We start from the raw sequence: 122,874 nt of genomic DNA, 5'->3' as shown, positions 1-122,874 counted from the left end.
GGTAATATACTAACAAACAGGCATGGTAAAATCGCATTCATATGCTGGAGATGCCAGAGATACCCCGTCACGGTGGACATAAGAAATACGTTTTTCTTCCCCTGATCTGATAGTTTAAAACACTTGGATCATCACTTCCGGTGGTGCGTGAACGTCACTTCCAGTTGCCGTACAGCCACGTCGAGGGACGTGGCTGTACGACAACCGGAAGTGACGTTCACCCACCACTGGAAGTGACGATCCGAGTGTTTTGACGATATCACACTATTTGGAGTCTTATTTCTCCTATATTACCCGCTGAATAAACCCATAGATTTTACCCTATCAAGTGTGATTTATGGACTTTAATATACTATGCATATTATCACTTTTTGGTGTGTTACTCAAATGTCTTTACTGGTAATTCTTTACCTTTAGCGCTACTGTTTACCTGTTCTCATTTATATTTGATAGCTTGTTTGTATCATCCCGGTATAACCACTGAAACGGGAGGATGTCCATATACGCCCTGCTGGCAGGAAGTGGTTAATTTGTCAGGATGTTGGAAGTAGATTTTTTTTTTTTTTTTTGTACTAGGTTACAGCATGTAGCAGTAATATGTTCATATCGTCTTTGTTACTTGTTATTACTTGGAAACTATTTGACGCATGTACAATTATACATATTATTTGTAATGATTTATTGGCTTCTAAAACCTATTATCTTATTAATAAAAATAAATTTTGCCAAGAAGTATTTCTAATCTGATATCAATTGTGAAATGTAACTTTCAGTGACATGTTATGGTACAGCATAGTGTATAATTTTTTCACAATATATTATTTCTTTAACCAGTTAAATTCCAGAAGGTTTTACCCCCTTCTTGACCAGGCCATTTTTTGCCATTTTCACACAAATAGAGCTTTCTTTTGGAATATTTTTTACTTTCTATTCTAAAATTAAAAAAGTAAAATCTCTTAAAAATCTCTTCTGCAACATGCCTTTGGTAAATAAAAATCCCAATAAGTGTATATTATTGGTTTGCATGACAGTTATAGTCTCTACAAACTATAGGATATATACTGGAATTTTTTTTTGTTTTTATACTAGTAATGCCGGCAATCAGTGACCTATAACGGGACTGCAATAGTGCGGCAGACAATCTGACACTAATGCCCTGTACACACGACCGGTTTTCCCGTCGGAATTAACCTTAAAAATTAAGGTTTTTCCAATGGAGTTCCGACGGAATTCTGCTCAAGCTGTCTTGCATACACACGGTCACACCAAATTCCCACCGTCCAGAACACGGTGACGTACAACACGTACAACGGGACTAGAAAACGGAAGTTCAATAGCCAGTAGCCAATAGCTTCCGTCTCGTACTTCAGAGCAGAGTTTGTGGTACGTCGAAACAGCATACAGACGATATGCTGATAGGAATTGGTTCTGTCTGAAAAATGTAGAAAATGTTCTCTTTTTAGGTTAGTCAGAATTTTCAACGTAAAAAGTCTGATGGGGCATACACACGAACGGAATATACAATGAAAAGTTCCCGTCGGACTCTTTCTGTCGGACATTCCGCTCGTGTGTACGCGGCATGAGGGGTTTATTTACTATAGCATCTAGTCGACTAATGGGGGAACCAATGGTCACAAACGACTAAAATCCATAGAAAAAGACTAAATCTAGTGGGAATAGGTATATAGCATATATAGCACGAGGGGAATAAATAGTCGCAAAATCAAATTCACTATAGGTCACATAAATCAGTGACCGACTAAATCAGTAGTCGTGGTAGAAGCACGGGAATTGCACATGGAACTAATGTTTAGAGCTTAAAGGCTAAGTTCACTTTTTTTTTTTTTCCTAAATCCCAGCTCCCCTATGCACCAATATAGCATTCATGTACTTTTTTTTGCAAAAATATCAAAGCTTTCCATAAAATCTACAGATACATACCTTACTGTGCTACATCCATGATTCCAAACTTATCTATTGCTTCTGTCTGACGTCCTAACAGACTTAAGACCCCTTTCACACTAGGGCACTTTGCAGGCGCTACAGCGCTAAAAATAGCGCCTGCAAAGTGCCCTGAAAGAGCTGCTCCTCACACTCCAGTGTGAAAGCCCGAGGGCTTTCACACTGGAGCGGTGCGCTGGCAGGATGCTAAAAAAAGTCCTGCTAGCAGCATCTTTGGAGCGGTGAAGGAATGGTGTGTATACCGCTCCTTCACCACTCCTGCCCATTGAAATGAATGGGGCAGCGCGGCTAAACCGCCAGCCAAGCGCTTGTGTAGCAGGGCTTTGTGGTGGTTTTAACCCTTTCTCGGCCGCTAGCAGGGGGGTAAAACCACCCCCGCTAGCGGCCGAATACCGCCACTAAAACGACGGTAAAGTGGCGCTAAAAATAGCGCAGTTTTACCGCCGGCGCCCACGCCGCCCCAATGTGAAAGGTTATGACAGAGGAAGGAGTTGACCAGCTGATCTCATTAGCACTAAGGGTGAGCCAAACACCCCCCACCCGGTTCGGTTCGCACCAGAACTTGCGAACAGGCAAAAAAGTTGGACGAACACCGTTAAACTCTATGGGACATGAACATAAAAAATCAAAAGTGCTAATTTTAAAGGCTTATATGCAAGTTATTGTCAAAAAAAGTGTTTGGGGGACCCAAGCCCCAGGGGACATGTATCAATGCAAAAAAAAAGTGTTAAAAACGTCCACTTTTTCGGGAGCAGTGACTTTAATAATGCTTTAAGTGAAACAATAAAAATTAAATATTCCTTTAAATATCGTGCCTGGGGGGTGTCTGTAGTGTAAAGTATATAATATGCTATATTGGTACATAAGGGAGCTGGAATTTAGAAAAAAAATTGAACTTAGCCTAAACATGTGGTACATTGTTTGGAGATGATCTGCCTTTTAATTTTTTTTTAAATATTGTTGTGAAAGCAGAAATATGCTTGAAAGTCTGAGAAGAGATACATTCCCCCCCGTTTTTAGAACTGAGCATGCCCAGACTGAAAACTAGTCACAATTTTACTCTCATTTCATTTTAGCCCCATGCTATAGTAAATTCCGAAATGTGGGAATGCCAAACAAGCGTTCCCGACTGGGAATTTGTAAGAGCTAGCAAACTATGTTCTATTTATATACCCATACCGGCTGTGGTTTGATGAATGTTTTGTCTGTTTGCTGTAATTGTTTTGCATTTTGGCCATCCAAAGTGGATTTTTGTGTGTCTTTGTCCAGTGTGACCATGTGTTTCTTGTTTGTGATGAGAGAGCGCCCCCCTCCTGAACTGTACCAGGCCACATGCCCTCAACATGATGAGGGTGCTTCGTAGCCCCCCAAAGCACCTTGTCCCCATGTTGATGGGGGCAAGGTCTCATCCTCACAAACCAACCGGTGGTTGTGGGGGTCTGCGGGCGGGGGGGCTTTTTGGAATCTGGAGGCCCCCTTTAACAAGGTGAACCCCAGATCCTGGCCTCCTCCCCTGTGTTAAATGGTAACTGGGTACAAGCATACTATAGACACCCCCCAGGCACAATATTTAAAGGATATTTAATTTTTATTGTTTCACTTTAAGTATTAAAAAAATCACTGCTCCCGAAAAAAAGTCTGTTTTTAAAAAATGTTTTGCATTGATACATGTCCCCTGGGGCAGGACCCAGGTCCCCAAACACTTTTTATGACAATAACTTGCATATAAGCCTTTAAAATGAGCACTTTTGATTTTCCATGTTAGTGTCCCATAGACTTTAACGGTGTTTCGGCGGCTTTCGAATTTGCCCCGAACACCGCATCCGAACAACCAAAGTTCGGCCCGAACTAATGCTCAGGCTGAACTGTTCGCCCATCCCTATCAAGGACTTAAATATGTGCCTAACAAGTGTTTTTGTATACTGTGTGCTGCTTTTACTGGGGATCTAGTTGTTTTCATTCCCTGCTTAGCAGGGAATGAAAAAGCAACAAGATCCCCTGTCCATAGTTGCCAACATTGTAAAAAAAAAATGTGGGACACTTTTGTGGCTGTAGGCGGAGCCATACAATAATTAGGGGGGGGGCATTCGTTTGTAGGCGTGGCTTAGGGTAAAAATACAAGTGCGTCGCGCGAAGCGCGCCACAGCGAAAAATGGGCGTGGTTTACGTGACATAGTGGGCGTGGCTTAAATGGGCGTGACTCAAGAGGGTGTGGTTAGAGTCTGAAATGAATGAGGGATGGAGAGGGAGAGAGGGGGAGAGGGATTAGAGGGGGAGAGGGATTAGAGGGATTAGAGGGGGGGGAGGGGGAGAGGAAAATGACGGGACAGCAGCCCCAGATCCTACACAATAGAAATATGTGTATTCTAGAAAGTTTAACAATCAGCAGATAAAGATACTCCAAACACCTGGTGTTAGCACTTCAATCATCCCGGCACCATGGTTGTTATGGTGTCAGGATGATTGAAGTGCATTATTTCTATTATTACATTGTAATATAAAATGAAATCATTCAACTCACCATAATGCAGAATCAGTGGGATCCCTGAGCGTGTCACTAGCCACTTCACCTGCCACCAGCCGTCCGTCCTTGCGTCAGATGTCCCAGCAGAGTCCGTCCTTGCATCAGGTGCCCCCAGCAGAGCCCCCCTTACATCAGATGTCCCCAGCGGAGCCCCCCTCACACCAGGAGTCCCCGGCGGAGCCCCCCTCACACCAGGAGTCCCCAGCGGAGCCCCCCTTCACATCAGGTGTCCCCGGCGGAGCTCCCCCTCACATCAGGTGTCCCCGGCGGAGCTCCCCCTCACATCAGGTGTCCCCAGCTGAGCTCCCCCTCACATCAGGTGTCCCCAGCGGAGCTCCCCCTCACATCAGGTGTCCCCGGCAGAGCCCCCCCTCACATCAGGTGTCCCCGGCAGAGCCCCCCCTCACATCAGGTGTCCCCGGCGGAGCTCCCCCTCACATCAGGTGTCCCCAGCGGAGCTCCCCCTCACATCAGGTGTCCCCAGCGGAGCTCCTCCTCACATCAGGTGTCCCCAGCGGAGCCCCCCCTCACATCAGGTGTCCCCGGCAGAGCTCCCCCTCACATCAGGTGTCCCCAGCGGAGCTCCCCCTCACATCAGGTGTCCCCGGTGGAGCTCCCCCTCACATCAGGTGTCCCCGGTAGAGCCCCCCTCACATCAGGTGTCCCCGGCGGAGCTCCCCCTCACATCAAGTGTCCCCGGTAGAGCCCCCCCCTCACATCAGGTGTCCCCGGTAGAGCCCCCCCTCACATCAGGTGTCCCCGGCAGAGCCCCCCTCACATTAGGTGTCCCCAGTGGAGCCCCCCCTCACATCAGGTGTCCCCAATGGAGCCCCCCTTTCATCAGGTGTGTGTCCCCAAAGGAGCCCCCCTCACATCAGGAGTCCCACAGCGGTGCGCCCCCCCCACCTCAGAGGTGTCCTGGTAGTCACGTGTCCGCAGCATGGCTAGCATCAGACAGGAAGACGGTTGGGGGGGCTAGACGGAGCTCCTGTGTCGCCGCCCACCCTCCGCCCTGCTCCGCCTCACCCCGCCTACCCCCCGCCCCATTGTCTCCGCCGTCCACGGACCTCTAGCGGCGGCGGCGGCGGAACCGGATTTCTCTGGACATTTCCCGGGACACCAGAAATTCGGGCATTGGGCCCAAGTCCCGGGAATGTCCCGGGACATCCAGGACAGTTGGCAAGTATGCCTGTCACTGAACACAGCTCTGTGCTGTTAACACTCACAGAGCTATGTTTGGGGAAGATTGGAACAGTCATTGGCCGGCACCCGGTGATCAGCATGTGCTGTGACGAATCACAGCACAGCCGGGCTGGTGGGCACGCGCCCCCTACCCTACCCTAAGGTGACCAGATTTTTTAAATGAAATTCCGGGGACATATTTTCTTTTTTTTGGAAAATGGTATACTATTTTATGAGCATATTTTCCTCAAATTATATATGCAGTGTATATGCAGTGTATGTGGTAAGTGTTTATGAAATGATTGTATGATATATACATTATTTCTCACATTTCGTCCATGAGATAAAAAAAAAAAAAACATACTTCTTAGAATTTATGACTACCAAATGTTAGGAAGATAAGATAGAGAAAAAAACTTGGAGGGAAAATTCTAATCCAATCCAATCCAAAGCGCCCCGCTGCTACCGCATACCTGTGGGCATGGCCAGCAAGTGGAGGTTTCTTCAATGGTGTTCAGTATGTGCTGGCCTGGCCAGAGGGGGTGACACCATCACTACTATATTGTAATACATTGGTTGATTTGCACTGAATATTCATTCATAGGTTTTACCATTACACGTATAAGTCCATTTGTAGAGTTGTATAAAGGAAGTGTAGAACTTTATGTTCTAGTACACGGGTTGATTTGCATCTCTGTTATTATTATTATATGTAGGGGATTTCACCATTATTTGCACATTGAAGCTCTACAATTTCTCAACATATTTTTGCAGAGGGGGTGACACCATCACTACTATATTGTAATACATTGGTTGATTTTCACTGGATATTCATTTATAGGTTTTACCATTGCACTTATAAGTCCATTTGTACAATTCTATAGATGAAGTGTAGGGCAACGCTACATTTTTTGCTTTTTATTGATTCGTGTTAGATGAGGGAACCAGCTAATAAGATTCTCTTATATAAAAGTTGGTGCTGCGCTGCTCTTTAAAAAATAGAAAAAACTATGCTGCTAAAGGTAGCAGTACAAAAGTAAATAAAAATGTGAAATGATATAAATATAAAAAATCTGAAACAATATATGAATATGTACAATCAATAGGTGCAGTGTGATATACCACAATAATCGGTGATAGTAGCAAAGTGAAAAGTGCAAAAAAAAAATCACTCAATAAAGACTTAAAGCCAGATGTGATAAATATCTAACTGGAGTCAATAAAATCAATATACAATCACTAAAAACCTCAATGGATCGTGCAAATAGGGAAAAAGCATTGTGAAAAAAACAGCAATCAATGAATTAAATGTGCAGAGTGCAATCAATATGTGCAAAAAATGCAAATACAGTGTATAGTAAACATATAACCAGAAAAAGTCCACTGTAGAACTCATGAAAATTCAAGCAAAAACAACGGTGTGCAAAATATATAATAGGACTGGGAATGTAGTCCAATGGGATTAAATCCTCTTTTTCTGGCTAATCAAAATAATGTGCAAAATGGTGCAATTCCAGTTAGATATTTATCACATCTGGCTTTAAGTCATTATTGAGTGATTTTTTTTTGCACTTTGCTACTATCACCGATTATTGTGGTATATCACACTGCGCCTATTGGGTATAGAAGCGCTCTATATTGATTGTACATATTCTTATATTGTTTCTGAATTTTTATATTTAACCCATTTCACGTTTTTATTTACTTTTGTACTGCTACCTTTAGCAGCATAGTTTTTTCTATTTTTTAAAGAGCAGCGCAGCACCAACTTTTACATATCTTATCTCTATTGCTGTATGGGCTGAGTTTGACCTATATTCGGTGCTTGCAGCAGTTTAATGTCCTTTGCCCTTCTTTTACATGATAGCGCGGGAATAACTACACACTTCAAGATTCTCTTATTGCTTTCGAGATAGTTGCATGGTACTTGTTTTACTTGATTTGTTATCACTTATTTTTACTGACAGTCTACTGACTGGAATGGTACCAGGTGATTGGAGAAAAGCCAATGTAGCACCAATATTTAAAAAGGGCCCAAAATACATCCCTGGGAATTACAGACCAGTTAGCCTAACACCAATGATGAGCTCTTGGAGGGGATGATAAGGGACTATATACAAGATTTTAGTAACGATAACGGTATCATTAGCAGTAATCGCCATGGATTCATGAAGAATCGTTCTTGCCAAACCAATCTATTAAGCTTCTATGAGGAGGTGAGTTGCCATCTAGATAAAAAAAGGCCCATAGACAGGCCTGTAGACGTGGTGTATCTGGATTTTGCAAAAGCATTTGACACAGTTATCCATAAACGTTTACTGTACAAAATAAGGTCCGTTGGCATGGACCATAAGGTGAGTACATGGATTGAAAACTGGCTACAAGGGCGAGTTCAGAGGGTGGTGATAAATGGGGAGTACTCAGAATGGTCAGAGGTGGGGTCCCCCAGGGTTCTGTGCTGGGACCAATCCTATTTATTTTGTTCATAAACGGCCTGGAGGATGGGATAAACAGTTCAATCTCTGTTTTGGCGGATGATACTACATGGAAAATGAGGTTTAATGTAGAAAAATTTTAGATAATGCATTTGGGTGGCAAAAATATGAATGCAATCTATACACTGGAGGGAGAACCTCTGGGGGAATCTAGGATGGAAAAAGACCTGGGGGTCCTAGTAGATGATAGGCTCAGCAATGGCATGCAATGCCAAGCTGCTGCTAACAAAGCAAACAGAATAATGGCATGCATTAAAAAGGGGATCAACTCCAGAGATAAAACAATAATTCTCCCGCTCTACAAGACTCTGGTCCGGCCGCACCTAGAGTTTGCTGTCCAGTTCTGGGCACCAGTCCTCAGGAAGGATGTGCTGGAATTGGAGCGAGTACAAAGAAGGGCAACTAAGCTAATAAAGGGTCTGGAGGATCTTAGTTATGAGGAAAGTTTGTGAGCACTGAACTTATTCTCTCTGGAGAAGAGATGCTTGAGATTTTAATTTATAAATACTGTACTGGTGACCCCACAATAGGGATAAAACTTTTTAGCGGAAGGCAGTTTAACAAGACACGTGGCCATTCATTAAAATTAGAAGAAAAGAGGTTTAACCTTAAACTACGTAGAGGGTTCTTTACTATAAGAGCGGCAAGGATGTGGAATTCCCTTCCACAGGCGGTGGTCTCAGCGGGGAACATCGATAGTTTCAAAAAACTATTAGATAAGCACCTGAAGGACCACAACATACAAGGATATACAATGTAATACTGACATATAATTACACACATAGGTTGGACTTGATGGACTTGTGACTTTTTTCAACCTCACCTACTATGTAACTATTGTCGTAGAAAGATGGCTGTATGCTATGCACACAGCCATATCTCCTGTGCTAAAAAGCACCCATCTCCGTCTTAATGATATAACGTACCTTTTGATCGTATGCCTCCCCTCTGGTTCCCCATTCCCCAGTAAACAGACATCAGAATCTTTTTTTTTTTTTTTATTTAAATTGTTTATTTAACAAGTTTTTCATACAATATAAGATAACAAATGATTATCAGAATCTTTCACAGATAATGCAAATATACACTGTCAATGAAAATTGGATTACAAACAGAAATAAAATGGAGTATTTAAAGATCTATGCAAATACAGAGGTATTGAGAAACCCAACTAAGTATTGATGAGGACATACTCCTGTATGATTTGGATTTTACCCATTTATCTTATCATAGTTAGTATGAGGTTCTAATATAATGCAAAAAACCTTTATGGCGAGAGGGTATAATCAGTAGTAGTTGAAGTCAGCATCGGTTTGTGAATAAATTGACCTCAGGAACCCTCTATTACTTAAATGGAATTGTCAGTTTTAGGACCATAGTCAGAGTCATCCCAGGGCCTCCATATTTTCAAGAATTTATGTGACGAACCCTCTAATATGGCTGTTAAATGTTCCATTCTCCGTATATCTGATATGATGGAAAGGGTTTGTGTAAGGGTGGGAGAGGCGGTAGAGAGCCATCGTTTGGGAATAGTTCTCTTAGCTGCTAATAATATGAAGGACATCAATCTACATTTAAATTTGTGAATACTAGGTACGGGAAGGCCTAGGATATAATGCATAGGGTTTAGGGGTATGGGGACCCCCATCAATTTTTCCAGGACCTTTTGTATTTGTGCCCAAAATTGGGTGACTAGAGGACATTCCCAGAAGATATGAAAGTGTGAGCCCACCGCTTTATTACATCTCCAGCACAAATTTGAGGTAGCCGGGTTGTATTTGTGTAGTCGGTCAGGGATTTTATACCAGAATAATAGAATTTTATATGCGGACTCTTTATGTGCGACACATCAGGAAATTTTAGAGGTGGATTCCCAGATATTTTTCCAATCCAACAGAGAGATATTATGTTGGAGTGTCTGAGACCACTGCTTCATATAATGATGACTATCTACCTTTAAGGGTATGGCTTCATGCAGGATTGTATATATGGTAGAGATTAAATGGGGTTCATAGGGACCATTGGCACATAAGATTTCAAAGTTTGTTGGTTTGTCTAGGGAGAGGGTGGGAGCTTTAGAGATGAAGAAATGTCTGAATTGTAAGTAAGTGTAGAGGCATGTTTTAGGAATCTGGTGTTGTTTTTGTAAGTCAGTAAATGTTAGTAGGTGTCTTGTGGCAGGGTTGACCGGATGCCTCAGCTGAAAGATCCCGGCCCCAGTCCAATGTGACATAAGATCATATGACAAGCTATCAGGAATATCTGGGTTGAAGAGGAGGTTTATAAGAGGCGAGCATGGAGAAGATAGTGAGTAACGCTTGGAGCACCTTTTTCATATTGCTAAAGTAAACAGCATTGGAGCTAGCCATAAGCCACTCAGCTGAGACATGTGTTTGTCACTAGATGGCCATAACAGGTAACATGGATGTACCGGTGAGGTGATGCTCATCTCTATTTTGGCCCATCTGTTTCGGGCTTTCCTGTGAGTCCAAGAAGTGAGGACTCTTAAATGTGAGGCGTAGTAATATTTAATGAAATCAGGGGCCCCTAATCCGCCTCTGCTTTTACGTGCCATGACAACGGATCCCGCCTCCCTATGAGACGCATTATTCCATATGAAGCGGAAACTTCGCCTTTGGAGAGCCTTCAGCTGTGTCATGGGAATGGCGACTGGAAGTGTCTCAAATAGTTACAACAGCTTGGGAAGTATCGACATTTTGAGGATGTTTACACGGCCTAGGAGGGAGAGGGGAAGGGCCATCCATCGGGTCAGGAGACGATTAATTTCCCTAAATAGTGGGGGAAAGTTGGCTTGGTATAATGAAGAATATGATGACGTAAGCTGTGCTCCCAAGTATTTCAGTGAGGAGGAGCACCAATGGTACTTATAGTTCTGTTGAAGTATAGTTAATTGAGGGGATGGAATATTAATGGGTAGGGCTTCTGCTTCCGTTCCGTATGTGGGTGTGTGAGCGTCAAGAGGACGTCATCTGCAAAAAGGGATATTTTATATTCCCTATGTCACAGATACACACCAACGACCTTGGGGTTATCACGTATAGCTGCCGCCAGGGGTTCTAAACTTAGGACGAACAGTAGGGTTGATAGGGGACACCCCTGTCTGGTACCATTACTAAGAGGGAAAATAGGGGATGTGTGAGAAGTTAATTTTACCTGGGAGGTCGGATGGGAGTAAAGGGAACGGAGTGCCTGTATAAACGGTCCAGAAAAAAACTTATTTTGTTAGGATTGCGAACATAAAGGGCCAACTAAGTCGGTCAAATGCTTTCTGGGCATCTAAACTTAGGATCAGGGCAGGGGTTTTTGTTCTAGATAATAAATCAATAAGGTCTATTGTGCGCCTAGTGTTGTCACTAGGGATGAGCCGAACACCCCCCGGTTCGGTTCGCACCAGAACCCGCGAACGGACCGAAAGTTCGCACGAACGTTAGAACCCCATTGACGTCTATGGGACTCGAACGTTCGAAATCAAAAGTGCTCATTTTAAAGGCTAATTTGCATGGTATTGTCCTAAAAAGGGTTTGGGGACCCGGGTCCTACCCCAGGGGACATGTATCAATGCAAAAAAAACTTTTAAAAACGGCCGTTTTTTCGGGAGCAGTGATTTTAATGATGCTTAAAGTAAAAAAAAAAAAGTGAAATATTCCTTTAAATATCGTACCTGGGGGGTGTCTATAGTATGCCTGTAAAGTGACGCGTGTTTCCCATGTTTAGAACAGTCCCTGCACCAAATGTCATTTTTAAAGGAAAAAATCTCATTTAAAACTGCTTGCGGGTTTAATGTCATGTCGGGTCATGGCAATATGGATGAAAATCAGTGAGACAAACGGCATGGGTACCCCCCAGTCCATTACCAGGCCCTTTGGGTCTTGTATGGATATTAAGGGGAACCCCGCACCCAAATTAAAATAAGGAAACGTGTGGGGCCACCAGGCCCTATATACTCTGAACAGCAGTATACAGGCGGTGCAAACAAGACAGGGACTGTAGGTTTGTTGTTAAGTAGAATCTGTTTGTAATTTTGAACATTTTTAACGTGTTTAGCTCCAGCCAAAAAATCTTTTCTAAGCTTTTTGGAAAACATAGGGAAGGGTTATCACCCCTGTGACATTTGTTTTGCTGTCTTTCCTCCTCTTCAGAAGATTTCACCTCACTTTTTTGTCCCAATGAAAAATGTTTTTTGAAAATTTGGGTTTTTTTGTGGAACAAGGATTGGAAAGCATCAGTGGAAAGGAGAAATTGTTTTCCCATATTAACTCTTAAAGGAAAGAATTTCCCTTCCTAGGGGTAGATTTCATCTCACTTCCTGTTGTCTCCTTCCGTTTGCAAGTAGGAGTCGTTTGTAAGTTAGATGTTTGAAAGTAGGGTCCTGCCCTATATACTCAGCAGAAATTTGGGCCTTAGGTGTTGCTGTGGCCACAACACTGTAAGCCCTCACAGGGCCCTGCTGTGAAATATTAGATCAAGAATTGTAATTACATGCCCCTGTTGAACTGGAGCTGAAAAATTAGGCCTTAGGCACTGGTGCTGGTGCCACAACACTGCAACCCCTCACAGACACTCTAGTTGGAACGCAGGAACGAGCCCTGCTGCAAAGTATTGCTTCAAAAATTGTAATTACACGCCCCTGTTAGACAGGGGCAGAAAAATTGGGCCTTAGGCACTGGTGCTGGTGCCACAACACTGCAACCCCTCACAGACACTCTCGTTGGAACGCAGGAACGAGCCCTGCTGCAAAGTATTGCATCAAAAATTGTAATTACACGCCCCTGTTAGACAGGGGCAGAAAAATTGGGCCTTAGGCACTGGTGCTGGTGCCACAACACTGCAACCCCTCACAGACACTCTAGTTGGAACGCAGGAACGAGCCCTGCTGCAAAGTATTGCATCAAAAATTGTAATTACACGCCCCTGTTAGACAGGGGCAGAAAAATTGGGCCTTAGGCACTGGTGCTGGTGCCACAACACTGCAACCCCTCACAGACACTCTAGTTGGAATGCAGGAACGAGCCCTGCTGCAAAGTATTACATCAAAAATTGTAATTACACGCCCCTGTTAAACAGGGGCTGAAAAATTGTGCCTTAGGCACTGGTGGTGGCGCCCAGAACCAAAAATGTTCTTACAAGCTATCAGCGTGATGATTGAGGAGGAAGAGGATAATTACTCAGGGATAGTCACTCAGCATCAGCATAGGCAGTCTTTGAAGGGATCTGAGATTTCAAAAAAAATTATTCGGTTACATCAGCATCAGGTGCTTGGTAGCTGGTGGTGATCCAAGACTCATTCATTTTTATGAAGGTCAGCCGATCGACCGAGTCGGTGGACAGACGCACCCTGTGATCGGTTACCACGCCTCCAGCAGCACTGAATGTGCGTTCCGAAAGAACGCTGGATGCAGGACAGGCCAGTAGCTCAATTGCATACTGTGCAAGCTCTGGCCAGTGATCCATCCTCAAGACCCAGTAACCCAGAGGATTTTCGGTGGGAAAGGTGTCCAAGTCTGATCTTGCCCCTAGGTATTCCTGCACCATGTAAAACAGACGCTGGCGATGGTTGCTGGAACCGATCATACCTTGGGGCTGCGGACCAAAAAATTGTCTGAACGCATCGGTCAGACGGCCACCTTCTCCACCGCTCCTTCTTTGACTGACCGAAGCCTCAGCAACACGTTGTCCAGAAACAGGAGTTTGTAACCTCCCAGTCTCTGGGAACGCGTTGCACAGACCTTTCTGCAAGGCCTCCCGAAGATGTTTCATCCTCTGCTCCCTCTGCGATGGCAAGATAAGGTCCGCAACCTTACCCTTGTAACGTGGATCAAGGAGGGTTGCCAGCCAGTATTGGTCCTTCTCCTTGATACCACGAATACGAGGATCCTTACGCAGGCTTTGCAGGATCAGGGAGGCCATGCAGCGTAGGTTTGCTGAGGCATTCGGTCCGGAGTCCTCTGGGTCACTAAGAACGACATGGTCCACAGCCACCTCCTCCCAGCCACGTACAAGTCCATGTGTTTCTTGGGACTGATCCCTTAAAGACTGCTGCTGATGCTGAGTGCCAGGCTCCACCTCCATACTGACACAATCTTCCTCCTCCTCCTCTTCCTCCTCGTCCTCTTCCTGTGTGATCGGCGGGCACGCAGGAACACTGTCTGGATAAAGGGGGCCTTGAGAGCTAAGGAAGTCCTCCTCTTCCTGCCTCTGTTCTGCCTCAAGTGCCCTGTCCATTATTCCACGCAGCGTGTGCTCCAACAGGTGGACAAGGGGGACAGTGTCACTGATGCATGCACTGTCACTGCTCACCATCCTCGTGGCCTCCTCGAATGGTGACAGGACAGTGCATGCATCCCTGATCATGGCCCACTGGCGTGGGGAAAAAAAACCAAGCTCCCCTGACCCTGTCCTGGTGCCATAGTCGCACAGGTACTCATTGATGGCCCTCTGCTGCGTGTGCAGCCGCTGCAGCATGGCCAACGTTGAGTTCCACCTGGTGGGCATGTCACAGATTAGGCGGTTCTTGGGCAGGTTAAACTCCTTTTGGAGGTCCGTCAGCCGAGCACTGGCATTATATGACCGGCGGAAATGCACACAGACTTTCCTGGCCTGCCTCAGGACATCCTGTAAGCCCGGGTACCTGCCCAAGAACCGCTGCACCACCAAGTTAAGGACGTGAGCCAAACAGGGCACATGGGTCATTTGTCCCTGTCGGAGGGCAGAGAGGAGGTTGGTGCCATTGTCGCAAACCACCATTCCTGCCTTAAGTTGGCGTGGCGTCAACCACCTCTGAACCTGCCCCTGCAGAGCTGACAAAACCTCTGCCCCAGTGTGGCTCCTGTCCCCCAAGCACACCAGCTCAAGCACCGCATGGCATCTTTTGGCCTGCGTACTTGCGTAGCCCCTTGAACGCCTACGGAGCACCGCTGGTTCCGAGGAAGAGGCCATGGAGGAAGAAGAAGAGGAGGGGGTGGAGGAGAGAGGTGTGTCACAATCAGCATTTTGGAGGCGTGGTGGCGGAACAACCTCCAACACTACTGTACCTTGTCCTGCATCCTTCCCAGCTGCCAGCAGAGTCACCCAATGCGCCATGAAACTTAGGTAACGTCCCTGTCCATGCCTGCTGGACCATGAGTCAGCGGTAATATGCACCTTACCGCTGACCGCCCTGTCCAGCGAGGCATGGACATTGCCTTCCACATGCCGGTAGAGAGCCGGAATCGCCTTCCGTGAGAAAAAGTGGCGTTTGGGTACCTGCCACTGAGGAACCGCACATTCCACAAACTCACGGAAGGGGGCAGAGTCTACCAACTGAAAAGGCAGCAGTTGAAGTGCTAGCAATTTTGCCAAGCTAGCATTCAACCGCTGGGCATGTGGATGGCTGGGAGCAAACTTCTTTCGGCGGTGCAGCAGCTGGGGCAGGGAAATTTGCCTGGTACAATCTGACGTCGGTGTACCAAAAGCAGATTGCCCACAAGTACTTGGCTGTGACACACCTAATTCTACACCTTCATTCCTCTCACTGCAGGTCTCAGAGAGAACTGAAGGTCTAGTGGGGTTGGAAATCTCAGCTGATGAGGAGCAAGGAGAGATCCTCTTTGTTCTTTGGTGTGGGTCTTTTAGATACGCTTGCCAACGAACTGCATGGCAGGTCAACATATGTCTGGTCAAGCATGTGGTACCCAAGCGGGAGATGTTTTGGCCACGCGAGATACGCTTGAGACATATGTTGCAAATAGCAGCGGTGCGATCTGATGCACTCGTCTCAAAAAAGGCCCACACCAAAGAACTTTTTGAATAACGCGCAGAGACTGCAGCGCCCTGCACATGTGGAGCTTTGGGGTGTGATGCAGTCAATGTGCTGCCCTTAGGCTGGCCTCTGGAGGGCATCCTGCCTCGTTGGTGATGTGCCGCCGCCTCCTCCTCCTCCTCCTCCTCCTCCTCCTCCTCTCTCCTATCAGGCACCCACGTTGAGTCAGTGACCTCATCATCCCCTCCCTCCTCATCACTGGAGCAAACCTGGCAGTATGCTGCAGCAGGGGGAGCATGACTGCCAGATTGCTGTCCTTCTTGGGCACCCCCTCTGTCCGTGCTCATGTTACTGCCTTCATCGAGCTCAGTATCGTCATCAGAGCCTTCCAAACGCTGGGCATCCTCCTGGAGCATGTACCCAACACTGTGGTCAAACAGTTCGAGGGAATCCTCATGAGGACATGGTGGAGCTAGGGAAGGAGTCACTGATGACATTGAGCTGAGGGAAGAGGCCGCTGCTTTGCCAGACAAAGCACCCTGGGCATGGGTGAGAGAGGATGAGGAGGATGAGGACGGCTTGGTCATCCACTCGACCAAGTCTTCCGCATGTTGCGGCTCAACACGGCCAGCTGACGAAAAAAAGGCCAAGCGTGTCCCATGGCCACGTGCTGATGAGGATGCACCGTCTCCACGACCAGCACTAGACACAGAGCCTGCTTGCCCTCTCTTATTGGCTTGTGACTGTCTGCCTCTCCTTCTTGGCCTTCCAGACATACTAATGGCCTGTAGCTGCACTAAGCTGGGATAGAACACCTGTAATTTTCTTCAAGTAGCTTTATATACTGTAACCAGACAAGCCTGCCTGTCAGTAGGAAGATAACAGGAACGGATCTAGCTGAACACTGTGAGCAGGACGCACTGTACTAAATGTAAATAGTCTAGCTGCCTGACCGTGGTACTAATAGGATCAAATAGAACACCTGTAATTTTCTTCAGGTAGCTTTATATACTGTAACCAGACAAGCCTGCCTGTCAGTAGGAAGATAACAGGAACGGATCTAGCTGAACACTGTGAGCAGGACGCACTGTACTAAATGTAAATAGTCTAGCTGCCTGACCGTGGTACTAATAGGATCAAATAGAACACCTGTAATTTTCTTCAGGTAGCTTTATATACTGTAACCAGACAAGCCTGCCTGTCAGTAGGAAGATAACAGGAACGGATCTAGCTGAACACTGTGAGCAGGACGCACTGTACTAAATGTAAATAGTCTAGCTGCCTGACCGTGGTACTAATAGGATCAAATAGAACACCTGTAATTTTCTTCAGGTAGCTTTATATACTGTAACCAGACAAGCCTGCCTGTCAGTAGGAAGATAACAGGAACGGATCTAGCTGTACACTGTGAGCAGGACGCACTGTACTAAATGTAAATAGTCTAGCTGCCTGACCGTGGTACTAATAGGATCAAATAGAACACCTGTAATTTTCTTCAGGTAGCTTTATATACTGTAACCAGACAAGCCTGCCTGTCAGTAGGAAGATAACAGGAACGGATCTAGCTGAACACTGTGAGCAGGACGCACTGTACTAAATGTAAATAGTCTAGCTGCCTGACCGTGGTACTAATAGGATCAAATAGAACACCTGTAATTTTCTTCAGGTAGCTTTATATACTGTAACCAGACAAGCCTGCCTGTCAGTAGGAAGATAACAGGAACGGATCTAGCTGAACACTGTGAGCAGGACGCACTGTACTAAATGTAAATAGTCTAGCTGCCTGACCGTGGTACTAATAGGATCAAATAGAACACCTGTAATTTTCTTCAAGTAGCTTTATATACTGTAACCAGACAAGCCTGCCTGTCAGTAGGAAGATAACAGGAACGGATCTAGCTGAACACTGTGAGCAGGACGCACTGTACTAAATGTAAATAGTCTAGCTGCCTGACCGTGGTACTAATAGGATCAAATAGAACACCTGTAATTTTCTTCAGGTAGCTTTATATACTGTAACCAGACAAGCCTGCCTGTCAGTAGGAAGATAACAGGAACGGATCTAGCTGTACACTGTGAGCAGGATGCACTGTACTAAATGTAAATAGTCTAGCTGCCTGACCGTGGTACTAATAGGATCAAATAGAACACCTGTAATTTTCTTCAGGTAGCTTTATATACTGTAACCAGACAAGCCTGCCTGTCAGTAGGAAGATAACAGGAACGGATCTAGCTGAACACTGTGAGCAGGACGCACTGTACTAAATGTAAATAGTCTAGCTGCCTGACCGTGGTACTAATAGGATCAAATAGAACACCTGTAATTTTCTTCAGGTAGCTTTATATACTGTAACCAGACAAGCCTGCCTGTCAGTAGGAATTTAACAGGAACGGATCTAGCTGAACACTGTGAGCAGGACGCACTGCACTAAATGTAAATAGTCTAGAAGATAACAGGAACGGATCTAGCTGAACACTGTGAGCAGGACGCACTGCACTAAATGTAAATAGTCTAGAAGATAACAGGAACGGATCTAGCTGAACACTGTGAGCAGGACGCACTGCATTAAATGTAAATAGTCTAGATAGAAGATAACAGGAACGGATCTAGCTAAACTGAATACAGTGTATATATATATATGCAACACCTGGGATGCATATATATACACAATACACTGTAAGTGCAGCTAACTGACTGACTGTTCTGCCTAATCTATCTAACTCAAATCAAATGACACTGTCTCTCTCTCTCTCTATCTCTCAGCACACCGGAACACACACTACACAGGGCCGCCGTGCAGGCGGCCTTATATAGTGTGGGGTGTGTACTAAATCCCCTGAGCCATAATTGGCCAAAGCCACCCTGGCTTTGGCCAATTACAGCTCTCTCTACTGACGGCGCTGTGATTGGCCAAGCATGCGGGTCATAGTGCATGCTTGGCCAATCATCAGCCAGCAATGCACTGCGATGCCGCAGTGAATTATGGGCCGTGACGCGCCACACGAATTTAGCGCGAACGGCCCATAACGTTCGCAATTCGGCGAACGATCGAACAGCCGATGTTCGAGTCGAACATGGGTTCGACTCGAACACGAAGCTCATCCCTAGTTGTCACCAGCATGTCTTGTAGGAATAAAAACTACCTGGTCCCTGTGCATTAATGAAGGTAATATTTTCGAGAGTCTGTTGGCCAGTATCTTTGTGAAAAATTTGTAATCTGAATTTATTAGGGCAATAGGGCAATAATTATCAGGGATGGATGGATCTTTGCCTGGTTTGGGTATTACTGAAATATGAGCATGTAAAAACTGAGTTTGGAGTAAGTTACCTTTAAGTAGGGAGGAGAATAAATTTAACATGTGTGGTGATAATATTGGAAGAAAAGTTTTGTAATATAAATAGGGGAGTCCATCTGGGCCTGGAGCTTTGTTTGAGGGGAGTAGTTTGATCACATCCACCAGTTCTTTAGCGGTGATTGGCATATTAAGTGAGGATAATTGCTCTGGGGATACTAGCGGTAGTTTCAGGGACGATACGAAGGTGTCGAATTTCTCTTGTGAGAATTGTGTTGATGGGTCTGTGCCTAGGCAGTTGTAAAGATTATGATAGAATTCTCCAAAGACTTTTGACATTTCCTGAGGAGAATAGGTAGGCGTACCATCAGGCTGCATTATATGGTCAGGGATAGATAAGAACGGTCGTGGTTTTAACTTTTGGACTAGCATCCTATGTGGTTTATCTGCAAACTCATAAAATCGCTGTTTCGACCATAACATGGCTCTGGAGATTCTACTCATATCCAAAGCCTTAATCTGGTTTCGAATATATATTACTGTACGAAGGTTTGCTATCGTGGGAGATTGGAGCAAGTGCGTCTCTGCTGAGCGAAGACGGGATAGAAGATCTAGTTTTTGCTGAGTTGATTCCCTTTTCTTGCGTGAACCAGCAGAGATGCATTCACCTCTAAAGAAAGGTAGATACGTTTGAGACAGAACCTACGTTTAGCTGAAAATATTCAATACGTTTCGATTGGGGTTGGTTATTAGTGTCAGTATTCCGCAAAAGGGACTCGTTCAGTCTCCAATGGCATGTCCTGGGTAAAGTTGAGTGTATGGCTAAGTCTAATGTAATGGGGGCATGGTCAGACCATGTAATGGGACCTATTTCGGAAGCAACTAAATAAGGTAATAGGGGTGCAGTGATCAAAAAGTGGTCTAGGCGAGTGTATAGTTTGTGCGGAGGGGAATAAAAGGTATATTGCCTTTGTGTGGGGTGTTTTACCCTCCATGTATCAAATAGGTTGTATGAGCGCGTCAGTTTCCGAAATGAGGTGGACATTTTGTGAACTTGGAGCGTTGGGGTGTTTTGGAAAAGGGCATGCCTATCCCTACTGGGGGACATACATAGATTAAAATCACCTCCAATTATTGTAAAAGGTTGTGGGGAAGAATGTAATTGCTCAAAAATTTTTGTGAGGAAGCCAATCTGCCCTGAGTTAGGGGCATAGACGTTGACCAATGTAAGGGGTGTTTTGTGGTGGACACAGTCCAGGAGGACATACCTACCGTGGGGGTCCAGTATTGAAGTAATGATTTTCAACAGACAGGAGCGTTTAATCAAAATGGCTACACCCACCCTTCCCAAGGGATCGGAGGCCATGTATGTAGTAGGATAAATTTTAGAGGCAAATTTGAAGGAGCCCTCTGGCTGAAAATGTGTTTCCTGGACCATGACCACATCAGCCCCTGAGGCCTTGAACTCCTTCAGAGCTAACCAATGCTTCGGAATGGAATTCAAGCCTTTTACGTTACATGAGAAAATTTTTAAAGCCATATGACAGTCTGAAACAGAGTAGTAAGCGTTTTCTTAGTCTGGCCTAGGAATGTAAACCACCACACTATAAGCAATCTGCAATGAAACTTATGTAAACATTTCTTAAAGAGCAAGTAACCAGTGATTGAACGTTTGTCGTTAAGATAATAGAATCTTACCAAACACAAATGTGTAGGCAGGTCAAAAAAGGACCTGATAAAAGAAAAAAATAGAAAAAATAAAACAGGAAAAAAAAAAACCACATAAAACCAAAATAACCATTTTGTAGGCCTGAAGGCGGGGAATCCTTCAGGAGACCCAGATAGACTACCTTGGGTGTAAATAGGAGCATGACGGTTAGATAGAGCTTCAGTCCGTGGCCCGCTCCATGAAAAAATATCTAAATTTGAACAATGTGAACAAGAAGCAATGATCAACAATATAAAGAGCACCACTTACTATGGCTTTAACAAGAGTCAAAGTGAGACAGAAGTCTGCAAAACATAGAACACATATGCGGGAAAAATTAGGCGAAGGATATAAGAACTTCGTTTCCTAAACATTTCAGAGGAGGAGAGAGAATTAGGGGGTAACTCCCTCCGCAGATACCCGGGGAAATCAGCCAAAATCCCGGGTATCTGGGAACAAAAAAAAATAAGAGGTGTAAAGCAGGAAGTTCCTAGAGCCTCAGGTAGGTGGTTTAGGAGGGTTGGAGCATTGCGGTGTGGAGAAGGTCTTCTGTTGTCTTCGGCGCACTGGGGTTCAAATGGCTGCTGGAGCTTGAAGTGATTTGGATGGCAGTGGAAGTGGGGGGAGCTGGAGCTCTTCTTCCGGAACCAATGGTAATCCTAAGAATGTGAAGGCCTCACATTCAAGAAGATCTCTAATGGAATATTGTGTGCCATCTTTGGATGCTGAGAGCCGGAATGGGAAACCCCATCTGTAGGGGACTTGGTGTAGTTGAAGATGAGCCGTGATTGGACGCAGATTACATCTTTTTGCTAAGGTGATGGGGGAGAGGTCACTAAAGATTTGGAGCTTGGATCCCTTGAAGTCAATGCGATTTTTGTTACGGGTGGCTATTGTTAGAGCTTCCTTGCTGTCATAATAGTGAAAGCGAACTATTATGTCTCTCGGATTGGAACCAGGGGGAGGTTTGGGAGCCAGGGATCTATGGGCCCTATCCAGTCTCCAATCAATATCAGGTATGTGTGGGGCTAATGTGACAAATAAACTGAGTAAATATGCCCGTAGCTCCTTATCAGTAACAGCCACCGGAACTCCACGGATCCGCAAATTCGAACGTCGTTCTCTATTCTACAAATCTTCCTGTTGGAGTTGTATTTGGGAAACAGTATGTTTGAGGAATGCATTTTCTTCCTCAAGTGCATGCATATATTGGACAGTCTCGTCAAATTTAGTTTCCAGGGTGGCGGTACGCTCAGCTCACCCAGTTGATCAATCTCTCCTCTAAGCTCTTGAGCAATCTTACCAACCTCTTTAGCTATATTTCGTGTTAGATCTTGTAGAAGTGTCTACAGTTTCAGGTCTAAGACTGTTACCGTGACTACTTCAGTGGGAATCGCCCGTTGATTAGCATTTCCTGTGTGAAATGCACTTGGCGTGGAGGCTAAAGGGTCAGCAGGGTCAATCTGCGATCTGTATAGAAAACGATCCATGTTTTGTGTTGACTTTGATGGTGGTACAAAACCTTGATAAACGTACTTCTGAAATCCTTTTTTGCCCATGTAGTGCCCGGTGATATCCGGGGGAAATCTAATATGATCCTGTGACAGTGGAAGCTTTTGGTAGCGGTACAGGATCCCTTAGTGAAGGAGCGAGCGTCTAAGAGGGTCTACAGCATGTCCACCATTAGTGTTAGACACCTCCTACATCCCCCTGTTGTGAGCCCTAAAGGTGTAAGTGGGCCACTTGATTTTCCTAGGAGTGGGGGGGGAGGGGGACCGCTGGAGGACCCCACTAGGATTACAATAAAGGGAACCCTGCAGGGTAAACAAGAATGTGAATGCTGCTGATATTTGAGTGAGTTTAACTGCTTTTGGGCTGAATGTGTTCACTCAAGCTGCGGGGCGTATGGATAATGAGTATCTGAGTTGCAGAAAGGATACTGAATCCAGAGGCCTCAGAGCGTCTTTGTTGGGTAATAGGAAACCTCAAATATGTCCCTGTTTAGTTCCAGATCTGCTGTCCCCAGCAGGGGTTGTTTTCACAATGAAGGAGGGGTGAGTAGGTATCAGACCAGTGGGTTGCTGAACACTAGGCTGGTGGATGCTGGAGGATCTACAGGCCCTCAGGCCGGAATATAGCTGGGAACTGTAATCACGCTGGTGTGGCTGTCAGGGATGTAGTGGTGGGTTTCCTTGGGTCTGCCAGCCGGCTGGTGTCTCTGCAATCCTTGGTCTACTGGTGTGTGTTAGTGTCCAAGAACATCGCCTGCAGCTCCGTGGTCAGCGCTACTCCAGCTCGGGGATGATGCAGGCCCCGCGGGTCCCGCCGCTGCGGCGACTCCCTGCGGGATCAATTCAGTCAGCAGTCATAGAAGAGGATGAATCGCAAGCTGTGGCTAGGGGGTAAGACGTCCGCTGCTCGGTGGGACAGCCGGGGAAGGAGGGAGGCTTCGTAGGCCCCTATATGCCTCAAGATGGCGGCCAGCTCGGGTTGCGTGGGTCGGGCCGGGGGAAGCCGCTATGAGCCAGCCAGGCCTGTAGAAAGATGTCAAAAAGAAGGCAGCAGTTGTCCAGGGGCCACTAGGGAAGATTAGGTGGCTTAGAGACTATCCAGCTAGGATGGCGGTGGATTGGAACTGGAACTGCGGAGCTCCATGAATCCACCTCTGTTCCAGTGCGCTGCCGGACATCAGAACCTTCTTACATTCTCAGCTCAGCATGACTGCCTCTCTCAGCCCTGAGTCTGCTTTTATTTATATATCAACAGAAAGTCCCAACTTGAGGGTGTGCCTCCAACAGCCAAACGCCTCCTACAAAGTTTGTGACCTCACAGGAAATGAACAATACAGAGGAAATGACCATATAAGGATGTAACAGGATGTGAGAATACAGAAGCCCTTCCAACAGAGTTAAATACAGAACCAATCAAAGACATGTATACATTCAAATAGAAATACAGTAGTGACGTGTGCAGATGGTGGTGTGCAAAACCATGCGGCAAGTACATGGCTTTGAACATGACCGTGTGCACACTTCCACTGTTACCAGTCATGCGAACCATACAAAATTATGGCTCAGTGAGCCATAAGTTTCATATAGTTATGCTATAGTTCCCATGTACGCAGACATGTATGCTCGGAGTCATTAATGCAGTCGCCATGAGGTGGCCAATCTCTTGATGAGGCATAAACTAACATCCCTAAAAGAGCAACAGATCTGCCATGTCCACAGGAAGGTTTTCGCAGCCGATGGTCTTCCACCAACGCCTGTATGTGCAAATACGCTCACATGAGCGTATTACAGCAAAACCGACACTGGGGGACATTTGACAACATACATTTATAAAATTTTCCACAACACTATGTAATAGCTTTCCGGTTCCAACACGTACTGAACTTCTCTTACAAGCTCCTTCCAGCAACAGGTACAAGAAATCAACCCACCACCATCAAAGTTGCAGTCTGCTGGACACCGAACTCCTACCCAAGTAAAATAATACTGTCCAAGATTAGTTTTGAACTTTTCTGCTGCTAGTTTGTCATGTCCCTGTGTTCTTGAACTTAGCTCTTCCTCTCTCCATTTCTGTACCAAGTTTCAATCAGAGAGAAAGGGGGCAAAGAGTGGGTATCAATATCCGCTAGTCATAATATCTCATATTATTTCTCACGTCTTTGGCCAGCATTTTGCATACTGATATTGAGCCTGCATTAGTTCATGGAGTTCTTTCTGCATTAAAGCGGTAGTAAACCCGCTGAATTTTTTTTTCTTCCCCTACACCTGTAAGGGAAAGGCATAATGAGCTAGTATGCACAGCATACTAGCTCATTATGAGATACTTACCTTAGAATGAGGCGCCGGCATCTCACCCAGTCCACGCAGAGGGAGCTGACATTTCCCCTCTGCGTGTCTTCCGGGTATCGCGGCTCCGGCGCTGTGAGTGGCCAGAGCCGCGATGTCGTCACTCCCGCGCTTGCACGCGGGAGCCTTTTTACCGGCAAGGTCCGGCGGCTGCCAGGCTTTCAGCCGAGAATCCCCTGTGCGCATGCGCCGCTGCTGTCAGCGGCTTATTGCGAGGGGAATATCTCCCAAACCGTACAGGTTTAGGAGATATTTTTTTTACCTACTTATTGTAGGCTTACCTGTAGGTAAAAGTTTAAAAAATAGGTATACAACCGCTTTAAGCAGTAGAGAGAACTCTGTGAATGGAGGAGACCTGGTCATGTGACTGGACTCTCCTCTCAGCTTTATGCACTGCAGCACAGCTCACTGGCTTCTTGACCTGTTACTTTCCCAATCTGAGCTAAGGGCTGCAAGAGGCTGATATCAAGTCAAATTTGGTTACTTTCAGAGTGCATTAAAAAGAAAATACATGTAATGATTTATTAACACACATAAAGCTGCATTAATAACAATGTTAAATAAAATGTTCAATCTCTGGGGAGCATTCTTTTATGTGTTTTTTATGTATTATTGCCTTCACCTTATTGCATATAAAACTTTTGTTCCTGGCATGGTGTTGTTACCTCTGAATTAAGTCTTAAGTAATATCTTGTTTGTGATCATTGTTTGCTATTGCACATCCAGCAAGTGGAAGATACAGACTGTACCACCCACATATTTACATTACCTCTGGGCCTGCTACACTTATGTAAACCAGAAACCTGTTTTCTATACCTCGTGTGTATTTGGGACAGTCCAGATCGGTGTTGGTTTCATGAAAGGCTACAGGAATGCATCTGTGTAGGTAACTGAAGACAGCGCAAAATGTAAGTCTGCTATAGGTAAAATAAACTGAACTGCATTCTTGAAAAGGCATGCTCGCTCACAGCTGCTATGGTGCCTGGGTACAGAAGGGGGCCCCATGAGGGGGGCTTTAAAGTGGTTGTATACCTCCATTTTCAATTTGTACCTATAGGTAAGCCTATAAAAAGGCTTACCTAAAAGGTACAGTAAATATCTCCTAAACAAGCGTCATTTAGGAGATATTTACTGCCAGAACCAGAACCAGAACCAGAAGATGAAGGAAGATAGAAGAAAGAAGAAGCATTTAAATAAAGGAATTGTCAAAAACTGTCTCTTGTCATTTTTAACATTTTTGACACTTTTTTCGTGAAATGGTAGGGGTACTTATGTACCCCCTTACCATTTCACACAGGGGGGGGGCCGGGATCTGGGGGTCACCTTGTTAAAGGGGGCTTCCAGATTCCGATAAGCCCCCCGCCCGCAGACCCCCACAACCACCGGCCAGGGTTGTGGGGATGAGGCCCTTGTCCTCATCAACATGGGGACAAGGTGTTTTGGGGGGCTACCCCAAAGCACCCTCCCAATGTTGGGGGCATGTGGCCTGGTACGGTTCAGGAGGGAGGGGGGGCCGCACTCTCGTCCCCCCCTCTTTTCCTGCGGCCTGCCAGGTTGCGTGCTCGGATAAGGGTCTGGTATGGATTTTTGGGGGGACCCCACGCCGTTTTTTTTTTTTTTTGGCGCAGGGTTCCCCTTAAAATCCATACCAGACCTGAAGGGTCTGGTATGGAATTTAGGGGGAACCCCACGTCATTTTTTTTTTTTAAATTTTGGCCGGGGTTCCCCTTAATATCCATACCAGACCTGAAGGGCCTGGTATGGAATTTAGGAGGACTCCCACGTCATTTTTTTTTTTAAATTTTGGTTTGGGGTTCCCCTTTGGGGAATTCCCATGCCGTTTTTATCAATGAACTTCTATGTGTATTGTCGGCAATGCAATAGCCGCGGGTAGTTTTAAATAAGTTTTTTCCTTCAAAATGTCATTTTGCTGTCAGACTGTTCTAAACACAGGAAACATGCGCCCCTTTACAGGCATACTATAGACACCCCCCAGGTACGAAATTTAAAGGGATATTACACTTTTATTGTTTGACTTTAAGCATTATTAAAATCACTGCTCCTGAAAAAACGGCCGTTTTTAAAACTTTTTTTGCATTGATCCATGTCCCCTGGGGCAGGACCCAGGTCCCCAAACACTTTTTATGACAATAACTTGCATATAAGCCTTTAAAATTAGCACTTTTGTTTATTCATGTTCGTGTCCCATAGACTTTAACGGTGTTCGCGTGTTCGAACTAACTTTTTTCCTGTTCGCATGTTCTGGTGCGAACCGAACAGGGGGGTGTTCGGCTCATCCCTACTTACAAGCTATCATCATGAAAATTGAGGAGGAAGAGGATTGTCACTCAGCATAACAGGAAAGTCACTCAGCATCAGCATAGGCAGTCTTCAAGGGATCTCACATAAAAAAAAATATTTGATTACATCAGCATCAGGTGCTTGGTAGCTGGTGGACGGTCAGCCAATCGACCGATTCGGTGGAAAGGCGCACCCTGTGATCAGTTACAAAGCCACCAGCAGCACTGAATGGATGCAGGACAGGCCAGTAGCTCAATTGTATACTGTGCAAGCTCTGGCCAGTGATCCATCCTCAAGACCCAGTAACCTAGAGGATTTTCGGTGGGAAAGGTGTCCAAGTCTGATCTTGCCCCTAGGTAATCCTGCACCATGTGAATCAGACTCTGGCGATGGTTCCTGGAACCGATCATACCTTGTGGCTGCGGACTAAAAAACTGTCTGAACGCATCGGTCAGATGGCCACCTTCTCCACCTCTCCTTCTGTGACTGACCAAAGCCTCAGCAACACGTTGTCCAGGAGGACCAGGAAGTTGTAACCTCCCAGGCTCTGGAAACGCGTTGCACAAACCTTTCTGCAAGGCCTTCTGAAGATGTTTCATCCTCTGCTCCCTCTGCAACAGCAAGATAAGGTCCGCAACCTTATCCTTGTAACATGGATCAAGGAGGTATGCCAGCCAGTAATGATCCCTCCCCTTGATACCACGAATACGAGGATCCTTCCGCAGGCTTTGCAGGATCAGGGAGGCCATGCAGCGTAGGTTTGCTGAGGCATTCGGTCCAGAGTCCTCTGGGTCATTAAGGACAACATGATCTGCAGCCACCTGTAAATGATCCCTTAAGGACTGCTGCTGATGCTGAGTGCCAGGCTCCACCTCCATGCTGACACAATCTTCCTCTTCCTCCTCCTCCTCCTCCTCTTTCTGTGTGATCGGCGGGCACGCAGGAACACTGTCTGGATAAAGGGGGCCTTGAGAGCTAAGGAAGTCCTCCTCTTCCTGCCTCTGTTCTGCCTCAAGTTCCCTGTCCATTATTCCACGCAGCGTGTGCTCCAACAGGTGGACAAGAGGGACAGTGTAACTGATGCATGCACTGTCATTGCTCACCATTCTCGTGGCCTCCTCAAATGGTGACAGGACAGTGCATGCATCCCTGATCATAGCCCACTGGCGTGTCGAAAAAACCAAGCTCCCCTGACCCTGTCCTGTGCCATAGTTGCATAGGTACTCATTGATGGCCCTCTGCTGCATGTGCAGCTGCTGCAGCATGGCCAACGTTGAGTTCCACATGGTGGGCATGTCACAGATTAGGCGGTTAAATTCCTTTTGGAGGTCAGCCAGCCAAGCACTGGCATTATATGACCAGCGGAAATGCACACAGACTTTCCTGGCCTGCCTCAGAACATCCTGTAAGCCTAGGTACCTGCCCAAGAACCGCTGCACCACCAAGTTAAGTACATGAGCCAAACAGGGCACATGGGTCAGTTGTCCCTGTCGGAGGGCGGAGAGGAGGTTGGTGCCATTGTCGCAAACCACCATTCCTGGCTTAAGCTGGCGTGGCATTAACCACCTCTGAACCTGCCCCTGCGGACCTGACAGAATCTCTGCCCCAGTGTGGCTCCTGTCCCCCAAGCACACCAGCTCAAGCACCGCATGGCATCTTTTTGCCTGCGTGCTTGCGTAGCCCCTTGAACGCCTATGGAGCACCGCTGGTTCCGTGGAAAAATCAGCACAGGAAGAGGCCATGGAGGAAGAAGAAGAGGAGGGTGTGGAGGAGAGAGGTGTGGCAGAATCACCACTAGTAGAATTTTGGAGGCGTGGTGGCGGAACAACCTCCAACACTACTGCACCCTGTCCTGCATCCTTCCCAGCTGCCAGAAGAGTCACCCAGTGAAAGATAGGTAACGTCCCTGTCCATGCCTGCTAGACCATGAGTCAGTGGTAATATGCACCTTACAACTGACCGCCCTGTCCAGCGAGGCCAAGACATTGCCTTACACATGCCGGTAGAGAGCTGGAATTGCCTTCCATGAGAAAAAGTGGCATTTGGGAACCTGCCACTGAGGAACCGCACATTGCACAAACTCATGGAAGAGGGCAGAGTCTACCAACTGAAAAGGCAGCAGTTGAAGTGCTAGCAATTTAGCCAAGCTAGCATTCAACCGCTGGGCATGTGGATGGCTGGGAGTGAACCTATTTTGGTGGTGCAGCAGCTGGGGCAGGGAAATTTGCCTGGTACAATCTGACGTCGGTGTACCGTTAGCAGATTGCCCGCAAGTACTTGGCTGTGACACACCTAATTCTACACCTTCATTCCTCACAGTGCAGGTTTCAGAGAGGACTGAAGGTATAGTGGGGTTGGAGATCTCAGCTGATGAGGAGCAAGGAGAGGTCCGCTTTGTTCTTTGGTGTGGGTCTTTTAGGTACGCTTGCCAACGAACTGCATGGCAGGTCGACATATTTCTGGTCAAGCATGTGGTGCCCAAGCAGGTGATGTTTTGGCCACGCGAGATGCGCTTGAGACATATGTTGAAAATAGCAGCGGTGCGATCTGATGCACTCATCTCAAAAAAGGCCCACACCAAAGAACTTTTGGAATAACGTGAATAGACAGCAGCGCCCTGCACATGCTGAGCTCTGCGGTGTGATGCAGTCGGTGTGCTGCCCTTAAGCTGGCCCCTGGAGGGCATCCTGCCTCGTTGGAGATGTGCCTGCTCCTCTCTCCTATCAGGCACCCACGTGGAGTCAGTGACTTCCTCATCATCCCCTCCCTCCTAATCACTGGAGAAAACCTGGCAGTATGCTGCAACTGGGGGAACATGACTGCCAGATTGCTGTACCTCTTGGGCACCCCCTCTCTCTGGGCTCACGTTACTGCCTTCCTCTAGCTGGGTACCATCATTGGAGCCTTCAAAACGCTGGGCATCCTCCTGGAGCATGTACCCAACACTGTGGTCAAACAGTTCGGGGGACTCCTCAGGAGGACATGGTGGGGCTAAGGAAGGAGTGACTGATGCCATTGAGCCGAGGGAAGAGGCCGCTTTGGCAGCTGCTCTGCCAGACAAAGTACCCTGAGTCTGGGTGAGAGAGGATGAGGAGGATGAGGATGGCTTGGTCATCCACTCACCAAGTCTTCGGCATGTTGTTGTCAACACGACCAGCTGCCAAAAAAAAGGACAAGCGTGTCTCACGGACAAGTGCTAATGAGGATGCACTGTGTCCACGACCAGCACTGTTGCCTCTAGACACAGAGCCTGCTTGCCCTCTTTTATTGGCTTGTGACTGTCTGCCTCTCCTTGTTGGCCATCCAGACATACTAACGGCCTGCAGTGAGATGTAGCTGCACAAAGCTGGGATGTATATATATATATATACTGATTATAATGCAGCTAGCAGAATCAACTGCCTGCCTGTAGTATTATTAGTATGAGAACACCAGCAATTGTCTTCAGGTAGCTTTAGGTCCACACTGTGCAGAGGACACAGTACACTAACTGTAAATACTGCAGCTGCCTGCCTGTGGCATTAATAGGATCAGAACAACAGCAATTGTCTTCAGGTAGCTTTAGGTGCACACTGTGCAGAGGACACAGTACACTAAATGTAAATGCTGCAGTTGCCTGCCTGTGGTACTAATAGCATCAGAAGAACACCAGCAATTGTCTTCAGGTAGCTTTAGGTGCACACTGTGCAGAGGACACAGTACACTAATGCCCTGTACACACGGTCGGATTTTCCGACGGAAAAAGTGCGATCAGATTGTGTTGTCAGACATTCCAATCGTATGTGTGCTCCACCGGACTTTTCCCCTCAGAATTTCCGACACACAAAGTTTGAGAGCAGGATATAAAATTTTCCGACAACAAAATCCGATCGTTTAAATTCCGATCATGTGTACACGAATCTGACGCACAAAGTGCCACGGATGCTCAGAATAAATTAAGAGCCGAAAGCTATTCGCTACTGCCCCGTTTATAGTCCCGACGTACGTTTTTTACGTCACCGCGTTCAGAACGATCGGATTTTCCGACAACTTTGTGTGACCGTGTGTATGCAAGACAAGTTTGAGCCAACATCCGTCGGAAAAAATCCATGGATTTTGTTGTCGGAATGTCCGATCAATGTCAGATCGTGTGTACAGGGCATAATTGTGAATACTGCAGCTGCCTGCCTGTGGTATTAATAGGATCAGAACAACAGCAATTGTCTTCAGGTAGCTTTAGGTGCACACTGTGCAGAGGACACAGTACACTAACTGTAAATACTGTAAAAACACCTGCCTGCCTGTCAGTATATCAGGAAGAGAATAACAGGAAGGGATCTAGCTAAACTGAATTCAGTGTATATATATATAGATAGATAGATATATATATATATCTATAGATATATATATATATATCTATAGATATATATATATCTATATATAACACCTAGGATGCATATATATATACAATGCACTGTAAGTGCAGCTAACTGACTCACCTGCCTACTCTATATAACTTAAATCAAATGACACTGTCTCTCTGTCTATCTCTCTACGCCGCCACAACACACTACACAAGGCCGCCACGCAGGCAGCCTTATATAGTGTGGGGCGTGTACTAAACCCCCTGAGCCATAATTGGCCAAAGCCACCCTGGCTTTGGCCAATTATGGCTCTCTGTACAGACGGCGCTGTGATTGGCCAAGCATGCGGGTCATAGTGCATGCTTTGCCAATCATCAGCCAGCAATGCCGCAGTGAATTATGGGGTGTGACGCGCCACTCGAATTTGGCGCGAACAGCCCATAACGTTCGCAACTCGACGAACAGTCGAACAGGCGATGTTCAAGTCGAACCCATGTTCGAAGTTCATCCCTAGTCATCACCAACTGTCAATGGGTTTTGCCGCTGATAACTGAAAAAAAAAAAAGGGCCGGTAAAAATAATAATGAAAAAAACGGTATTATATGCAATTGATTGGCCATAAAAGGGGTATGGGGTTCTGGGAAAAATTCCTTTAAATATTGTGCCTGGGGGGCCCCCTTAACCACTTCAGCCCCGAGCCTCGTTTTGAGATTTGGTGTTTACAAGTTAAAAACAGGTATTTTTGCTAGAAAATTACTTAAAACCCCCAAACATTAAACATTTTTCACACCCTAGAGAATAAAATGGCAGTCGTTGTAATACTTTCTGTCACACCGTATTTGCGCACCGGTCTTACAAGCACACTTTTTTGGGGAAATTGCATTCTCATTTCTCAATTCTGGCTGTGGCTTGGCAATTCAAGGTTTAAGCTCCCTCCATACATTTTCTATAGGATAAAGTTCTGGAGACTGGCTAGGCCACTCCATGACCTTAATGTGCTTCTTCTTGAGCCACTCCTTTGTTGCCTTGGTGATATGTTTTGGGTCATTGTCATGCTGGAAGACCCATCCACAACCCATCTTCAGTGTTCTGGCTGGAGGAAGAAGGTTCTCATCCAAGATTTTACAATACATGGCCCTGTCCATTGGCCCCTCAATGCGGCAGAGTCGGCCTGTACCTTTAGCATAATGTTTACACCTCCGTGCTTGACTGTAGGGATGTTCTTAGGGTCATAGTCAGCATTTTTCTTCCTCCAAACATGGCGAGTTGAGTCAATACCAAAGAGCTCAATTTTGGTCTGTGACATGCAGTCTAGTCAGCGGCCGTGCAGTGTAACAAAGCCCCGCCTTCTCCTCGTCCTCGTCCGTAATAGGCGGAACAGTGACTCACTGCTGGGAAATTGAATCAAATTCCACTCCCAGCACTGCCCATCATTGAAATATCCGCCCCCTTCATGTAAATATCCGTCCCTCACCTACATGAACGTCCCTTGGCCACGCGAGACAACAGCTGATCGTAAACTCATGGCTCTGTGCAGCGCATGCGCAGTTCCACCCGGGCACTATTCGATAACCGGGCACTTCTCGACAGAACACCGGCACGGCCGTCGACTAGACTGCATGTCACAGTGCCGGGAGATCAGATACATGAGGCTGCAGATGGACACAGTGAGGCATGAAGATGGCACAGTGAGGCATGGAGATGGCACAGTGAGGCATGCAGATGGCACAGTGAGGCATGGGGATGGCATAGTGGGGCATTCAGATGGCACAGTGGGGCATGAAGATGGCACATTGAGGCTGCAAATGGGCACAGTGAGGCTGCAGATGAGCATTGTTGACCCTCTTTTCTACTTACAGTAGCTGCTGCATTTCCAACCCTAGGCTTATACTCGAGTCAATACGTTTTCCCATTTTTTTGTGGTAAAATTAGGTGCCTCGGCTTATATTCAGGTCGGCCTATACTCGAGTATATACGGTACACAGTACTGTGCAAAAGTTTTAGGCAGGTGGGAAGAAATGCTGTAAAGTAAGACTGCTTTCAAAAATATATATTTTAATTGTTTATTTTTTATCAATTTACAAAATGCAAAGTGAACAAATAAAAAAAAATCAATAAGTGGAGTGACTACCCTTTGGCTTCAAACCAGCATTAATTCTTACACTTGTACACTTGCACAAAGTCAGGGATTTTGTAGGATTCGAGTCAGGTGTATGATTAATCAATTATACCAAGCCGATGCTAATGATTATCAATTTTATATGTAACACAGTCATTAACTGAAACAGAAAAAGCTGTATAGGTGGCTTAAAACTGAGTGAGGAACAGACAAACTCTACTAAGGTGAGGTTTTGGAAGACCAATTCATGTCACAGGTTATACACCATCACAAGATTGAGCATGCAAAGTAGTTATACTGCATCAGCAAGGTTTCTCCCAAGCATAGATTTCAAAGCAGACTGGGGTTTCAAGATATGCTGTTCGAGCTCTTTTGAGGAATCAAAAAAGAAACTGGCAACACCGAGGAGCGCAGATGCAATTGTCGACCAAAGAAACTTAATGCAGCAGACAAAAGACACATCATGCTTACTTCCTTTTTGACTTCAGAAGATATACAGCAGTGCCATCAGCACAGAACTGGTGGAAACAAGTGGGACCCAGGTAGACCCATCTACTGTCTGGAGAAGTCTGGCCAGAAGTGATTTTCATGGAAGAATTGAGTGCAAAAAGACATACCTCTGATGTGTAAACAAGGCTAAATGAGTCAACTATGCATGAAAACAAAAGAAATTGGGTTCAGAAAAATGGCAGCAAGTGCTCTTGACTGATGAATCAAAATGTGAAATATTTGGCTGTAGCAGGAGGCAGTTTGTTCGCAGAGGGCTGGAGAGCAGTACAATAATGAGTGTCTGCAGGCAACAGTGAAATATAGTGGAGGTTCCTTGCAAGTGTGGGGCTGCATTTCTGCAAATGGAGTTGGAGAATTGGTCAGGATCAATGGTGACCTCAATGCTGAGAAATACAGGCAGATTCATTCTGCGGCACGAAAATGACATACCTCCCAACTTTTGAACTTGAGAATGAGGGACACTTGAGGGTGGAGTTAACCTGCGGCGAGCTCTGCACACGGATACAAAAAGTGGGTGTGTCAAGACTTAATAGTGGGGTGGACTTAAGGGACATGGTTAAGCAAAACCTGACCTTTCTTGTACTTACAAAATATACTTTGATTTCTGTGCCACAAGCAAGAATCTCACAGACAATATTCTCCATCCCAATTCCCCCTCCCAAATCCTCTTCCATCCCTCCAAGTTCCCCTTCTAGTAATTACCCCTTCCTCTCCAAATCCCCCCAGCACAATTCCCCTCCCCCTCCAATTTTCCCTCCTAGCCCAAACCCCCCCAACCCCCCTCCAAATTCCCCCTCCCAGCACAAATCCTCTACCCCTTTCAGTACAAATATCCCTCCTCACCGACCCCCCCCCCCCCCAAATTATCCATTTCTAGTACAAATCCTTATCTCCCCCCAAATCATCCCCACAGTGCAAATACTCCCCTCAATCCCTCCTTCTAGCACACAGCCTCTTATCCCCCCACCTAAATTCCACCTCCTGACACACATATCCCCTCCCAGCAGAAATCCTCCCCCCAAATCCCTCCTTCTAGCATAAATCCCTTTACTTTACACCCCCAACCCCCCTACAAATATAAATGATCTTGCCTGCTAAGCACACTTGGAGCGAGGGAAGTTGCTTGTGTTGCCATATTGGATGTGGAAACTGGCAGACTAGGAGATGATGTTGCAGAGAACTGTTAGTGCCTAGGGGTTGAGGCATATTTGCGGTGCATTTGTCTTTTGTCATACCTAAAAGAAAAATTAAAAAAAAAAGTGTGAGACAACTGTAAAATCAGCGGGCTGTTGTGGAGGTGTGCAGACAGACCTGTGGTAGAATTTGAGGCCCACTCACTGGTCTGGGGACCCCTGACAGTGCAGCTGGAGGAGTGCAGGGGAGAGGTCATTCTCAGCAACTTGGAGGCGGTGGTCAGGAAATACAATGGCAAAGCAAGAGCTCTGGACTGGTAAGGAGCAGTGCTGCTTTTAAATTCAGCTGATAGGAGGAGTGCAAGAGAGAAAAACGTTGCTTGTATGCATGTGTGAACAGCAGCCTTGAGTGGACAGGGAGCGATTGTGAGCTGCCTTCCACTGCAGCTCAGTTCAGGAGAGAGGAGAAGAGGACCAGAGGTACTTGAGAAAGCCGTTGCCTTTCACCTTCAGGATCACCTCAAACATAATAACCTCTTTGAAAAATTACAGTCAGGTTTGCACTTTGCTCATAGTAAAGAGACTGCCTTCGTCAGAGTTACAAACGATCTCCTTATATTGTCTGATACTGGCTTTGCTTCCCTTCTTATTCTCCTGGATCTTTCGGCTGCATTTGATACTGTTGATCATGGCATTCTTTTAAACCGGCTCCATTGCACCGCTGGTCTCAATGACATAGCCCTCAGTTGGTTTAAATCATATCTCACAAACAGGATAGAATACATCTCCCTGTGCCACTTCAAATCAAATCCGCATAGTTACCTGTGGTGTCCCCCATGGGTCAGTTCTTGGCCCTATTCTTTTTATTCCTTTTATTCTTTTTATCCTCTACCTCACTCCCCTTGGTCAAATTATTAGCTGTCACAAAATTTCATTTCACTGCTATGCCGATGACACACAGCTATATGTAAATGCAACAGCTGAAACCCCACCTTCATAGTCATCCCTGTCAGTACTCACTACCTGTCTGGAGGAGATAAAGGTAAAACTAAACAGTTCCAAAACTAAAGTCATCATGATTGGCACTCCTTACCAGACCAAATCATCATTCATAACCAGCATTACCTTTTCTGGTTCTAATATCCCCCTCTCATCAACAGTTACAAATATGGGTGTAAAATCTGGCTGTTAAACAGGGGCAGAAAAATTGGGCCTTAGGCACTGGTGCTGGTGCCACAACACTGAAACCCCTCACAGATTCTCTTGTTGAGTGCAGGAACAAGCCCTGCTGCAAAGTATTGCATCAAAAATTGTAATTACACGCCCCTGTTAAACAGGGGCTGAAAAATTGGGCCTTAGGCAGTGGTGCTGGTGTCACAACACTGCAACCCCTCATAGATACTCTAGTTGAGCACAGGAATGAGCCCTGCTGCAAAATATTACAGCAAAAATTGTAATTACACGCCCCTGTTAAACAGGGGCAGAAAAATTGGGCTTTAGGCACTGGTGCTGGTGTCACAACACTGCAACCCCTCATAGATACTCTAGTTGAGCACAGGAATGAGCCCTGCTGCAAAATATTACAGCAAAAATTGTAATTACACGCCCCTGTTAAACAGGGGCAGAAAAATTGGGCTTTAGGCACTGGTGTTGGTGCTCAGAAGCAAAAATGTTCTTAGAAGCTATCAACATGAACATTGAGGAGGAATAGGATAGTCACTCACCATAACAGTACAATCACTCAGCATCAGCATCTTATAGGGATCTCACATTCATAAAAAAATAATTGGTTACATCACCATCAGGTGCTTGGTAGCTGGTGATCCAAAACTGATTCATTTTTATGAAGGTGAGCCGATCAACCGAGTCTGTGGACAGGCGCACTCTGTGATCAGTTACAAAGCCTCCAGCAGCACTGAATGTGCGTTCAGATAGAACGCTGGATGCAGGACAGGCCAGTAGCTCAATGGCATACTGTGCAAGCTCTGGCCAGTGATCCATCCTCAAGACCCAGTAACCCAGTGGATTTTCGGTTGGAAAGGTCTCCAAGTCTGATCTTGTCCCAAGGTATTCCTGCACCATGTAAATCAGACACTGGCGATGGTTGCTGGAACTGATCAGACCTTGGGGCTGCGGACTAAAAAATTGTCTGAATGCATTGGTCAGACGGCCACCTTCTCCACCGCTCCTTCTGTGACTGACCGAAGCCTCAGCAACACGTTGTCAAGAGGACCAGGAAATTGCAACCTCCCGGGCTCTGGAAACGCATTGCACAAACCTTTCTGCAAGGCCTCCCGAAGATGTTTCATCCTCTGCTCCTTCTGCGAAGGCTGGATAAGTTCTGCAACCTTACCCTTGTAACGTGGATCAAGAAGGGTTGCCAGCCAGTACTGATTCCTCTCCTTGATACCACGCAGGCTTTGTAGGATCAGGGAGGCCATGCAGCGTAGGTTTGCTGAGGCATTCAGTCCGGAGTCCTCTGGGTCACTAAGGACGACATGATCCGCAGCCACCTCCTCCCAGCCACGTACAAGTTCATGGGTTTCTGGGGACTGAAAACAATCCCTTGAAGAATGCTGCTGATGCTGAGTGCTGGGCTCCACCTCTATGCTGACACAATCTTCCTCCTCCTCCTCCTCTTCCTGTGTGATAGGCAGGCCTACAGGAATACTATCTGGATAAAGAGGGCCTTAAGAGGTAAGGAAGTCCTCCTCTTCCTCCCTCTGCTCTGCCTGAAGTGCCCTGTCCATTATTCCACACAGCGTGTGCTCCAACAGGAAGACAAGAGGGACAGTGTCACTGATGCATGCACTGTCACCATCCTCGTGGCATCCTCAAATGGTGACAGAACAGTGCATGCATACTTGATCATTTGAAGGTCAGCCAGCTGAGCACTAGCATTATATGACCGACGGAAATGCCCACAGACTTTCCTGGCCTGCGTCAGGAGATCCTGTAAGCCCAGGTACCTGCACAAGAACCGCTGCACCACCAAATTAAGGACATGAGCCAAACAGGGAACATGGGTCAAGTGTCCCTGTCGGAGGGCGGAGAGAAGGTTGATGCTGGCATGGCGTCAACCACCTCTGAACCTGCCCCTGCAGAGCTGCCAGAATCTCTGCCCCAGTGTGGCTCCTGTCCCCTAAGCAGACCAACTTAAGCACCGCATGGCATCTTTTTGCCTGAGTGCTTGCGTAGCTCCTAGAACGCCAACGGAGCACCACTGGTTCCGAGGACAAATCTGAACAGGAAGAACCCATAGAGGAAGAAGAAGAGGAGGGGGTGGAGGAGAGTGGTGTGGCAGAATCACCACTACCAGCATTTTGGAGGCGTGGTGGTGGAACAAGCTCTAACATTACTGCACCTGTCCTGCATCCTTCCCAGCTTCCAGCAGGATTACCCAGTGAGCCATGAAAGAAGGATAACGTCCCTGTCCATGCCTGCTGGACCACAAGTCAGCGGTAATATTCACCTTACCACTGACCACCCTGTCCAACGAGGCCAAGACATTGCCTTCCACATGCTGGTAGAGAGCCGGAATGGCCTTCTGAGAAAAAAATGGCGTTTAGGAACCTGCCACTGAGGTACCGCATATTCCACAAATTCTAGAAAGGGGGCAGAGTCTACCAACTGAAAAGGCAATAGTTGGAGTGCTAGCAATTTAGCCAAACTAGCATTCAGCCACTGAGCATGTGGATGGCTGGGACCGAATTTCTTTTGACGGTTTAGCAACTGGGGTAGGGAAATTTGCCTGCTACAATCGGATTTAGGTGTACCGCTAGCAGATTGCCCGCAATTACTTGGGACACCTAATTCTACACCTTCATTCCTCTCAGTGCAGGTCTCTGAGAGGACTGAAGGTATAGTGGGGTTGGAGATCCCAGTTGATAAGGACCAAGGAGAGGTCCGCCTTGTTCTTTGGTGTGGGTCTTTAAGTACTATTGCCAACGGACTGCATGGGAGCTCGACATATGTCTGGTCAAGCATGTGGTGCCCAAGTGGCTGCTGTTTTGGCCACACTTGAGACGCTTCAGACATATGTTGCAAACAGCAGTGGTGCTATCTGCTGCACACATCTCAAAAAAGGCCCGCACCAAAGAACCTTTGGAAAAACGTGCAAAGTCAGCAGTGTCCTGCACATGCGGAGCTCTGTGGTGTGATGCAGTCGGTTGGCTGTCCTTAAGCTGGCCCCTGGAGGGCATCCTGCCTCATTGGAGATGTGCCTCCTCCTCCTCCTCTCTTCTATCAGGCACCCATGTAGAGACAGTGACCTCATCATCCCCTGCCTCCTTGCCACTGGAGCAAACCTGGCAGTATATTGGCAGCTGGGGGAACATGACTGCCAGTTTCTTGTCCTTCTTGGGCACCCCCTCTCTCTGGGCTCACCTTACTGCCTTCATCCTCAACCTGGGTACCATCATCGGAGCCTTCAAAACGCTCCTCCTGTAGCATGTACCCGACACTGTGGTCGAACAGTTCGGGGGACTCCTCAGGACATGATGGTAGGGCTAGGGAAGGAGTGACTGATGCCATTGAGCCAATGGAATAGGCCGCTTTGGCAGCTGCATTGGCAGCCAAACTTGTCTTAGCCTGGGTGACAGAGAATGAGGAGGATGAGGACGGCTTTGTCATCCACTCTACCAACTCTTCTGCATGTTGTGGCTCAACACGGCCAGCTGTCGAAAAAAAGGACAAGCGTGCCCCGCGGCCATGTGCTGAGGATGCACTGTGTCCATGACCAGCACTGTTGGCTGTAGACACAGAGCCTGCTTGCCCTCTTTTAGTGGCCTGTGAGCATCTGGCTTTCCTTGGTGGCCTTCCAGACACGCTGTAAAATTGGATTAGCAAAATACTGCCTGAAGTTTACTAGAAAAATTACACCAGGAATGGCCTGCAGTCAGGTATAGGCTTGGCTAGACTAGAATGCAGCGGATATATACGTAGGAGACTGTATATATATCTTTATGCACTGCAGACCACTAAATCACCTGCCTGCCTGCCTGCCTGAAAGTGTTGTTAAAAACTTACACCAGGAATGGCCTGTAGTCAGGTATAGGCTTGACTAGACTAGAATGCAGTGGATATATATGTAGGAGACTGTATATATATCTTTATGCACTGCAGATAACTGAATCACCTGCCTGCCTGAAAGTGTCGTTGAAAACGTACACCAGGAATGGTCTGTAGTCAGGTATAGGCTTGGCTAGACTAGAATGCAGTGAATATATATGTAGGAGACTGTATATATATCTTATGCACTGCAGATCTAGCTACACAGGATACAGTGTGTATATATATATATATATATATATATATATATATACAAATCCGGGATGTATACATATACTAAATAAACTACAGCTAACTGAATCAACTGCCTGCCTGAAGTATATTAGAAACAGTACACCTGCAGTCAGATATAGGCTTGGCTAGACTAGAATGCAGTGGATATATATGTAGGAGACAGTTTATATATATTATGCACTGCAGATCACTGAATAACCTGCCTGGCCTGCCTGCCTGCCTGAAAGTGTATTTGAATACGTACACCAGGAATGGCCTGCAGTCAGATCTAGCTACACAGGATACAGTGTGTGTATATATATATATATATATATATATATATATATATATATATATATATATATAGACAAAGCCGGGATGTATATATATACTGAACAGTCGGCAGTGAGATCTAGCTAAACTGGATACAGTATATATATATATAGATAGATAGATAGATATATATATATATATATATATATATATATATATATATATCTATCTATATATCTATCTATCTATCTATATATATATACAAAGCCGGGATGTATATATATATATATATATATATATATATATACACTGAATACACTGCAGCTAACTGAATCAACTGCTTGCCTGAAGTATATTAGTACACCAGGAACGGACTGCAGTGAGATCTAGCTAAACTGGATACAGTGGATATATATACAGGCATACCCCACTTTTAAGTACACAATGGGGTTTATTTACTAAAGCTGGAAAGTGCAAAATCAGGCTCACTTCGGCATAGAAACCAATTAGCTTCTAATCCCAGCTTGTTCAATTAAGCTTTGGTAATAAAACCTGGAATCTTATTGGTTTCTATGCAGACGTGAGCCTGATTTTGCACTTTTCAGATTAAGTAAATAAACCCCATTGTGTACTTAAAAGTGGGGTATGCCTGTATATATATATATATATATATATTACACTGCAGCTAACTGAATCACCTGCCTGAAGTAGATTAGAAACAGTCTTGAAGAGCAGACGCTATTCTTTCAAATTTAGTTTATTGAGCTACAGTTCAGGCTCAGTTTATTATTACCTAAATGTATTGGTTTCTGTACAGGTTTGGCTAGACTGTGCAAATTTCCATCTGACCATGGGTAGTGCTGTTACCATTGGTAGATGTTGTAAATACAGTCTGGTTGGACATATTGAATACTCTTTGCTCAGAGACAGATCGGTGGGAGTGGTGCATCCGCCGTGCATTCTGGGTAGGGGTATTTAAGGTGCAGACACCATTTTTTTGGGGTTGGCGCTTCCAGACCTCATGGCCCTCCTGGCCTGGGGAAATTACTGCTACTTAAAATCCTGCCTTGGGGTCGGCGGACCTGAGGTTCAGCTAGGCTGGTATCTTGAGAAGAGCCTGGGAACTCAGTCGGAGATGCATCTGGGGACAATCATAGCAATCTATTCAGGATTGTCGGGTCTGTGGCAGAGACCATATCGGAAGGGTCTGTGGCAGAGACCATATCGGAAACAATAATTTGTCTATTCAAGATCATCAGTTCTGTGGCAGAGACCATATCGGAAACAATAATTTGTCTATTCAAGATCGTCAGGTCTGTGGCAGTGACCGTTCTCAAGCATTGTATCGGCTGCTAGGTTGGTGAGAGAAACCTATCCGATGGTTGCTGAATCCAGCTGGGGAAGTGCTGCTCGCTGGAATTAGAAATTACCTCTAACCGCAATATTTCAATATACCTGACTCCTCTCACATCTTACCCTGCTATTGCATATGTTGTTCTTCAATAAAACTTGGAAAAAGGACTAAGTGTTTTGAGCCAGCGTTTTTCAAACAAACATTTATTTTGGGACTCCCCTATGACGGACACTGAGAAGGTGGTAACTGTAAGCCCAAGAAAATATTAAGTAGCTACCTGAGGAAAGGAGTATAACACTCACTTTTTCACCATGAAAATTGGGTGCAAATAGCGTGTGCGTGTTATACCTCAATTTTAGCTGCCTCGGAGGGGGCAGGCAGGGGGGCGGGACGAGCGCCATCAGATTACATATAGTGAGAATTTCCTGTTTACTTGGCAGTCTCTGTAATAGGAAGTCCCTTCTCCTGGGCCGCCATTGGACCACTGTTCTGTCTATCATAGGAGATTCTCACTGTATGTAATCTGTCGGTGCTCGTCCCGCCCCCCTCCCTGTCCCCTCTAGGCTGCAGATGGGCATCGATCAGGCTGCACTGATGGCAATGGTGAGGCTGCTGCACTGAAGGAAATGGTGAGGCTGCTGCATTGATGGCAATGGTGAGGTTGCTGCATTGATGGCAATGGTGAGGCTGCATTGATGGCACTTGTGAGGTGGTAGATGGGCATTGATCAGGCTGCATTGATGGCAATGGTGAGGCTGCAGATGGGCACTGACCCTTATATTGCTTCAAAGTTCCTTATTTAAAATTGTATTTTTTTCCTGAAACTTCCCTCTTAAAATGAATGTGCGTGTTATACGCCTGTGCGTGTTATACGCCGATAAATACGATATATATATATATATATATATATATATATATATATATATATATACACCAGTCTCACTATATATATATATATATATATATATATATATATATATATACATATATTAAATACACTGCAGCTAACTGAATCACCTGCCTGCCTGAAGTATAGTAGAAACAGTACACCACTAGGAACAGACCGCAGTGAGATCTAGCTAAACTGTATGCAGTGGATATTTATATATCCTAGACTGTCTGTATATAAATGAAATACACTGCATCTATCTAAATCACCTGGCTGCCAGAAGTATAGTAGAAACAGTACACCACCAGGAACGGACTGCAGTGAGATCTAGCTAAACTGGATACAGTGGATATATATATATATATATACTAGACTGACTGTGTATATATATATATATATATATATATATATATATATATATATATATAAAATACACCACAGCTAACTTAATCATCTGCCTGCCTGACTGCTCAATCTAAATGACACTCTCTCTCCGTCCACGCCAGCAATGACACACTACACGAAGCCGACGTGCAGTCAGCCTTATATAGTGTGGGCGTGGACTTAGTCCCCCTGAACCATGATTGGCGAAAGGCACCCTGCCTTTAGCCAATTATGGCTCTCTTAGCTGAGGGTGCTGTGATTGGCTAAAGCATTCAGGTCATGGTGCATGCTCTGACCAATCATCCTACAGCAATGCGCTGCGTAATGCAGTGCATTATGGGCCGTTACGCGCCGCTCGAATTTGTCGTGAACGGCCCATAATGTTTGGTTTTCGACGAACGGGTGAACAGCCAATGTTCAAGTCGAACTCATGTTCGACCAGAAAAGAAAGCTCATCCCTAGTCACCAGCATGCATTTGATTTACATCTCGTCCTATAGGTGTCAGCAGTTGATTACTATTGGTGTAATCTATATGATCCTTGATTCGACGCCAAAAAGCTTGTTTGGTTTTGCCCAGTTAGAAACTACTGCATTCGCAAAACATAATGTACACCACGCCCTCCGTCTGACAGTTGATGTGGTGTATCGTAGAGTGTAATCTGCCGTTTGACAGATACATTGCATAATTTTCATATATTCATGGACAAAGAGCGCATAAACCACATTACCATGTTCCTCTCGAGGTGGTATCTTCCCTGGCTGTCTCAGTAAAATGTCTCTGTATCAATCTATCCCTAAGTGATCTTGCCCTCCTAAAAGTAATATTGGGTTTAGAGCTTGTATATTTGCAAAGGATGGGGTCATTGGTAAGGAGATACCAGTGTTTCTTAAGTATTTCTCGTATACATGAGTGTTGGCAGGTATAGTGTTAAACAGTGTTATCCAAAACAAATGTTCTGCTTGGTCATCACCCTGTGGACATTGTACTGCATGTTGTGTGCTTTTGTTCCAGGGGAGGAGAGGTGTAGCCTGGAGCTTTGTGGAGTTAAATATCAACAGGCTGTTAATATAAAGCTCCACACATAGATATACAAAGCAGGACAACAGAGAGGAACATCCAAGAAGAGACCAGCCTGTTTTCAGAACACCAGCAGTGAAGGTTAGAATCTCTAAAATTGTTGATTTTTTTATGTTTGTGTGTGTATGTGTGAACAATATAAGTATACACAAAACAGATACCAATAGCATACCTGTTCACTGTATCAACACAAAGATAAAGATTACAGAGTTGATCAATGTCTCCTCCCTACAATTGAGACTACCAGATAGGGAATTGTGCAGAGCATCCCGAGTAAAGCCCAAATCGCGCAGGGTAACTATCATGGTGCTGTGCCCTACAGCTGATAAAAATAAAGTAGAAAACTAGCAAGTGAAAGCACTGCAGCACCGCAGTATTGTTTTCTCTAGTTTGAGTGTGTTTTTAAAATGCTTTTATTTGTTTGGTTGAAGCCAATTCTTGGTTATTCAGATGTTGTCTAATAACCACCTAATTGTTTAATTGTGTCTATTATTGTATAGTTGCAGCTTATTATGATTAGGGATGAGCCAAACATCACCCGGTTCGGTTCGCACCAGAACATGACTGCTGAGGTGCAATGGGCCTGGTACAAATTACATGTGAACATACATGTATAGAAAAAACCTTCACTCTTCACCCTTGCCCCTTCACCCCATTAAATCAACACAATTACAACCATTAGGTTGGAAAGGGCAAGTCCACAACTTATTAAAATCCAACACATAAACACGTGAACACTTTTAAACCAGTGCCTGTCACAGTTGTACTGTGAGGACACAATTCCAAAGGGGGCCTGTCCTTACCATAAGTCCTGGAAAGGCTGCCTACTTCCGATTTCCATCAAGGGCATAATCCATTACAGCCACTTTAATACTGGCAAGGTCAGCGAACATGCGAACACCGTCAAAGTCTATGGGACACAAACATGAAAAGTGCTCATTTTAAAGGCTTATATGCAAGCTATTGCCATAAAAAGTGTGTGGGGATCCGGGTACTGCCCTAGGGGACATGTATCAATGCAAAAAAAAGTTTTTAAAACTGACGTTTTTTCAGGAGCAGTGATTTTAATAATGCTTAATGTGAAACAATAAAAATAAAATATTCCTTTAAATATCGTGCCCGGGGGTCCCTTAGTCTGCCTGTAAAGTAGTGCATCTTTCCCATGTTTATAACAGTACCGCAGCAAAATGACATTTCTAAAGGAAAAAATGTAATCAAATATTGCTTGCGGCTGTAATGTATTGCCATATCCCAGCAATATCCATAAAAAATCATTAAAAAAAACAGCGTGCCCCCCCCCCAGTCCATTACTAGGCCTTTCGGGTCTGGTATAGATATTAAGGGTAACTCCATGCCAAAATTTTAAAAAACAAATGGCGTGGGGGCCCTCCCCAACATCCATACCATGCCCTTGCTCTCAACATGGGGAGGGTGCTTTGGCTTCCCCCCCATAGCACCTTGTCCCCATGTTGATGGGGACAAGGGACTCATTCCCACAACCCTTGCCCAGTGGTTGTGAGGCTATGTGGGCGGGGGGCTTGTCGGAATCTGGAAGCCCCCTTTAACAAGTGGGCTCCCAGATCCTGACCCCCCCATGTGAATGGGTATGGGGGTAAAAAAAAAGTGTCCCGCAATGTAAATCCACCGTCAAGCACGGCACCGACGGTCCAGAGAAAAAAATGAAAACCTCCGCCTCCACGGGAGGCGCCTCGCCGACAGCAATCTTTTCGCTTTGACAGCTGTTAAATAGCCAAGGGCAGGGCCACGTGGTGATGTAAACAGGTAACCCCGCCCCCTCTGACATCACATGGTGTCAGAAGGGGGTGGGGTCACCCAGTTACCTCACCGGGTGGCCCTGCCCTTGGCTATATAACAGCTGTCACCGCAAAAAGACTGCAGTCGGTGAGACGCCTCCCATGGAGGTGGTGTTCTTCCGTAATTTTTTTTTGGGGGATCGTCGGTACAGTTCAGGAAGAGGCGCTCTCTTGCCCCCCCTTTGCTGCGGCCTGCCAGGTTGCATGCTCGGATTAGAGTCTGGTATGTTTTTTGGGGACCCCCATGCCATTTTTTTCATTTTGGCGCAGGGTTCCCCTTAACCACTTCAATACACTGTGTTATATATACTACACTGCCTGCACTGACTGAATATATAGAGTCTACACTGAATGCAGAGTATATATATATATATATATATATATATATATATATATATATATATATATGTGTATATATATATATGTGTATATATATATATATGTGTATATATATATATATATATATATATATATATATATATATATATATATATATATATATATATATTAGTAGATGGTATTCCATCACATCATACTGTCCCAAGATCTGCATATACCAACGCACAGCCACACAGTTAACAATGCGGGGAAGAGAGCTAAAACTGAAAGGATTATGTTACCGCCTCTTGCTAGTAGGGGGGCCGGACAGCATCTCCTATATTCCCATGGTAGCCCAGCTGCACCGTTGTTTCTCCGCTTGTAGTTTAGGTGCTGTCTGTGGCTTGCTCCGTCTTGCTATGTCCTATAGGGACGTGATGGATGGCAGTCCGCTCCTTAAACCTACTGATTTAATGATTGACTTTGATGTATAAATCACTATCAGGAAATTTCTAGCAAGTCTGTGGTACCTTGCGAATAGCACTTGGCGGTGACCGCACCAACCAATCATGTGGCTTCAACCACTCCATATACCCAATAGAGATTCTCCGCATGTCATTTTTTATTATACTGCAGGAATGGATTCTTCTTCAATTTATGATATGCCTTGAGCATGCGCATGCATAACTCTTTTTTCATCAACTTTTCCTTTCCTTATTTTGACTATATTAGCAGTTGGTGACATAATCAGTGGGGCCCTCTTAGAAGGGTTTTGTTAGTGGTCATTAAATCTCCACATCCCCAAATCCCCCCTGGGGGACCACGCATGCACAATGCCTCTTTGTTATTAGATATGGTTTTTTATGCATTTTTGATGTGGCGATTAGCCATAGGGACATTGTGCATCTGTGGGAGTCTAGGCGCCTGCACCGTGTTTGTTATATATTTGTATATGTTTGTTATTGTCTGCTATTTTTGTGAATCTGGCCAATGAGCATATCGTGTGCATCCAGCACCCAATAAGCAAGTTTTTCAGTGTATGGTGGATCATATCTACTTGTATAACTGTTGGTGTAATTATTGCCAATTTTAACACATGTAACTCTAATAAACTTTATTTAAGTTTTAATACCACTCTCCCATCATTGTCCATTATATCCACAGTAACTGTCTTTGGGCCCAAGAGAGTCACTTCCTTGTGCCTCTCTTTGACCCCCTCACCTTTTTTAGAATATTTGCTTTAGTTACGGATATGACCTCTAAATTAGAGGAGTGACGTTGGGTAAGAGACATATATTGAAGACAAGGCATTTACTCTCCAGGTGGTCCCCCTCTTCCCCCTTTTTTCATCATACAGCAATGCACTGCGATCTCACAGTGCATTATGGGGCGTTCAGCGGCGCTCAAATTTCCCACAAACGCCCCATAATATTCGCTGTTCGGCAAACAGGCGAATACCCGATGTTCGAGTCGAACTTACGTTTGATTCTAACATATAGCTAATCCCTAATTATGATTAAACGCCCTAACAGCGGGAAATGCGTCAGCAGGCGTTCTTGAGGACTTCTGTGAAATGGTCTGACATTATATTGCTTTTAAAAGTTTCAATAAAGAAGATGCCTTTTATATAATATTGTCATGCTTTCGTCCCAGTTTTCATCTATGCATGTACAGTCACGAGCTGGACCTGCATCCAGTGTGGATTTGGGTTGTAAAGACAGACCCACTTGGAGCAGTGCTTCCTTGTTTTCTTTGCCTGAGTTTTTTTCTTCTAACCATGTTATGTAGTACTGTAGATTTGTAACGTTAATTGGAGGAAAAGCAAGTCATACAGGCACAGCCTGTAGTGCTGAAGGCTTTTTTAAGGACACCAGTTTTACAGGGGAAATCGAAGCTGCAAATGGGAGTAGACATCCTAGAATTGAAATAACTATTTAACCGCTTCAGCCTCGTAAGATTTTACCCCCTTCCTGACCAGAGCGTTTTTTTGTGATTCAGCACTGCGTCGCTTTAACTGACAATTGCGCGGTCATGCGACGTGGCTCCCAAACAAAATTGACATCCTTTTTTTCCCACAAATAGAGCTTTCTTTTGGTGGTATTTGATCGCCTCTGCGGTTTTTATTTTTGCGCTATAAACAAAATAAGAGCGACAATTTTGAAAAAAACGCATTATTTTTTACATTTTGCTATAATAAATATCCCCCAAAAATATATAAAAAAACATTTTTTTCCTCAGTTTAGGCTGATCGTATTCTACTACATATTTTTGGTAAAAAAAAAATCGTATTCGTATTGATTGGTTTGTGCAAAAGTTATAGCGTTTACTAAATAGGGGATAGTTTTATGGCATTTTTATTAATAATTTTTTTTTACTAGTAATGGCGGCGATCAGCGATTTTTATTGTGACTGCGACGTTATGGCGGACATGTCGGACATTTTTGACACATTTTTGGGACCGTTGTCATTTATACAGCGATCAGTGCGATTAAAAATGCACTGATTACTGTGTAAATGACACTGGCAGTGAAGGTGTTAACCACTAGAGGGCGGGGAGGGGTTAAGTGTGTCCTAGGGGAGTGATTACTAACTGTAGGGGGATGGGCTAGCAGTGTCATTACTCTGATCACAGCTCCCGATGACAGAGAGCTGTGATCAGTGACACTTGTCACTAGGCAGAACAGGGAGATGCTGTTTACATCAGAATTTCCCCATTCGTCCTCTCCGTGAGGCGATCGCGGGTATCCCCGCGGCGATCGAGTCTGCGGGACCCACGACCCGACTCACGGAGCTCCCGGCCGGCGGGCACACAATGGCACGGCGGGAAATTCAAATGGACGTACAGGTACGCCCATTTGCCCAGCCGTGCCATTCTGCCGACGTACCGGTGTGCGCCGGTTGGGAACCAGTTAATAACAGCCTTTGCAAGCAGCCTCTGGATCGAGAGCACCTCCCAGTGTCTGGCCTTGAGGAAATCAAGACACAGATGGGTTGATTTACTAAAACTGGAGAGTGCAAAATCTGGTGCAGCTGTGCATGGTAGCCAATTAACTTCTAACTTCAGTTTGTTCAATTAAGCTTGGACAATAAAACCTGGAAGCTGATTGGTTTCTATGCAGAGCTGTACCAGATTTTGCACTCTCCAGTTTTAGTCAATCAACCCTAGAGTGTAAAATATGGGTCACCTCTGGGTGAAGGATTATAGTAATTCATTTGCAGATTCTTACCTCTGTTCTAATGGAATTGCTGATTGATATACCACAGCCTTTCTTAACCTTAGGCACCCAGAAAAACCCTTGAAAAAATGTTCCAGTCTCCAGAAGCCCTTGCTAAAAATTACCATATCTACAGCTCACTGTAATTTAGAGTAATGGTCAGTAGGAAGAATGCTACTTAAATTTGTTGTCAGTGGGATGATTTCCCCGTTAACCACTTCAGCCCCGGAAGATTTTACCCCCTTCCTGACCAGAGCACTTTTTACAATTTGGCACTGCGTCGCTTTAACTGACAATTGCGTGGTCATGCAACATTTTACCCAAACAAAATTTGCATCATTTTTTCCCACAAATAGAGCTTTCTTTTGGTGGTATTTGATCACCTCTGGGGTTTTTATTTTTTGCGCTATAAACAAAAAAAGAGCGACAATTTTGAAAAAAAAAACAAAATTTTTTTTTACTTTTTGCTATAATAAATATCCCCAAATTTAAAAAAAAAAAAAAAAAAATTTTTCATCAGTTTTGGCTGATATGTATTCTTCTACATATTTTTACTAAGAGTCGCAATAAGCGTATATTGATTAGTTTACGCAAAAGTTTGGGACCATTGACATTTATACAGCGATCAGTGCTATAAATATGCACTAATTACTGTATAAATGTCACTGGCAGGGAAGGGGTTAACACTAGGGGGCGATCAAGGGATTAAATGTATGTTCCCTCACTGTTAGGGATGAGCTTCGTGTTCGAGTCGAACCCATGTTCGACTCGAACATCGTCTGTTCGCCTGTTCGCCGAATTGCGAACGATATGGGCCGCTTGCCCCAAATTCGTGTGGCGCGTCACGGCCAATAATTCACGTGGCCGTGGGACACGCTTGGCCTTTTTTTCGGCAGCTGGCCGTGTTGAGCCGCAACATGCGGAAGACTTGGTCGAGTGGATGACCAAGCCGTCCTCATCCTCCTCATCCTCTCTCACCCATGCTCAGGGTACTTTATCTGGCAAAGCAGCTGCCAACGTGGCCTCTTCCCTCAGCTCAATGGCATCAGTGACTCCTTCCCTAGCCCCACCATGTCCTCCTGAGGAGTCCCTCAAACTGTTTGACCACAGTGTTGGGTACATGCTCCAGGAGGATGCCCAGCGTTTTGAAGGCTCTGATGATGATACTGAGCTAGATGAAGGCAGTAACGTGAGCACGGACAGAGGGGGTGCCCAAGAAGGACAGCAATCTGGCAGTCATGCTCCCCCTGCTGCAGCATACTGCCAGGTTTGCTCCAGTGATGAGGAGGGAGGGGATGATGAGGTCACTGACTCAACGTGGGTGCCTGATAGGAGAGAGGAGGAGGAGGCACATCACCAACGAGGCAGGATGCCCTCCAGGGGCCAGCCTAAGGGCAGCACACTGACTGCATCACACCCCAATGCTCCGCATGTGCAGGGCGCTGCTGTCTCTGCGCAATATTCCAAAAGTTCTTTGGTGTGGGCCTTTTTTGAGACGAGTGCATCAGATCGCACCGCTGCTATTTGTAACATATGTCTCAAGCGTATCTCGCGTGGCCAAAACATCTCCTGCTTGGGCACCACATGCTTGACCAGACATATGTTGACCTGCCATGCAGTTCATTGGCAGGCGTATCTAAAAGACCCACACCAAAGAACAAAGAGGACCTCTCCTTGCTCCTCATCAGCTGAGATCTCCAACCCCACTATACCTTCAGTCCTCTCTGAGACCTGCACTGAGAGGAATGAAGGTGTAGAATTAGGTGTGTCACAGCCAAGTACTTGTGGGCAATCTTCTTTCGGTACACCGACGTCAGATTGTACCAGGCAAATTTCCATGCCCCAGCTGCTGCACCGCCGAAAGAAGTTCGCTCCCAGCCATCCACATGCCCAGCGGTTGAATGCTAGCTTGGCAAAAATGCTAGCACTTCAACTGCTGCCTTTTCAGTTGGTAGACTCTGCCCCCTTCCGTGAGTTTGTGAAATGTGCGGTTCCTCAGTGGCAGGTACCCAAACGCCACTTTTTCTCATGGAAGGCGATTCCGGCCCTCTACCGGCATGTGGAAGGCAATGTCCATGCCTCGCTTGACAGGGCGGTCAGCGGTAAGGTGCATATTACCGCTGACTCATGGTCCAGCAGGCATGGACAGGGATGTTACCTAAGTTTCACCGTGCATTGGGTGACTCTGTTGGCAGCTGGGAAGGATGCAGGACAAGGTGCAGTAGTGTTGGAGGTTGTTCCGCCACCACGCCTCCAAAATGCCACTACTAATGATTGTGACACACCTCTCTCCTCCACCCCCTCCTCTTCTTCTTCCTCCATGGCCTCTTCCTGTGATTTGTCCTCTGAACCAGTGGTGCTCCGTAGGCGTTCAAGGGGCTACGCAAGTACGCAGGCCAAAAGATGCCATGTGGTGTTTGAGCTGGTGTGCTTGGGGAATAGGAGCCACACTGGGGCAGAGGTTCTGTCAGCTCTGCAGGGGCAGGTTCAGAGGTGGTTGACGCCATGCCAACTTAAGGCAGGAATGGTGGTTTGCGACAATGGCACCAACCTCCTCTCTGCCCTCCGACAGGGACAAATGACCCATGTGCCCTGTTTGGCTCACGTCCTTAACTTGGTGGTGCAGCGGTTCTTGGGCAGGTACCTTACAGGATGTCGTTAGGCAGGCCAGGAAAGTCTGTGTGCATTTCCGCCGGTCATATAATGCCAGTGCTCGGCTGGCGGACCTCCAAAAGGAGTTTAACCTGCCCAAGAACCGCCTAATCTGTGACATGCCCACAAGGTGGAACTCAACGTTAGCCATGCTGCAGCGGCTGCACACACAGCAGAGGGCCAACAATGAGTACCTGTGCAACTATGGCACCAGGACAGGGTCAGGGAGCTTGTTTTTTTTTCCCCCATGCCAGTGGGCCATGATCAGGGATGCATGCACTGTCCTGTCACCATTTGAGGAGGCTACGAGGATGGTGAGCAGTGACAGTGCATGCATCAGTGACACTGTCCCCCTTGTCCACCTGTTGGAGCACACGCTGCGTGGAATAATGGACAGGAAACTTGAGGCAGAACAGAGGCAGGAAGAGGAGGACTTCCTTAGCTCTCAAGGCCCCCTTTATCCAGACAGTGTTCCTGCGTGCCCGCCGATCACACAGGAAGAGGACGAGGAGGAGGAGGAGGATTGTGTCAGTATGGAGGTGGAGCCTGGCACTCAGCATCAGCAGCAGTCTTTAAGGGATCAGTCCCAAGAAACACATGGACTTGTACGTGGCTGGGAGGAGGGGGCTGCGGACCATGTCGTCCTTAGTGACCCAGAGGACTCCGGACCGAATGCCTCAGCAAACCTACGCTGCATGGCCTCCCTGATCCTGCAAAGCCTGCATAAGGATCCTCGTATTCATGGTATCAAGGAGAAGGACCAATACTGGCTGGCAACCCACCTTGATCCACGTTACAAGGGTAAGGTTGCGGACCTTATCTTGCCGTCGCAGAGGGAGCAGAGGATGAAACATCTTCGCGAGGCCTTGCAGAAAGGTCTGTGCAACGCATTCCCAGAGACTGGGAGGTTACAAACTCCTTTTTCTGGAGGTGTTGCTGAGGCTTCGGTCAGTCAAAGAAGGAGCGGTGGAGAAGGTGGCCGTCTGACCGATGCGTTCAGACGATTTTTTAGTCCGCAGCCCCAAGGTATGATCGGCTCCAGTAACCATCGCCAGCGTCTGTTTTACATGGTGCAGGAATACCTAGGGGCAAGATCTGACTTGGCACCTTTCCCACCGAAAATCCTCTGGGTTACTTGGTCTTGAGGATGGATCACTGGCCAGAGCTTGCACAGTATGCAATTGAGCTACTGGCCTGTCCTGCATCCAGCGTTCTTTCGGAACGCACATTCAATGCTGCTGGAGGCTTTGTAACCGATCACAGGGTGTGTCTGTCCACCGACTCTGTCGATCGACTGACCTTCATAAAAATGAATCCAATGTAACCAAATAATTTTTTTTAAAATCTCAGATCCCTTCAAAGACTGCCTATGCTGAGTGACTATGCTGAGTTATTATCCTCTTCCTCCTCAATGATCACGCTGATAGCTTGTAAGAACATTTTTGGTTCTGGGAGCCGCCACTAGTGCCTCTGGCCCAATTTTTCAGCCCCTGTTTAACAGGGGCATGTAATTACAATTGTTGATGCAATACTTTGCAGCAGGGCTCGTTCCTGCTTTCCAACTAGAGTATCTGTGAGGGGTTGCAGTGTTGTGGCACCATCACCAGTGCCTAAGGCCCAATTTTTCAGCCCCTGTTTAACAGGGGCGTGTAATTACAATTTTTTATGCAATACTTTGCAGCAGGGCTCGTTTCTGCGTTCCAACTAGAGTATCTGTGAGGGGTTGCAGTGTTGTGGCACAGGACACCAGTGCCTAAGGCCCAATTTTTCAGCCCCTGTTCAACAGGAGCATGTAATTACAATTCTTGATCTAATATTTCACAGCAGGGCCCGTTTCTGCGCCCACCAAGAGCGAGTGAGGACTTACAGTGTTGTGGCACCAGCACCACCACCACCACCACCAAAGGCCCAATTTTTCTGCCCCTGTTCAACAGGGGCATGTAATTACAATTCTTGATCTAATATTTCACAGCAGGGCCCTGTGAGGGCTTACAGTGTTGTGGCCACAACAACAACTAAGGCCCAAATTTCTGCTGAGTATATAAGGCAGGCCCCTACTTTCAAACATCCAACTTACAAACGTCTCCTACTTGCAAACGGAGGGAGACAACAGGAAGTGAGATGAAATCTACCCCTAGGAAGGGAAATTCTCTCCTGTAAGAGTTAATATGGGAAAAACATTTCTCCTTTCCACTGATGCTTTATCACCAATCCTTGTTTCACAAAAAAACCCAAATTTTCAAAAAACATTTGTCATTGGGACAAAAAGTGAGGTGAAATCTTCTGAAGAGGAGCACAGACAGCAAAACAAATGTCACAGGGGTGATAACCCTTCCCTATGTTTTCCAAAAAGCTTAAAATAGATTTTTTGGCTGGAGCTAAACATGTTAAAAATGTACCAGTTCAAAATTACAAACAGATTCTACTTAACAACAAACCTACAGTCCCTGTCTTGTTTGCACCGCCTGTATACTGCTGTTCAGAGTACAGAGCCTGTATACTGCTGTTTTCTTTTTTAATTTGGGTGCGGGGTTCCCCTTAATATCCATACAAGACCCAAAGGGCCTGGTAATGGACTGGGGGGGTACCCATGCCGTTTGTCTCACTGATTTTCATCCATATTGCCAGTTTGAAATGACGTTTTTCCTTTTAAAATGACATTTTGTGCAGGGACTGTTCTAAGCACGGGAAACACGCGCCACTTTACAGGCATACTATAGACACCCCCCAGGTACGATATTTAAAGGAATATTTCACTTTTTTTTTTTTTTTTTTACTTTAAGCATCATTAAAATCACTGCTCCCGAAAAAACGGACGTTTTTAAAAGTTTTTTTTGCATTGATACATGTCCCCTGGGGCAGGACTCGGGTCCCCAAACCCTTTTTAGGAAAATACCTTGCAAATTAGCCTTTAAAATGAGCAATTTTAATTTCGAACGTTCGAGACCCATAGACATCAATGTGGTTCTAACGTTCGTGCAAATTTTCGGTCCGTTCGCAGGTTCTGGTGCGAACCGAACCGGGGGGTGTTCGGCTCATCCCTACTCACTGTGTTCCAACTATATGGGGATAGGACTGGCTAGGTGAGGAGACATATTCCTACTTACTTAGTAGGAACAAACGACATGTCTCCTCTCCCCTGACAGAACAGGGATTTGTGTGTTTACACACACAAATCCCCACGCTGGCTCTCGTGCACGCGATCAGGTCCCCCCGCTGTGCAGCGCGCGCGCACCCTCTGGCGGCTCTTAAAGGGAACCACGTACCTGTATGGGGTTTCGTGCAGGGGTGCCATTCTGCCCCCATAAAAAGACGTGAGGCAGTCAGGAACCGGTTAACAGATAGCTAATGTAGCTAATGTAGCGCTACCTCTGCAACAGCCACTGGTAATTTGAGTCCTGCTCTTGGTCTAACCCTGTGTGAGGCCTCACCCTCACTGACACGACCAGTATACCTTTCTGTTATCCTCATCAGGCACACAAGAATAAGACTCACAACTCTATAAAACATAAACAGGCTGTATTGACATTGACAAATATAACAGGATTTATTGGCACTCAAATACTTTAGTAAAAGATGCAGACTCCAGCTTGCACTGTAACTCCCAAGGTCATAAACAGTAGCTCTCTGTATAAGTAGAAACATCCCAAGTGGCCACATAAGACAGGACACATCTAGAACAGCGCCAGCAATTTCTAAGGTAGCAGTGTGAGTTCCATGCCTGTCATTTATTTGTGAATAGATGCAGCTTAAAGGTGGGTCTATGACCCTCTCATCAGTTCCTTCCTTGGCAAAGCTTCATTGATGGTGTATGGGATGAGGCCCCCTTTCCTGTAATTGACTGAAGGTGGAAGCTGGGGGAACAGTGTCCTCCTCAACTATTCTGAGCAGTGATTACCCAGATTGTAGTGTGCACCTCTGGTAAGTATGGAAACAGCCAGTGACACAGCAGACCCGATTCAGTCCAGTCTTCTGCCTCTTGTCAACAGCAGCGTCCAGCAGTCCCAGCTCAAGAACAGTTTGGCAAGTTAAGCAAAACACAACACTTCCTACTCCGGTTGGTGCTCTCCCTAACTGTTGCACTCTTTCCCGGGCTTTTCCTTATATGTGACCTCTCCTGCGCCCCGGTATATGTGGGTATTGTAGTTGCTTCCCCGTAACAGTGTTGGCTCAGATCCTTCTTTTGACTACATCTTCCAGAGTGCACCAGCATAAAGTCTTTTTTTATTGTAGGGACGGATTTCTTTTTTTTTTTTTTTTTTTTTCATTTAAAGATTTTTATTGATTTTGAGAGTTGAACAAAAAGGTTAGAATAATAATACATAAATGATAATAAGGGAAAAAATAGGATAAAACAATAATAATAATAAGCATAAAGAAGTATAAAGAAGCATAAGAGAAGCACTTATCCAGAGCAGTCATATATTGTATCTTCAGGTTATGTATACAGTTGTTTAGGTATAATGATATTTGTCAGTCCATGTTTTCCATAATTTGTCAAATGTTTCACATCTTAGCGAATTAATTGCTATAAGTCGTTCAAAAGTATAGTTTTGTTGGACCTTCCTAGTCACATCCGTTACGTTAAGTGTTGGAGCGTTTTTCCAGTTACTGAGTATTAGGGACCTAGCAACCAATAATATGTGTGTTACTACATGTCTCACAGAGTAAGGGAATCTTTCTAGTCCAATTAGTAGTATAGCTAGTTTGGAGTCTGGGGGTGTTATAACGCCTGTAATTTCCCCTAAAAGTTTAAAGATATTGTTCCAGAAGCTGGTGACGCTAGGGCATTCCCAGAACATGTGGAGAAGATGTCCTTTATGTCCACATTCTCTCCAGCATAAAGGTGAGGTGTTGTGAAACATTTTTGAGAGTCTAGAAGGGGTGTATTGCCAGCGGTGGATTATCTTGAGGGATGTTTCCCAGTGTGTGGTGCAGTGTGATACAGTTTGTATGGTCTTAAACGCAAATTGCCATTGTTTGTCGGATATTGAAGTTTTCATGTCCATATCCCACCTAAAGTGTGTTTTGGATTTTTGGAATTTTGTTTTCCCCTGAAGCAAATTATAGTATAGGGATATTCCTTTGTTATGGAGTGATCCTCGGGTTAGGTGTTGCCATGCAGGGTTTGGCAGGTGAATATTGTTCCATGGGTGTTTGTGTGTTAGGTGAGCTACACGTAAGCAGGTAAAGAGCATATTATGTGGCATGTTGTGGTCCTTCATTAAGCAGGCTGCAGATTTTGGTATTTTGTTGTGGTATAAGTCTTGTACATTGTTAATCTGTTGAGAAGGGAAGCTTTTCAGGGATATCATGGGTATATTAGCTTCAACCACACTTAATGGGAGTTTATAGTCTATTTCTCTATGATCAGTGCTATGACGAGATAAAAGGAATCTCCAGGCTTTGATTGATATGCTGATAGTGGGGGGCATATTCTTGAGGTTCCAGGGTATCCAACTATCGCCTATTAGGATCGACGGTAGGTCTGATATAGGGGCTAAGGTTTTTTCAATCTCTACCCACAGTGGTACTTCATTGGGAGAAAACCAGTATTTGAGTTGGTCTAACCTAGTTGCCCACATGTAATCATGAACATCTATTAGTCCCGCCGTAGGGACGGGTTTCTGAGGGTTAAAGAAAGTGCACCACATTAAGTGTGCCATGGTGCCTCAGTGATTGGTAGACATGGTGAAATGTAGATGCTACTAAAGGTTTATGGCAACACACCTTTCCACATCTTCTGGTCAGATGCTAGGTTCACAGGTCTGAACAAGCAAGTATCTATATAATGCTCAACATTTGTCAATGGTTGTGGGCCCCCTCTGATCAGTCTCAATAGTCAATTTCCCTCACTAAAGAACCACCAATCCAATATATCCTATTAGTACTGTCCCTGGGGTAAAATGCCCCCTTTCCTCCATCTCAGTATTCATCAATGCCATTGGATGTACACCTAAAAAGGCTAAAACTAAGGATGAGCTTGGGTTTGCTCCAGCTGTGACCACGTGGCCATATTAAGTCAATGATGTCACAAGCATCCCTGCCCCTGTATGTACATGTAGCTACAGGGCTGGGTGTGCCATGTTAATTGGCTGTGAGTGAGCGAGAGTGACAGCATCCTTCTAAGTTTTGTCATCTTTAGTCATGAAGTATTTAGTTTATTTTTCAAGAATTTTATTGTGATTTTGAAACAAGAAAACAAAATACCAGTAAAAGTCACATATATAGTGGTTACAGTTTGTTACAAAAGCATAATAAGTAATAATAGAGTAATGAATGAGTGCCTTGTGTTCTATTATAGAAGAGTTGACAAGAGAGCCCAGGGAGAGTATACATTAAAAAAATAACAGCACAGATCTTCAGAATAGGCAGGAAATTGACATGTAGGAGGATGGGATTCCTCAGTACATTAGGCCCATGGCTATTTGGCATAAGGCACTCTCCTACTACAGGTCTTTCTAGAGGAATTAAAATATACTCTGTCTTATAGAGATAGTAGGAGAACTGTAGGGTATCATCCTATTGGACATTCAGACAATAAGATTAGCATTAAGGATAAGAGACATTAAGGGAGCTGAATAATAGGAAACAGGAAACAGTTGAGAGGCGGGTGGTATAGGAGAGATGGTAATTTGTGGTATGTAGATTTCGAAAGAAAAGAATGGTGTAATAAATATTGTGCAGGTGTGAAGTCAAGTGTGGTTATCTTTGTTATCGTTTCATGTATTTCTCTCCAGAAGGTTTGCACTTTTGGACAGGACCACCATAATTGTAATAAGGACTCAGCTGCAGATCCATATCTCCAGCAGAGGGGGAGGAGGAGGAATTTGTGTAACTGGATAGGATTTCTATACCATCCTGCTATAAGTTGTAGCATACGTTTTTTTTGCGTTGTCACATTTATTGAGTCTTTGTGTGTGTTAATTTGAATTATTTCCCACTCATCATTAATAAAGGAAAGATCGAGATGTTTTTCCCATGTCTGACAAGGTCTACTGGTCTTTGTGCCATACTTTAAAAAAAGTAAAGCGCACACAAAAGAAACTATATGACACTTGTGCAGGTAGCCTCAAAAAAGGGAAAGGTTGCGAGACCAGTCAGGGGATGTATTCGGATACTAAAAAAAATCCCTTAATTGAACGTATGTCCAGAAGGGGAAATAAGAGTTACACATTTTAGCCTGTAAAGCTTTGTATGATAGGAGGGAACACCTCTGGAAACAGTGTTCTGCCTGTTCTTGTTTATAGGGCCAAAGGTCTTGCAAAAATTGAGGGGAAGGCCAGGTGTGAAGTCTGGATTATGTCTAAGAGGAGTAATGCCCTGTACACATGACCGATTTTTCCGTCCGAATAAACTCTGAAGGTTTTTCCGACGGAGTTCCGACGGTATTCCGCTCAAGCTGTCTTGCATACACATGATCACACCAAATTCCGACCGTCCAGAACGATGTGACGTACACCATGTACGACGGGACTAGAAAAAGGAAGTTCAATAGCCAGTGCGCCACCCTTTGGGCTCCTTCTGCTAATCTCCTGTTTATCTCGTGTTAGTAGAAGTTTGGTGAGAGACGATTCATGCTTTTCAGCTTTCGTGCTATTCAGTCCGTTACTGCTCTTCAGTTTGTGCTTGTGGGGTTTTGTATCTGCTTTTCAGTGCGTGTAGTCAGTTCGCATCTGTTTTTTCAGTGTGTTCTTGTCCACTTGTTTCTGATTTTCAGCTCGCTCTTCGCAGGCCTTGCTGTTCTTCAGTGCGTTCTGTTTGTTCTGAAGCCATGTTGCGGAGATGTACTCATCGTAGAGTTCGTGCTGTGTGGGGGCTTGGTGTTGGGGTTCATACTTGGACCCAAGCCCAGTCCATGAACAGGGTGGGAGGAGTTCATGGACCAAGAATTGGTTACTCCAGCGTGACCAATTCTCACATATGCCTTTGCTTTGTGAGATCCAGGAGAATAATCTTGATGATTTCAGGAATTTTCTCTGGATGACGGACCCCATTTTTCACCGTCTGCTGGCTTTGCTGACCCCTTATATTAGCAGGCAGGATACCTGCATGCGGCAAGCCATCACTCCGGAGCAGAGGCTAGTCGCCACGTTGCTGTACTTGGCGACTGGGAGAAGTCTACAGGACCTCAAGTTCTCTACAGGCATCTTCCCCCAAGCTCTGGGGATCATTATCCCAGAGACCTGTTCTGCTATCATTCAGGTCCTGCAGAAGGACTATATTAGGGTAAGTTTTCACATTTAACATCACATTCTATGTATTTAATGGATGCTAATGTATTGTATTTCTTTCATCATTTCCTAACTACCATAATTGTAATATGCTGTGAATGTCCTCTATGTCCTCATGCATGCTGTAATCTTTTAATGCTCCTTTTTTGGCCTACATGCATATGTGTCTTCACTAACCTCCCCAGCATGCTAACCTAGGCCCATATACACCTGTAGCCTAGTCACTTAACAATGTATTTTGTCAGCTCCATTGTAGTGCTTTACCCTAAACACCCCCTAAAATGTGTACAAATGTTATTGTTGTCCTTAAATTCAGCCACGTATATGAGCTTGCCCATCCTCCTCCTCCTCCTGCCACAAGTCCACCACCAGAGCCACAGCCTCCAAGGAAGGCTGCAGGGAAGGCTGCAGGGAAGGGTGCAGGGAAGCGTGGAGGGAAGGCTGCAGTGAAGAGAAGAAAGTGATGACCTGGCTTCAGTCTGGTCTGACAGAAGATGCAGGCTGGTGTAGTACCACAGCCTGGGGACATATATGTCATCTGCTGCTGGTCCTGATCTCTGGGAGTCCTGGACCAGATTGGGCTCCAAATTATATGGACTCCTCAAGCTAACAATTTTTTTCCACAGACTTGATGTCTGCCCTGGGGGCCAAAAGGCTTCGCAAATTCCAAAAGTTTATCCAGCGTTGCCTTCCTCTTTATTTTGTTACCCAGAATAAATGGATATTTTATTTTCTGAAAAAAACTTGCCTATGTGTTTTCTTCAAATAGGACAGTTTGTTTGTGAGTAGGCAGGTACATTTCAAAAATACAATGTCAAATTAACAAGGGACACCAACACCAACCTCTTTGAGGTTAAAAAATACAAGATAATAATGTTGTTGTGGTAACTTGACACACACAAAAAAAAAAATTATGGAGATCACTAGAAAATAATTTTTCAATAATTCAAAAAAATGGAGATCTTGATGAAATAAAAAATAATAAAAAAAGATGACTATAAAAAATAATTCTAATTATTATAGAGATCTGGCTTTAAAAAAATAAAAGATTATTTATGAGATCACGGGAAATAATAAAAAAATACGTTTGTGAGAACTCTGTGTGAATATGAGCAGCAAAACAACTTCATTCTTCTAGCATTATAAAGCACAAAAGAATGCGCTGCATTAAAAGATCACAGAATTTGCAGCGAGAGCAATGTGCTATCTCCATTAAGAACGCTAGTTTTACCAGACCGAGCGCTTCCGTCTCGTACTTGCTTCAGAGCATGCGTCGTTTTTGGTACGTCGGAACAGCGTATAGACGAGCGGTTTTACCGATAGTAATTAGTTCCGTCAGAAAAATGTAGAACATGTTCTCTATCTAAATCCGTCTGAATTTTCGACGGAAAAAGTCCGGGGCATACACACGATCAGAATATATGATGAAAAGCTCCCATCAGAAATTCCGCTCGTGTGTACGCGGCATAAGTGGGCCAGTCAAAGAAGTCAATTCTATGGTTTTGTAAGTTTGGTGAACGCAGTGAAGGGATGGGCCTACAGTCGGGTGGTCTTTATGGCTTCTGAGGGTATGTTTGGTAGGTAGCCAGGCAATCAATTACAGGGGAATTTGTGATCCTGCATTTTCTATTTGGACCCATGCTTTTGTTTTCCCATGTAGATTTCAATCAGCTATTCTTGTCATATGGAATGCTAGGTAGTACTTATGTGTATTTGGCAAGCCACCTTTTAGTTTAGGCAGTGTGAGTAGATCATAACTGAGTCCGTGGCATTTGTGTCCCAATATGAAAAGCGTACAAGCTCTGCAATATGAAGCGAAAAATGCTTTGGGAAGTTGGATAGGAATTGTCTGTAGGACGTAGAGAATGCGAGGAAGGATATTCATTTTTATTATGGTGGCCAGGCCGAACCAGGAAAGCAGGCCTTTATGCCAAGGTTGGAGATCACGTTGAATATCTCTCAGTAGTTTGGACTATATAAGTCGGTTAGTCAACTGGGGAGTTGTATGCCAAGGTATGTGATGGACTGAGTCTGCCATGAAAAGGGGAATTTAGATTTGGAAGTGTTTAGTTTCTGTCCATAAAAGCATTGCCTCACGTTATAGCTGACTTCAATAATGAGTGTATTGTAAAAATCACATTTCAAGCAGGCAAGCCATAACAGAACCTAAGAACTAACCTTTTTACAGCTCTGTACAGCTGGAGACACTTTAATCGGGGATCCAAAGTTAAAGGTAGAGTGGAAAAGGACTAGAACCTCTCTACACTTCATGTCTATTGGTTAGCTGTCATAAATTAAAGTAAGTGACTGTCTGTGTACCTATTAGACAGATTTCACCTTGTTTTCTGTCCAGGTGATTGATGTCAGACAGAGTACATAAGGAGTTTAAATTGCCTCAATGTGGATACAGACAATATTTAAATACTAACTCGTCACATTTTGAAACTTGGTTTTGTATAGAATGGGGAAGAATTAGGATTCCTGTGACACCCGTGCAAGAAATGGGGGTGCATTTGTCACTGTGATAAGCTGGCACAGAGATCAATAAAAAGATTTCAGGAAGTTCTGACCCTTTCTCACTCTACTATAAAAAGGTTTTTTTTTTGCTCAGCATTCCATTACTATATGTCCTCACAGAAACCTGACAAAGGCAGCAAACCTTCCCTGCACTATCCAAAACTAAAAATGGGACTTGAGTTTACCTTCATATCCAGGCAGCAAAACGTCTACGATGGGTCACAGACTGTGATCGGAGCTGATGTCAATTACCATTTGGGAGAGGAGGCTGCAGAGAATCCCTTGCCCTAGGGTCTGTTGTGCTGATCTTTGTGTGACAGTGGATGATGCTGCCTATAGGAGATATTGGATGTGCCATACACTTATATGCTGGTTATTTCTGTCTTTCTGGTAAGGAGATTAGATGTGATTCACTGAAGTTGGTGTGAGGGTCTTGGCTCCTTCGTTCACCTCTGTTCACCGCTTGTCCTTCATCTACTTCCTACTTATTAGCGCTGCATATGGACTTTTCATATTTTTAATACTGTCTGTGACTCATCGTAGAGGTTTTGCTGCCTGGATATGAAGGTAAACTCAAGTCCCAATTTTAGTTTTGGATAGTGCAGGGAAGGTTTGCTGCCTTTGTCAGGTTTCTGACCCTCAATGAAGTTGGTGTGAGGGTCTTGACTCCTTCGTTCACCTCTGTTCACCGCTTGTCCTTCATCTACTTCCTACTTTTTAGCGCTGCATACGGACTATTTATGCTATATTTTAATCATAATATTTATGCTGGCTGCTGTTATTTCTTATGTACCTTACTATTTTGAGCGAGGATATTACCCCTTGTTATTTACCAGTATTAAAAATATGAAATATGAAACTTTTCACCGATTTATCCTAACCAGAAAATTTTTTTTGGTAAGAGTGGACTTGAACAAACAAACAAGCAAACTGATATTGTCTATTACAATGAGCAGTGCTTCTTGTTAACTCTCTATTTTGTTTTCCCATTCCCTCTAGACTTGAAGACACATTTGTCATGGATCCTGTGACAATTCTTCTGTACATCATAGTCATCTTGTTTTTGGTCAAAACCTATAATGACCAAAAAAAACAAAAGTACAAAAACTTCCCTCCAGGGCCGAAGCCTCTACCATTCATTGGAAGCTTGCATATGATTGACTTACAAAAACCTCACTATGCCTTTATGAAGGTAATAAAACATATTCTGCTGTTCTTTGTAAACAAAATTCAACTTATTAAAAGACCAGTAAACAAATTACACATTTGGTTATGTAAAATGTGATGTTAATATCACTAATGAAAAATATGAAGTGTGGTGAAAGCAAGTGACAATACTAGAAATTACACATAAACTAGATGAATTCTAATCCAGATAAGTAGTGTTAAACACAAAGTACTATGGCCATTGTACAGTAAATGGCACAATAGATCAGTGACCAAAGCTCCAGTAAAAGGACTATGGTATACAAAAATGGTTAATACCTACTATAGGTATATATTATTTGATGGCCAGGTAATCACTGAATTGACAGAACAGTAGAATCACTTAAAATGGTTTGATCACACTAGGTCTTCTAACTTAAAGGCCCTCTTATATTTCTAGTATTTTGGGCTCTATGCCCCACACAAAACCCAAATGAACTTCAATTGCCTGTGTCTCTTCCTTAACATCCATTACCTGCTGCAAAAATAAATAGGGTGATGGAGCAGAGGGTTGGGGATCAACACCAGTCGATTTTAGGCATTTTTCCTGTTCAGGTAATATTAGTAGTAGTAGTATTGTTATTATTATACAGGAATTTTACAGTGCCAACAGTTTGTGTAGCTCTTTACAAAATGGAGGCAGGAAGTACAGTTATAATACTAATTAACACAGGAGGGAGCCCTTCTCATTATGGCTTACAATCTAAAAGGGTGTGTCAAGTGTTGCAAAAGGTAATAGCTGTTATGGATGATCTATACTACCTTCTACTCTAGAAAGTAAAACAAGCTGGAAGTAGGCTAGGAGCAACATGAAACACTTTGCATAAGAATGCATTACAAAAATATAAATTTCATTTAGACAATAAAGGAATTCCTTAGTGCATGGGAGCCATGCAGTCCCCTTTCACACTGAGGCAGTTTTCAGGCGTTTTGGCGCTAGCAATAGTGCCTGTAAAGCGCCTGAAAACTGCCTCTCCAGCCACCCCAGTGTAAAACCAAGAGCACTTTCACACTGGGGCGGTGCACTTGCAGGATGGGAAAAGAAGTCCTGCAAGTAGCATCTTTTGGTGGTGTGGGAGTGGTGTATACACCACTCCCACACCGCCCCTGCCTATTGGAATGCATGGGCAGCCTGAAAAGTGCTTAGGAAGAGCTGCATCACGGTGCTTTTAACCCCTTTTTAACCCCTTCTTGGGGGTTAAAAAGGGGTTAAAGGGGCTACTTCCCGAAAAGTGCCGCAATAACAGCAGTAAATCACTGCTCAAATGAGCGACGCTTTACCGCCAACGATAGCAATGCCCCAGTGTGAAAGTAGCTGCAAAGTATGCTTATATGGTTTAATGGACAACTGTAGAAAAAGGTAATGATACAGAGCACATACAAGCAAAAATTCAAGACGCATATGCATTCCAATTTACTGTTTTAAATTTTTTGACCATCCTAACTGAGACGGTATGAAGACACTGGCACTAAAAACGATTGCTTGGATTAGACATAAAAAGTAACCAAAATCAAATACTGTAAAGTACATGGCAATTTTAAATAAGGCATCAATTCTATAAACTTCTTTAAAGTGATTATATTAGATCGCATCTAATCTAAGGGTAATCTAATCTAAGGGCTGTTGGTCATGTAGGTACGCATCTCAAAGAAGACCTAAAATCTCCCTGTAGGTACCTATCAGCTTGCATGTCATAGTTTCCATGATGTTTATCAATATATGATAATTTTTGTTGCATTGTTTTTATAGCTGTCTGAGGAGTATGGCTCAGTGTTTAGCATCCAGCTGGGTATAGAGAAGATGGTTGTCCTATGTGGTTATGACACCGTTAAAGATGCACTTATCAACCATGCCGAGGAATTTTATGAAAGACCATATACTGCAATGTCTGCTAGAACATCCAAAGGAAATGGTAAATCACAGAATGTTCTATGAAAAAGCCCTACAGTTTTAAAATAAGCAGATGGTACATGTTACATATTAGAAAGAGCTCCATTCAGTTTATATCCTAATGGAAAATTCTAAATTATGTTAAATAAATATTTAAATAAATTCAACTCCAGACAAAACTTTTGATTTCCTTTTGGATAGGATTCAGGTGGGGTTTAGCCTCTGTCAGGTTTTCATTACTGTTTGCCAATCTACTAAGAGCATTTTTCCTAACCCTAATGTCAAGTGTCTGTGATAGTGAGCCCTTGTAGATTGCCGCCAGCTCCGGGTTCCCCAGGGTGTGGAGTCTGAGTCCCAGCCTGCTTCTTCACCAGAGCCTCTGATGGTGGAGATAGACTTGCAGTAAGCTGGAACTAGGTTGCGGCCCCCAGGTACGCCCAGCTGAGGATGCGGAGACCACTTGCCTGTGCAGAGTACAAGCAGCAGACAAAAGGAAATCCAGGAGACAAGCCGAGGTCAGGGCGGCTAGCGAACAAGCACAGATGGTAAACTAAGCCGGGGTACGTACCTGGATAGTCAGACACAAGACAAGCAAAAGAGAACTGTGAAGTTGCTCATTCAATGTGGGTTACACTGAGCATGTCTTATATAGGCAAGCAAACTAGGAGGCAGGCCAGGAAGTAATCAAAGGAAAGGAAATAAAGGTCCACAGAATAGCAGGTGATGCCCATAGGTGAGCACAGCCAAACCACACATGTGAAATGAATCAGGGTAGAGAAGCAATGCAGCAAGGAGGTAAGAATACACAAGCAGCTAACTGCAGGCTAACTTGTGACACCTAATTCAGGTTCCTGCACATTCTCTCACATACTTCCAATACACTTCTCTTCTACAGAGGATTTTAAAAGAACACAGTGGGTGGAATGTCACATTTTGATTCATGGATGATCCGCCTCCCATAACAGCATGAACATACAGGCTGTAGTAGAAATCTCCTCCTACCTGAACACTCAGCACTAGGGCTGACCCTGCAGTTTATCACGTGAATGTGGTATACAGAAGAGCCAAAAAGATTTATAAGCTGTGGGCACTGCGGAGGTGGGGGTCCAGATGAACTATTTTATTTTCATATTACTGGGTTTAGTAACACTTTAACTCAAAAGGGCTGTGCACATTTGAACGATCAGGATGCTGACTACTGGCAAAACATTGACCCAGGGTTGGGGGCTACATCCCTTCCAAGTTTCTACAAAGTCTTCATGCTCTTGGACCCATACTAGGACTTACTAATCTCAGAAGACACTGAAAGTTTCCTTTGTACCAATCATGCAACTTGAAGCCCCTCAAATTGTATGGATGAGAACCTTGAGTGTCACCTAACCCTTCTCTTATTTATGGTATAAGGAAGTAAGCCCAAGCTTAAATTCTTCTGTTTACTTCCTGGTTTGGGTCCTTCTTAGGGTGTCTACATCAGTGCCTGCCTATAGTAAGTGAACACTTACTATATAATGGGCTGCAGGGAACCAGTGGCATCACACCTTTGGATCAGTGTTTTTCCCACCCAGAAACAGGAGTTAGAATCAGGATTAATTAATGACTTTTAAAGTAATTAATTCAAGATAACTAAAAGGTGCTTAGCCTGGATAAATCATTAAATATATCATTTTTTTTAAGGTATATTATTTGCTCATGGAGAGAACTGGAAGGTAATGAGAAGGTTTACACTTTCAACATTACGGGATTTTGGAATGGGAAGGAGATCTATAGAAAACAAAATTAACGAGGAAGCACAATGTTTAATACAGGAATTAAAATCCTACAAAGGTGAGTTTGTACTGGAATAAGCCATTTAATATTTTAGAAACTAGTATAGTTACTTGTTCCTTGTACCCCAAGTAAAGTCCCAGCCCTAAGCTATGAAGCTTTACTGATGTCTGTTCCCCCACTGGGGAGATTTTCTTTTGCTTCCTGTTGAGCCACTATGAAATTAATTACATTGTTACCATGGGAGCATAGCCTAAGTTGTATGAGAGGACTAGAGTGAAGGGGAGAAAGCGGTGAGCCAGAGAGGAGGACTGTTTGTCTGTGACCCGGGCGCAGACAGGTGGCACGATCACACATTATAGGACCTGCCTTTTCGCAGGACACACACAAATCACAGCTTAAATTAATCAAACAGCAACAGTCCAGAAGGGTTTCCATCAGGCAGAGAGTAATAAAGCAGATTGTATTTTTTTTTTGTATAATAGAGTAAGGAAAAATAAAACCACAGAAGATGGTTTTGTCAGGCATTTCCACATACAAATCCTAAGGTCAATTAGCCAGGATGGGGTTTCTTGGCCACTACCCCAATACAATGTTGTTGGTTTTAAAAAGATAAAAAATTGTCTGGATTTTTCTTCAACCTGGATATTTTAAACCTTTGTTTTCGACTTTAGGGGAACCGTTTGAAAATATGACCATCGTCAATGCTGCAGTAGCCAACATAATTGTGTCTATTTTACTGGGTGACAGATTTGAATATGGTGATCCAACAATACTGAAGCTGATGCGCATAATTAATGAAAATATCAGGAGCTTTGGAAGTATTATGATCAGAGTAAGTGCCAGTAAGTTTTATACTTAAATGATTAGGGTAGCTATAAGCATAGGAGGGCATTCTGAGATGTTGAAACTATTAGACTACTTCCTATCACCTCATATGCTAGCACCATACACCGCAACTAAACAGAGTAATAGTGGACACAAAAAGGCAGAACCCCACCCCATGGAAGTGACATCATTGAGGATGCTACTAAACCCGACCCCTGAAGTGATATCATCTGGTTGCAGTTAAGCCTTGCCCCTGGAGTGCTGTCATCCAGGTCACACCCTAGGAGCTGGCACTGTGGTGGGTACACCAGAGTGGTGTGATCCTTAAAGGTAAAAGTGTTCCTAGATTATATTATTGCAGTGCCAAATATTAGGGAAATATCAGTCAGAGATGTTCAAACAATGTAACTTATGTGAGACCTCACTTCAATTGGTAGAACTTTAACAACTCTTTCTTGTCCAAATTTATTAAAAGAAAGTTCAAAGTTTCAAAAATCAGAATCAATGTGTTTCCCCACAGGGATTTACAAAACATTGGATTATCTGCCTCCTGGCTTACATATACATTACTGTGGTTCTGGCCCCTTCACTTCAGGCCCTTGTCTGTGTTCTAGGAACCATTCTCTCACAAATGCTTTGTCCATACAGCTAGTAGCCCTTTGCTGCTCTGACTCCCACTTGTCTCTTCTAAGTGGAGCCCTCCTGACTTCTGGACAGATACTTCCTCTGTCTGCCAGGGTGAAGCCCAGAGCCCTAGTCCTGACTCTACAAAATGACCTGCACAATCGGTGTGCCAGTGCTTCACAAAACACAGACCCAGGATTAAAGATTTCATCCCTCCCATATCCCTACAAAATCTCTGGGCTCCAGGTCTCAAATTGGGTTTTACCAACTGATGAGGAAACTGAAAAGTCAGTTTCCTTTGAATGACAAGCCCCAATGGAGTCCCTAAACCTGCCTGGATAAGAATTCTGGGTCATAAACTTGTTTAACACCATGGCAAGGCATAGCACTTCCACACTTACCTAATTGACAATGTTAATAATTTAAGAAAATAATTTCTATCATAAGATATAGCACACTAGAGCAAGACCTACAGAAGAAAAATAGTTGAATGGTTTGCATTACTAAGAGGAGAGAAGTGTTAGGAAAGTGTTAAAATGTGAGGTTATATAATTGGTGGTTGAAGGTTAGATGAACAGTGAGGAGCCACAAGAGTAAATTCTATAGCAACTTCTGGGACTTTGGCCCAGAAGTTGCAGGTGAAGTGGATTTTTTTTTCCACACCCAATCTCCCTCATTTAATTTTCTTATAATGGCTAAAAGTTGGGGTTGGTGGGAAGGATAATTGTCACAGCAGCTTAGTGAGTTAGGGGGTCTTGTGTCTTGTGAATTGTGCAAAAACTAGGGACCCATTTGAGGCATGGTGCTTGTTTTTTTGTCAGTTATTGGTGGTTCTTCCAGGAGCTAGGTTCCTGTTGAAAGGTTTGGTGCAGAGCACTGATTGGGAGCCGCTCAGGCCGAATGTTGGCCGGTTTTTATTGAACAGGCCAATGTCTCCTGACATTCGGCCCATGTGTATGGAGCTTAAGATCTTCCTGCAAAATCTAAAAAGGGGGAGAACAAAAGTATTAAAAATAAAGAACATATTTGTATATACACTTGTGAGGTGGACTCTCATGTAGGGTCATGTACACAAACATACGACCTAAACGGAATACAGCAATAAAAAAACAAAGTAAAACAAAAAAGAACAAAAATAGAACAAAAATAAAGAGAAGCGTGTGAACAGTTAAATGGAGGCCTAAAGCCCAAAAAGCATCAAAATGCTTCTATGCTTTGTTGATAAAAGAGTTGATGTCCCACTCCACATTCAAGCCAAAAGTGTGGCCATATGGAGGCATGCAACGCAACACCCGTTTCCAGACTGAGGCATGGAACGCACGCCGGTTCGATCTTGGGCAAAACAGGAAGTAACCTTTGGAAGAGTTGGGAACACATTGGGGGCTTGGCTCTCATGATTGGGGTCATGTTTTTTATATATACCTGGTGGGATGGAGTGGAGGGACACCCCAAACGATGTCCTAGGAGACAAAATGCGTCGGGAAGGATCCACTGCCGCCATTTGTTTTTAAAGCGCTTATTTGACCTACTAAATTTAAGTGTTCTAGCTACATTAAAATTCTATTTTAAACGGAATTACGCTATGTGGCCTTTTCTGTTCTCCGATCTTATAACTTCCTTCACTACATGCATGGATATCTCACCACTGTCTCCCACAAAACAATCCTGTAAGGATACACTCTCCATCTTGTTGATAGTCGGGCGTTCCTGGTCCAGTGATTTGGAGATTCTGAGTGTCCATCCACATTGGTTGTCCATACAACACAAGCCTGTTTGACTCATAGAACGTATGTTCTTTTGGGTTCAAACGATTTGGTAAGCCTCCCTTTTATCGGTGGTGGTTCCCCTCACTTCAGTCATACATCCATGTTCACTGTCTGGATATCAAAATGAAGTCTTTGAACTTTTTGTGAATAGTGTTACACAGTGTATGCACAGATTATCACATGTTGTTTAAGCTTTTTATTCTCATTTTAATAATGAGAGTATTGGGGTTTATCACCCATATTCACTTGTATCACGTTAAGTTTATCCCTTTTTTTCACAGAGCGCTACACTATTTGTTTTCCTAAGGTATATGGGTTGGTAATGTTCGAAATACGTATAAAATTTGTGACAGAATTGACATTTTGAAGGCTGCTATTTTGCTTAGCCATGATAGTTTTTTTCTGGACATTTCCTTTAATTGGGATTCCAGTTTGGTCGTTAGCGGTTTAATATTTGCCTTAGCAAGTGAGGAGGTTGTATTTGTGAACGTGATTCCTAGGTATGTGATGCCTTTTTTACTCCATGTGTATGGGAGCTTGGTTTGTAATATGTTTTGGATGGGTGTCTTAAGCCCAGGCTTAAGGTTAAAGATTTGGCGAAATTTACTTTGTAGTATGAGACATCCCCGAAATCTGTTAAGAATTTGTGGGCCTGTTCTAGTGAAGTGAGCGGATTGGTTAGTAGTAGTAATATTTTCTCCGCAAACAAATTGATAGTGTGCATGCTAGAACCAAACTGTAAACCTGTGATTGAAGAATGTGACCTAATGGATTCTGCAAGGGGCTCTATTATTAGGTTAAAGATTGTCAGTGATAGGGGGCATCCCTGACGGGTCCCATTAGTTATGTTAAAGGGTGAGGATAGAAAGCCTGAAGAATACACCTGTGCTGATGCGCAGGAGTACAATGCTAGGATAGCCTTTAGTATAGATCCCTGGAATCCAAACTTGGTTATCACCATTTCCATGTAGGTCCAATGGACCCTGTCGAACGCCTTCTCTACGTCTAAAGACAACAGCAGAGAGGGCGTTTTTTTAGCTTGATAAATAACGTTATAATTCTTCTAGTGGCCTCTGAGGTTTGTCTCCCCTTCACAAAACCCATCTGGTCATGTTGAATAATAGAAGGAATGATATTTATTAGCCTTTTGGCCAGAATTTTTGCTTATATTTTGATATCTGGATTCAAAAAGGATATTGGTCGGAAGTTGGCTGGTGTGTTTGGGTCTTTTCCCAGTTTGGGTAAAGTTACTATATGTGCTCTCAGCATCTCTTGGGAGAAGGTTGAGGAATCTGCAGCTTGTGTAAATACTGAACGTAGGTAAGGTGTTAGTATGTTTTTGAATGTTTTATAATTTTCGTTGGAGAAACCGTCCGGTCCTGGTGATTTACCATTAGGTAGTGTGTCTATAACTGTTTCTATTTCTATGGTAGTAAACGGTCATTTAACTCAGCTAGGTCAGTTTTGGAAAGAGAAGGAAGTTTTATTCCTTGTAGGAATTTTTGTATTTTCTCTGTATTTGGTTGTGGAGTGGAGGTATCTTTGTGTAGGTTATACTATATAATGCTCCATAGTATTCGGCAAATTGATTTGCTATGTCTTGTGGATTGGTAATCTTGTAGTGTTGGGTGAGATGTTTCAGGTATGCTATTCTGGACTTTGTGCGTGCTGCTTTCAGTCTGTTGGCTAAATATTTGCCTGCCCTGTTAGTATTAGCATAGTAGTTTAGTTTCAGGCATCTGAGATGTTTGTCAAATTTGTTGTAAGAGATGTTCTCTCATATTTTCTCTGAGTTTGGAAAGTGTGTTAGTTAATGTGGCTGTAGGTGATTTTTTGGTTTTGAGTTTCTATAGTATAGATTTCGGATATCAATGTGTTATGTTTTGACATGTAGCATTTTTTTTCTCTGGCCCCTAATTGTATGAATATGCCCCTCATGACGGCCTTATATACATTACATAAGATATATGGGTCAGTTACTGATCTATCATTAGTCAGGAAGAATTCCTGGAGATGCTGAGAGATTTTTGTGTAGGTTTGGGGTTCTTGTAATAATTTAGTGTTGCAGCGCCAGATAGGGGAGGAAGATGAGACACCCCACTCTCTAAGCCACACAGTGATATTGCAGCATGGTCCAACCACGTAATGTCATGTATTTGGACATTTAGTAATTGTTGCAAGAGCCACTTGTCTGTCAAAAACAGGTCGATACGTATGAACAGTGTCTATGTAAGAAAAAGGTGTAGTCCTTCTCATTAGCATGAAGGCATCTCTATGTATCAAACAGTTCCTCTGTATGGAGTAATATTTGCAGGGATGTCGTGCCGTTGGCTTTGCTTGTAGTGGTGTCCAATTTTGGATCCGAGGTTAGGTTAAAGTCACCGCATACCAGGAGGTTTCCATGTTTCATAAAGTTGTTTTTTTTGAGTACTTTCCTGATAAAGTGGAGTTGGTGAGAGTTTGGAGCATATAGTGTTACCAGTGTATACAGTTTGAAGTTTAAATCCCCAGTTATGATGATGTATCTGCCCCTTCATCTAATAGGGTTTCCTTGAGTTGAAAGGAGAGGGAGTTTTTTATGGCTAGGTGCACCCCTCCATTTTTGTGGTTGGGTGTACAAGCCAAAAATACATTTGGGTAGTCCCTGTGTGCAAATCTGGGTTTTGGTAAGTTGGAAGAGAGTTTCCTGCACACAGAGGATGTCCACCCTCTGCTTGAAGGCTTTGTCACGGAACGCCCCACACTCCGCTTGAGTGCTTCCGTCATATACCGCTTCCTAAGTTCTGGAACACGAGCCCAATGGATCTGGCTATAGGAACCCCAAGAACTAGACAACACCAGTCTTGGAGTACATCAGAACTGCCTTTATTTTGAGATCTCACAGACCTTTATACAGCAGGGATGACTCAAAGCTAACCTAATTAACATGACCTAATTTACTACAAAATGTACCCAGACCAGATGACAGTCTTGTGGGCACCGAGCTTCACACATTAATACAATTAACAATACAAACAACAATCTCCCCCCTCCTCAGCCTAGACCATTCGTCTATTAGCCAGGGCTGGTGGCTAATGTGATCAGCTCTCTCAATTAACATAAACACATGTTGATAACACCAGCATCTCCTCACAGGATGTGTCCCAGCAGAATGAATCAGTCTTATCAGCAGGGGGCTGCTGGAGGAATCCCCCCTCCCTCTTCAGGGACACAAATATACAGTAAGGAGTCCCCATACAATATATACATGACTGAGTCCGATTAATACAGTTCAGACTGGATTTCTCATTCACCTCAAATGCTAGGGCCCATAATCGGTGGGCAACAGGCTTGCACACAGTCCTCTCCAACAGCCTCCGCTCTGGCCATGCCCGTGACATTTCTCCCCTTTCGGCAGGAGACTAACACAGGAGGAGACCCCAGACGGGTTGACTCCGAAGTTAGTAAACAGCTCCAGTCCTCTACTGCCTGTACCCACACAGTACCCCAAACAAATTATCCCAAACAGTGCATTACTCACCCAGCCATCCTCTGCCTCTCTCAGAGAACATATCTGCCGCTGGAGAGAAGACAGGGTGACTGGGCTCACTCTGTCATGCTGTTGGGGATCTGGGCCCACTGCCCAGCATCCCTGGGGTATACAGGTGGAGACTGAAGTTCCATCCACCTTCACAGGAAATCCATCCTCTGTTAGTTGAGGGCAGAGTCCAGCAGTCCTCGGCCCTGTTGCCAGCCCTTCTGCTGGAAACCCCACACCATCTGTTCCGGCTAACTGTTGGAGAGGGAGGCCGACTGCCCCGCCTCCCTGGAACTCTGTAGTTGTTGCCGGTGCTGGGCAGAGGTTGGTAGCACTCTGCCCTGTTGCCAGCACTTCTGCTGGGGACTCCGCATCCTCTGCTCCGGCTAACTGTTGGGGCAGGCAGCTGGCTTCCTCCACTCCCAAACTGTGTAGCTGCCATTGGGGAGGTGAGCCGGCTGCTTCCTTTTCCATTCCCTCATCTGGCTGCTGGGACGACATGTCGATGGTACTGTCTCCCAGGTACACGGATCTTTGCTGGGGAGGAAAGCCCACTTCCTCCACCCTGGCCAACTGTTGGGGAGGGACAACACACACCTCCTCTCCCTTCTCCCCCTGTATCTGCTGCTGGGAAGTGATTGCCATCTTCTCACCCTGAGCCTCCACAATTGCTGCAGGTGTGGGGCAGAGGTCTTGGACCCTCTGTCCGGTTGCCAGCACTTCTGCTGGGGGTTTGCTAGGTGGTTCCTCCTCTACAGAAATGTCTATTAAATCCCCAGTCTCTGGAAGTGGTAAAAGTGTGGGACAGAGGTCTTGGACCCTCTGTTCAGTTACCAGATCTTCAGCTGGAGAAGTTTGTTTTAACTCCATAGATGCTGCTGGCAGAAAATCACATGTCCCTGTCAGTGTTGTGGGAGAAACGCCGACTACCTCTTCTCTCAGGAAGGCCGAAGCCACTGTTGGTGCTGGGCAGAACACAGTGAACTTTGGCCCTGATAGCAGCTCTTCTGCTGGAGGCTCATCAGGTTGTTCTTCCTCAGCAGAAAAGTCTATCAAATCCCATGTCTCTGCAACTGATGTCGGGGAATAGGGGTTCACCATCTCCTGTCCATGGAACCCAGAAGATGTTATCATTTCTGGACAGAGGTTAGCAGAGCTCTGCCCTGTTGTCAGCACTTCAGGTTTGGGGACGGCAATCTCCGGATTTTCCACTGCCGATTCTCTGGCATGCTGCTGAACTTGTTCTAGCAGTTTCCTGTATGCCCTTTCCAGATGCTGCTCCTTCCTTAGCAAATGGTCCAGATCAGGTTTGAGCTCTGAGACCCCTGCAAGACCGAGCATAGACTCTCTATAGTCTCTCATGTCCTCAAGGTCAGGTTCCCCTTCATCGCCAAACATAAAAAGATCTGTAAGGTTCTCCCACAGCAATCCAGGGCCGCCAAAGTCATATCCCTCCGGAGAGCATTCTGTTGTCTCCCCTAAATATCCCTCCTCTGCGTGCCATTGCAGAGCCCGATATCGATTGTCCAGCTCTATCTCCTGCTGGACCAACCTGTCCAACTCAGTCACCCATTGCTCCTGGGGCTGCTCTCCCAGGAATGCCATCCGCAATGCCCGTTGGTCACTGGCCCGTTGCTCTTGGGTTGGAAAGCACTTGCCCTGTTTTATACCAGCGAGATGGAGGGCTGCAATCCAGAGCTCCACCCGAATCAGCTGCCTGAGCTCCAGGTATTCATCCTCAGACACAGTCCTGGTGTACGTTGAAAGGATGATCCGCAGCAGCCCCGGGAATTCTGATGCCAGGTCCATATCTCCGCTGGGGTGACTGAAGTCTGCTATGCTGATCTTGGATCCAGTTGAAGGTTTGGATGTCCCAGACTTCAGACTTCAGGAAGCTTTCCCGCTGCTTGCCACCAATGTCACGGAACGCCCCACACTCCGCTTGAGTGCTTCCGCCATATACCGCTTCCTAAGTTCTGGAACACGAGCCCAATGGATCTGGCTATAGGAACCCCAAGAACTAGACAACACCAGTCTTGGAGTACATCAGAACTGCCTTTATTTTGAGATCTCACAGACCTTTATACAGCAGGGATGACTCAAAGCTAACCTAATTAACATGACCTAATTTATTACAAAATGTACCCAGACCAGATGACAGTCTTGTGGGCACCGAGCTTCACACATTAATACAATTAACAATACAAACAACAATCTCCCCCCTCCTCAGCCTAGACCATTCGTCTATTAGCCAGGGCTGGTGGCTAATGTGATCAGCTCTCTCAATTAACATAAACACATGTTGATAACACCAGCATCTCCTCACAGGATGTGTCCCAGCAGAATGAATCAGTCTTATCAGCAGGGGGCTGCTGGAGGAATCCCCCCTCCCTCTTCAGGGACACAAATATACAGTAAGGAGTCCCCATACAATATATACATGACTGAGTCCGATTAATACAGTTCAGACTGGATTTCTCATTCACCTCAAATGCTAGGGCCCATAATCGGTGGGCAACAGGCTTGCACACAGTCCTCTCCAACAGCCTCCGCTCTGGCCATGCCCGTGACAGGCTTCTTTCCACATGAAAAATCTTTTAGGGGGGTGGTTTAGGCCCCGAGCGTCAATTGAAAGGCAGGTGATGGTCATTGCAGGTGCGGTGCGTTTTGTCGCATAATTATGTGGTGTAGGTACTCACTGCGTCCACATGATCTTCTCTGGTATGACTCGGTGTGATGTGGAGAGGTTATGTGAAGCTTATTTTCATTATCAGATGGGTATAAATTGCTTCTAATACAGCTGCGTGTATCAAACAGATAACAAAAAGCATAGAAAGTAGACAACATAAGAAATGGATCTTACAACTGATCCTTGGGCAGATACATCTATGTTGGTATTTGGAGGGAAAAAAGGAGATAAGAACGGTAAGCTCCTAAAACCGGAGATGATCTTGATTAGCTGTGTTGCTTACTTACGAGCTTCCACCGTTGTTTTTCTTGTTAGAGCGCTTGTGTGATACTACTTGCCATGCATTTTGGACTGGATGTGGTCTTGCTGGGAATGATTGGTATTAGATTTGATCAGGGAGTATGCCCCAATGTCGTAAGGCTGTGATCCCTTCCTCCAGCTTGTTACTGACGTTGTGGTCCTGTTGTGTGTGATGGATAGTGTTGCATGATATTTCCACTTGTGGAGGACTTTGTGGTTCCTTAATGCTTTAGTAATGGTTGCCAAGTTGCAATGGCCTTGTAGTGTATGCCTGGAGAGATCAGGGAGTAGCCTTATAGTGGTGAATTGTGGAGGGATGTTGTCTGGTCTTCGTGATGCTTGTAGGATTTGTTCCTTTACATGGTAATAATGAACCCTTAAAAGGACATCTTAAAAGGACATCCCTTTGGAGTCTCTTCTGGGAGAGAGAAAGGTTTAGGGACCCTGTGAATTCTGTCCACTATGAGGTCCTGTGCTGTCAGCGTTGGTACCAAGGTGGAGAACAGGGTGTGGGCATATTGGAGGAGCTGATTTGGTAGGACAGACTCTGGAATACCCCTTAGTTTGATATTATTTCTTCTAGATCTGTCCTGTAGGTCTGCAATCTTGTCTTTCAGCCATGTTATGTCCTCACCCTGTACTGTGTGAGCCTCCACCATTATGTTGTATGAAGATGTGTATTACTACATCTTCTTTTCAACATGTTCCACCTATGACCTATGGCTTTTACCTCCCTTGTGCACTTGTTGATTCCTCTGATCATATCTGTTTGTAAGGAGGATCGCAGGTACATTAGCATATTTTTCAGCATTGTGTCATATATGGGTCTGTCTGATGTGGGGAAGTCAGCTATGGGATCTTCATTCTGTGCATCTTGGGCTGTGTCAAGGTTTTTTAGCCCGCTTACCTCCATCTCTGGGTCAGGCTGCGGCCTAGCTGGTGAGTCCCTTCTTGGCTTTGATTTTGCTCCTTGTGGAATGGCTGGACATCCCAGAGGAGGACTCGCTATGCAGTTTGGCTTGGGAGGATGAGCTGAAAGGCATCCTGTGGCTGCTGTTGTGCTCCGCGGCCTTGTTATTAGACATTATAGATTCGACATTTTAGATACAATAGCAAAAAAGGTTGAACATGCCTAACCTAACTCTATTAGTCCAAGATTATTCGACATAGAGAGAAAAGATTCGACATGAAGATTCGACGAAGCAGTCCCCGCGAGCGCACATTAATGGTCAAATTCTCCGCCCATAGGCTTTAGAATTCTAATGTTGGTTGACTAGTAATAATAATTAATAAATATAATTATTACTAGTGTCATACAACATTAGAATTCTACTATAGCTTGTAGGCGGAACATTCGACCGGAAATGTACGATTGCGGCATCGTACAATTTAGCTGCTCTGTCAAATCTTTTTAGAACATTGGACAGACACCATAAGCCTTCAATGACAGATCCGACCTTAATTATTTCTGATTTTCTGACGAATGCATTTTTTAACTAAACAAAATAAATAAAAACGAATTTCGGGAGTAACTAAATAAATGTATTTTTTGGACGAAAAGGAAATTCCAAAACAAAATATTTCAGTGTGCACATGTCTAGTATATGTGAGGGTTTACATCCACTTTAAACATAATAATTGATAGTACTATACAATTACATGAGTTGCATTTTAAGATAAAATGTTTTTTTTCTTCCCTTAAGCTTTATAACATGTTTCCAAGACTGATAGGCTTATTCCCCGGCAGCCATCAAAAAGTATTTCAAAACTTTGAAGTCATGCAAGCTTTTATAAGGGAGGTATTTACTAAACAGAAGAAAACACTGGACATAAATGACCAAAGGAACCTTATCGATGTGTTTCTGGCAAAACAGCAAGAGGTACAAGTCTTGTTTTGTCAATTACTGTTAACTGTTTCTTTTATCCCTTTCACGATTTCTCTATGAGGATTAATAGTGATCACATGACTGAGAACCTTGATGATTGGTTGTATCTGACTGCACAGCACGGGAACATAGCTAGCGGCCTACACAGGTGCTGACCACCAGTTCTCAGTGGGGATATTTTTAAATGTAAGCTCAGCATGGGGCATTATGCTGAGTGATTTTTTTCTTAGATAATGGGCATATATAAATCTTTGGCCCTTGGGGCATTATTCCAACAACTGACATCAATGATGAAGCACTGTTCTTCTCATTGATATAAAACAATGGGGCACTATTCCTCCAATTAAAACCAATGAAGGGGCATTGATGCTGGGGCATTTTCTACTACCACTGGCCATGGTTCAGCCCCCTAAAGTCTGAAGGACAGTAAATTGGCCCTTTGCTTAGAAAGATTGGAGACCCCTGTCCTAAACTGACCCTGTGTTTATCGACGTGTGGTTGGAACTATGACAGTTGTGTGTCAGGCAGCTTTTGTACTAACAAGTGGGACCTGGGTCATTCTCAGCAGCCCCTTCGGGGTTGAATGATATATTCCCTTTGTTGCTTTCTAATTCATCCTAACACCCAATGTCTTTTGTTTTTTTTTATTTATTATTTGTTTTCTTGTCACCTTCATTTTGTGATCTTCATTTAAGCACGATACGAACACTCATATTTTCTTTTTTAACATGCTTTTTATTTTTGCAGAAAATGTAATCTTGATATTTTCTGCTATTAACTTAATAAACCTTTTAATTTTCCATAACTCCAAAGAGACTTTTGACTCCTTTCATCATCCTCTGCACATCTTTCCCTTCAAATAATTTTCCTGAATTTAACCACAAATGTCTACAAGTGCACATGTAAATAAGAAAAGTCATTATAATTTTTTAGTGTTAAGGCTTTTTGATGTCCCCTCTAATCCTGCCAACCTAGGCACTGGCCAAGGAGGGTTTTATGGTAACTACAGCCCTGACTATAACAGTAAGATGTGATGAAATATTGACTTTTTAGGACAGGATATTGATTTTTAATGCATATTTCATCTCCCATTTTTTATGCGTAGGGGAAGCCAGAATCTACTTTGTACTTCCACAATGACAACTTAGGCATGCTGGTGAGCAACCTTTTTGTTGCTGGAATGGAGACGACATCCACCACTCTGCGATGGGGTCTCCTACTAATGATCAAAAACCCAGAAATACAAAGTAAGAAAAAGAAATTAAGATATGCCAAATTACAATATGTGATCGTTTTTTGTTTTTTTCATCTCTAGTGGCATTGCCATTTACATGCTGTACCCCTGCTTCACAACCCTGTGGTTTAAAGAAAGCTTGTCTTCAAAAATCATAGAAGCAGTCTCCGCTAACAATTTCTTTTGAAATGACTTTGAGCCTTGGCTTCCTGAGTCATTAACCTGAAACAATTTTTGAGATAAATGTAACTCTTTCCTGGGAATGCATGTTAAAGCATGCATGTTCCAGGTCTGTAACATAGAAAACAGATGCCTGGCACATACAGCCAACAACCTTTTTTTTTTTTAAAGATGGCCATCAATGGCAGTCCCATACTACTCTTGTGACAAGGTCACCCTAACTTTCACTGCTGCCACTGCAACTGTTGTGGTATATAGACAAACTCACAGCCATATAGCAGTCAAGAGTTTGTTTATATTTTTATTGTGCTGTCAGCTTACTTGTATAAGTGATTCAGGAAGCTGTATAGCTACCTGATTACTTTTATGTGTATGTCCTCCTCTTCCTCTCCTCCTCCATTTGTCCCAGGCCTCCATGACAAAGGTCATCATGGAGAACAGTGGAAAACCAGCAAACTCTCTTTTTGTAATCTTCCCTTTAAATTACAAAACTGGAAGAGCTCATTTGTAGTCACTTCCAGGTTTAGAGCTGTCAAACACCAGAGGATGTAGCTGGGGAAGCAGCAGATCAAGGATAGTCTGGGTTTGATCAGCAATGTTAGTTTTGGCAGCAAATTTCGATTTTGTTTTAGTCTTATGCCACGTACACAGGAGCGGAATTTCCGACAGAAAGAGTCCGATGGGAGCTTTTCATCGTACATTCCGATCGTGTGTACGCCCCATCTGACTTTTCCCGTCGAAAATTCCGATGCATTTTCCGAACATGTTTTACATTTTTCCAGCAGAACGAATTACTATTGGTAAAACCGCGCGTCTGTATGCTGTTCCGACGGACCAAAGATGACGCATGCTCTGAAGCAAGTACGAGAAGGAATCGCTCAGTCTGGTAAAACTAACAAACTTCTACTAATATGAGATAAACACAAGATTAGCAGAAGGAGCCCAAAGGGTGGCACACTGGCTCTTGAACTTCCTTTTTCAAGTCCCGTCATGCGTGGTGTACGTCACATTGTTCTGGACGGTCGGAATTTAGTGTGATTGTGTGTATGCAAAACAGCTTGAGCGGAATTCCGTGTGTACGTGGCATTAGTTTTAGGACTAAAATGGCATTTTAGTTTTAGTCCCATTTTAGTCTTCTGCAAGTGTTTTAGTTTTAGTCATAGTCTTTAACTAAAATGCCGTTTTAGTTTTAGTCCCTCATCGTATTTTAGTAGACTAAAATCTCCAGTACATTTTAGTCAAATAAAATCATTTTAGTCAACTAAAATCGAATGTGTTTAGTTCAATTGTAATGCATTATTTGAATCGGAGTTCCACCCATTTAAAAGTCAGCAGCAACAAAAAGTGTAGCTGCTGGCTTTTAATAATCAGACACTCACCTGTCCCACGGTCCAGCGATGCAGGCGCATGAAGCCCCGCTCCTCTCCTCCTCGTCTCCACAGCGCCGGCATTGTTACTGTGGGTGCCCGGCTGTGCCTTCACAGCCGGGCGTGCACAGCGCATGCGTGAGCTGTGCTGTGATTGGCTGGGCAATCTTATGGCACCTGTGACGTGTCCCAGAAGATTGCAGAGAGGGAGGGGGGAGAGGTGATCTTCCTTCCAGCGCCGTGGCGCCAGGGAGTAGTGGAAGCTGGATGCCCGTAAAAACAGGGTATCCGCTCCACCCCCAAAAAAATGACATGCCAAATGTGGCATGTCAGGGGGTCACCTACACTTAAAGCAGATATTCCATTTTTGGGTGGAACTCTGCTTTAACCATTTCAGCCCCGGAAGATTTGGCTGCTCAATGACCAGGCCATTTTTTGCTATACGGCATTGCGTCAGTTTAACTGACAATTACCCAAACAAAATTGACATCCTTTTTTTCCCACAAATAGAGCTATTTTTCGGTGGTATTTGATCACCTCTGCGGTTTTTATTTTTTGCGCTATAAACAAAACTAGATGACAATTTTGAAAAAAAACACAATATCTTTTACTTTTTGCTATAATAAATATACCACTTTTTAAAAAAAAAAACGAACTTTTTGCTCAGTTTAGGCCGATATGTATTCTTCTATATATTTTGGTAAAAAAAAATTGCAATAAACTATATTGATTGGTTTGTTCAAAAGCGTCTATAAAATAGGGGATAGATTTATGGCATTTTTATTATTATTATTTTTTTACTAGTAATGGCAGTGATCTGGGATTTTTATAGGGCCTACGATATTGCGGACAAATTGGACACTTTTGACACATTTTTGGGACCATTGAAAATTATACAGCTATCTGTGTTAAAAAATGCACTGATTACAGTATAAATGTCACTGGCAGGGAAGGGGTTAACACTAGGGGGTGATCAAGGGATTCACTGTGTTGTCTAGGTGTGTTCTAACTGTAGGGGGGATGGGACTGTCTAGGAGGAGAGAGAGATCAGTGTTCGTACTTAGTACAGTATGAACACAGGATCTGTCTCTACTGCACTGAAAGAACCGGGATTTGTGTGTTTACACACACACAGATCCCGGTTCTTGCTCTGTTACAAGGGATCGCGGGTGCCCGGTGGTCATCGCGCCCCGCCGGGCACTCGCATCTGCTCCCGGCACATGCTACGGGCATGCACGCGTGCCTTCTGGCCAAAAGGCAAAGCGACATAAGGTAACTTTGTTTCACCCAGCTGTGCCTTTCTGCCGCAGGAAAACTGCGGCTGCTGGTCGGCAAGCAGTTAAGCATTTCTCTCAAATTTCCAAACTCAATATATACTCCTGAAGTTAAAAAAATGGTATTAAGGATAATAATTAATTGAACAAACTCACAGATACAGATTTAGCTGCTTGGGACGGTCTGAGGAGGCCTGTAATGCTGCAGAGTGCTCTGGACGGTGGTCTGAGGAGGCCTGTAATGCTGCACAGTGCTCTGGACGGTGGCGTCAGGTCCGAGGGATGGCCTGTAATGCACAGTGCTCTGAATGCCACCATGCCAGTGGTCACTGGTCAGAGGATGCCTGTAATGCGGCACAGTGCTGGGTGGTGATTTCAGGTCTGAGGGATGGCCTGTAATGCACAGTGCCATAGATGCCACTGCCAGTAGTCAGAGGAGGCCTGTAATGCACACACAGTGCTCTGGACTGACGGTGGTCTGCGGGGAGGCCTCGGGCCCGCTGTACTGGTAATGTACACTAGTACTACACACTCACAGTCTGCTCTCTGCTCTGGACGTGGGCGGTCATCTCGTGAGTCGGGACTCGTGAGTGGGACAGTCTCGTCGGGAGTCAGGAGGCCTGCATATAATGTATAGTTCTTCTCTGGTCTCTGGCAGTCGTCTCAGATGGTGCACACAGTTGATTTTACATGCTTGCTTGCTGGGAAGCAGGCGGAGCTCTGTGAAAACCTGAAACTAGTTCACAAAGGTAAACATCCCTGCCTTACATTTTCATCCCATTTTCGTTCGTTAACGAAAACATATTTGATTTTCTTCATAGTTTTCGTCAGTGGACAAAGATGTGCTGTACTTTTCGTTTCGTTTTCGTCACTATAAAAATGCCGCTGACGAAAACTTTGACCAAATCGTTTTTGTTGATGAAATTAACACTGTCGATCAGCTTCAGCAGGGTGCAAGGGGGCATTAAAGATCCACCAGATGTCTCCTTAGAGCCAAACTTCTGGAACACATGAAAATTATCTCTTGCAGTGCAACTTTATTTACACATAGTTACATAGTAGGTGAGGTTGAAAAAAGACACAAGTCCATCAAGTCCAACCTATGTGTGTGATTATGTGTCAGTATTACATTACATATCCCTGTATGTTGCGGTCATTCAGGTGATTATCTAATAGTTTCTTGAAGCTATCAATGCTCCCCGCTGAGACCATCGCCTGTGGAAGGGAATTCCACATCCTTGCCGCCCTTACAGTAAAGAACCCTCTACGTAGTTTAAGGTTAAACCTCTTTTCTTCTAATTGTAATGAGTGGCCACGAGTCTTATTAAACTCTCTTCTGCGAAAAAGTTTTATCCCTATTGTGGGGTCACCAGTACAGTATTTGTAAATTGAAATCATATCCCCTCTCAAGCGTCTCTTCTCCAGAGAGAATAAGTTCAGTGCTCGCAACCTTTCCTCATAACTAAGATCCTCCAGACCCTTTATTAGCTTTGTTGCCCTTCTTTGTACTCGCTCCATTTCCAGTACGTCCCTCCTGAGGACTGGTGCCCAGAACTGGACAGCATACTCTAGGTGCGGCCGGACCAGAGTCTTGTAGAGCGGGAGAATTATCGTTTTACACTGAAAGGGCTAATTGCTCATTTAGGTTTAGGGTCTTGTTAAAGTAGATTTGCTTACCTGATCATTTCCCCTTCCACATTGCTAGACTGGTCTTCTCCTCTACAAGCCAGCTGTCTAATGCCGCGTACACACGGTCGGACTTTTCGTCTACAAAAGTCCGACAGCCTGTCCGACAGACTTCCGGCGGACTTTCGGCGGACTTGCAGCAGACTTTCTAACGAACGGACTTGCCTACACACGACCACACAAAAGTCCGACGGATTCGTACGTGATGACGTACACCGGACTAAAATAAGGAAGTTCATAGCCAGTAGCCAATAGCTGCCCTAGCATGGGTTTTTGTCCGTCGGACTAGCACACAGACGAGCGGATTTCGGGGTCCGTCGTAGTTACGACGTAAAGATTTGAAGCATGTTTCAAATCTAAAGTCCGTCGGATTTGAGGCTGAAAAAGTCTGCTGAAAGTCCGGAGAAGCCCACACACGATCGGATTACCAGCCAGCTTTAGTCCGTCGGCGTCCGTTGGACTTTTGTAGACGAAAAGTCCGACCGTGTGTACGCGGCATAAGGTCTTGATGTCAAGACCAATGCAAGCAGCATAGCCCTGCACTGAGCATAATGACACTGAGAGACAGTCCACCACCAAAGCATGGGGGACTCACCACTTGCTAGTGGGGCGGAGAAACAGGTAAGAAAATTAGCTTATACTCTCCCCAAGACCTTTTTTTCTTTTTTAAATCAGATTTTATTTAATTTTACTTATAGTTACAGATATTTGTCAAATATAAAATAAAACACGCAACAAAAGAAATACAATGAAAGAGAAAAAAAAAAAAAAAGGAAAATAGCAAAGATAAAAAAAGAAGAAACCCACAACAAATACAAAGGTTATTCCCAATCATCAGCACAATAGGCAAGTTAAATGACATGGTATAAATTTTGAAATAATCTGACTGTGTGCCATGCTCTTAGAGATCTGCGTAGGAGCAAATGCTTAGAAGGGATTAATGACTAACTCATTTCAGAACTCATATGCTCTAACTAAGGTACTCAAATTGCTTCAAACTTTTTTAAGGAGTTCCTGAGAAAAAAAGTATGTCTGTCATAAGAAATACATCTATTAAGTTCTGATATCCAGACAGAACGGGTCGGGGGCTGTGAGAATTCCACTTAAGGGCAATTTGCCTACTGGCCACGAACAGCTCACGCACAAGAGTGATCTGAACTGGTGACCTAAGTGCAGAGTAGTCAACTTAGCCAAATAGGCATGTACAAACGGTGGAGCCACTAAAATGTTAACATCTAGAAGCCCATTAAGCATGCCCACAACCTCCGCCCAATACCTCCGAAGCTTGGGACAGCGCCAGAGTAGGTGTATCAGAGAACCCGAATTACCACATCTTGGACACGTCGGGTCAGATCTTAGCCCAATAGCACACAGAAATTCTGGGGTCCTGTACACACTAGGAAGAATAAAAAGCTGGGTTAGCCTGTGAGACAAGGGGGAGGGCTCGGAGAATCGCATCCCAAGCATGGTTTTTAAACTGGCCCAATATCCTGTTCCCGCATTGCCCTACAGGCCAAGGGAAACGTATCCAAAAAGTTATGGAACAAAAAAAAAATGGAACAAAAAAACAAAAAAGTTACCCTAGACTAAAGGAACACTCAAATTTGCAGTGCAGGTGCAGCCCCACTGCAAGGGATCCATTTCAAGTTCCCAGGCTGACGGCTTGTTTTTTGTCAGGGAAGCCTCCATCCTGCATGTGATCACAAAGTCAGAGCACACGTAGTGGTCACAGATTAGAGAACCACTCACATTGGTCCCCATCTATCAATGACAGCTGGAATTAAGAGCCAGAAGCTGCATAAAACAGTGCCTGCTTGCTCTCAAATCTCTGGAAGGTTATCCCCCACTTAATGCCTAGGCCATTTTTTGAGATACGGCACTGCGTTAATTTAACTGACAATTGTGCGGGCGTGCAACGCTTTACCCAAATAAAATGTATGTCCTTTTTTTCCCCACAAATAGTGCTTTTTTTCCCACCAATAGAGCTTTCTTTTGGGGGTATTTGATCACCTCTGCGTTTTTTATTTTTTGCGCTATATACTAAAAAAGACAGACAATTTTGAACAAAAACAACAATATTTTTTACTTTCTGCTATAAAACATTCCCAATAAAAACAATTAAAAAAATCTAATTTCTTCATCAATTTAGGTCAATATGTATTCTGCTACCCAAAAACATACAATAAATTCAAGATTAATCACTGCGCTAACATTAATAAAGCAGCTGGCATAAATTGTATAATAAAATGGAGGTAAGTGCAGCGCAATGAATGAAACTAAAAGAAAAAAACAAAAAAACAATCAAAAGTCCAATGCACATCCGGAGTGTGGTGGCTGCCAAATATCCTTATGACAAATAAATGATGTATAGACTCCAATGATACAATCGGTCATATTCAGCTTCACCCAGATAAACAAAAATGCGCTTACCAGATTCTGTGCACCTCTGCAAGCAGAGGTCAAACTCACATGTATCCCCACATGGATGATGGTAATTACTGGTGCCGTCTCTGGAATCCTCAATGAAGCCTGATGATACAACCGTCCAGCAGGGGGATGTCAGAGGTGTGGATGACCAGGCCAGCAGAGATGTATAACAAATGGGTATTGACCGCTCCACTGCTGCCACCTCCAGCAATGTCTTCTTTCAACTTGAAAGTTCAAGTTGAAAGGAGACATTGCTCACTACGGATGTGCATTGGACTTTTGATTGTTTTTTTGTTTTTTTCTTTTAGTTTCATTCATTGCGCTGCACTTACCTCCATTTTATTATACGTTTTTAGGCATATGTGATTAAATAAAGTGTTCAGCTTGCATACTTTTTGTGATTTTACATTTGTTTGCGCTAATTGTCCCCTATTTTATGGCATAAATTGTATGTTAACAATAAAAAGCATAAAGGATGAATGTATGCAGCGCTAAAAACATAAAATTATAAAGTAAGAGTCCATAGTGTTAAAAAAAGAGTGCTTGTTCAGGGAAAGAGCTGGAACCACCCATGGTGTTGACAGAGACACAATAAGGTGAGCATGAAATTATCCTCCACCAAACATCAACACACCAGGCCTCTTACCAAAGAAAATGGACCACTGAGTTACAGGTGGTCAAACAGCACCACAGAACCACTTCAATTGGATCTTGTAGTCTCACCAAATGGAAATTCATAGGTACATGTATGAAATACAAAAAGGCAACTCCTCATGATGTAGTATTTAAAATCAGGGTGAATTTATTTAATAATAAACAGCCAGGGTACTCACATTTCGTTAGATAAAAGCAGGCATGTCAGAAGCTACAATCTGTCATGGATATCAATTGTTTCCAATTGTAGTTCTGCCTTTCTCCTGAACGATCGGTGGGTCCCGGCAGACATTGCATCCGCCGGAACTAATGATTGGCTCCCGCTGTGTTCAATCATAGCAGGAGTGGGTCGCTTGTAGTGTGCGCATGAACCCAAGAGCTGGAAGTGTCAGATCACGTACCTGGTACGTGATCTGGCGCAGAGCGTCCGCCCTGCCGCAGTAAATCTACACTGGGCGGTCGTTAAGTGGTCTCCTTGGTATGGAAGAGCCATGGGGCCATCATAAAAAATTTCTTTTTACCCAATTATGAGTTTGAAAAAAAAAAATTTAATTTTTTTTTACAAAATTCAGAGTTTACATTTATTTTTATTTTTTACAAGATTCTGAGTTTAAAAGCCAGAATTCTGAGATTGAAATACAGAATTGTGAGTTTAATTTTTTTTACAGAATTCTGAGTTTTAAACCCAGAATTCTTAGATTAAAAGTCAGAATTCTGAGTTTCAAAATCAGAATTCTGAGTTTAAAAGTCGGAATTCTGAGATTCAAAGTCGGAATTCTGAGATTCAAAGTCGGAATTCTGAGTTTCAAAATCAAAATTCTACAGATGTGTTGGAGACAATGAACCTCATATCAAACATACAAAAAAATGCATACATTGTGGGTTAGACAAATGTTTAGTGGTTAGAGCAGCAGACTTGTATTGGTGGACTTGTGGGTTCTAATCCAGGTAAGAGTGCATTTTTGTAGATATATATATATATTTTCAATACATTGGTATTATATTAAACATATTTTAAAATATGAATTAGTGAGGGCTTAAATTGTATTTTTCCATATATCTAAACTGATTTCAAATTATATTAACAAAGACATTAATAAATTCAGCACACAAAGTTGTTGTATATGCTGACTACTATAAATTAGAGAGTAGAGATTATCTTTGAAAAAATCTGTGCATATATTAGGGTGATCAGGTTGATTAGTGTGATATCTTCAATTCCCCGAAGACAGTTGCCAATTTCAGGAGACTGTCCCTGGGTAAGAATGTCCCTGGAAGCTGCATGATAACCATCATGCCCCACAATTTAGCCCGGGTCTCTGCACTATAAGCGGTTTACCCACACCTCGGGTGCAGCGCAGTGTATCTGCAACTTTCCCGGGCTAGCTGCACTTTGCCATAGACTTCTTTTATATACTGCAGGTGTGGTGCACTGTCTGCGTATCAAGACTCCTGCATTCAGAAAGTTCACCAAACCCGCAGGATATAATAGAAGTCTATGGTATGCGCAGCAAAGCCGCAGGAAAGGTGCAGGTACACTGCACTGCACCCGCAGTGTGGGTAAACTGCAGCACATCAGTGTAAAAGCAGCCCTATACTTTTATACCCAGTGTATTGCTTCACACTGACCTGAAGATCTCCTCTTTCCTGCTGCTGGCACCACTCTGGAGACTGCTAGCCGGGATAAGAGGTGGAGTGTGGTTGGTATCACTCCACATGGGACAGGAGCCAGCACTGCAGTGGAGGCATCGGCTTATGCGGCTCTTGCTCCCTACTACAGCCCCAACTTTACAAGTAGTCCCTCTGTATTGCACTCTGCTGCTCTGGAATGATGGAATGGTGGATCAGCAAGCCCAAACCATGATCTACAGGTTGCTGACCCCCGAGCTAAACTATGTGTGTGAACTACAATGTACATGCACACACAAATATCTCCCCTCTGCTGATTGGCAATAAATAAATAGATATAAAAGCTACTGCACTAACAGGTTCCCTTAAAAGACAATAAAAATATTTTATAAACTCTGTGTGTTATTTGTTTAGCTCTGCATTAGTGGTAATTTCTATTGTATTATGGAAGGAGGATCTTCCTGTAAGGGCCCAGTCACTCTACGTGTTTGAACCATAAGTTCAGAGAATTCTGTCAGACAGTGATCTGTACACAGAGGCCGAAAGTCTTCAGGTTCCTCATTTTCGGATGATTTTTGGGATGTGTGCACCCAGTTTTCGGCAAAAGCCGCGGGTGAGAGAGAAGAACCGCAATACAGCTGTCAGTTTAGCGGTAACAGATGGTGGAAAGCAGTTAGGTTCGGACTCCAGTCAGGATCTCTCAGCTGGCAGTGACATCAAAAACTTCTGGCTTGAGAAAGGGGAGGTCCAATTGCCCCCAAACACCTAAAACCACAGCTGGTTAGATGGAGGAGGAAGCAGACTCCTCCCTTCAGCAGCAATCGCACATTGCGCCTTCTAATGGGTGACGCAGTCATTCCTGTGTGTGAGTGAAGAGTGGGATGAGTGACCAAATTCTAGCCCCTCCATTCAACGCCCAGGACACATGTCCCTTCTGCCCCCCACTTGTCCCGGACCGGCTTCCCTTGTAGCACAGTGCTGGCCAATAGGATAGGTAGGCAGCCAGCCAATCAGTGAAGGGGAGATATTGGCGTGTGCATGTACATTGTAGTACACATGCACAGATTACCTTATAGAGCAGAGCCCAGGGCTAAGTTGTGAGGCATGATGGTTATCATGCAGCTTCCAGGGACAGTCTCCTAAAATTGGGAACTGCCACCCTAATCACCCTAATCACCCTGATCACCCTAATATATACACAGATTTGTAAAAAAAAAAAAAAAAAATCCTTACTCTCTAATTTATAGTAGTCAGCATATACAACAATTTTATCAATATGTCTTTGTTAATATACCTTGACATCAATTTACAATTTAGGCCCTCACTAACTCATATTTTAAAATATGTTTAATATAAAATATATATATTGAAAAAATATATATAACTAAAAAAATGTGCTGTGAAATGGATTAGGACCCACAACTTCAACAATACAAGCCTATTACTCTAACCACTATGCTATCACTTAATGGGTCAGAATGACTGCTTTTTATGTTTGATATGAGGTTAATTTACCGTGAAACAACTGTATTAGTCCAGACAAGTAATTTTGATCAATTCGTTATGACCAAAGACACACATTGTCCTGTTGCCTTCTAGCCATTCACAATTCCCTCATTTTGGGGCAACATGTATGTCTGCAGAATGATGGTCTGTGGGTACTACAATATTGCTCATTGGTCCTAAAATCTTCCTAATAGAGACTACTCAATTTATAAACACAGAATTCTGACTTTGAATCTCAGAATTTTGACTTTGAATCTCAGAATTTTGACTTTGAAACTCAGAATTCTGACTTTGAAACTCAGAATTTTGACTTTGAAACTCAGAATTCTGTAAAAAAAAAAAAAAAAAATTTAACCGCTTGCCGACCACCTCACGCAGGTATACTGCGGCAGAATGGCACGTACAGGCAAACTAACGTACCTGTACGTTGCCCTTTAAGAGGCGAGAGTGCTCAGGCGGCGGCACGTGCCCGCGGCAAGCTCTGTGAGTCGGTTTGCGGGTCCTGCGGACTCGATGTGTCTCACGGAGAGGAAGAACGGGGAGATGCTAATGTAAACAAGCATCTCCCCATTCTGCCTAGTGACAGTGTCACTGATCTCTGCACCTTGTGATCGGGAGCAGTGATCAGTGACGTGCCACACACAGCCCCCCGCCCCCGCAGTTAGAAACACTCCCCAGGACACACTTAACCCCTTGATCGTCCCCTAATGGTTAACCCCTTCACTGCCAGTGTCATTTACACAGGAATCAGTACATTTGTATAGCACTGATTGCTGTATAAATGACAATGGTCCCAAAAATGTGTCAAAAATATCTGGTGTCCGCCATAATGTCGCAGTCATGATAAAAATCGTTGATCGCAGCCATTACTAGTAGAAAAAAAAAAATATTAATAAAAATGCCATAAAACTATCCCCTATTTTGTTGACGCTATAACTTTTGCGCAAAACAATCAATAAACGCTTATTGCGATTTTTTTTTACCAAAAATATGTAGAAGAATACATATCAGCTTAAACTGAGGAAAAAAAAATTATATATTTTAGGGGGATATTTATTATAGCAAAATGTAAAAAATAATGCGTCTTTTTCAAAATTGTCGCTCTTTTTTTGTTTACAGCGCTAAAAATAAAACCGCAGGGGTGATCAAATACCACCAAAAGAAAGCTCTATTTGTGGGGAAAAAAGGACGTCAATTTTGTTTGGGAGCCACGACACACGACCGTGCAATTGTCAGTTAAAGCGACGCGGTGCCGAATCGCAAAAAGTGCTCTGGTCAGGAAGGGGGTAAATTCTTCCGGGGCTGAAGTAGTTAAACTCAGAATACTCAAAAAAAAAGTACGTTTTTTTTTTAAGCTCAGAACTCAACTGTAAAAAAAAAAATTATGATTTTTTTTTTTTTTTTTTTGATGGCCCCAGGGCTCTTCCATACCTTGGCACTAGGCACTATGCTGGGGGAAAAAAACAGGTTGCAGGCAGGTTGGATCCTCTTGCTTTGCACTGCACAGTTTGCAAACAAGATGTTTTGTTGTCCTCCTTCATATGTATCTTACTGATTTTTGATGCAACTTGTGGGTCACAGTAACAGTACTAAATGGTGATATTGCTATACTTATTTTTTTTTCTTTTAAATGTATGCAGTTGCGATAATTGCTAAACATACATCAGGCTGACATGTGTTTGTTTTTTGTTCGGACAGAAAAAGTTCAAAATGAAATTGACAGAGTGATTGGATCGGCTGAACCCCAAACTGAGCACAGGAAGCAGATGCCGTATACCGATGCCGTCATTCATGAAATCCAGAGGTTTGCTAATATTGTACCTCTGAATATCCCACATGCAACTGCTAAAGATGTCACATTTAGAGGGTACAACATTCCAAAGGTGAGTGTAAGATGCAGTATGTAACAAAAAAGCATGGGACTTGGTGTCCAGGAACAGGGATTGGAGGCCCTTTTTAGTACCCCACTATAGATACAGACAGTAAACAGCAGCATGACAGGTTTGTGGCTGTGTAGGCAGGTCAGATCCAAAGGCAGTTGGCATAGCTTGGATACAGGGGAGACAGGCAGAGAACTGTGTAGGATTAATATCAAATAAAAGGTCAAGGACACAACAAATCTAAACTGCTAGCCACATTGGGATCAATCAAGGACAGCACAATGGTGTAGTGGTTAGCACTTCCACCTAGCAGCAATAGGGTCGCTGGTTCAAATCCCGACCATGACACCATCTACCTGGAGTTTGCATGTTCTCCCTGTGCCTGCATGGGTTTCCTCCCACACTCTAAAGATATGCTGGTAGGTTAATTAGATCTGTCGAAATAAATATGTGTATGTGTTTGTAAGCTTATCAGGACCCCATGGGGCAAAGGACTGTGCTATACCACAGATGGACATCGGCAGCAAAAGCACCCTGAGGCGATTTAGTTCGCATAGGTAGTGCTATACAAGTAATTCAAGGACATTCAGTATCATCTAACAGAAACTCTGTGCTTAGGGATAGAAAAGCAAGAAAAAGGTATGCAACCTCCCCTAGTAGACCCACAAGGGGGCTAGTCTGTGTAGATAAATAAAGGATGGGGTTAATAGCACTCCCTTTTAGGGGGGTGTGTGAACTAAAGGTGCAACACCAATACTATTGTGATGATAAACATATAATATAAATAGCCCCCTATAAAAAATAACTGGTTCAAGCTAATCAGTGTGACAAATCAACAATAAGAATACAATAAAGCAGTTAAAAATAATTAAACCATCAATAAATAATACATGACACCAGCATGTATACTGATGTGATCTGCAGTGCTAAGCTATTGTGCAGTCCGTGCAAAAAAATATATATAAAAAACGTTTATGCAAAAAAAGAAGTGAAAAAGTCTGCAATACTCCAAATAATTGGTATAGCAAAAAAGAATATGTTGCAAAAAGTTCCAAACAGTCTGGTGACTCTTGTGCTCAGAAATAGACCGGTGACTTCTGTGCTCCCCCTATGGGTCCCCACTCACCAGCTCCTTATACCCCTTCAGGGGTGACAGGCAATATGGAATATCATAGGAAGTCTCTAGATAGTTCCCTATGGTCCCTTTAGCAATGGCTCCTGCTTCCACTATCCCAGGACATCCGGATCGATCATCTGTGCATCACAGCCTCTGTCACCATATCCAGGAAAGGGATCTCCAGGGATGAGTCCTGTTGATCCTGCCAGTAATGCATTCGGCTGGTAATTCCTGTTGTGGGCTGACAACACTCAGGCATTTGTGGACTCTCCTGGCAGTCAGGATCATCTGCCTCCCAAGTCCTCTCCTCCTGGCTTCCACAGATGCCTAGTGACAGGCCAAATTTGAAAGGAATTTTCAATACCTATAATTTAATAGTTAATTATTGTTAGTTAATGATTCTTTCAAATTTACGAATTTACGAATTGCGATCATAACGAATGACCTGAAAAAGGTAATTTGTTACTTGCTCACTTGGCACCATCCACACACAGCTTAAAGTGCTATTAAAGGTTCAGCTTTTCTTTTTTAATAACAAACATGTTATACTTACCTGCTCTGTGCAGTGGTTTTGTACAGAGCAGCCCCAAACCTCCTCTACTCAGGTCCCCCCGTCGGCACTCCTAGCTCCTCTCCCTTGACCAGTGCCCCCAATAGGAAGCCGCTTGTCCCTGCTCTATGCGTCCATAAGATACATAGAAGCACGACTCAGCCCTGCCCCCACTCTCTCCTCATTGGTTCACTTGCTGTTATTGACAGCAGTGGGATCCAATGGCTTCTGCTGCTGTCTTGGGACAGCTGAGGCTCTCGTGTACAACGCTGAATCGAGAGGGGGCTCAGGTGAGTATTGGGGGGCTGTGGGGGGAGCAACACACAGAAGGTTTTTTACCTTCATGCATAGAATGCATGAAGGTAAAAAACCTTCAGCCTTTGGAACCAGTTTAACTATTCCATACACAGAAGTTGAATTCAATGCAATTTTACTTCAGCTAATTGCAATACAGGGTATGTTTTTCCAGTCTTTTGAAGTTTAAGAACACGGTGACTTTCCTGAGCCCTTTCTCTGTGAATACCTAACAATGACTAGGATCTCCTGAGGAAGCTATTAGCGAAACCCGTAGTGATTTATTGGTGCTGGCACTGTGATCCCGTCAGCTGTCCTTCCGATAGAGGACTACTGTTATGACAGCATACTCAATATTTCAAAGGCCACCTGCACAGGTTTCCTTGTCCAGCCATATCGGTAATTTATGGGAGAATGTACAAACTATGGCATACCCACGCATTTATTTTTGTAACATGTTTTTATGATGATATTTAAATAAATGTTGATATTTTATTTTTACCTTTTGCGTAACTCTCTTTCCCTCCTGGGATTATAGTGGCAGCCTTAAAAGTCAGTTTTTCAATATCTTACTTGTTTTTGTTCACACATTTGGATGTGGTGCCATGCATTGCAGATTTTGTCTCCATTTCTTCTTTAACCACTTCAGCCCCGGAAGGATTTACCCCCTTCCTGACCAGAGCACTTTTTACAATTCGGCACTGCGTCGCTTTAACTGCTAATTGCGCGGTCATGCAATGCTGTACCCAAACGAAATTTGCGTCCTTTTCTTCCCACAAATAGAGCTTTCTTTTGATGGTATTTGATCACCTCTGCCGTTTTTATTTTTTGCGCTATAAACGGAAAAAGACTGAAAATTTTGAAAAAAAATGATATTTTCTACTTTTTGTTATAAAAAAAATCCAATAAACTAAATTTTAGTCATACATTTAGGCCAAAATATATTCGGCCACATGTCTTTGGTAAAAAAAATGGCAATAAGCGTATATTTATTGGTTTGCGCAAAAGTTATAGCGTCTACAAACTAGGGTACATTTTCTGGAATTTACACAGCTTTTAGTTTATGACTGCCTATGTCATTTCTTGAGGTGCTAAAATGGCAGGGCAGTACAAACCCCCCCCAAATGACCCCATTTTGGAAAGTAGACACCCCAAGGAAATTGCTGAGAGGCATGTTGAGCCCATTGAATATTTATTTTTTTTGTCCCAAGTGATTGAATAATGACAAAAAAAAAAATTTACAAAAAGTTGTCACTAAATGATATATTGCTCACACAGGCCATGGGCATATGTGGAATTGCACCCCAAAATACATTCAGCTGCTTCTCCTGAGTACGGGGATACCACATGTGTGGCACCTTTTGGGAGCCTAGCCGCGTATGGGGCCCCGAAAACCCAGCACCACCTTCAGGATTTCTAAGGGCATACATTTTTGATTTCACTCCTCACTACCTATCACAGTTTTGAAGGCCATAAAATGCCAAGATGGCACAAACCCCCCCCAAATGACCCCATTTTGGAAAGTAGACACCCCAAGCTATTTGCTGAGAGGCATGGTGAGTATTTTGCAGCTCTCATTTGTTTTTGAAAATGAAGAAAGACCAGAAAAAAATTTTTTTTTTTCTTTTTTCAATTTTCAAAACTTTGTGACAAAAAGTGAGGTCTGCAAAATACTCACTATACCTCTCAGCAAATAGCTTGGGGTGTCTACTTTCCAAAATTGGGTCATTTGGGGGGGTTTTGTGCCACCTGGGCATTCCATGGCCTCCGAAACTGTGATAGGCAGTGAAGAGTGAAATCAAAAATTTACGGCCTTAGAAAGCCTGAAGGCGGTGCTTGGTTTTCGGGGTCCCGTGCGCGGCTAGGCTCCCAAAAAGTCCCACACATGTGGTATCCCCGTACTCAGGAGAAGCAACAGAATTTATTTTGGGGTGTAATTTCACAAATCCCCATGGCATGTTTGAGCAATATAACATTTAGTGACAACTTTGTGCAAAAAAAAAAAAAAAATTTGTCTCTTTCCCGCAACTTGTGTCACAATATAAAATATTCCATGGACTCGACATGACTCTCAGCAAATAGCTTGGGGTGTCTACTTTCCAAAATGGGGTCATTTGGGGGGGTTTGAACTGTACTGGCATTTTATGCACAACATTTAGAAGCTTATGTCACACATCACCCACTCTTCTAACCACTTGAAGACAAAGCCCTTTCTTACACTTTTTGATTACATGAAAAAATTATTTTTTTTTGCAAGAAAATTACTTTGAACCCCCAAACATTATATATTATTTTAAAGCAAATGCCCTACAGATTAAAATGGTGGGTGTTTCATTTTTTTTCACACAGTAATTGCGCAGCGATTTTTCAAACGCATTTTTTGTGGAAAAAACACACTTTTTTAAATTTTAATGCACTAAAACACACTATATTGCCCAAATGTTTGATGAAGTAAAAAAGATGATCTTAGGCCGAGTACATGGATACCAAACATGACATACTTTAAAATTGCGCACAAACGTGCAGTGGCAACAAAATTAATACATTTTTAAAAGCCTTTAAAAGCCTTTACAGGTTACCACTTTAGATTTACAGAGGAGGTCTACTGCAAAAATTACTGCCCTCGATCTGACCTTCGCGGTGATACCTCACATGCATGGTGCAATTGCTGTTTACATTTGACGCCAGACCGACGCTTGCGTTCGCCTTAGCGCGAGAGAAGGGGGGACAGGGGTGCTTTTTTTTTTTTTTTTCTTTATTATTTTTTTGCTTTTTTATCTTATTTTTAAACTGTTCCTTTAATTTTTTTTTTAAATCATTTTTATTGTTATCTCAGGGAATGTAAATATCCCCTATGATAGCAATAGGTAGTGACAGGTACTCTTTTTTGAAAAAATTGGGGTCTATTAGACCCTAGATCTCTCCTCTGCCCTCAAAGCATCTGACCACACCAAGATCGGTGTGATAAAATGCTTCCCCAATTTCCCAGTGGCGCTGTTTACATCCGGCGAAATCTAAGTCATAAAATGCTCGTAGCTTCCGGTTTCTTAGGCCATAGAGATGTTTGGAGCCACTTTGGTCTCTGATCAGCTCTATGGTCAGCTGGCTGAATCACCGGCTGCATTCTCAGGTTCCCTGTTGAGACAGGAGAGCCAGAGAAAAACACGGAAGACGGTGGGGGGGGCATTCCCTCCCACTGCTTGTAAAAGCAGTCTAGAGGCTAATTAGCCACTAGGATTGCTTTTACATGAAAGCCGACCGCTGGCTGAAAAGAATGATACCAAGATGATACCTAAACCTGCAGGCATCATTCTGGTATAACCACTCAAAGTCGTGAATGGCGTACCTGAAGACAAAAAAATGGTTAACAATAAAGCACAGTAAACGGTAAAGTATAAAAAATTGCATACCTGAAAAGCAAACATGATAAAACATAATAACAATAAAACATTGCAGAACAGAATACAGTAAAAAAGAGCAGAACAATAGAGAGAGAATAGAGAGAGAGAGAACAATGAAACGACAACTATTTTTTTTTATTTTTGTTTGTGTTTTTTTTTTTTTTTTACACTTTTTTTTGTAACTGTAACTTTTATAACTGTAACCGGTTCCAGGTTCGGGTCTCTCAAAATGCGATGGCATCTTGGGAGACCCTGTGAAAGTGTGCCTAGTCTGTGCAATGCTGTACCCTACGCTAATACTCAACTAGTGAATGGTAGCGTTCAAAACATTCACCAATGCAAAAACCAGGATTGTCAGGACAGGAGGGACAATAATAGCGGGTGTCACGCCTATATCCGCGCTTGCTGCAGACACAACATCTTTTTTGGGGGGGTTCGTTGGGTAGGGGTACTCGGGAGGACATAAAGAAAATGCCTCTCATGCAGCCGACTGCATTTGGTTGGGGATGTGAATGGGGGAAGTACGGGCGCTGCAGAAGCGGTGGGTTCCCAATTAGGATTGGCGAATGCAGCAGGAAGGGCATTATGGGCACGACAGGCCTGTGTTTGTCTTTTTGGTGGCAGCGGGACACTACTTGTGCTTGCCACCTCACCAGCTTGAACTGCACTTATGGGACTGGCCACGTCACCAAGTGTTACTGCAGTGCTGGTATGACCACGACCGGGGTGTACTAGGCCACTGGCGCTTGCCAGTTCACCAAAACGCTACAAAAAAAAGTGACAGTGATCGATCGATACTGCACTTGGGTGGGCTGGGCCGGGCGGAGGGGCAAAACGCAGGTGCTAGCAGGTATCTGGGCTGATCCCACTAACACTGCGTTTTTGGGAACCCTAAACTGCTGGGGATGCTAGTATAGATCTGATCGGATCAGATATTGATGCGTTCAGATACTATACCACTAAGGGAGGTGTATGCTGCGTGTGTGGGTGTTAGCGGTACTGGCGCTAATCTGATGCTGCCTGGGGCTGGTGCTTGCCAGTTCACCAAAATGCTACCAAAAAAACTGTTAGCGATCGCAGGGATCAGGCCTGACTCTGCGAACGCTGCAGTTATGCGTTTAGTGTTTTGTAAGTGACAGTGATCGATCGATACTGCACTTGGGTGGGCTGGGCCGGGCCGGGCGGAGGGGAAAAACGCAGGTGCTAGCAGGTATCTGGGCTGATCCCGCTAACACTGCGTTTTTGGGAACCCTAAACTGCTGGGGAGGCTAGTATAGATCTGATCGGATCAGATATTGATGCGTTCAGATACTATACCACTAAGGGAGGTGTACGGTGCGTGTACGGTGCGTGCGTGGGTGTTCGCATTACTGGCGCTAATCTGACGCTGCCTGGGGAGACGCATATCACTGCCGGGCGATCAGGGGGCTAAACCTTTATTCGGTAATAAACGGCGGGTGCCCTGACACTATAAAAAATAAACAAACTAACCAGCGTCACCTGTAACAGTTATACGGTGATCAGTGGTGAAAGGGTTAACTAGGGGGCCATCAAGGGGTTAAAACATTTATTAGATAGTATATGGGGGTCCCTGTCGCTATAAAACGCTGACAGCGAACCTAAATATTTACGTTCCTAACTAGCGTCACCAGTGACACTAATACAGCGATCAGAAAAATTATCGCTTAGCGACACTGGTGACAGGGGGTGATCAAGGGGTTAAAACTTTATTAGGGGGGGTTAGGGGGGTACCCTAGACCTACAGGGGGCTAATACTAACTGTCCTACCACTGCTAACTGTCACAAACTGACACTATGCAGTAATCAGGAAAAAAAAAAAAAAAAAACCTGCTTGGTGTCAGTTTGTGACTGGGGGGTGTGATTGGGGGGGGGGATCGGGGGGCGATTGGGGGGGGATCAGGGGTGTTTAGTGTGCCTGGCATGTTCTACTGCGTTGTGTGTGAGTGTTGGTGCACTTACATGTCTTCTCTCCTCGGCGCTGGAACGGAAACTGCAGAGCCGAGGAGAGATGACATCACATCCTCTGCCTCTGTGTACTATACAGAGGCAGGGGATGTTTCCCATTGGCTGGGAGCGATCGCGAGGGGGGGCCACGATCGGATGGTCTCCCCCTCGTCTCTCATCGCTCCCAACCAAATGCCGACCGCCGATCGGACCCCCCGCCCGCGGGAAGGCAATCACGTACCAGGTACGTGATTTTGCCTGCCCGTGCCGCTCTGCTCACGTATATAGACGTGAGGCGGTCGGCAAGTGGTTAAAGGGTAACTCCACTTTCGCGGGGGAAAAAAATAGCAAATAAAGAAAAAATAATATAGCACATATAATTGTGACACTAATCATATTGTTATTGAATGTTATTAAAAATTACCTTTCCTTTTCCATCTGCAGCCACTGTAATTTTCTGAGAATGCATTGTAATATGGCTACCCGGAGTTGTTCTGTACACAGAGTGTGTACTGACCACTCCCCAGAAACATCATTTCCTGCTTGTGTGATTGGTTCACCAATTTTCCTAGAAGTCTGCCTAAGATACTAGTCAGATTTCAGGCATCCCCTGCAACAAAAATGTCATTTTGGAGAGATATTTTCAATAGGAACACGTCCAAAGAGATGCAGGCCCAACAGATTTCCTCATTAGTGCCCTGCAGCTGCACACCTGACAGTTAATTATGAAACCACTCCCATTAGATCCACTCAGTACAGAGGCACAAACACACATGAATTTCTTCAGAATAACAAAAGGTAGGAATCTGCAACAAAGGTTGTTATAATCCTTGCAATGTACATAGATCACCCAGAGGGGAATGTTTTTTTTCTCAACAAAAGTGGAGTTACGCTTTAATACAGTACAAAGTATGTTTTTCCAGTCTTTTGAAGTTTAAGAAGACAATGACTTTTCTGAGCCTTTTCGCTGTGAATACATAACAATAACTAAGAAAACATGGAAGAAGAGGGGAGGGCCTAGCTAGGTCTAAACTAACTAAACAGGAAGCCGTGGGCAGAAGGAGGAACCAACATTTAATTAATAAACAAGTTGCAATGGCCCAAAACCGCCACTAGATGTCAGCATACTACAAATATTAACGTCAAGCAGTTCTATACAAGACATAAAACAATACACGAAAGTGGGGCAGAACAACTAGTATGCCACCGGTAAAAAAAATCTGGAGTGGTATGGATTTGGAGGACCCTTATCCGAGCATGCAGCCTGCCCCCCCAAAACCATACCAGGCCACATGCCCCCAACATGGGGAGTGGGTGCTTTGGGGCACATGATGTCAGAAGGAGGTGGTGCCACCAGATGACGTAGCCAGGTGGCCCCGCCCCTTGTCTATATAAAAAATGTCAAAGCGTAGAGCCGCATTACGGCGGGAGGCCTCCCAGGGGGTGGAATGTTCTTAATTGTTTCTATTTTTTGGGTCGGCGGGCGGCGTGATGGACAATGGATTTACATCGAGGGACACTATTTTTTTATTTTTTAATAAAGGATTTGTCAAAAACTGTCTCCTGTGGTTATTACTTTTGTACACTTTTTTGGTGAATGGGCAAGGATCTGCAGGCCCTCTTGCTGAAGGGAGCTTCCAGAATCCGATAAGCCCCCCAACTGTACCCCTGACAAATCACAGCCCAGGGTTGTTGGGAAGAGGCCCTTGTCCCCCTCAACATGGGACAAGGTGCCCCAAAGCATCCACTCCCCCATGTTGAGGGCATGTGGCCCGGTATGGTTCAGGTGGGGGGAAGGCGCTCGCTTGTCCCCCCCTTTCCTGACCTGCCAGGCTGCATGCCTGGATAAGGATCTGGTATGGATTTTGGGGGAGGGGACCCCACCCCGTTTTTTTGTTTTTTTTTGGTGTGTAACTGCAAATCATTTTATATAGGATTGGATCCCAATGAGGCCACTTCTAGTGACAGAGAGCCCCAATGGGTTATTTTCCCTTTCCTGACAGGCTCCATGGCAGCATACGTGTGGGTTGACCCCGCCTCCATAACTACCCAATAGGACCCCTCCCTATAAATTTCAGCTGTGGGCTCTCAGCCGTGTTCCTTTTTTGTCCTCCTCCGTAGGACCTTGTGTTTGGTTCTCCTACCTGAAGACGATGTCCTGCGATCGTATCGGCCGACTGGCGTGATGTCTCATCCCTCCAATAAGCCTTGACGTTTAGCAGGGTATGGAGTGTATTGCAGAGTAAGCGCTGAAGAGCTGGAGTCATTTTTGAATGAAAAGCGCGCACAGGCCAATCGCCTAGCAGTATGCAGGTGGCCATTATCTGCCAAAAGCCCGGTGTGTGTATGGATGTTCCGGCCGAGTCGATCGTAGGTGGTGGTGGTGAGCATATATCGCCTTCATGGCAGCAGTGTATATATTTGTTGTTGTTGTTTTTCTCTCTGTGTGCTCTTTGTCAAATTGCCTATGCAGCAGCTGGATCCCTGTGCGTTCCAGCCGCCGCTCCCTCTACTTCCGGGTTCTGTCTGCGTTCTGCGCAGGCGCAGTCCCGGAACGAAAGCGAGGCCTGGTTTCGGGCATGCGCACGATGACCGTGGGCCTTGCGCGGCCGTGACGTCACGCGGCGCCAATTTTAAAAGCCTGGGGAAGCTTGCAGAGCTTGGGAATGATCGTGGGCATAGCGGCGACTTCCCTGAGCATCTGCAGAGCCTTCCCCAGGTAAGTGCAGTACAGATGGGTCTGTGCTTGCTGTTTTGCTTTCTGGTGTATCTGATTTACTCTGTGTTCACCTGCAGTGATTCCCAGCATCAGCCATGGACTCTTCACTGCCTCCTGGTGGCCAGTCCTCTCGCAGCAGGTAGGATTTGAAAGTATATTTCTTTATTTACCTGCTGGGGGGAAGAGAGCGGAGTGTAGGACATCATTCTGACTTTGTGCCTTTCTCTTTCTCTCTTCCTGTCTTCCTTCTTTCCTTAGCCCTTCTAGGTCTGATCAAAAACAAAGTAGTTCCCGCAGAAGGAGCGGGTCATCTAAATCACACCACCGGCATTCCTCCTCTGGCTCTAGACACCATGGTTCATCCTCTAAGTCTAAAGACCACAGTAGAGGCTCTCCTCACCCCCCCTCATCTCATAGGGGACTGGAGAAAATATGTTGGGGATGCAGGGTCCCAGTTCCTGCCAGCAAGTCTCTCTGTGACCGCTGTTTTTCTAAAGCAGCTAATGAGAGGGAAGGTGCAGACCAACACCTGGAAACTCTAATCAAGCGAGTCGTGAAAGAATCGCTGCAGGAGAGACGCTGCAAAGCCTCGTGATTCTCCTCAAGATCCACTGATTCCCCTGTCAGAAGAGGGTCCAGTCCCTGAGACGTGGGAGTCTTCTCAACCTAGTCACCAGTCAGCTCCCCCTTCAGATAGTGGGTCAGAAGCAGATGATCCTGGGATGGGCTTTGAATACGCCCTGGTTCCTTCTCTGGTGAAAGCTGTTAAAAACGCTCTGGTTTGGGAAGAACCAGTTATTTCTCCTGCTAAACAGAGAAAGTTTTTCAAACAACTCAGCAAGGAGCGTCATTATTTTCCTTTCCTCACGGAAGTAGGTGCTATAATTTTTGAAGAATGGGGCAAGATGGATAAAAAAAGCTCTATGCAATCTAAAATCGCAAAACTATACCCTTTCAAGGAAGAAGAGGTTAAACACCTTGAGTCAGCTCCCTTGGTAGATGCTGCATTAATGAGGCTTGTGAGATATGTGACTCTGCCTCTTGAAGATACAGTCTCATTTAAAGATCCGCTGGAGAGACGGATTGATGCCGACCTAAAAAGGATTTACCTGACAGCAGGCACAGTGTGCAAACCCGCTCTGGCCTTAGCAGCAGTCTCTAAAGCTTTAGAGGCATGGTCAGACAATGTGAATGATTCTCTTAGAGGTATCTCTGAAGAAGTGGCTAAGAGCTCCCCTATTCAGGAAATCAGGCTTGCCTCTGCCTTTCTGGGGGAGGTCTCTATTGACATTGTTCGCCTAGTGGCTCGGGTGATGTTGTCATCGGTCACCGCCCGTCGGGCCTTGTGGCTGTGACCTTGGTTGGCGGATCCAGCCTCTAAGCAGGCTTGGTGCCGTATTCCATTTGAGGGTTCATCCCTCTTCGGCAACAAGCTTGATAGCGCCATTACCCGGGCTACGGGTGGTAAATCGGGGTCCCTCCCTCAAGACAGGCGTTTACAGAACCAAAAACGTACCTTTTCAAGATCGCAGAACACCGACCGTGCAAGGGAAGCACGTAGCTATAGGCCTGGTCGGGAATTTTCTAGATCCTGGAAATCCAGGCAGTCCTCTTTTAAAAAGCCCACAAAAGGGGCTTCTACCAGTAACCAGGACTCCACTAAGTCCTTTTGAAATTGGGCCCGCTCAAACATGTCAGGTAGGGGCTCGTCTGCTCCACTTCCGGCATGTTTGGGCGGCCTCAATTCGGGATTTCTGGACTGTCAAGACAGTGTCCTCAGGCCACACCTGGGTTTTCAACAGCACTCCCAGACTAAGATTTATACCAACAAATCTTCCAAGTTCAGAGGAGAAGAAACAAGTTCTTTTAGCTTACATAAGCTCTTTATTGGCTCAAAACACAGCCATTCCTGTTCCAGATGGCGAACGAGGAGAAGGCATGTATTCCCCTCTGTTTCTGGTACAGAAGAAGAACGGCACATGGAGGCCTGTTATAGACCTGACTCATCTCAACCGGTTTATCCGAAAGGAAAAATTCAAGATGGAGTCACTATTAACGATTCAACAATCAGTTCATCTAGGAGATTGGCTGGTGTCAATAGACTTGAAAGACGCCTACTTTCATGTCCCAGTGGCGGCAGACTTCCAAAAGTTCCTTCGCTTTGCTGTAGGCGATCAACACTTACAGTTTACCTGCCTTCCATTTGGTCTCACAACATCACCTCGGGTGTTTTCCAAGGTTCTGCTGGCTGTTGTTGCTCTGCTCCGAGTCAAAGGAGTTCGCCTTCACCACTATCTAGATGACCTCCTCCTTCTAGCCCAGGACAAGGGTCAGCTTCTAGAGCACAGGAGTCTAGTAATTGCCACTCTCCAAGAGTTTGGGTGGCTCCTGAATTTGGAGAAAAGTCACCTGATTCCATCTCAGTCTCTCATATTTCTAGGTGCCCATTTCAACACACTAGAAGGCACCATCTCGCTACCCGAGGAGAAGATTGTGGTGATCCGGGACAGGATCCGTTCAACCCTTGCTTCATCTCACCTATCCGCTCTTCAATGTCTGAAGGTGATTGGCACAATGGCAGCTACCATTCCCATGGTGAAGTGGGCTCAATGGCACACTCGCCCATTCCAGAAAGGGTTTCTCCAACAGTGGGATTCTCCCAGCAAGAATCAGCGCATCCTCCTCACTCCATCCATGAGAGAGTCTCTCCTTTGGTGGCTCCAAGGGAAAAATCTCCGCAATTGCCATTCGATTCTTCCCATGACATGGGTCACAGTGACCTCAGATGCCAGCAATCAGGGCTGGGGTGCTCATTGCCTGTCAGAAGTGGCTCAGGGCAGATGGATCTCGCCATTTCAGAAGACTGTATCCAACATTCTGGAACTTCGAGCGGCCTTTCAGGCGCTCAGATCCTTCCACCATCTGATAAAGAACTCCTCAGTGATGCTCCGGTTGGACAATACAACCGCGGTGGCCTATATAAGGAAACAAGGTGGGACTCGCAGCTGGTCCCTCCTAAGGGAAGTGGAGCCAATCATGAACTGGGCTCAGAGGAATCTGTCCAACATTTCGGCAGTCTACATTCCGGGGGTCCAGAATGTTCAGGCGGACTTTCTGTCCCGTGTTCAAATGGACAACAACGAGTGGTCCCTGCACAAAGAGGTGTTCAAATGGCTCCTGACACTGGGAGTGTCTCCAGAAGTGGATCTGTTTGCATCCCCATGCAACTACAAACTCACCAAGTATTACTCGAGGTTCCGGGATCCCCAAGCATATGGGATAGATGCCCTCACGGATCGGTGGAGGTTCAACAAGGCGTATGCCTTCCCTCCGGTACCTGTGATACTCCAGTTTCTCCGCAGGCTCAGAACAGAGGAAGTGGAAGTCATGGCAGTGATACCGTTTTGGCCCAACAGGCCATGGTTTCCCCTCTTAACTCTCCTCAGTTATCGGGAGTCAATCCCTCTGCCTCTCAGGGCGGATCTTCTGTCCCAAGGTTCTATCCTGCATCCATGCCCTGCTCATCTACATCTCAGGGTTTGGTTTTTGAGAGGGGAAGGCTTGAAGCCTTAGGTTGTCCAGAAGAAGCCATCCCGACGCTTCTGAATGCCAGATGGAAGAGCACTAATAGAGTGTATGAACGTATCTGGTCCAAGTTCACAGAGCACATGGCCTCTAGACCTAATCCTTGTGGTTCTCCAAAAGTCCAGGATATCCTCAGCTTTCTGCAAACAGGGTTGGATTTTCCTCTAGCAGTAAGTTCCCTTCGTGTGCAAATATCAGCCATCTCGGCATTCACAGGAATTTCATGGGCTAACCACACCCTGGTTCGCCAATTCTTCAAGGGTGCTATCAGGCTAAGACCTCAAAGGAAACCGAGATTCCCTAAATGGGATCTTCCCCTTGTTCTAGATTTCCTTTCCACGCTTGGAACAGATCCTGAGAATCCTCTATCAGTTAAAGACCTCACACTCAAGACCGTCTTCCTGGTGGCAGTAACTTCAGCCAAGAGAGTGTCTGAAATCAGGAACTTAGGTTCCAAAGAGCCTTTCCTGATCTTTTTCCCAGATAGAGCAGTATTAATTCCCAAGTTGGGCTCAAACCCTAAAGTGACTTCTATTTTTCACGAAAATCAGGAAATTGTATTGCCTACCTTTAACACAAAAGAAGGTCAAGAAGTTCATCCCCTTGATGTGGGATATACTTTGAGTCAATACCTGGAAGCTACGGAATCATTTAGACAGACGGATTTCCTTTTCATTCTTCTACAAGGAAAAAATAGAGGAAAACGGGCCTCAATCAGATCCATCTCTGCTTGGATAGTACAGACCATTCAAAGGGCTTATAAAGCGAAGGGCTTGGCTCCTCCAGAGGCAGTGACCGCACACTCAACTCGGAGTATTTCAACCTCGTGGGCGGCTTCTCTTCATGTCGCACCCGAAGTTATATGTAGAGCGGCTTCCTGGTCATCTATCAATACATTTGTTTCCCACTATTGTGTTGAACCTGCCGCTTTGTCATCCATTAATTTTGGCTTGAAAGTGCTGTCAGTGGACAGTGTTAAATAAATTTATTTTCTCGCTCAGCATTGTGCCCACCCGGGTGTGTTTGGCGAGTTATTTCCCACACGTATGCTGCCATGGAGCCTGTCAGGAAAACGGAAAATTTATATCAAATACTTACCGTAATTTTCCTTTCCTGATAGGCTCCATGGCAGCAGGAGTCCCTCCCAATGCTTGGAGTAGGCTAGTTACGAAACACGGCTGAGAGCCCACAGCTGAAATTTATAGGGAGGGGTCCTATTGGGTAGTTATGGAGGCGGGGTCAACCCACACGTATGCTGCCATGGAGCCTATCAGGAAAGGAAAATTACGGTAAGTATTTGATATAAATTTTCCGTTTTTTGTTTGTTTTTGTGTCATGTTGGTAAGTTTTTCATTCACTTCCTGCTGTGAAGATACAGCAGGAATGGAAAGGAAATCTTCCCAAGAGAACAAAGTCAGGACAAAAATACTTGAGAGGTATTTAACCATTCCCTGCCATACCCAAAATATGAAAAACACATAAAATGTTTTTCCATAAGAAATACTGTATTTTGCATTATACTTATACTAAAGCACAAAAACGTATATATTATATGATTGTGTTTTTTTCCACAGGGGACCACTATCATCCCATTGCTGACATCTGTCCTTAGAGATAAAGCTTACTTTGAAAAACCGGATGAGTTTTATCCTGAACATTTCCTCGATTCAGAAGGAAATTTAAAGAAGAACGAGGCATTTATACCTTTCTCACTAGGTAATGTTCTTTGGAATAAGGTGCCTGATGATGTTGTGTCATGTCAGTAAACAGTAAGATACACTAAATTTGAGCCATCAGAGAAGGCTCATAGTATTTCAAGACATTCCCATTGTGGTGAAAATATCCCTGTAAAGTAGACAGTAATAGTCGCATGCAACTGGACTTGTTCTGTAATGATGAAGAAGTTTTCTAGCTTATTCAGTACTAATGAGAGTTAAACCAGGCACACACTACAGTTTTTTTTTTATGCAACCCCACGGGTTGCACACAAAAAAAAATCTGTCAGCTCCGGTCGGAGACACTGTACTAACCATGCGAGATTAGTTCAGCGATCTCCCTTGCTGAGCTGTTATTTTCTGACAGGGGGACGGCCCCCCACCAGAACACTCAGCACTTTCTGCCATTGGCTGAGAGTGCAGATCGGGAGTCGGTCGGCTGCTGGTGTTCCAGCATGCATGTCCGACAGGTGGCCGAACGATATACACATGGGCAGAATGTCTGAAGTTTTTTTTTTTTTTTTTTAACCAGCAAATATCTCCTGACATTCTACCTGTGTGTACGGGGCTTTAGGAACATACTCCAAAATTTATATCTACACAGGTATCACAAACACCTTACTCCAATCGTAGAGACTAAGAGGATAGCTGGATTGCAAGACACCTGGAAGAGGCCATCTGGGTCAAACTGGAACATCCATCTCTAAATAGGTGTGGGGCCTTCAACACCATCTGTCTTCCACATATAATGTAATTTAACATCACTATCCTGATCTGACAACCTTTACATCAGATCTGAACCTTCAATTCGCACCTTTGCCCAAGTAAATCAAATGATTAAGACCTATTCAGACTTCCTAACATCATAGGATGGGATTATGTAATTAGAACAGGGAAGCTCCACAACTTGCACACCTTCCTTTAAGGTTTTTGGACAATCAGCATCATATTCCATGGTAACTAGATATTAGGAGCTCTGGTTCAGACATTCTTAAGCTTTTAACCTTTTTACATTCACCATTGAAACTGTTAATGGAGGAGCTCAGTGAGCTCCCATCACAGATCTCATCTGCATTACTTTAATCAGAAATTGCTTAGTTTTGAGCACTTGGGGCCAGCATGACTCACATTGTTCCACACAGCCGTATCACACTGGAAGCTTGCACATTGACAGCATTCAGAAATGTTAGCATTAAGTTAAGTTTTAATGTTTTCCTGTCCTTCACCAGGTAAAAGAAGCTGTGCTGGAGAAAACCTGGCGAAGATGGAGTTGTTCCTGTTTTTTACAACACTGCTGCAAAACTTCACCTTCCAGGCCCCTCCTGGTGCTAAGTTGGACCTGACCCCTGCACTGGGGTTCACCAATGCCCCCCTACCACATAAGATCTGTGCTATACCTCGCAGCTAGGACAAAGCCAATCCAATCTACAATCATGGTTGATCCACATGGAAAAACAAAAAAACAGAATTAGTGAGAAACTTGAAATGAAAATCCACTTTTGTTTTGTTAAACCAAATTGATTACATCCATTACAGGGATGTTTAGAAAAAAGTCATTGCAGATTCTTTTCTGAGAGTAGTGATGTTTTGTAATGTTTTGTGGACTAGTCAAATTTTATTCAACTGTTACAGCATCTACAGCAGCTTCCTGTATTGGAAATCTGATTTAAAATACCCCTCACTTTTATACATGAAGCTGTCTGTGGTTTGTAGGTCCTTATTATTTGATCTGTGTTTCTCAAGTGCCAGTCAGTGAAGTTGGGATGTCACCTTTTGCTGTGGCTAAAACCCAACACTTGCAAGAGATTTAGCAGGGATACACATAAAAGTAAAAGGCTCATAAGTCTTGGTTCACACCTATGTACAGTGGTGGCCCATGCATTATGGGCGCACGGGCGCAGATCCCCTAACACCGCTGCTGCACTCCCTATCTATGCACCTGATCTCTTTCAGGACACCAGGCGCATTAATTACAATTTCAGATGATAAAGTATGCAAACAAGCTACCAAATATAAATGAGAACAGGTAAACAGTAGCGCTAAAGGTAAAGAACTACCAGCAAAGACATTTGAGCAACACACCAAAATAATGTGCATAGTATAGTCCATAAATCACACTTGATAGGGTCAAATCTACGGGTCGACAGTCGATAACTTCATCCAACGCCACACCATGTGACTAAGACGTGTCTCCACTCCCCAGTTTGGATGTAAACTCACCAGAAAGATTTGCCTCAAACTCTTGTGTTTTGGCAATCAGGCAATTAACTACCACAGGGTTCAGATGAATTCCGTCAGTACACATTCCCCAGCGGGTAATATAGGAGAAATAAGACTCCAAATAGTGTGATATCATCAAATTAGACAAAGCATTTATTAAAAAAATAGCCCAATGGTAATATACTAACAAACAGGCAAGGTAAAATCGCATTCATATGCTGGAGATGCCAGAAATACCCCGTCACGGCGGACATAAGGAATAGTTCATTCCTCCTCTGATCTGATAGTTCAAAACACTTGGATTGTCATTTCCGGTGGTGCGTGAACGTCACTTCCAGTTGCCGTACAACCACGTCGAGGGACGTGGCTGTACGGAAACCGAAAGTGCCGTTCACCCACCACCGGAAGTGACGATCCAAGTGTTTTGACGGTATCACACTATTTGGAGTCTTATTTCTCCTATATTACCCGCTAAATAAACCCATAGATTTGACCCTATCAAGTGTGATTTATGGACTTTAATATACTATGCACATTATCACTTTTTGGTGTGTTACTCAAATGTCTTTGCTGGTAATTCTTTATCTTTAGCGCTACTGTTTACCTGTTCTCATTTATATTTGGTAGCTTGTTTGTATCATCCCGCTATAACCACTGAAACGGGAGGATGTCCATATACGCCCTGCTGGCAGGAAGTGGTTAATTTGTCAGAATGTTGGAAGTAGATTTTTTTTTTTTGTACTAGGTTACAGCATGTAGCAGTAATATGTACATATCGTCTTTGTTACTTGGAAACTATTTGACGCATGTACAATTATACATATTATTTGTATTGATTTATTGGCTTGTAAAACGTATTATCTTATTAATAAAAATACATTTTTCCAAGAAGTATTTCTAATCTGATATCAATTGTTGTGAAATGTAACTTTCAGTGACATGTTATGATTCAGCATAGTGTATAATTTCTTCCCAATAGATTATTTCTTTAACCACTTAAATTCCGGAAGGTTTTACCCCCTTCTTGATCAGGCCATTTTTTGGCATTTTCACACAAATAGAACTTTCTTTTGGTAGTATTTGATCACCACAGTTTTTTTTTTATTATTATATAAATGAAATAACACTGACAATTTGGGGTAAATATATAAAAAAGAACATTAAGGCTATGGGGGTACCTCATCCTTATTCAACTTTGCATAGATAGAGAACCAACATGATGGATTATTGCGGTACCAGAGAGGGATTTTACACACAAGTTAACAAAGAATACATTTATTGTAACAAAATTTACACATAGAAGACACACATGATAAAAACATCCAATTAATTGTAAGGTTCAATACAATAGTTACAAAAGATATCACAGAGATGGTTGACGCGTTTCACTTAATAGCTTTTTCAGAACCGATTACTCAGTGATTTGCAACAACAGAACCTCATATTAAGAACCTGGACGAGAAACACATGACAATGAAGATAGTTTCATGTCAAACAGGTATGGAGTACACATATCTCACATACTACACATATGGATTTTTTTAGGGGTCCTATACATATTATCTTCTTGGGGTTGGAACCCTGCCAGCTAATGATATTGAGTCATTATATATTATATAGGAGAGGTTAGTATAAGGGACTCTCATATTTTTTTATATTAATATATTGTTGGATAAATGAAAGTATTTTGGAATATTTTATTGGTTATTGTTCTCACCTAGGGGCTGCGGTGTATTGGCATCCCAGCATCTACTCATCCATCTTTCCTCCCTTTTTGACATGGGCATATTGATTCTCCTTTTTTAGGTGGAGTAGGTGAAGCTATTGTGTGTAAGTCTGTATGCTAAATTAAGTATAGTTCTTTTCTTTTTTTTTTCTCATTTCTCTTTTTTTCTGAGGACATTTTGATTATTATGATATTTTCCTGCATGAGATATGTGTACTCCAAACCTGTTTGACATGAAACTATCCTCATTGTCATGTGTTTCTCCTCCAGGTTTTTAATATGAGGTTCTGTTGTTGCAAATCACTGAGTAATCCGTTCTGAAGAAGCTATTGTTTTTATACTAGTAATGGCGGCAATCAGCGACTTATAACGGGACTGCAATAGTGCGGCAGACAATCTGACACTAAGGGGCTTATTTACTATAGCATCTAGTCGGCAAATGGGGGAACAAATGGTCACAAATGACTAAAATCCATAGAAAAAGAATAAATCTAGTGGGAATAGGTATTCACTATAGCACGAGGGAAATAAATAGTTGCAAAATCAAATTCACTATAGGTCACATAAATCAGTGACCGACTAAATCAGTAGTCGTGGTAGAAGTACGGGAATTGCACGTGGAACTAATGTTTAGAGCTTAAAGGCTAAGTTCACTTTTTTTTTTCCTAAATCCCAACTCCCCTATGCACCAATATAGCATTCATGTACTTTTTTTGCAAAAATATCAAAGCTTTTCCTAAAATCTACAGACACATACCGTTCTGTCCTACATTCATGATTACAAACTTATCTATTGCTTCTGTCTGACGTCCTAACAGACTTAAGACCCCTTTCACACTAGGGCACTGTGCAGGTGCTACCACGCTAAAAATAGCGCCTGCAAAGCGCCCTGAAAGAGCTGCTCCTCACACTCCAGTGTGAAAGCCCGAGAGCCCCAGTGTGAAAGGGCTCTTAGGTTATGACACAGGAAGGAGTTGAACACCTAATCTCATTAGCACCAAGGGTGAGCCAAACACCCCTCGGTTCGGTTCACACCAGAACTTGCGAACAGGCAAAAAAGTTGGACGAACACGCAAATAACGTTAAAATCTATGGGACATGAACATGAAAAATCAAAAGTGCTAATTTTAAAGGCTTATGTGCAAGTTATTGTCATAAAAAAGTTTTTGGGGACCCAGTCCTGCCCCAGGGGACATGGATCAATGCAAAAAAAGTTTTAAAAACGGACACTTTTTCGGGAGCAGTGATTTTAAAAATTCTTAAAGTGAAACAATAAAAATTAAATATTCCTTTAAATATCATGCCTGGGGGGTGTCTATAGTATGCCTGTAAAGTGGCACAGTTTTCCTGTGTTTAGAACAATACTACAGCAAAATGACATTTCTAAAGGAAAAAAAGTAATTTAAAACTGCTTGCGGCTGTAATGAATTGTCGGGTCTTGGCAATATAGATAAAACTCATTGAAAAAAATGGCATGGGTTCCCCCCAGTCCATTACCAGACCCTTTGGGTCTGGTATGAATATTAAGGGGAACCCCAAACCATAATTTATAAAAAAATTGCATGGGGGTCCTCCGAAAATCCATACCAGGCCCTGTTTTGCATTGATACATGTCCCCTGGGGCAGGACCCAGGTCCCCAAACACTTTTTATGACAACAACTTGCATATAAGCCTTTAAAATTAGCACTTTTGATTTTTCATGTTAGTATCCAATAGACTTTAACGGTGTTCCGGCGGCTTATGCTTGGGCCGAAACGTTTGCCCATCTCTATCATGGAGTTAAATATGTGCCTAACAAGTGTTTGTGTATACCCACTTCAGCCCCGGAAGAATTTACCCCCTTCCTGACCAGAGCATTTTTTGCGATTCGGCACTGCACCGCTTTAACTGACAACTGCGCGGTCGTGCGATGTGACTGCCAAACAAAACTGACGTCCTTTTTCCCCACAAATAGAGATTTCTTTTGGTGGTATTTGATCGCCTCTGCGGTTTTTATTTTTTGCGCTATAAACAAGAAAAAAAGCAACAATTTTGAAAAAAACGCATTATTTTTTACTTTTTGCTATAATAACTATCCCCCAAAAAATTAAAAAAAACATTTTTTTCCTCAGTTTAGGCTGATACGTATTCTTCTACATATTTTTGGTAAAAAAAAAAAAATCGCAATAAGCGTTTATTGATTGGTTTGCACAAAAGCTATAGTGTTTACAAAATAGGGGATAGTTTTATGGCATTTTTATTATTAATTTTTTTTTTTACTAGTAATGGCAGCCATTAGCGATTTTTATTGTGACTGCAACATTATGGCGGACACAACGGACATTTTTGACACATTTTTGGGACCATTGTCATTTATACAGCAATCAGTGCTATACAAATGCACTGATTCCTGTGTAAATGACACTGGCAGTGAAAGGGTTAACCACTAGGGGGCTAGGAAGGGGTTAAGTATGTCCTGGGGAGTGTTACTAACTGTGGGAGGGCGTGGCTATGTGTGACACATCACTGATCTCTGCTCCTGATCACAGGGAGCAGAGATCAGTGACACTGTCACTAGGTAGAACGGGGAGATGCTTGTTTACATTAGCATCTCCCTGTCCACGGGACTCGCGACCTGACTCAAGGAGCTCCCGGATGATGCACATGCAATGGCATGGCAGCAAATTTAAAGGGATGTACGGGTAAGCCCATTTGCCCAGCCGTGCGCCGGTCGGGATCTGGATACTGTGTACTGCTTAACAGCACAGAGCTGTGTTCAGTGACAGGGGATCTAGTTGTTTTCATTCCTTGCTTAGCAGGGAATGAAAAAGCAACAAGATCCCCTGTCACTGAACACAGCTCTGTGCTGTTAACACTCACAGAGCTGTGTTTGGGGAAGATTGGAAGAGTCATTGGCCAGCACCCGGTGATCAGTATGTGCTGTGACGAATCACAGCACAAACGGGCTGGCGGGCACGCGCCCCCTACCCTACCCTAAGGTGACCAGATTTTTTAAATGAAATCCTTGAACATATTTTCTTTTTTTTTATTGGAAAATGGTATACTATTTTATAAGCATATTTTCCTCAAATTATGTATGCAGTGTATGTGTTAAGTGTTTATGAAATGATTGTATGATATATACATTATTTCTCACATTTTGTCCATGAGATAAAAAAAAAAGATTAGAATTTCTGAAGATACAACTACCAAATGTTAAGAAGATAAGATAGAGAAAAAAACTTGGAGGGATAATTCAAATCCAATCCAGACATTTTTTTTGGTGTGGTGCTATGGTGGTGCTAATCTGGCGTGCAAAGCGCACCACTGCTACCGCACACATGTGGGCATGGACAAAAAGTGGCTGTGGCCAGCAAGTGGAGGTTTCTTCAATGGTGTTCAGTATGTCCTGGCCTCTGTATGCCAATAATAATAATAAAAAAAAAAATAGCACAACCCTACACTTCCTTTGTACAATTCCACAAATGGACTTATAAGTGCAATGGTAAAACCTATAAATGAATATCCAGTGCAAATCAACCAATGTATTGCAATATAGTAGTGATGGTGTCACCCCTCTGCAAAAATATTTTGAGAAGTTGCAGAGCTTCAATGTGCAGAGGGAGTGACACCATCACTACTATATTGTAATACATTGGTTGATTTGCAATGGATATTCATTTATAGGTTTTACCATTGCACTTATAAGTCCATTTGCACAATTTTATAGATTAAGTGTAGGGCAACGCTGCATTTTTTGCTTTTCATTGATTCGTTACTTGATTTGTTATGTCCTCTGTATACTGGTAACTAGGGATGAGCTTCGTGTTCGAGTCAAACCCACGTTCGACTCGAACATCGTGTGTTCGGTCGTTCGCCGAATTACGTACGATATGGGCCGTTCGCGCCAAATTCGAGTGGCGCGCCACGGCCCATAATTCACTGCGGCATCGCAGTGCATTGCTGGCTGATGATTGGCCAAGCATGCACTATGATCCGCATGCTTGGCCAATCACAATGCCGTCTGAACAGAGAGCCGTAATTGGCCAAAGCCAAGGAGGCTTTGGCCAACTATGGCTCAGGGGGTTTAGTACACGCCCCACACTATATAAGGCCCTGTGCAATGTGTTCCGGCGTTCAGATAGAGAGAGAGAGACAGACAGTGTCATTTGATTTAAGTTAGTTAGGTCAAATCAGTTAGCTGCAGTTACAGTGTATTGCGTATATATATGCATCCCAGGATATGTATATATATATATATATATATATATATATATATATACACTGTATTCAGTTTAGCTAGATGCTGTTCTTCTCTTCTTAATATACTGACAGGCAGGCAGGTGTTTTTACAGTATTTCCAGCTACTGTACTGTGTACCCTGCACAGTCTCACCTACAGTATAGCAACCTGCAGTCAGGTGTTTGTGTAGGCTCATTGAAGCATTTCCAGCTACTCTACTGTGTACCCTGCACAGTCTCACCTACAGTATAGCAACTTGCAGCCAGGTGCTTGTGTAGGCTCATTGAAGTATTTCCAGCTACTGTACTGTGTACCCTGCACAGTCTCACCTACAGCATAGATACCCGCAGACAGGTGCTTGTGTAGGCTCATTGAAGTATTTCCAGCTACTGTACTGTGTACCCTGCACAGTCTCGCCTACAGCATAGCAACCTGCAGCCAGGTGCTTGTGTAGGCTCATTGAAGTATTTCCAGCTACTGTACTGTGTACCCTGCACATTCTCACCTACAGTATAGCTACCCGCAGCCAGGTGCTTGTGTAGGCTCAGTGAAGTATTTCCAGCTACTGTACTGTGTACCCTGCACAGTCTCGTCTACAGTATAGCAACCTGCAGCCAGGTGCTTGTGTAGGCTCATTGAAGTATTTCCAGTTACTGTACTGTGTACCCTGCACAGTCTCACCTACAGTATAGCTACCTGCAGCCAGGTGCTTATGTAGGCTCATTGAAGTATTTCCAGCTACTGTACTGTGTACCCTGCACAGTCTCACCTACAGTATAGCTACCTACAGCCAGGTGCTTGTGTAGGCTCACTGAAGTATTTCCAGCTACTCTACTGTGTACCCTGCACAGTCTCACCTACAGTATAGCAACCTGCAGGCAGGTGATTGTGTAGGCTCATTGAAGTATTTCCAGCTACTGTACTGTGTACCCTGCACAGTCTCATCGATAGTATAGCAACCTGCAGCCAGGTGCTCGTGTAGGCTCATTGACGTATTTCCAGCTACTGTACTGTGTACCCTGCACAGTCTCACCTACAGCATAGCTACCTGCAGCCAGGTGCTTGTGTAGGCTTATTGAAGTATTTCCAGCTACTGTACTGTGTACCCTGCACAGTCTCGCCTACAGCCTAGCAACCTGCAGCCAGGTGCTTGTGTAGGCTCATTGAAGTATTTCCAGCTACTGTACTGTGTACCCTGCACAGTCTCACCTACAGTATAGCTACCCGCAGCCAGGTGCTTGTGTAGGCTCATTGAAGTATTTCCAGCTACTGTACTGTGTACCCTGCAGTCTCACCTACAGTATAGCAACCTGCAGCCAGGTGCCTGTGTAGGCTCATTGAAGTATTTCCAGCTACTGTACTGTGTACCCTGCACAGTCTCGCCTACAGTATAGCAACATGTAGCCAGGTGCTTGTGTAGGCTCATTGAAGTATTTCCAGCTACTCTACTGTGTACCCCGCACAGTCTCACCTACAGTATAGCTACCTGCAGTCAGGTGCTTGTGTAGGCTCATTGAAGTATTTCCAGTTACTGTACTGTGTACCCCGCACAGTCTCACCTGCAGCCAGGTGCTTGTGTAGGCTCATTGAAGTATTTCTAGCTACTGTACTGTGTTCCCCGCACAGTCTCACCTACAGTATAGCTACTTGCAGCCAGGTGCTTGTGTAGGCTCATTGAATTATTTCCAGCTACTGTACTGTGTACCCTGCACAGTCTCACCTACAGTAAAGCTACCTCCAGCCAGGTGCTTGTGTAGGCTCATTGAAGTATTTCCAGTTACTGTACTGTGTACCCCACACAGTCTCACCTACAGTATAGCTGCCATTGCTCGGCTGGCAGACCTCCAAAAAGAATTTAACCTGCCCAAGAACTGCCTAATCTATGACATGCCCACCAGGTGGAACTCAACGTTTGCCATGCTGCAGCGGCTGCACACGCAGCAGAGGGCCATTAATAAGTACCTGTGCGACTATGGCACCAGGACAGGGTTAGGGGAGCTTGTTTTTTTTCCCCACGCCAGTGGGCTATGATCAGGGATGCATCACTGTCCTGTCACCATTTGAGGAGGCCACGAGGGTGGTGAGCAGTGACAGTGCATGCATCAGTGACACTGCCCCCCTTGTCCACCTGCGTGGAATAATGGACAGGGCACTTGAGGCAGAACAGAGGCAGGAAGAGGAGGACTTCCTTAGCTCTCAAGGCCCCCTTTATCCAGAAAGTGTTCCTGCGTGCCCAGGAAGAGGAGGAGGATTGTGTCAGCATGGAGATGGAGCCTGGCACTCAGCATCAGCAGCAACCTTTAAGGGATCATTTACAGTCCCAAGAAACCCTTGAACTTGTACGTGGCTGGGAGGAGGTGGTTGGGGATCATGTCGTCCTTAGTGACCCAGAGGACTCCGGACTGAACTCCTCAGCAAACCTACGCTGCATGGCCTCCCTGATCCTGCAAAGCCTGCAGAAGGATCCTCGTATTCGTGGTATCAAGGAGAGGGATCAATACTGGCTGGCAACCCTCCTTGATCCACATTACAAGGGTAAGGTTGCTGACCTTATCTTGCCGTCGCAGAGGGAGCAGAGGATGAAACATCTTTGGGAGGCCTTGCAGAAAGGTCTGTGCAACGCGTTCCCAGAGATTGGGAGGTTACAAACTCCTGTTCCTGGACAACGTGTTGCTGAGGCTTCGGTCAGTCAAAGAAGGAGCGGTGGAGAAGGTGGCCGTCTGACCGATGCGTTCAGACAATTTTTATTCCGCAGCCCCAAGGTATGATCGGTTCCAGCAACCATCGCCAGCGTCTGTTTTACCTGGTGCAGGAATACCTAGGGGCAAGATCTGACTTGGACACCTTTCTCACGGAAAATCATCTGGGTTACTGGGTCTTGAGGATGGATCACTGGCCAGATCTTGCACAGTATGCAATTGAGCTACTGGCCTGTCCTGCATCCAGCGTTCTTTCGGAACGCACATTCAGTGCTGCTGGAGGCTTTGTAACCGATCACAGGGTGTGTCTGTCCACCGACTCAGTAGATCGACTGACCTTCATAAAAATGAATCAGTCTTGGATCACCACCAGCTACCAAGCACCTGATGCTGATGTAACTGAATATTTTTTTTTTAAATGTCAGATCCCTTCAAAGACTGCCTATGCTGATGCTGAGTGACTATCCTGTTATGCTGATGGTCCTGGTATTCCTGTGCTCCAACTAGAGTATCTGTGAGGGGTTGAAGTGTTGTGGCACCAGCACCAGTGCCTAAGGCCCAATTTTTCATCCCCTGTTCAACAGGGACATGTAATTAGAAATCTTGATCTAATATTTCACAGCAGGGCCCGTTTCTGCGCCCACCAAGAGTAACTGTGAGGACTTACAGTGTTGTGGCACCAGCACCACCATCACCATCACCAAAGGCCCAATTTTTCCGCCCCTGTTCAACAGGGGCATGTCATTACAATTCTTGATCTAATATTTCACAGCAGGGCCCTGTGAGGGCTTACAGTGTTGTGGCAACACCAACACCTAAGGCCCAAATTTCTGCTGAGTATATACGGCAGGCCCCTACTTTCAAACATCCAACTTACAAACGACTCCGACTTGCAAACGGAAGGAGACAACAGGAAGTGAGATTAAATCTACACCTAGGAAGGGAAATTCTCTCCTGTAAGAGTTAATATGGGAAAAACGTTTCTCCTTTCCACTGATGCTTTCACCAATCCTTGTTTCACTAAAAACCCCAAATTTTCAAAAAACATTTGTCATTGGGACAAAAAGTGAGGTGAAATCTTCTGAAGAGGAGCACAGACAGCAAAACAAATGTCACAGGGGTGATAACCCTTCCCTGTGTTTTCCAAAAAGCTTAAAATAGGTTTTTTGCTGCAGCTAAACACGTTAAAAATGTACCAGTTCAAAATTCAAAAACAGATTCTACTTAACAACACAACTACAGTCCCTGTCTTGTTTGCACCGCCTGTATACTGCTGTTCAGAGTATATAGGGCCTGGTGGCCCCACACCTTTCTTTTTTTTAATTTGGGCGTGGGGTTCCCCTTAATATCCATACAAGACCCAAAGGGCCTGGAAATGGACTGGGGGGTACCCATTTGTCTCACTGATTTTCATCCATATTGCCAGGACCCGACATTAAATTAAAGCCGCAAGCAGTTTTAAATGACTTTTATTCCTTTAAAAATGACATTTTGTGCAGGGACTGTTCTAAGCACAGGAAACACAGGCCACTTTACAGGCATACTATAGACACCCCCAGGTATGATATTTAAAGGAATATTTCACTTTTTTTTTTTTTTTTTTACTTTAAGCATCATTAAAATTGCTGCTCCCGAAATTGATATATGTCCCCTGGGGCAGGACCCGGGTCCCCAAACCCTTTTTAGGACAATACCATGCAAATTAGCCTTTAAAATTAGCACTTTTGATTTTGAACGTTCGAGTCCCATAGACGTCAATGGGGTTCTAACGTTCGTGCAAATTTTCTGTCTGTTCACAGGTTCTGGTGCGAACCGAATCGGGGAGTGTTTGGCTCATCCCTACTGGTAACTACTGGCCCTGCATATTGGTGGTCAGTGTCCCCTTGTATGCTGGTGCTATGTGCAGGGTGCAGGAGGATGCTACATGCAGGGTGCAGGAGGATGCTACGTGCAGGGTGCATGATTCAGGAGGATGCTTTGTACAGGGTTCAGGAGGATGCTACATACAGAGTGCAGGGCTCGGGAGGATGCCACATACAGGGTGCAGGGCTCAGGAGGATGCCACATACAGAGTGCAGGGCTCAGGAATACATTACGTACAGAGTGCAGGGCTCAGAAGGATGCCACATACAGCGTGCAGGGCTCAGGATGATGCCACGTACAGAGGGCAGGGCTCAGGAGGATGCACGTACAGAGTGCAGGGTTTAGGAGGATGCCACATACAGAGTACAAGGTTCAGGAGTCTGTTGTAAAGAGTGCAGGGTTCAGGAATGCGTTGTACAGAGTGCAGGGTTCAGGAATGCATTGTACAGAGTGCAAGGTTCAGGAATTAATTAATCTGCAAAGACACTGAATAATTAAACATAGCACACTTACTATATCTTCCAAAATCTTGATTAGCAGCATACAGGAGCCGAGGCAAGAATGGCGGCCTTAGATGTATATTAAATGAGTGCAGCCATGGACATGCAGCAGTGTGACCATCCATCCTGCACAGCCAGCTATTGGTGGGCACGCCGCTGACGTATGGCCACAATGACAGTGATTTGACCTGTCAAATCGCAGCTCTGATGTCGGGGTGGGTGGGGCCGATATGCGGAGCTCCACCTCCTTTGTCACAATCCGTGCAAACAGCCCAAGCTTATACATTGGTGGGTGGGGAATCAGGTTTATTCATAAACTCAGGCTGTTTGTACGGATGTGACAAAAGGGGCAGAGCTCCACATATCGGCCTTGCCCATCCGAAATCAGAGCTGCAGCTCCAATCACTGTCATTGGGCCGTATGTCCCCGGCTTAACCACCAATCCCTGGCTGTGCGGGATGGATGGTCACACTGCTGAATGCTTGAATCTGGGGACAAAAATGGGGACAGATGTCTGGTCACCCTACCCTACCCAGAAAAGCAAAATCACGTATATATACTGTACGTGATTCTGAGCATCCGGCCCACACTGTAGCAGTACAGCTAAAGTGAGCAGTCGGCATCTGGTTAAATATGAAATATTGAATTGAAATATCTTGTATTTTCAAAAACAGCCAACTCTTGCCTATGTTTCACATGTTGTCCCAGCTCTCCTTGGCATCTCTTTTGAGAAAGACTTGTTGTTTTACAGAGCTCAATAGCTCAAGCTGAAATTGATGTGTATGTATAGC

The 122,874-nt window shown here is 44.3% G+C and overlaps 1 protein-coding gene across 2 annotated transcripts; it reads left to right on the top strand.

The window, feature by feature from the left end:
* Positions 1-25,573: 25,573 nt before the first annotated feature.
* On the top strand, positions 25,574-111,964 carry LOC141139185 (cytochrome P450 2K1-like). 2 transcript variants are annotated; one of them, XM_073625094.1, is made up of 11 exons: positions 25,574-25,689; positions 44,384-44,530; positions 64,199-64,391; positions 66,156-66,318; positions 67,971-68,120; positions 68,735-68,895; positions 79,488-79,664; positions 80,776-80,917; positions 93,326-93,510; positions 108,713-108,854; positions 110,083-111,964. In XM_073625094.1, exons 3-11 carry the CDS (start codon positions 64,218-64,220, stop codon positions 110,259-110,261), a joined length of 1,473 nt encoding a protein of 490 aa, XP_073481195.1. In that variant the 5' UTR covers positions 25,574-25,689; positions 44,384-44,530; positions 64,199-64,217; the 3' UTR covers positions 110,262-111,964. The 2 variants fall into 2 exon arrangements, with proteins under 2 accessions (XP_073481195.1, XP_073481196.1); XM_073625095.1 differs by lacking the exon at positions 44,384-44,530 and having other exon boundaries at positions 25,669-25,689.
* The last annotated feature ends 10,910 nt before the right edge of the window (positions 111,965-122,874 follow it).

Source organism: Aquarana catesbeiana, linkage group LG04 (genome assembly GCF_042186555.1).
Source record: "Aquarana catesbeiana isolate 2022-GZ linkage group LG04, ASM4218655v1, whole genome shotgun sequence".
In the NCBI taxonomy this organism is placed as follows: domain Eukaryota; kingdom Metazoa; phylum Chordata; class Amphibia; order Anura; family Ranidae; genus Aquarana; species Aquarana catesbeiana.
This window is presented reverse-complemented; position numbering and strand designations above follow the sequence as displayed.

Excerpts from the sequence above, each read along its gene's own strand:
- LOC141139185 (XM_073625094.1), top strand. The coding sequence starts at position 64,218 with ATGGATCCTGTGACAATTCTTCTGTACATCATAGTCATCTTGTTTTTG. Across the intron at positions 68,121-68,734 it reads GGAATTAAAATCCTACAAAG|GGGAACCGTTTGAAAATATG; the intron begins GTGAGTTTGTAC and ends TTTCGACTTTAG. Across the intron at positions 93,511-108,712 it reads GAGGGTACAACATTCCAAAG|GGGACCACTATCATCCCATT; the intron begins GTGAGTGTAAGA and ends TTTTTTCCACAG.